The sequence below is a fragment of the Dermacentor andersoni genome, chromosome 10 (assembly GCF_023375885.2).
Source record: "Dermacentor andersoni chromosome 10, qqDerAnde1_hic_scaffold, whole genome shotgun sequence".
NCBI classification, from domain to species: Eukaryota; Metazoa; Arthropoda; class Arachnida; order Ixodida; family Ixodidae; genus Dermacentor; species Dermacentor andersoni.
This window is the reverse complement of record NC_092823.1, coordinates 41,999,171-42,143,349: the sequence shown is the minus strand read 5'-3', so window position 1 is coordinate 42,143,349 and position 144,179 is coordinate 41,999,171. Positions and strand designations below refer to the sequence as shown.

The following is a 144,179-nucleotide window of genomic DNA, read 5'->3' as shown; positions in this document are numbered from 1 at the left end:
GCATTTCGATGGGGACGAAATGTCAAAACACCTATGTAATTAGATGTAGGTGCAGGTTAAAGAGCTCCAGGTTTTCCAACTTTCCGGAGTCCCTCACTACGGCGTGTCTCATAATCAAATAGTGGTTGTGGAATGTAAAACCCCATCATTTATTTTTTTACGTTCTTTGTTGCTCTGTTGCTCACCATACAGGCCGCATACTTGATAGAAAGCTCCCTAGTTCTTTTTCTCCACGGCAAATAAATGTTATTCCTGTACAAATACCCTGAACACTTTCCCAGCCCATTTACTTTCTTCCATATTCCTCAGTCGTTCTTCATAACTAATTTTACTGTGAGCTTCCCTCACTTCAAAACTTGTCCAGCCCATATCACCCTGCGCAGCCTCATTTGTGGTCTTGCAGTGAGCCCCCTGTGCTAGGCGTCCCACTGACCTTTGGTTGCCATCGAGTCCTGATTATACCTCTGATTTCAAGCAAATAACCGCATTTCCAAATGTAAGTCCTACTCCTCCAACGTGGGCTGCATTTCCCTGTGGATTTCGATGGGCATTCGTCCCTTTTTGCTCCGTTCGTTGCTCGCACGTTGTGGATGTGTGAAGCACAACCGCCATCTTCAAGAACTGACAGGAGCTACCGGCAAGTAAGGCCGGGTCGGTCCAAGAAAGATCCACCGCTGAGAATGGATATGTTGTCTTCGTATTTGCAGCCGTAATTTGACTGAGAGAATAGGAGCACATAATATGATTTGTCTTTCTTTCAGTAAAGGATTTAATGAGTAAGCACTGGTGTCGTCGTTCTTTCGTTGTGTCCCGGTCCCGTTCGCGCTCCTTTCTTTTCATTGTGAAAGTTGCTTACAGCTTGCGCCGTTGAAGTGTCAGGTACTCCCTGGTGACTCTGTTCCAAGTTTCAGACTACTGTTCACAATATGAGTTAAATGTCACTGAAGTCAGGACTCGTTATTGCGACAGCAATTATATGGACGCTCCAGCCGCATTTCCGCCGTCGCCATCGCCACGACGTTCCGTATGAAGTCCAAGGGCGATAACATCGCCGCCGCGTGCTGCATGCTGTATGTGCGAGTGAAGGCGTGCGAGGGTGAGTCGACGATGGCGGCTCAATTTCGCGCGGCAAGGGAGGAAGGCGGGGAGGAAGCGCGCCGTCTTCCGTCGCGCGCAAGGCACCGCCTTCACGTGTTACAGGAGTGAAACATGCTACTGAACGGTTTTTTTTCGAAAGGGCACGGATGTGTTCGTGCATGCGATAGAAGGTTGAAAACGCTGGCTGCTACGCCTGGCAAGGAGTACAGAGGCACTGTGGTGCGGCACGTGAAAGTATCCGATATATTTCAAGCGCACAACGCGCTTACCGTCTAAAAAAAGTCACAGGCCTGCGTGGCCCACCCAGCGCAGTCATAGCGTGAGCTGGAGGAGTGGCTTCATAGGGACTCCATTTTCGGCAGTACCCATTATAGAAGGTCTTCGCGGCTGAGTGTTTTCATCGTTTTCCTGGAAACGAATTGAACTGTCCGCCCAGGCTCGACGGCGGGCTTCGGCTTGTGCTACCATCTGCACAGCGGTCTGCTGCGCAGCCCGACGTCGCCTGGTTGCAGCCGCCCGCGAAGCTCTACGATTCGCTTCTTCAAGCGGTTTGTACCTGGCGAGGAGGCACCATATAACGGGTACCGAAGAGTGAACAAACAGAGTATCGAGACTACGCCGCGCACCTGACATCCCTTGACACGTGGCACGATACAACTGCTACATGTCGCGGACGCCTGCATGGAGATTAAAACGCAACTGCAGTGCAAAGTGTGCACGTATCAACGCTACGCGGCGCTTATCTCGCATCGCGTGTAAAGCCCCTTAAACTTCGTAAAGTAGCACCACGCTTTGAAGAATGCTGCCTCCTCCTCGCACTCTGGCTGAGGCCGACGGCACGTCGCTATTGGCCTAATAGCATCACGTGGGCCCTGGCGCCATGCTTCAGCGCCATTTTTGCTCGAGAAGCGTCTACGGAGTGGCGAGGAGCGCATGTTGGCGCCGTTGCTACGCTCACGCGGTGTAGGCGGCACCACAGTCGAGGAGGGAGCGTGAAGAGAGGAGAAACAAAAAGGAGTGAAGGCAGAGGAGGAGAGTGTCGCTGCTTCACGAACTTTAACGGGCTTTAATCACGTGACTCCTCGCACGCTAGGAGTCATGTATAGGGCATGTTTCCACAACCTCGCTTCCTTTTTCCCCGCTTTCCCTTTCCTCGCTTTCCCTTTCCTGTTAATTGTATGTATGTATGCGCAAAACAAATAACTGCGAGCACGTGCTGGCATGGCGCAGTCGTAGACTGGCTTACTCCCGCGCAGAGGGCCCGGGTTCGATACCGGCGGAAACTGGGTTTTTTTTTTTTTCTCCGATTCCTGCCGATAGCATGTGATGGACACCAACGGCGAACGACGTCACCAATCGAAACGGCTATCGAAATAAGAGCCCATAACAGCTTACGCTGTGTAACATGCTAGCAAGTATGGTTACACAGAAAATCCCTATATCTTTATTCAAAAAGGCACGACACCAATGCAGAAAAAAATGCAGGCGGGTAGCCCTGTCGAGCAACAGTAAAAATATAAGACCATTAAAGGCTCTAGCTTTATCGTGTAATCATGCCCAGAAGCACGATTACGCAGATGATTATTTGTCTAACGGCGGTACTGCTAGATGGACATAGAAAACATTGCATATTCGACAATTGCAAAAGTAGATCTGCAACAAAAGCGAACAGAATTAGTCATTCTAAGATTCACTGAATAGCTAGTAACAGAAGGGCGCTGGAATATGAAAAAAAAGAATACGCTACAGGATCACAAAACACTGCGAAGAAACGTTTGAGTGGAAAGAAAATGAGGCGCATTTCAGGCAGATAAGCAAGCAGGAAACCGTGCGCGAAACATCCTAGAAATCAAAGTAGTCGACAGGTTGGTACGGACAGTTTTTCTAGTCATCTCAATTGTTCAAGAAAAAAAAAGGTGAGAGCATGCTTAACAAGCGAGTGCGTACTACGATTTCAATTATACAAGCAAGGGTACTGTCAAGCTCGGTGAAGGAACAGATTTCAGAAAAGAAGACCACCGCCTTATCCCTACACTGTTCAGCGGGTTCAGGATGCACAACCTCGCCGTTCACCTTTTGGGTTCACCCTTGCGCCTGGGTCGCTTCAGGCGTTCTTCCTCCGTCTCATTCGCGGGCGGAGGTGGCGGCGGTCTCATAGGTGGCAGCTGATGCTGCACTGGCGTGGAGGGGACGTCCGGCGAGTAGTCGGAGGAACTATCTTCGCGAACGATGGGCTTCTGCAGGCCTGAAGTGGAAGGCTCAGCACCGTCCGGCTGGATGAACGGCGACGCGACCGGTGCTCTAACGTGCGACGCCGCCGTCTTGGAGAGTGACATAGCGATTGAAGACAACTTGGGGTACAAGTCCTCCGTAGATGACGCCGTCTCGTAGAGCGACAGCGCTAAGGCAGCCAAGTCGAGGTACGCCACCTCCGCAGAGGGCGACGCCTTGGACTGCGCCATCGCTATGGCAGCCAAATTGGGGTACGCCTCTTCCGTAGAGGGAGACGCCTTGGATTGCGACTTCGCTATTGCAGCCAAATGGGGGTACGCCTCAGCCGTAGAGGCCGACGCCTTGGATTGAGACTTCGCCAGAGCAGCCATTTCGGGGTACGCCCGCTCCGTAGAGGTCGCCTTGGTTTGAGACATCGCCGTAGCAGCCAACTTGGGGTACGCCACAGCCGTAGAGGCCGACGCCTTGGATTGCGACTTGGCTAGAGCAGCTATTTCGGGGTACGCCAGCTCCGTAGAGGTCGCCTTCGATTGAGATACCGCCATAGCACCCAAATTGGGGTACCGCGCAAGTGTGGAGGCCACATTTATAGGCGACGACTGCGCCGTCGAGTACGTCGGCCCCGCAGTCGTGGGAGGCGTGGTCCATGGTATGGTGACGCTGGCTCCCGGGCCAAACGGAATGTACTCGACTACGCGGACGGTCCTGCTCAAGAAAGAGTTTTGCCTGTAGTACTCGGCCATGCGGTCCAACTCTTCCTTCGTGTACGGCATGTAACCTTCGGGCAACAAGGGACCGATGAAAGGTTTGCTACCCTTCGAGGAGCCGCCCTTCTTCGGCGAGGAATCGTCGGAATCGCCCACGCCAAGCAGGGATAGCACCCCGGTTGCGATTCGCTTCATGGTAGACGCTCCCTTGCTCGTTTCCTTGCTCTTTGCTTTGCCCTTTTTGGGCTTGGGTGCCAACGGTTCTTTCTCGCGCCTCGAAGACGCCCTAGAAGAAGTGCGACTGCTGCTCCGCGTCGAAGGCGCATCGCTACCGGCCTTCTTCGGAGTGGAGGAACCGCGTGGCCGCGAAGTCGAAGGCTCCTGTGTGTCCTTGTCGCGGTCCGTTTTGTCGTCCTTGGCCTTTTTGGCGGCTTTGCCTTTGTCGGCGGGCGAGCGCTCACGACTTCTATCCCTGCCAGACATGCCTTAGCTATGACCTCTCGAGGGGTGACGTGGGTCGAGAGGACGTTACAAAATCGCTTCGCTGAGAACGAGAGACAGCTGCTAGACGGTGTTGCTCGCCGAGACGGGGAAGAAAAAAGGTTGCCGGGACCTATAGTACTGGTTGCAGACGCTTGGCAACAGAGAGGCCAGAAAGTGGCTCTTGGCGCACGAAGGAAAATATTATATTTATAGACGCCGCCAAGCTTGTGTGTGCGGTATCAACGTTTACGTTTGCTTTGTGTTATCCGGCGCAAAATCCACGTGCTAGTTGATACCTTCATGACGTCACCTCGTCCGTACGCGCATACACACAGGTTATGCCACTTTTCGTTGTTTTGTTTGCTTTCTTTTGCCTTTTTTTTCATAACAAATTATTGAGATACAACAAATATCTTGGAACCTATGTGAAGCGAAGCTTTCTTGAGACGGTTAATCAAATGCTATATTGTGTTTATTTCATTTTTGCGTCTTTGGCGTGAATGACACTACGTGCACGCATGTGCTCTTGTGCACCCGTGTCACGCTACGTTACACACACGGCGATATAATATCAGTTAGTTGGCGCTGGCAATGATAGAAGTATGTGTGCGATCGTGGTCTCGTTGTCAGAGCGTGATGATGTAATGCGGTTTTATGGCGCAAGGGTCTATGGTGGCCAAAGAGCGCCATGAAATGGCATGATGTAGTCGATGGTGCGCTCAGTGACAAATTATGTAGACGTAACTTGGCTATATCGGTGCCTGAAAATAATCGCTACAAGATGCGTAAAATATACTGTATATGTATTAAAACAACCACATGTGAGGGGAGCGATGGGCATAAAGCGTGCGTTCAGAAGTGATTGTCAGATTAAAATGTCACACTATTCAAGAATCACTAATGTTTCATCCGGGCCCCTGGACGCAAGGGCAGGGAAGCAGGTGCTCTAAATCCTGAAATCGCAACAATATAGCCTCTGATAAGATTAAGATGCACTAAGAGGCTGGGCTACGGACTGCTTGTGTGTATTTAGAAGATGAAATTCTGTCGTTTTACCTGCCAAAAGCACGATCTGATTATGAGGCACGCCTCCATAAAAACGCGGCCGTTGTGGCCAGGATTTGATCCCGTGACCTCGTGCTTAACAGGGCAACGCCAGAGAGAGAGAAAGAGAGGCAAAGGAAAGACGCGGAGGTTAAACAGAGAATATCTCCAGTTGGCTACACTGTACTGGGGGAAGGGGAAAAGGATACGATAGATCAGAGAAAAGAACCCGAAAAGAAAAAAACTCAGTTTCGCCCAAAATGCGAAGCATCGATTGCAATAGCAAATTGGTGGACAGCTATATACGAAGTAAGGATAGTAGTTTCCCCGACCGTATAAACTTGCAAACATAGGCGTGCTAACTAAACTAACAAGCATGGTGTCAAGCGCGCACGAGCAAACATGAACACATCTCACTCGATGAGCGCGGAAACTCGCTGTCAAAACGATACAGTGAGGAAACGCGGCAGCAGCAGCGAGCGAATTGACCTTCGTGCTGGGTTTCGCATCAACGCGAACTATACGCCACGAAAACACAGCGCGGCGCCGACTCTGTACCCGTCGCAGATGGCTTTTAAGATACCACCCGGCCTCGCGCGCTCGGCCGCCCGTAGTAGAACGCGCCCCCTTTCTCCCTACCCTCCCCCGAAGCCTGGCGCGCGACGAAAGGCGGCGCGCTTCGTACCCGCTTTCGTCCGTTGCGTGCGCGAGATTGAACCACGATCGTCGGCTCACCCTCGCACGCTTTCACTCGCACATAAGCACACGGCGTGCGGCGACGATTTTATCGCCCTTGGAGTTTATACGGAACCTCACAGCGACGGCGACGGCAGAAATGCGCCTGGAGTGTCCGTATACTGGCCACCGCAATAAACACAGGCACGCAATACAGAACTGTTTCTGTGGGCTCTGTTACACAGCCACTACGCCACCACGGTGCGTGGCGAAATGGAAATACAAGCCATTATATAAATAAAAAAAACACAAGCCATTGCAAGAGTTGTGCGTGTGCGCTCGTGTTCTCGCACAGGCGCGCACGCCCGTTTCCTTTTTTTTTCGAAGATGCAGGCACGAGTTGGCAAACATTTATAGCGTGCATTTCATCGCCCGCTTCACGAAATGTTCGCTTCACATAGCTTCAGTGCTTAGTCTCTCCCTTTCTTCCTCATTATATTCTCCTTTCCCCACCCCCAGTGTAGGGTAGCAAACCGGATGCTGTTCTGGTTGACCTCCCTGCCTTTCCTACCCTTGTTTTCTCTCTCTCTCTTACACATAGGTTCCAAAATGTGCGTTGGATCTGCACAAATGTTTTTAAACTATGACGAATTTCAAACATCGCCTGTCGCATATAGCACAATTCTAGACATTGCGTTGGATTACTTAAAGGCGGAAAAGACGGGCATTCACATTGCATAATCGACTAATTAGCAAAAGTTCCCTGATTCACTTTTTTTTCAGAAATTACCTTACAGCGGACATTAGCTGTGAATTGTAGCGGGTGACGTAGCAAGCGCATCCACTCAGAAGGAATTTTCAGGGTCACCCCACTTTCGAGTAGTACCCCTGGAAATCACGTATGTATTGTATACACTGCTCGTGTAAATAAGCAACTTTCATGAACTGTAAGAAGGGAACGACCTGTACGTTTTAATAAACCGCTTTAGGAAAGAAATCGAAAGTTGGAAGGCAATTCAACCTGTCGTTGACGTCGGTCAAAGACGATGTCTTCCGGGGCGATTTGAGAGTGAAAGGGGGGCGGAGCCCTCGCGCGATGGGAGTAGGATGAGCGTCCTCGGAGTGTTTTTTTTTTTTTTTTTACTGCCATATTTTCGGAATCTGTCCCCGTTTCAGACTGCACATAGCCACAGGAACAGCCCACATTTTTTAGACTTTACATACACACTGCATGGAACGGATTCAGACGGCACAACGTTCGGGATCATCCCACATTTTTTAGGCTGCGGCCATCTTCGGAATCAGCCCACTAAGGAGACTATAGAAACCCACATGCCCGACACGAAATAAAGTGGCGCATAACTCGCTAAGGAAGGCATTGTCTTCAGTGAATGAGCTTTCAACTCACGGTTCAGGCCACTCGCACCAGCAGCGGATGCTGCGTGCGTGCTGCGATGCGAAATACGGTTAGCTTAAAAGAAAGACGCTCCTACGCAAAGCACGAAAGCTTCCGTCTGTTTGGAGGCCAGCATTGCGTTGGGACTGCATATATTTTTTCGCCAATATCACGAACGTTCATTTCGTACCTGGGGGCACTCACAAGTTAACGCCCCCATCAACATTGAGCCCCTGCGCTGCTCGAATGTGAACGCTCCTTTGCCGATGCTCTTCAAGCACAAAACGTATGAGGTTAGCGTGCGGAAATAAAAAACAAATTGGCTGGCGAAACACTAACAGCGAAAGCAAGGTTTATCGTAGCGCATAGCCGCTCCATTCGGTGTTCGAACTATAAGCGGGTACGACGTGTTGGCGCGACGCGCAGTGCGCAACTCCTGCAGTGTAGAAGGAACAGAAGCGCAGAAACGCAGAACAGAAGCCCTGGAAGAAACGCATGCGACTCACAACGCTCACGCGATGACAGTCGTCGCCGTGCGGAGTTGCAAACGTCGCACTTGCATGGTGCACGAGATGGGACCGACGGTATATCGTTTGCCGGCGCGCAGCGAAATGTTAGGTGACGCTAGCTTGACGTTTACTGCCGATTCCGCTAGGAACAGTGCATGTACACACAGCACCTCGTCAGAAACGCTCATATAGTGGCGCGCGCACAACGTTCATGCTCTACATAGTATGCACGTATGTCATTCAAGGATACTCCGCGACTTCTGGTTTACGGCGGCGCCATGTTGTGGAACCTATAGGCCTATGCGCGCGCCTGTTGATAAAGTTCCCCAAGATGGCAGAAGGTAGCGGAAGCAGACGACAGCAACGGATGTAACGTCACGTGCATGCTATGTACAGCAGCGACCATGGCAGAACGGTGCCCTGGTTCGGCGAGCGAGTGTAGAGTTGACGATGCATCGACTTCACTGTCGTTTTCGCAGCCAAACGCACTTCTGGGGAGCTATTCTCCGTAAGAGTCCACCTAGTGGACATGTCCATTTCGTCTGCGGCTGAAGTGCCGATTGGCTGTGGCGCCTGGCTGCTGCGGACGCGCAGCGCAGCCCAGCCAATGAGAACCTAAGCAGCAGACGAAATGGACATGTCCACTAGGTGAGTGCAGGATGCCCATTAACAGACGGCGCGAGAAGTGCGCATGCGCCGTGGAGCGGGACAGCGCGGCAACGCGGTTGGCAACGACGCGAACAGACCTATAATCACTCCGAAGACCATCGATCGACTCCTTCATTCAGAGAGGCGCGACACTAATGTGGCAAAATACAGGTGATAAGCCATGTCGAGAATTGTAAAAGGTAACGTCAGTCAGGCACGAGCTTTATCGATCGGCTGAGCGAGCAGATGTGCATATATTTCCCGTATTAGATTTTTTTTTCCTTCTGCAACGGCGGTACAACTGTCTGCAGGACGGAAATTCGTAGTTGTGTTAGGCTGCTGAGCACGAGGTCGCGGGATCGAATCCCGGCCTCGGCGGCCGCATTTCGATGGCGGCGAAATGCGACAACACCCGTGCACTTAGATTTAGGTGCACGTTAAAGAACTCCAGGTGGTCGAAATTTCCGGAGTTCTCCACTACGGCGTGCCTCATAATCAGAAAGTGGTTTTGGCACGTAAAACCCCATAATTTAATTTAATTTTTTAAATTCGTAGTTCGAAACTCAAACTCAACAGCAACGGCGCTGTTGCGGCAAGAGCAAAACAGAATTACAGTTTCGAAAGTTTATTGAATAGATTGCAATACAGAGACGTGGGACCATGAGAAAATAAGCGACATTGCAAGACGACAAAACACTTAACAAACGTCGGAGTGCAAAGAAACAGACGCATCACGCACAAGAAATCGAGCTTCCAAACGCAAGAATTTAGTGCCCGTAGCAAGCAGGGAACAGCTCGGAAAACCAGCTAACCGTCTAACAGTGGTCGGCAAGCCAGACCAGTCAGTTTCTCTAGGCATCTTATATAGCCGAGAAAAAAAAAACGCGTGCTTAAGAAGCGAGTGCATGCAGATATTGCCATTGAACTACATGCAAAGGCATATTTCACATTGTTAAACAGATTCAGAGCCCCAGGAAGAGCAACCTTGCCGTTCATTTTCGTGGCTCGCCCTTGCGTCTCATTCTCTGCAAGCGTTCTTCTGCTGTCTCATTCGTTCGCGGAGGCGGCGACAGCTCTCGCCCAGGCGGTTCCTGTGACTCTGTTTTCTCTGGAAGGTCTGGCGAGAAGCTCGAGGAAGTGGCATCGCGAACGCTGCTGGACTGCGCGCCCGAACTGGAACTGTCAACATCGTCGTCCGAAGATGGGGGCAAACAAGAAGACGCCGTAGAGCGCGACACCACCTTGGAGTGCGACGAAGAGGTGGTCAACGAAGAGGTCGTCCACGAAGAGGTCGTCATCGAAGAGGTCGTCAACTGGGAGTACGATCCCGACACAGAGGAGGATGACGGAGACGACATCGTGGGGAGCGCCTTGGAGAGCTTGGGATTCGAGCACGCCGCCTGGGATTGCGACTTCGCTATGGAAGTCAAATTGGGGTACGCCGCCTCCGTGGAGGACGCCCTGGATTGAGACATCGCTATGGAAGTCAAATTGGGGAACTGCGCAGATGCAGAGGCCCCATCTACAGAGGAAGACGGCGCCGTCGAGTACGTCGGCGCCGAAGCTTTCCGCGGCTTGGTCTCCGGTGCGGTAACAGCTGCTTCCGGGCCAGACGGAATGTGCTCAGTTATGCCGAACCCCCTGTTAAAGAACGAGCTCCGCGAGTAGTATTCGGCAGCGCTGTCCACTTCTTGCTCCATGCAAGTCTCGTCGCCTTTAGGCGGCTGGGGACCGGCGAAGAGTTTGCTCCCCGACGAGCCCGGCTGGGATTGGGACTTTCGAGGCGACCGCAAAGGGTAGCTGGGGGAACCAGCCTTGCCTAAGAGGGAAAGCAGGTTGGCTCCGAATCGCTGGAGGGGCGACTTCCCGCGGCTCTTGGTCGACTTTGGACTTCCCGGCTTCTCGTCGCGGCTTGAAGACGCCTTGGAAGAAGTGGGAGCTGTGTTCTCTACCAGAGGCGCATCGTCATCGGCCTTCGTCGGAGCGGCAGGGCTGCATGACTGCGAAGCTGAAGGCATGTCTTCGTCGCTGTCGCTGCTGTCGTCCTTGGCGGGGGTGCCTTTCCAGGTGGGCGAGCGCTCGTGACTACGCTGTTTGTCAGACATGATTTATCGACGACCTCTTGAGAACTGACACGGCTCGCGAGGCTGTTAGCTTCGGGATTTCAGCGACGTCCACTTGGCCTCTCTGAAATCAAGAGTCAGCTACCACGCGTTTAGCCTTTACGATGCTGTCCACTGAGACGGAAATAATAGAGAATGACGCCCGCTGCGGACGCTTTGCAACAGACAGCGCAGAAGAATGGCCCTGGTGCGCGAAGAAAAACGTTTATATTTATAAATGCCGTCGAGGTATGTACGGTACCAACGTTTACTTTTACTTTGTGTTATCCGGTGCGAAATCCACGCATTGCTCGACAGATTCGAGACGTCACTCGAGCCGTGCGAGCATACACGCAGATTATGTCCCTTTTCTCGTTGGTCTATTGTTTTATTTTTTCTATTCGCCGTAACGGAAACAGGCCACGGTATGTAGATCTCAGTGAGCTCCGATGTGGCTTCAAAAAAGAAACGTCATCACGTTGTGTTGCAATGAAATGCAGTTAGACAAGTGTTCTCTGTCGCATCGTCTAATCATATTCAACGCACCGAGACGGCTGTCTGCGACACGGGTGAATAATGCAAAAATTAAGCTATCGCGAGCGTTGCAGTTGCGACACATACACTCGTGCGCGTTTGCAGCGTTTAATTCGCACGTATATAGCGCGATGCTTTTCTGTCAAACGAAAATCGGTCTGTTCAGCGTCGTATATGGCCTGATTGGTGCGGATGTTTGAGTTCTTTACGCAGCAGTGTACCCGCTATCTTGCTAACAATGCGAAGCATCCATCTCCGAGTCAAGCGAGTTTTGATGTGAACCGTCCTTTCAGTTTGATCCTTGTCGTGAAACGTCCTTTCACTTTCAGCTCCGCAAATATCGGCACGTTTTCTTCTTCGCGCGAAATTAATGCAAGGAGAGGGTAAAGCGGCAACCACGGTAACAAAACATTGCTGCTTGGAAGCGTCGGCGGTTCGTTCTGAAGCGCCGTTTGCTACAGATTCGAAGCGAGCCGGAAAAGGCTTAGCGACGATATTGGTGGCAAGCCAAGAGCGGCGGTGGGCGTAGCCGCGGCCACTCCTCTGTCGCTGAGTGCCCACGTCGCTGTGCCGAAGGGAGATTCTCTGTACTGTTTGACAAGCAGATCTCGGAAACTTTTCGTGGAAGCCGCGGAAACAATTTCTCGTGAGTTGGATGTGGCTAAACCCCCTTAAACTTCGTAGTGATAGCGACACTCTTCTTCTCCGCCTTCACTCCTCCTCGTTTCTCCCCTCTTTTATGCTCCCTCATCGACCGTGGCGCCGCCTACACCGCTAGAGCGTAGCAGACGACATTTGGCAGAATGAATTCACGCATGGCAAGACGGTGCGCTTTGAGCGTTCGCGTTGGCTTTCTAGTTCCGAATAACTTCGTGTACAGCGTATAATTTCCAAACGGACGGTTATGCAAATTCAGTGACGGCATCTTTCTTTTCTGTTTTGACAGCTATTCTTTAAAAAAGTATCTGAATGAGCGCTCACGCTGTGCCATGACGACTCCGAATGTATCGCGTGCGCTACAATTGGATACGCAACATTTGTCAAGTGCATGTCGCAAGACCTTGTTGTGAATGGTTGTAAATAACACATGCACGATCTAATGCCAACATCCTGACGTCCAGCAAAGCCCTCAGTGGCCTAAATAATCCGCGCCGTCCATATACCATATGAATTTGCGGCGCGTATCGGCTATGACGTACAAACAACGACAGTGGGCCCGAACAAACTCTGCTCTGAATGTTCGAAAGAGTATTACAAGCTACAGTACCGCCAACGTGCGTGCTTGCCAATCTTCTAAGCACGCGCAAAGGCTCAGAGGTGGGTGCTTGTGCTATTATGTTCCTCGTGCCTCAAAGTCGACCGGGATACACGCGGCCGATCATCGAGTCGGCATTCTACCTTTATAGAAAATGAAATCAGTTTTTTTAGTATTCGTTCGCAAAGCGGGAATGCGGGAACGCTTCATTCAGGCTCAAACAACTGCATTGTTTTTTTTTCAGGTTAGTGACTCATCACGAATAACATTTCATCGTGCGTTAACTCATCCGTTCACGAAGTGACGTACTTGACGCGAACCGAGTTGCACTAAGGTGCATGCATTGAGGATGGTTGCGCTCGCTCCGAAATAACATTTGCGAGATATGATTTTAGGAAAGCGATGACCGCGCAATGAATTGCCGGCCGCGCTATGACGTGGCCGAAATTGCGGTAAGTGAAATGAGGCAGTCGTTCACGTTGAGGCACCATTTGTTGTCTCACTACGTGTGTCTCAGACACAGTGGTCGAGCGAGCTAATAATTGAACGAACGAGTAAGCAAACGACTAAACGAACCAGCGAATGACTACTAAACGAGCCAGTGGACGAGTGAGCGACCGCACGTTGACAAAAATTAACACGTACAGCCGTCAGCACGCTTAACACGAACGCTCCGCAGCGTGGCCGGACCGGCTTGGATAGTGTTCCTGACAGGAACACTAGGCGCCGCGTTCGCTTGTCGGCGCGTCATCAATGGCGTCATGCTGAAGAGTACCAATGCATGCCAGTGGTTGGGCCTTTATCCCTTGATAAACGACTCTGCGGCACGATTCTAGCTCAGTTATCTTGCTTTGCTGCGCGCCGGCACTGGGTACTTCCCGGGCGACCATGGCCCCTAAACCTTTACCAGCCGAGTATCGCAAACTAGTATGCGTCACGACAGCGCCGAAGTTCCGCGATGCCGTCGCCATCGTTACGGTGTCGATGCCGAAGCCCGGACCGGATGAGGTGCTTGTGAAAACCCACTTGGCCGGTGTCAATGCTTCGGACGTCGACGCAACCTCCGGCCGGTACGGACAGGCGTCCAAGGAATTCCCGTTCGACCTGGGCTTCGAGTCGGTCGGAAGGGTGGTCGCGGTCGGCGAGAACGTCGATGAACTTCAGGTAACTTTTATCGACACAACCGCTCCACAGTCAGGCGTTTTCGGTTTCGTTCTTAGAGGGGGCGGCCATGTAAACTTTACTGAATGTGAAATCTGTGAAGATCTCTTCGCCGCCGACGTATGTATTCTTCAAGCGAAAAGTGTGGAGAACCTATTGCTGACTTGCAACCAGCTTAAGTTTTTCAAATCATCTTTTAATGCGGCCACCTTGCTTGTGTTTACTTTGAGGATTGCAGCAGCAGAACTTATGGAACACGGACATAGAAGGAACGACTAGACGTGGGCGAAACTGTTGACTGTTGTCTGTCACTGTGTTGACTGTTGCAGGTCGGCGCCCCCGTGGCCACGACTAGTTTCCTCAAGGGCGGCGCGTTCGCCGAATACCAATGCTTGCCGGCAGAGCAAGCGTACCGCCTGCCGAAGCTCGATCAGCAGGCGCTGCCGCTCCTGGTAAGCGGTCTAACGGCCGCAATTGGCCTCGACCAGCAGGGGCGCATCAGCGCTGGCGAGACGGTGGTGATCACTGCGGCCGCAGGAGGCCTCGGTCACATGGCCGTGCAGTACGCCTTGGCCGCCGGCTGCCGCGTGGTGGCCACCTGTTCGTCGGACGATAAGCTAGACTACTTGCGCGGCCTGGGCTGCAGGGTCATCAACTACCACAGGCGTCACCTGGGTGACGAGCTGGACAGTGCGCATCCTGAAGGTGTCGACGTTGTCTGGGAGACCATGGGCGGCGATACATTCGACACGCTCTTCAGCAAGCTGCGTCCGCGAGGCCGTCTCGTAGTGGTGGGCGCCATGCAGGGCTATCTCCAGGGTAAACAACCATTCCCAGATGCTGCCTTGCAAAACCTGCCCTACCGACTGTTTGCACGCTCTACCACTCTTGCGGGCTTCTTGCTTTCCGACTATGCTCACTTGCACCGGGAGTACTTTGGTAAGCTGTACAGGATGCTGCAGGACCGCAGCCTCTTTCCCATGATTGACGTGGGATTGAACGCAGGCGGCTCTGAGCTGAGGGGTGTTGAAGGGTGCATCCGCGGTGTCGAGTACCTTCACTCAGGCAAAAGCATGGGCAAGGTGGCTGTCTTGTTTGACTGACTTCTCCTGACCTACCTGTGCACCAATAATCGCAACTGATCGTTTCAAAAAGGACGAAAACCGCTCTGGTGATGTATTTGTCAACACGCCTTTATGATATGCCTAGTTGGTGGAAGACAGCAGGGTAGAAAAATATATTACAGATTGCAAGCTGAAATAGATGGAAGGGGGCATCAAACTATTGAGGCTCAGATCTGTACTCTCAGTTTGACATTCATTGGTGTGTAATGCATTTAATCTTATGCCATGCCTTCAGAGCTGGGCCACATAGCTGGACCTTGGTGGTCGAGTAATCTGGACTGTGATTGTTTTGCGCAACATTGCTCACAGGTGACAACAATGTGAACTGAAGAATGCGAGAAGACCATGGCAGAAATTTTTTCCAGTACATGAAGGTTACGACAAATGTTGCGCCAAAGCATGTGTAGCAGTTTATGCGTCTATGGCTAGTCACATACCGAATAGGCACATGATTCCCAGCTGCATCAAGACTTGGTGTGGCAATATTTGTATAATTTTTGTCAACAATGCCCCCTAGTCATATCCCTGTGTTTATAGGCATTTTTTGTAACTTAGCAATGTACTAGTGTGGCACCAGGAGTGCTTGCTTTACGATGCCAAAACAAATCTGCAGGACAGATTAGGCTGGTGTAAATTTATCCTGGAAGTGAATGCAGCGACCACATAATGTTTTGACCTGGAGCCATTATTCCGAGCTGGTTTCAACATTGTCGGAAGCACCAGAAATGTGCCTCTTATGTCCAGTGGAAAAATTGCATGCAGAGGCTGAGTGTACTTGCTATTGAATCAATCCACAGCTCGAAAAACTGACTGTGCAGCACATGTTTTTCTTATGAAACACACTCTATGAAATGCCTGCTATCTGTACTACACACCAGCACAGGTGGCTATGTTGTACAATGAATTCCCGTGATTACGAACTTGTGACAATAGGTCAGTGGCACTTCTGATAAGTGCTTACTGCATCCATCGACCACCAATATTACTCAATCTTTTACTGTGCCATGTACTGGAGACTTGAGGCTGTTGTGCATATGTGCAATTCTGTGCCACATCCAAAGTTTGAAGGTTTGCATTATTTTTTGCTCCGTAGTAAAGACTGTATGTTTTTTGAAGGATTAAAGGCATTAAATAAAGCTAGACCTTGTCATGGTACGTAAAAGAATGATGGAAGAATTCAGTCTGGGTGGGAAAAAAAGGGGGATGAGATGACTGAGTCAAGTAGGTCACGCGATATGTTGTCTGCTGGTAATGATGTGATCAATAAAGGTGTGGTTGACCAGGAAGGCTACCCTCATTTCAATGTGGCGACATTGCAGAGACACCAGTCTCTTGGGAGCGAGTGTAATCTATGAAGGAGGTTGATGTACTGCTCAGAGTATGAAGCACCAGACTGATAGTAGGCTCAAGAAGCAATACCCATAAAGTTTCCTACTAAAAGAAACTCTGGCACTGCAATTTTTTTAGCTAATGTGGGACTGATAGTGCATAGATTTGTCTGATCTTTGTGCTTGTGGCTTCAGATGGTCTAACTTTATGATCATACCTCCCAATTTCACGATTTTATCATTCAATACCAATTTATAGGACTTGTTTACAATTGTCATATTGACACACATATTACAGGAATTTTCAATTGCGCATAGTTTAGAGCAACATCAATTTCAGAAGTGAAGAGTGCATTAGTCTCTGCCAGATATTAAGTGCATTTTTTTAGTCCCATCAATTGCAAACACCTAACTGCATCTAACTGCACGGCTGCATCATCAGCTAATAGAACCAAGTGAATCGTTGACAGCTTTAACGTAAATATTTTGTCAACAAGCTTTTGTTAACAGCCCTACAGACAAAGCCTGCAAAGCTTTAATAATCGGAGAACAATTTTTATATTTTTTTTCTAAATTTCAGTATTTTGTGGATTGCAGTGTACTCTTTCCACTTATATACATATATATATATATATATATATATATATATATATATATATATATATATATATATATATACAGAGAGGGAGAGAGAGAGAGAGAGGTTTACAGATTGGAAAAGGATTTTCACACTGCCGTCGCTACCCTGTCGCCACTGACACCACGAAAACGGAAGCTGTACTACTGTAAACCTGTAAAAAATTTCCCCTTTTATTTGTGTAGTACATGTTCATTATTTCGTATGCTTTACCACCAAGCATGACATGAAGGGCTCACGCCAGGGGGAGCAGAGCGAGCTGGCGCGCAGCGTGGTTTCAGGCTTGAGAGGGGTTAGGTATAGGTCGATATGCCACTTTAGCGACCGCAGACCAATAAACAATGACATGTCTTTTATTTAATGGTTAATGACACATTGATTTCTTGTAGAATATTCATTAGATGTTACACAGAAGCTCATGTTCGTGACTGGGCAAAGCATGCTCAGAGCGAGCCCAGGGGGCCACCTGGGCCCGCTGAGTACGCTCCGCCCAGTCGTGTACTGTAAAGTTAGCGGATTACCCAAATACAAGTGCAATATAAAAAAAGAAAAGGCTGTAAAACGTGTTGGTGAAAGTTAGCTTTCTCATTGACAGATCTGGTTTTCAATCGCACATTTCTATTGCAGTATACGGCTGCCAATATTTTCGGAAGCGTGTCTCTGAAGTTCTTGCTAGAACTGTGAAGTTGATTTTAAGAACATAGGTGTTTTGGAACACTCTAATTTCCTCCACCAACGTGAAGTAAATCATTTACCTAGACGTTTTATGTTGACCTAATGTATGTGCAGCTGAAGAAACACACTGAATTTACCATCAGCGTATAGAGGGCTTTAACTTTACTAATGTCTCTAATATAGAGTAAATGTTTGAAGTTTCGAATGCAAATATAGTGGGTGTGTGTAATATTTTATTCGTATTCGAAAGTGAACTATTCGCCATTTTAGAACATCGAAACTAAACAAATATTTCGCGATAGCCGACTGTTAAAACCAGGTTATTGTTCTCCACCTGCTGAAGAATGTATCGCAAATTATAATTCCCAGAAATAAAACAGCGACAAGGTTTTCATGCAGTGCGGGAACGAAATCGGTAACGCAAGCTTTGTTATCGGTTTTGCGGTGGAAGTGTGGCGCTGGTTAAAACTCATTGGGTTAGGTCTTGTAGCATTACATAAACACCCACGGACGCACGGACGTGGGAATTGCCTTAGCGTTAGAACTCGCGCGCGGGCGGCCGGGAAGATGGATGCTCAATAACAGGGCAACGGAGACTGCACTCTGATTTCTTTGGGGTGTTTTTCGACTGTGTTTGGCTGCCCGATTCGGCGCTTGCTTTTCCGCCTTATACGTGTCGTTATCGACCGTAAAGATTGTGGTGTTTGTCTGCTACGGCTCTTCCTTGGTTGCCTCGCTCTTCCGGTGCTTGCTTCTTCGCCTTTTTCCTTCTGCTATCAGCCGCCAGACTGCGGTGATTGAGTGCTGCGTTACGCCGTAAATTAAAGCGGTTTCTGTTCTTTGCGCCACGGCGCACTGGACAGCATGACGTACATGCTCAGGCCTTTTAATTTTGATGGCTAAAAATCAACTAACAAGTTCAAAAATAATTTGAAGTTTCACATCGCACTGATGCACCTGTGCTAGGATTTTGGCGGGTACCTATAAAAACGAAAAGGATGTATTTTTCTTTTCAAGTAATCGATGTCTTACCGGGAAAATAACGAACGTAGAATTTTCAAAGAACATTTTATCAGTTTAACTTGAAACATTTATCTTCATTGTGCTGGTGTGGCGAGCACATTTTTCAGTGCGGAGACGACTTATTACTGTCGGTATAATTCTTACATTTAAAGAAGAAAGAAAAAATTAGAAGGTCTATTGCGCCGTAGTCGGGATTGAATTTTTCTATTCCTGACATTCTCGCTCTGGGAGCCTTTACGTAATGCCATTATCAGCTACAGTTAAAACTCGGTCTTGATTTTGCGAAGTTCCCGATCTAACGAAGACATTTCCATTCTCTGGCAGGTATTCATGTGGTTCAGTTATCAACCCGAATTAACGAAACTAACTTGGCCAAACTCGTTTTAACGAAGTTTTTCCTGAAATAAATGAGTTAAAAAGCGGTGATTTCTAATTTTGACACAGACGGGATTTTCTTCGAGCGTGCGCTGTAAAGCTATCGCGTTAAAACATCTAGGCGCCCTGGTCACGGCCCCAGCTTCATTTTGACGAGGCTTCACGCTGCGCCTATGCATGGAACAGCGGTCATAACACCGCCTCGGTAGGGGCGGCGGTGGTTGCTTTCGTTATTTCACGGCTTATGCGACATATGGCCGGATTATAATCGGCAAATATATGCCGCGGTAGCTTTTGTGTACCGCTACGTTAAAGTTCTATATTTCGAAAGACCGAAAAAGAATTCCTTTCTCGATTTTACGAACTTCCCGATTTAACGAATTGAGCGTAGTCATCGCTTAGATTAACCAAGTTTCAACTCTATTAATGATGCGACTAGTATCATCTTCAAAAGTACTCCGACGTAATTCGCTACTGTTCAACTTTTGTTTTATTCCGATAGAACTTATACGGACACTCTAGGCGGATTTCTGCCGTGAAGTGCCGTATAAAGTCCAAGGGCGCTAGCATCGTCGCCGCGCGCTGTATGATGTACGGGCGCCAACGATGGTGGCTCAATCTTGCGTGAGCAAGCAACTCGTAGAGGAAGCGCGCAGTTTTCCGTCGCGCGCAAGGCAAGGGGGGGGGGGAGGGGGTGGCAAAGTGCGCTGAGTAGCTTCGTGTGCGCTGTGCCCACGCCGCTTAGCTCGCGTTGAAGCGAGAGGCAACACGAAGGTCAATTCGCTCGCTGCTGCTGCCGCGTTTTCATACTCCAGCGTTTCGACAGCGAGTGTGCGCGGTCATCGAGTGATATGTGTACATGTTTGCTTGCGCGCGAGTACACCGTGCTTGTTAATTTAGCTAAGCGAATGTTTACAAATCTATACGGCCGGTAAAGCTACTGTCCTTCGTATAGTCTATTAATTCGCGGTCGCGATCGATGCTTCGCCTGTCGGGCGAAAATGCGGCATTGTTGCTGTCCTTTTCAAACTATCTCCGCACAGTTCGCGATATTTCGCGCTATCTTGGCGAGCACCTCTTTGCCAGTTATATCCCCTGCTACGGTTCTCCGTACTGCGTTCTTGAAACGAGTTTTACAGCGAAATCTTCTTAAAATACGCTAAACCTGTCCAGTTGCGTTGGGGACAATTTATCATATGTCGTCATGCCGTCGATGAAGTAATAAAAAGTACAAAGGCATATAGAAGCATCGAATCCCTCTGAAAATGTTCTCCAGCAAACTGCACCACATATTTTTTTAAGGAGACACACTAAACAGTAACACTAAATCACACAGGCGTCACACAATGGTTGTGGATTCAATTTCTGGCGGAGACACGTAAGCGTTTATCACGTACGTTCGTTACCTCTTTTTGGGCAAGAACACCCTGTCTACCCACCGGGAATTCTCAGGGATTTTGAGTAGTCTGGAAAAACTCAGGGAATTTGTGCCTCTATGAGGGAAAATTAGCTGTAATTGTATTGAAAGGGTCGAAAGTCGCGGTAATGCTGGCTCGAATAACAGACAGGAATCGTAATGAATCGTCTTTGAAGCACTATCGTCGACTGGAGGAGTTGCCAATGTATAGTGAACGACCGCCTTTCCGGATTCCTGATAATTTGGACGGCTTCGCGGCACCACCACTTACACCATAGAGTCAATGTACCAGAACGTCTGAAATTTCGGACGCAAGAACTATTCGCCGTCCGATGTTCCGGACGTTTTGCCGTGACCGCAGGCCCGAAATGGCATTAATCAAACCCACCACCGCTGCCATATTGATTACTTCGCCGCCTCGAACCGGCGCTCTCGCACGTACATCCGCTGGCAGCAGTAGCCACCACTGCGGCAACGCTAGGCCTAGCTGCTTCGACGCTCACTATGAAGCTTCTTGCCGTTGGGTGCCGTGTTTTTTATTGAAAGAATTCGCTGCTGTCAGCAATGGCACGGACTCCGCCTTTTTGGTCCTCGCGATTGGCTTAGAAGCTAGGAAAGCCCGATGCGTTGCAGAATGCCGATTTCCGAAAGTCAGCTTCTCCTCCGTACAGGAATGTTACTTGGTGAAGTATACGCAAGAGTATTGCAGTGAAGTATAACAAGCGTGGGAAGGGTGCTATTGCCACGGGACACAGTATGTATTCCTTAATTATACGCGCGTGCACCCAGTATTTCTTGTCACAGTACGAGCACCGATATGCCTAATACGTGTACCGAGAGGCCTTCAGAGCGTTTTCGAATGTGCCTGTGGCGGTTTAAGCGCTTAAGGGCAGTAAATGACATGCATTTATTTTTTCTAACTGGCCGATTTTTCGGACGATTTCAGGGCCCCTAGGGAGTTCGAAAAATCGGACGCGGACTGTGCAACTGACCAAGAAGATGCTTCAAATGGTCCGTGGAGCGAACGAGTGGCGGAAGGAGGACAAGAACAGAAAGGACCTATGCATGGATGAATGAACGGGAAAGAGAGTGTGCCGCCGCTTCTTTCAAGGAGCTTGAGCTAAAAAAAAACAGTGTTGTCTGACGCCGAGATGCAGGAGTTCCTGATCCAGACCAAAATAAACTATTTAAAGCAATGAAACGCAACACTGAGGCGTTGTGCGCGGGCTGACAGTTTGTCAGGGCAGTTGAGGTCGACACACCAGCTATTGAGAGAGAATCTCACTTCTGACAAAGTTCGGATCTCATACCATCGAGCTTGCTATCAGTTGATAGAAATAGCTCATATTCGAAAATGTTTGCTTCTGTATGCATCTCCTTTTTATTCGTATTTGAGAATGTCCGACTCGATTTGCGATTTTTTCGAAGATATCTTATTTGCTGTGCATTTTACTAACCCTTCTCTTATATTCTCTTTTTGGATAACATAAACACTATTTCTTAGTATTCAAATTAGATTAAATCGTTTCTTTTCTTTTTTTTCATATGCTTACTAGAGTGACAGCGTCGGGCGATATGGTTTCAGCCCGTTTTGACATAACATATAGTTCTGCATCACTCAGGAAATTTCACAAAGGCACTCAGGGAAAACCTGGAAAACTCGGAATTTGGAAATGTCAACTTGGTAGACATCCTGAACATGACACTTTCTCGCATGCAGATCGTCGTAGCGAGTCGCAAAAGGGACCAAATGATCAAAAGGGCTGAATCAACGCGACCAAAAAAAAACAAAATTTACTCGCAGAGAAGGTACAATTAAAGGTACGGGGGCGTAAATAGCGCCACTGTAGTTAAACATTAAGCACATTGCTCTGTAGACTGCATGCACTATCTCTGAGATCAGCCCAGCTGGCCTTTGGGTGTAAAGAAAAAAAGAAAGGGTCAGTCACGTGCACACGCTAAAAAATGCAAGGTCGACGTAGCCGCGCGTTAGATACCACACAAATAAGGTACGAAACGAGTGAATAATGAACATGAGAAAGAGAATAAAGATTTAATCGAAATTAGTCGGATCATTTGAACCACCACGTGCGTCGGTCTTTCCTTTAGCATCGACACTTGGTTGAGCTTTGATTTTTTTAATGCGAAAGCGTCACATGCCGCATTACACGAAAATACGTCGTAGTCGACGCGACCGAAAGATGTTACCAAAAATGGGCGACGGCGCAAAGAGTAAACACATGTAAAAAAGTTATCGGATTGGCGTCAAATTTCTCGTGGAGGTTCTCTTAAACGAGGTAAATTAATGGATTTAAAAAGAACATTTGTACGTTTCGATATGGAACCCTTCGAATCGGAACATTCGACTGGTCGCTTTGGAGCGATCTAGAGCGCATCCCGCGGAGCGGTTGATACTCGGCTGGTCGAAATCGAGCGCTCGGAACGCAACCGGCTGGTTCATACAGAGCGCCGTGCCCCACCTTAGAGCGTGACCGAGATCCAACATAGTCGCGGTCACGTGGCTACCCCGATTGCTCTGAGAACGTACGGCTGGGGTAGGCCTTCTCTGACGCCAAAGTCAAGATGACTCCGCACCGCTGCCAAGCGATTTGTAGAGCGTGCACGAGCCAGTCGAATGTACTATACTCCTAGAAAACGTCGCACTCCTTGCAGCTTGCCTTGCGCCCAAGAAACGCGGAGTTTCGAAAACCCAATGCTAGCTTTGCTGTACATGCTTTCAAATTTAGCATTTGGTAGCGCATTCAGTAACTCTACCCAATGCTCCTGCGCCCATCTTGCGTTCTTTTGTGTATACCTTACTGCGCTCTTTTGTGCGCCCGGAGTTCGGGTTCCGTAAACTTCGCTTAGTTATCTTGCGTGCATTTCCTTTGCACTCCCGGTGCAGGTCACGAACGGCATGCGCGTCGTCAGCGTGACATAGCATTATTCACAGGAAAGTATCGAGCGCACAACATTCGGCACTATCTCGCCTGTCGCGAAGGACTGTACCACCGCTGCATAACACTCTCACGCGAGAGGAAGCCGTACACAGTGGTGGTCTAGCCAGTTTAGGATTTGGAGCAGGAAGTCGTTCCGGAGCAGTTTAGGAGCAGCCACACCAGCATTTTGGAGCAGTTTTGGAGCATAAAAATTGTTTTTTTCTTGGAACACTTGGAGTAGTACAGTAGTAACCTGTAGCCATTTGGCGAAGCTTGTTATTACTGTGCTGCAGCAAGTGCTGCTCAACAGTGAAGCAAGACGCAAAGCCAACTGCGACCAATTAGGCTTTCCTTCGTACGGACGGTATACCACGCACGGTATGTTGCAAAAATTTTTATTTGGGTAGGCAAGGAACTTCGTCCGGGTTGCGCTGCCCACTCCTAGAAATATCTTAAGGAACGTAATTTTACAAACAGTTGAAATTCGGTAGGCTAACGAGCAAAAATCTGCGCCTGGGCGCAAGACAGACACAAAATTACAAATGAGCTAGAACAATTTGCGCCGCCAGGCACAAGACAAAAAGTGATGGCAATATGTATTATGTGCCTTTCAAATGACAGACGTGCTTTAATGTGATTTACCGCACTTGACAAAACGTGTATTACGCCCAACAACAATGCTAGAATCTCGACATGAGACTATGCGTCTAATGAACGGCACGAAGATGAGATGCCTCCGTATTGCGTGCCGCAAAGATGGCGACGGCGTTGGAGAACAACGTTTGTACCATCCCGTACACTTGCTTTTGTTGCGAGGCGGTTTGTCGGCTTCCCGTGTGCCGTGTGGCCTCCGCAAGTAGATACGAGTCGAGCCGACGTAAAATCGTAACTTCTGCCGCCCATACCCGCCCGACGTTTCGAAGCACTACCGATTAGGCCTAACGGCTAAGGCAGTGTGCTATTGGGAAAATTGGCTGTTGGTCAATGTGGCCGGCAAGCTCTCCACAAGCCGTTGCAGAAAGCTTGCCGCTAATACGTTCGCATGAGTGGCTCACCGGCGATCGGTGCTGAGATCATGCCTGTTTTTGACAACCGTCGAAGCCGGTAAATACTGCGATCGTGCATAGAAGTTCGCAGATTGACGAAGTTCCGAAATGCATCTGCAGACGCGTGAATCTACGTGCGTGAACACATGCCTTACCCCCCCTTTTTTTGCATTACGAATGCATACCTTTTTACTGCCCTCAAGGGCTCAAATCGCCACAGGCACATCCGAAATAGCTCTGAAAGCCTGACAGTACACTTATTAGGCGTATCAGTGCTCGTACTATGACAAAGACGGCGGGTGCACGCGTGTATAATTAAGGAATACATACTTGTCCCGTGACAATCGCATCTGCCCACTCTCGGTATACTTTGATCACCGCAATACTTCGCGTATGCTTCACCGCGTAAACTGCTATATTGAGGCGAAGCTGACTTTCGGGAACTGGCATTATGCAACGCGTCGTGCTTTTTAAGCTTAGAAGCCATTGGCCATTGGTGAAGATTACAAATACAGAGTCGGCGCCATTGTAAAATAAATTGTGGGATTTTACGTGCCAAAACCACCTTCTGATTATGAGGCACGCCATAGTGGGGACTCCGGAATTTTCGACCACCTGGGCTTCTTCACCCAAGTACACGGGTGTTTTCTCATCTCGCCCCCCTCGAAATGCGGCCGCCGTTGCCGGGATTAGATACTGCGACCTCGTTCTTAGCAGCCCAACACCATAGCCACTAAGCAACCACGGCGGGTGGCGCCATTGTTAATAGCGGCAAATTGTTTAATGAAAAACGCAGCATTGAACAGCAACAAGCTTGGCAGCGAACGCAGAAGTGGCTAGGCCTTGCATAGCCCCGGTGGTGGCTACAGCTGCCAGAGAATCTGCGTGCGAGAGTGCCTTTCTAGGCGGCGAGATAATCAAAATGGCGACGATGGTGGCTTCGATAAACGCCATTTCGGAGCTGCGCTCATGGCGAGAAGCCCAGAAAATCGGACGGCGAAGGGTTTTTGCGCCCGAAATTTCAGACGGTCTTATACATTAACTCTATGGGGTACCGTGGCTGTGCCTCGAACGCGTCCGAATTATCGGGCATGTCCGAAAAATCGGTCGTTGACTGAAGCTGCATAACCCTGCTGAAAACATTGCACTGCAGTGAATTATAACGCGAAAATACCGCACTTTTCCGCAGTCGGCGCAAATGGCACTTCGGTGGGCGCAGCCAGGAGCAGGCGAGTCGAATTGCAGCAAAATGGCGCACTTGGACCCCCATTGCATGATATAGTATAGCGGAAACTACAAACACACATCCACACTTGAGTCTGTGCCACTCTATATACACTGTGGTACAGACTGTTTTCCTATGAACGTCCACACTGCGATGAACGATGAACGCTCTACCACACGGTATGGGCATGTGCAATTAAGCGCACCAGAGCTCATTGCCATAGCACGTCCCGCCAGACGGCAATGGAAGGCAGCGCTGTCCAGCTCCTACTCGACGGACCAGCTCGAACTGGTCGACCGAGCGAGCGCGTGCGGTGGTCAACACATATTGAACAATACAGCCGATTTCGACAGTGTACAAGGACGCAGGAAGGAATTTATTATACGAAAGGCAGAGCCAGTATGCGCTGCCCTGCTGCACACTATAAAACAGTTTGCACTATTTGGAGCTTAAATTTTCCCCAATCATTGCCTATCTTGCACGCATTTTCCTTTAACGCTGCGCGCCCGGTACTTGCAGGTCACAAACGGCATGCGCCTTGTCAACGCGACAAATTTTTGTGACAGGAAAGTAGCGAGTGCAGAGTTTTTAAGAAAGAAAACGCAAGCCAGACAGATGACGATTACGCCACCACGGGAATGATAGATAGTACATGGATTTGTCTGATCTTCGTGCTTGGGGCTTCAGATGTTGATGTGGCTTCGTTTATTACGCTTTAACTGGGCCTAAATTGAATTTCAAAGCAATTTACGCTTCTTTAATGCAGAAGGTAATGGGACTCTGCAAGAACTCATAATCGCTGCTAATTGCAGGGATACTGCTTGTCCATGTGTCCGTGGCGTAATGGATTCAATATCGGGCTTCTGTGCTTAGAGGTCCTGTGTTCGAATCCTGCCTTTGGACAATTTAATGTCTATTTATTATTGATGCAAGAGCATCAAATGGCCCATTGAGCGAGAGTCGGCGTCTGTAGCAGCGAAACGGCACCTAAATTCCCATTGGCCGCGACGCCACGTCACGTGCCACGACGGAGCAGACAGGGCGAACGGGAACACCTGCTGCCGCGCCACGTGTTGCGTGAGCGAAGAGAGCATCGCCGCAACGACACGTCACCCTCGCAAGCCTGGGCTATCCACGCAAGCTCTCGTCTGCGTTCCAACTTCGCCTCGGAATTATCATTTCAAACTGGCGGAGTCACAAAAACCAATAAATGACGAGACCTGGCGGTGAAATCCCAGCACTTCCGGTGCATTCCACGAGATTACTGTACGCAAGTCGACTGTTAACTACATCATAATTAGTGCTTAAAATTTCAGTCGGCATATTCTTAGGCCCTCGCGCATTATTCTATGCTTCGGAAATAAAAAAACACGCGTGGCTAAGGCAATACGCTGAACTCCGCAACATATGTAAAGACGTGTTTTCAATCCGATTGGTTTTGTTTTGACTGGTTAAGTACCAAAGCAATTGGACAGGAAACCACGCAAACACGTAGCTATTATCGCAGAAGTCATTTAACAAATCGGAAAACACGAATAGCAGGAACATCGGCTTGATAAATAAAATTATACTTTGTTACACTTGTATGCCTCTTACTAATGCCGGCGTATAATCGCTATCGCGCTCACCTATCACTGTTTTCAGCATGCTTCTAGTGAACAATTACATCCTCACTGCAGATAAAAAAAATTCTGATAAAAAATGTTCCACGGCGCTTTGCACGTTAGCACTTCATTATAGACACTCTGACCGGTAAGCTTTCCATTGCAGTAAAAAAAAATAGGTACGATGAAAATTGGTTGTCAGTCCCTTTAATGCTTTTGCATTCACAACTCATAAGAAGTGCTTAGGCGTCCCCGGATTTATTGATAATGCAGTACTTTCTTAAAAATTGACATTTTGCAAAGTCATGAAGCCATTTGAGCAGGAACAATGAAGTTTCAGCAAATCCATGCACTACTCAACATTCCCATGCTGGCTGAACTGACCTGCTTGCAGCTTCCGTAGACACTAGTGCCACAGTTCCCTCTAGTAATACGAAATTGTATGCTGCACATGAGGAGGGGACGAGAAAGAATCGTGATACGTAACGACGATGTGGACAGGAATAGCATCACCTCACATCTGAGTCAAATAGCCCCCTAAGATCGGGCTGCGTGCACCGACCGTTCTCCGAAGCCATGTGTGAGGCCAGAAGAAGTGACGTCGCGATTATGCGACGGTGCTGCCAGCAGTTTGGAGCCAGAGTTACTCCTAAGGTACCATACAGAAACACTATATGGGGCTTTTACTTTCTTGCGTAGGTCAAGACTTCCAGCTACGCTATGCAAAGTGAAGAAATAAAACTAGGGATGTTAACGCAATTGCGACGAACTGCACCTGCCTGATTTTTTTTTCAAAAGGCCAGATTGATAAAGTATTTAAGTTCCTCGCCGATGAGCGTCAATCAAAGCGGTGGACAGAGAAATGAAGAGTCCTGGTATGGTCTGCTCTTCCTGCCAACAAGGTTCTGTACACTAGACATCCCTTACAAGGCACTTCCAGGGGCCAATAGTTTGTCCACTGCATTAAAGCAGCCAACTGCAACAATGCATCTTATACGATAAAAACAGACGCGAACACTTTGCGCCAACTGCAACAATGCATCTTATACGATAAAAACAGACGCGAACACTTTGCGTCCAACCGGCGCATAAACCTACGAAACGTACAGCCCCCTGCGCCGTGACATGTCTCTGCACCATTTCACTGCTACCTAATCACTCCTCGTGCCTCTTGAAAATAAACGTAGACTGGCGCTTAAAGGCTCACGCGCACATCAGTAAACAAAAAAAAACGTCCGCCAGCGTGCATATGCAGGGTCCTGAATATATGGCTGCACTTGTTCAAAAAAGATTTTGCACTCACCGCTGCACTGTTCTTGGTCAAATTTTGCAGAACAATCGCATTTTGTTGTCGACTTCGTTTAGTGTAACACATGGCACGATTAGTCACCTGTTTTTCAAGAGAAGAATGAGAAACTGTTTTCGCCTATGGGGAAAGTGGCGTCTGAAAAGCCGGCAATTGAAATCGGCCACTTACGCGGCAGCAGCACCTTCTTGCTGCTGCCGGCAGGCGGCGACACAAGTCTGAGCCAGGGACTGCTTTTCAGACGCATATTCAAGACCCTGTATACGTGCACTGAACATCCGCTCTTTTTTCCACCACCTTGAATGAGCATCATCGGCAACCAAATTTCGAAAATTTGCTCCAAGTGTTGCATTCCACATGTGCCCTTCTTGTTCTGCCCACGGTCTCTGTCGTTATAACACCATTCTTGAGGGCGAATAGGCTAAGGCCCGCTTAGTGTTCGTAAGCCGCTAGCATCTGCCGTTTCTGAGCCTCCATCAATGGCAGCGCCGCCGCACGTTCCCGACGACGTCGGACTTTCGTATAACTCGGAAGGTCCGCCCATGTTTAAGCTAGCGCCGTAACTTTCCGCTTCCTCCGACAGGTTCGCCATGGGTGTGGTGTAAATGTCTCCGTCGGACTCGGGGTGCTTCCGCCGAAGGTGTGTCTTGGCGTTGTCCAGCCGAGAGAACGTCCTGCCGCACACCGAACAGACGTGCGGCTTATCAGTCTCATGCGACAGCATGTGCCGGCCGAGCACAGCGCGCCGGACAAAGCCCCTGCCGCACTGCGGGCACACGTGGGACTTCTCGGCCTTGCCGTGCACGTTGTTCCGGTGGTAGTTGAGGTGCGAGAAGAGCACGAAGCGTTTGCCACACTCCAGGCACTCGTGCGGCCTCTCGCCGGCGTGGCTCTTCAGGTGCACGTGCAGCTGGGATCGCTGCACGAACCCTTTCTGGCACAGGTGGCACACGAATGGCTTCACGCCATTGTGAGTACGCTCATGCGCGTCCACGTCATACCTGCATACATAAAGTTGATGATTACGATGATTTGAAATTTTAATGGTGCAGCAGCCGTGCAGGCTATAATGTGCCAAGCACGTTTTTCGCGTTAGCTCATTTGTTCAAATGTAAAAATGGTTACAGCGCAAATACATGCAACCACAAGTATCAAGGACGAGACACAAGCGCTTGATACTTGTGGTTGCATGTGTTTGCGCTGTAACAATTTTTATGTCAAGTATGCACCAACTCACCCAGAAAGAAGTTTTAATAATTTGTTCAAATTTGGTAAAATGGTGTACATGGCCGAGTAAAAATATAAGAACATGAAATGTGCTACAGTCTTTGTAGGGTTCCTATGGAATTTATATAGTTATAAGTATTTTCATATGGCACAAGTGGTTCATCGCTCAATAAGAGCATGAAATGGAAAGGAATTTTTTTTGTAAAAAATTTTGAAATATCTTTTGTATCTATTTTTCTAAGCCGCGACATGCTATTAAAATGTGTAGAACGTTTAAAAGTTCACCGCAGTGTTGGCATGTTGGTTGTGGTTCGTTATTTGTTAGGTAACTGAGGGTCAGCCTTTTGTGACCAATTCTTAAGTGACATAGGATTACCTCGTAAAATCTTTGTGGCGACAACTGTGCCATTCTTGTAAAACAGGTTTTATGCAATGAAGCTTGTTATGTTCTTGCTGATCCCAGTTTCTGCCAGTGTTTTACAACAGCTGATTTTAATGTGCCTTTATAATCTTGCCAAGGTAGGCCAACATTATATAGCTCCAGATCTTTGGTGCTGGCTGCCATAAAATATGCTCTTTCGTTACTGGGGATTCCTACATGACTAGGAACTCAGCAGAAAGTGATGTTTAAAGCTCTCTTATGACATTTACTGTACTGATATTGTATTTTCCTCAATAGATGATTTCTAAATGGTACCCTAGATGCGAGAGCTTGAAGAGAGCTCAACGAGTCACTAAATATGACAGATTGGTCATTTTCTCTTTTCAGGATGTCTTCAAGAGCTGACGAGATGGCACAGAATTCTGCAGTAAGCACAGTAGCCGACTTGGAAGTTTCATTTGTTTTTCAAATTGATTCTATGTGACTGCAGCGCCTACATTATTATTGCTTTCTGATCCATCTGTAAAATATTTCGTGCATAAATTATATACTGTATCTATTTCAAAATATTCACTTAGTGAAGCCTCTCTTGGTAGACTGTTTTCTGTTCTTCATTAACCTGAAGTCACATTGCGCATGCTTCATCTCCCAAGGAGCAAAAGAAGGTTCATCTTGCAACAGGGTGTCTACCAGTTTACATTTCCAAATTCCAAAGTTCTCCAGGTTTTCCCTGAGTGCTCTTGCAAGATTCCCTGAGTGACGCACAATTACGTTTTATGTCAAGACGGGCTGAAAACATGTCGCCCGATGCTGTCACTCTCTAGTAAGCATATGAAAAACAAATTAAAAAAAAAAACTACTTAATCCAGTTTGAATACTAAGGAATAGTGTTTATGTTATTCAAAAAGAGAATAGAAAGGAGGGGCTAGTAATATGCGCAGCAAATAAAATGTCTTCAAAAAAATCGCAAATGGAGTTAGATTCTCAAATACAAATAAAAAGGAGATGCATACAGAAACAAATACTTTTTAATATGACCTCTTTCTATCAACTGCTAGCAAGTTCAGTGGCATGAGGCGCGGACTTTGTCACAATTGAGATTCTCTCTCAACAGCTCGTAAGTCAACCTCAACTCTCCTAACATACTCTCAGCCCACGCACAACACCTCAGTGTTGTTTCATTGCTTTAAATAGTTTGCTTCAGTTTGTATGAGGGACACCTGCACCTCGGCATCAGTCAACACTGTCTTTTGAGCTCAAGCTCCTTCAAAACAGTGGCAGCACGCTTCCTTTCCCTTTCATTCCTCAATGCATAGGTTCTTTTTGTTCTTGTCCTCCTTCCGCCACTCGTGCGCCCCACGGACCATTTGAAGCATCTTCTTGGTCAGTTGCACAGTCCATGTCCAATTTTTCAAACTCCCTAGGGGCCGCGAAAACGTCAGAAAAATCAGCCAGTTGGAAAAAGATAAATGCATGTCATTTACTGCTCTTAAGGGCTCAAACCACCCCAGGCACATTCGAAAATGCTCTGAAGGCCTGTCGGTACATGTATTAGGCATATCAGTGCTTGTACTGTGACAGGAGATACCGTGTGCATGTGTGTATAATTAAGGAATACATACTGTGTCCCGTGGCAATAGCCCATTCCCACGCTTGTTATGTTTCACTGCAATACTTTTGCATACGCTTCACCAAGTAACATTGCTGTACCGAGGAGAAGATGACCCTCGGGAACCAGCATTATGCAACGCACCGTGCTTTCCAAGCTTCTAAAGCCAATCATGAGGACCACAAAGGCGGAGTCGGTGGCATTGCTGACAGCAGCGAATCCTTTCAATGGAAAACACGGCACCCAACGGCAAGAAGCTTAATAGCAAACGTCGAAAAAGCGAACCTGATAAAAAAGGAAGGAATGACTGTTGGCTCCTAAAATGTGTTCCTAAAAACAGTTCCTAAAAGGACTGCACCTGTCCTTGTGTGCTCTCTCTCTGTGTGGTCGTTTGTTTGCGCAGTTATAAAACTGTTAATATGCACCAACTTGCCCAACAAGAAGTTCTTCTAAGCTTAATATGTAATGTTGGGTCTGGTTTGAGCCTTCGGTATTGACTGAAAGGTATACATGATGTTTCTTCTGGGCAAAATTTAAAACCATTTTCATTTGCTCATCGCACTATGGAGTTCTTAGCCAACTGGAGTTGGCACTCGCAAGTAACCATATTACAAGAGGAGCAACAAAGTTGAATGTGATCGACATAAAGATACATTAAGGAAGACGGAATAAATGTAGTTATCGAGTTGAGCTTCACTAAAAGTAGTGTAACATGTAATACTCCATTTTGTGGCACCCCATTCTCCTGTATAAAACAGATGAAGTTACTCCAAACCTGAAGCTATATAGAGGACCTGAAAAATTCGGTCATCCAGATAGCTTTTGATTACACCAAGCATGTGCCCTTTTATTCTGTATCTGTGCAAGTCCATTAACACGCCATATCTCCCCATCGTATCATATGCTTTTGACAAGTCAAAGAAAACGGAGATGCAATGTTGCCTTTGGACGAAAGATTCACGGATTCTCGTTCCTAACCTGAGTAATTGGTCGACTGTACTGCGATTGGCTCTGCAGCCACACTGGTACTGATCAAGTAACCTGTTACTTTCCAAAAGGTGCATAAGCCTTTTGTTAACCATTCATTCAAATGTTTTTCCTAAACAGCTGATTAAAGCAATGGGGTGATAACTGCTTCAGTCAGAGCATTCCTTTCCAGGCTTTAGAAGTGGTCTAACTAAAGCCTTCCATGCTTTTGAAAAATATCCTTCCATCCACAACCTTTTGAAGAAGTGAAGGATTGTGTCGTATGTGTTTGCGTGTAGGTGTCACAGTATTTCATAGTGTATGTTGTCCGAGCCTGCTGAATGGCTTTCCTAAATTGATCACATCGAAGCGTTCAGTTTTTGTAAAAGGAGAGTTATATGGCTCAGTACTAATAAGTGATATACGAAGATCTTTCTTTTCTGCAGTGGACTCTATCTTAAGAAACTCAGGAGTGCAGTGAGCATCACTCGAAATTCCAGCAAAGTGCTCGCCAAGTATACCTGCTTGCCCTTTAAGATCTGTTTTGTCGTCAAATATACGGAGTCTGTATTCTGTATGAACACCGTAAATTTTTCTCACTTTTTCCCAGACTAAATTACTTCTCGTGCAACTATTTATCGAGCTCACATATTCCACCCATGATGTTCTTTTTGCTAAGTCTTTCCCTCCTAGCCTCACTGCGCTTTTGTCCCAAAGGGCACGGCAGCTGGGCTTGCGCACAGATGAATAATCCGCTTGTCTTCCTCGTGCAGTTCATCGCCAGCCTGCTGGTGATACCGGCGGGAAACCAACAACCGTGTCAACACTTCCAAGCCGCCCATTTGCTTCTGCGCCAGAATGACAGTTGTTCGGTGCCTACGATACTACTATCTTCGGATGGTTTCCGTGAAGTACCATCGTCAACTCCTAGCGGCAGCAACAGTGCAGTCTACCAGTCGTGTGAAGCGGCGCTGCGGGCCACCTGGACTATAAAAGCTGCCAACGAGGCATCGCAACCCAAAGGGCACGGCAGCTGGGTTTGCGCACAGATGAATAATCTGCTTGTCTTCCTCGTGCAGGTAAGAAAGCGTTTTGGAAAATGCTTTCGTTCTAGCGAGCGTTGTCTTGTCGTGCTGCCGTGCCCTGCGGTACTTCTCAATACAATGTCTGACGTAGTGTACATAACAAAGTTACTATTGCTTGCCGGCGATGTTGAAACTAACCCTGGACCCGATATGGCGGAACTTTCACGACAGCTGAAACAGATTGCAGAGGATATAAAAGAAATAAAAGAAGAACGACTAACAGCAATCGACAACAAATTAGAGCACTTAAGTTTCCTAGAAGACAAGCTTTCCTCATGTACGGAACAGGTAACCAATTTACAGCAGGTGGTGTCATCTTTGGAACTAAGGCTAGACGACCTCGAGAATCGCTCCAGAAGGTCGAATATCATAGTCTATGGCATGTCAGAAGAAGAAGATGAAAATAACGAGTCCCTGGAGCGCTCTGTGAATAAAAAGGTTGTCAAAGATTCCTTGAAATTGGATGAAGTCGCGATCGAACGGATTCACAGGTTAGGTAGGCCGGAAGAAAACAAAACAAGGCCAATAATACTGAAGCTTCTAGATTTCAGGGACAAAGCAAAAGTTTTGCGAAATTGTCACAAACTAAAGGGGACTGCGTTTGCCATCAGTGAAGATTTTTCACCCCGCGTTTGCGACATTAGAAGAAACTTGTGGAAATACGGCAAACCAAAAAAAAATTCCGGCGATAAAGTCTCTCTGGTTTACGACAAACTAAAGATAAACGGGGAGCTATATTTTTGGGACGATGTAAAAAAAGACGTGTGCCTTGTTACAAGTGCTTCAAACCAAACAAAAAACCAGGACACAGAAGCACGAACCCTTCACCCACGCCGCCAGCAACGTCCCAAATAACGTTCATGAACATAAATGCGCGTAGCATTGTCAACAAGCTCGGTCACCTTGAATCATTACTAGTGGGTTTCGAGCCGGACTTCCTAGCCATTACGGAAACCTGGCTAACAAAAGACATTAACAATTTTGAAATAACTCCCCCAAACTACGCTATAATTCATAAGGACAGACCGACACATGGTGGAGGCGTGGCTTTGTTAATAAAAGATAAAGTCCCTTTCCTTACAATGCCTGAAGTTGAAGGGGTGGAAGCGATTTTTTGCAAACTCTGTTTTTCTAGTGGCGATATCATAGTTGGATGCGTTTATCTCAGCCCTTGTTCTGATTCAGACATATTTCAATTATTATGTACTTATATACAACGTCATGTTAAGAGCACCAGACTAATACTTCTAGGGGACTTCAGTCTTCCTGATATCGACTGGAGTACACTGCAACATCATTCACCTTGCGCGGAAGTTGTTTTCGATATGATGCTTTCCTTCAACCTCACGCAGATCGTAACAGAACCTACCCGTGTACAAGGAACTAGCTCTAACATATTGGATTTAGTGTTTTTGAGCAATCATTTCCCTTATCATGACGCGAATGTAGAAGTACTTGAAGGTCTGTCTGACCACAAACTAATAATGTGTTCCGTCCCGTTTCATTACACTACACCCTCATCCCAAACAATAACATTTCCTGACTACAGCCGAGCTGATGACACTAGCATACTTGACACATTATCTGAAGAGCTATCATTGTTTCGTCAACTCTCAGATGACACTAATACCGATATGGAAATTCTATGGCATAGGTTTAAAAATATTCTATCATATTGTATTACTAATTTCGTTCCTACTAAGACTAAAATAACGCGAAAGAATAATCCTTGGATTACTCGAACTGTAATTCATGCCAAACGGAAGGTCCGGCGACTGAAAAAAACAACGACACCACCCATCAGAACGAACAGCCGAAAAATTAGCATTAGCCACTAACGATTTAAAATCTAAAATCAAAATAGCTAAAGCATTCTATTTTTCAATTACGCTAACAAATTTCCTAAAAGATTCTCCCCAGAAGTTCTGGCGTTACTTAAATCCTAAAGTACATAATGACAGTCACCCGTCCTCGGAGGAAAATCGAAATACTGCAACCACACTGAATAACTACTTTTGTTCCATTTTTACTACAGACGATGGAAATGCACCCCGCAATAGCCCCTGCACCGGCAAGCAACTAGGGCCCCTTACTGTGACTGAAACTGGAGTCTTAAACCTACTACTAAATTTAGACACTAAAAAAGGATCGGGGCCTGATAACATTTCTAACACATTCCTGCACACATATGCCGAGTGGATTGCGAAGTTTTTAGTAATACTCTTTAACAAATCCCTGTCATCCTGCACCCTTCCTAAAGAATGGAAAACAGCGAAAATAACACCAATACATAAATCAGGAAGCAAATCAGATCCTTCAAACTTCAGACCAATCTCACTAACCAGCACAATATGCAAGCTACTTGAACACATCATCTTAAAGCACATAACAACCTATCTAGAAGATAACCAAATTCTAACGCCTTTCCAGCATGGCTTTCGAAAGGGACTTTCTACCGTTACTCAACTAATTGAACTCGTGCATGACGTAACCACCTCTATTGATCACCAAAAACAAATTGACCTTATTTTCCTAGACTTTTAGAAAGCCTTCGACCGTGTGTCACACCCAAAACTTATTAGGAAACTTGAACTAACTTTAGGAACTGGCCCAATTTTAGACTGGATTACTGATTACCTCACTAACCGTACTCAGTTTGTCGAAATTAACAACGAGAAATCCGTAACAGCTGATGTCACATCAGGTGTACCACAAGGAAGCGTCTTAGCCCCAGTGTTATTCCTAATATTTATAAACGACCTTCCTGCTAACATCTTTAACAACATCAGACTTTTTGCCGATGACTGCGTGCTATATCAGGAAATTAACTCTGTCGCCGACCATATAGCTTTAAATAACGCCATAGCATCAGTAACCAAATGGTGTGAAGATTGGCAGATGACTATTAACGTTAATAAATCTGTTGTATTATCTGTAACTAAGAAAAAACATAGATCACTCTTTCAGTACACACTAAACAGCATCCCTCTCGTTTCTGTCTGTGAATACAAATACTTAGGCATATTACTAACCTCTGACCTCAGATGGGATGCTCACGTTAACAAAGTCACGGCAACCGCACTAAAACAGTGATTTTTCATTAATAGACGCCTCAGACTAGCACCATCTGATATAAAGTTACTAGCATATAAAACATTTGTCAGACCGGTACTAGAGTATGCAAACATAGTTTGGTTTCCTTTCACTAACAAGCTGATCAAGAAACTTGAAGGCGTTCAGAGAAAGGCGCTCAGATACATATTTAACAAACATAGGCTAGCAGACTCACCGACAGAGCTACTCAAACAAGCCGGGATGCTAACCCTCCAAAACAGAGCAAAACTAGCGCGCCTTAAAACCATTTACCAACTCATAAATAATCAATTAAACCTGGATACCTCAAGATACATAACGAAATCTCAAACGAGGAAAACACGTCATAACCCCCCCCACACACTAAACGAGTATTCATTCCGCACTGACACTTTCAGGTACTCATTCTTTCCACAGACTATACGCGATTGGAACGCTTTGAACGTGGGCTCTGTTAATAGTTCATCACTAACTGCTTTTATCACGCTTGTTGAAAACGATCTACTTACATCTCAGTAATTATTTTGTTTACTGTCAGTATCACTTGGTTACTACCTTTGTTTTGCATTTTAACACATTTATCTGTCCAACCCAAATCTTGCAGCGTGAACCTGATTGTATACTTTTTACTGCTACTGATGTATAAGTTTATTCTGTGTATTAATGTGTATTTCCAAACCGTTATTATTGTCATGTTTGTATGTCACTGTACTTTTTTGAATGCCCTTTCTGTTACGATCCCTGACGGAATTGACAGTATTGAATAAATAAATAATAAATAAATAAATAAATAATAACAAACTTTTGAAAGTTGATACTTGTTCAGTCGAGACCACGCACAGTTTTGTTTCCTACGAGATTTATCACATGCGTCACTCCACCACGGTTTTAGTCTGCGTGGAAGCTTTCCTTGTTAAAGTGGTATGGAGTTTCAGCTGCATCCGAAATTTGTTCCGTTATCGCGAAAGCATAAATCGTCAATATCGAGTGTGATGATGTCGTCAATTCCTATTTCAGAGCTTTCCAAAAAAAGAGACCAGTCTGCTTTACCCAGCTTCTATCCCTGTCTTCATACTGGCATTGTTGGAGGAACGTCAATCGGTTTAAGTACTATAGGGTAGTGGTCGCTCTCATGTGGGTTTTCCCCAACGTCCCAAGAAAAAAAACGTAGCAAGTGACAGCGTGCCACAAGAGATGTCAATGCTTAAAGTAGATTGTGTTTTCGCAATAAAATATGTTGGCTTTCCATCGTTAGAAAGGTACACATTGCAGTTGTCTAAAAATTCTACCATTTTCCCCTCGCGTCAATGTGGCTCTTGCCCCAGATGTTATGAGCATTAAAATCACCCAATAAAAGGTAAGGTTCTGGAAGTTCTTTTACAAGATATTCCAGCTCGTTTCTTGTGATGTTCTTCCCTGGTGCTAAGTACAGGGAGCATACCATTATTTTTTGTGTCTGAACCTTTACCACAACAGCTTCTAAATTGCCGTTAAGCTTCGCTTTGCACACTTGCACTTCTTGAGCGACCACCATAGCGACTCCTCCGGATGCGACTGAAGACTGTCCCCTATCTTTGCGAAAGATGTTACATTGACGTAGAGGTTGTTTGTAGCAACTTTTCAAATGAGCTTCTTGCAAACACATAACAGAAGCCTCAAGATCCTAGAAAAGATAGTAAATAGACAGTTTTAGAATAGCATTTGCAAACAAACGTGAACGCAGTATGTACGTAAAGAAATAGCGTCTTCCTCAATGCTCTAAACGTTATTGGGTTTCTGTGGTTCACGTGCGCTACGATAACATACATTATTTGGCAAGTTTAATGTTCGTGATGTTTATGGACGCTGAGAAATAGCGTTATCGAACATGGCGGCACCCAGCGTGAATTCTTGTGATGGTTACCCTCTTGCTAGCGTTGATCGCCAGTAACTATTGTAATGAGCTTTTGCTTTCTCTAAACTCACCTGAAAGGTTAGTTATGAGCGCATAGCACATACATTTTCTGAGATCGTTCGGCAAATGTGGCGCCCATAGGCCTGACGAGATGCATCCACATAGCAACAGCAGGATGGTTGCTAATGAATCGTCTTGGCTTGGATATGTTTGACATGAGGCACCAGACGGCGCTCTGCTTTATAACGTCTTCTTTACATTTGCGTTTCCGTATGGTAAACTAAGACTTGAAAGGACGCGCACTGTAATATCCCACAAAGGTGCTTACGTTTAACGCACGTAAGGTGAACGCTATTCTAAAGCTGTCTAATGTCATCAATATTAGTTCTCAAACCATGGCAGTTCCACTTCACAATAGTAGCCATATTTTATGATGTGGATTATTAAATACTTCATGAAGAAATACTATGCAGAAAATCACAAAGACGACATATGTAAATGAGCAAAAAGCTTGCAAAAATGCCTTTCAGATCATGTCTCCTTTGGAGGGGCAGTGACAGGAAGTCTACCTTTCCGTTTTCCAGGGTGTTGACCGAATTTTTTGTTTACCTACCAGATGTAGGCTCTTTTGTTTGATCTGTGTCCAGCAGACACACTTCCATCATATCATTGCCCTTTGGGCATTCATCACTGCTGGTGCTTGGTGAAGGTGCCACTTTCTTGGAAAAAAAACGGTCCTTCAGCACTGCCGTTTACACTTTCGTGCGCTCTACTGCGTGCTGGCCGCTACCAGCCCCAGCAGAAGCCTCTGGGCCTCTTAGGAGAGGGTTGCGATGTGCATGTTTTTTTCTCTGGGTGAGGGCCAGAGCACTGACACTTTGTCCAGCAGCTCCACCTGGGTTCCAACTGCCGCTGTTCACGGCACATGCCCCCTATGCGCAGCCTGTGCATAAGTACCTCTATCGGCAAGCACGACTCTCTTTTTCTTCAATGTATGATATGTTCTTCTGTACCTTCAGTGCAATCACTTCTTTTTCTTTTTTCCACTCGGGACATTTGGAAAAGGCCGCATGCTGACCCTCGCAGTTTGCACAACAAAACTCATTTGTGCACGTTTCATCACTATAGCCGGTTCGACCGCATTTAGCACAAGTTGCCTTTCCGCAACATAATTGGGATTCATGCCCATATTTTCAATACCAAAAGCACCGGTGGGTATTGGGCAAATATGGTCTTACTCCAAATTACAGGAAAGTGGCCTTAACTGAACTTTGAAGTGTTATAGAGTTGAAGGTCAGCACAATGTGTTTGGTCAAAATTTCATTGTCATTTTTCTATATTTTGTTCTTGCAGCCAAAACACCCTCATCACTCAAGGCTTCTTCGATTTCCTGGTCTGTGCATTTTACAAGTTCTGTATCTGAGATTACACTCTTAGCGTAGTTCAGTGTATGATGTGGCGAGACAGACACAATGTTGTCACCGATCTCAAGTTTCATAATCTGTCTGCTATGCTCAGCATCATAACTTCGAGCAAGAGGTCTCCAGAACTAATTTTCTTTGCTTTGTAGGTCTGACCAATACACTCGTTAAGTGCTTTGGCAATGAGAAAGGGCAAAATTTTTCATCCAGTTTCAGACATGATCACAAAAAAACTTTGTAAAGCTATCACAAGGTTCAGTAAAGTTTATTACCTCGGTCCGGTGCCTTTTCAGTCTCCGATCAGGTTTTGCTGAAGGGGGAGTTTTATCCATGAAAATACTTATACGTTCGGCAGCTAAACTGTGTGCCCTCCAAGAAGCCCAACACAGGAGTGTTTTAAAAACCACTAGCCATAACCATGTGGCCATGACCAAGGAAGGCCATGCTCACATGGTTAACCCTAGCCGCCCAGAAACTTGGAAACGAAATTAAGTATATAGGAGACAGGAACAATAGAATATTCAAAGGGAAAGATAAATATTTAAGAGGGGGCCAGGAAAAGGCGACTGCCGTTTCCCTCCAGGTGGGTCAGTCTGGAGGTGCCGTCTATGTGAAGCAGAGGCCAAAGAGGTGTATTGCCTTCACCGGGGGGCCTTAAAGGTCCGAACACCCGGCATCGACTCAACCCCCAGGATCCCCCTTTCCCCAGGCATGGCTAAGCCGATCATGGCTACACATGGGACAGTCCAATTCTCATGTTCTCGGGTACGTGGTGTCGCAGCGCACCAAACGCCTGCTGATGCAGACACCCCTGCAGGGATAGATAAAGTTGATTGCTGGAGCGATTCATCGCACGTGCTTGCAAGCTGGTCGGTTGACCTTTGTGAAAGAATAGCGCAGAATTGAATGAAGCACAAACACACTAAAAAGGAAGAAAATAGCGGACTTTGCGTGCAGGAAATTTCATTCTGGCAACTTCGCTTATCACTAACCTCGCCAACCATTTTCTTTTGGCATGATTTCACTGGGATCCAGCCACAGGGATGCCTTTCTCGCAGTTTACTATTTTATTAGAGACACAAAAAGAGTACCTTGCTGTATTTCCAAAATTATCAACTATTCCTATTATTTCACTTTATATTAAATTATTTTAGTCACGGAAGACAGGTGTGCGTTACAATTGGGGGCACGTTAGAATTGAGTAAGTATGGTACAGCCTGGATGAGGGACACCGATGGTGGAGATGGGTCACTGGCGGGCATTGGGAATATGGGAGGTTGAAAAGGTGCAGGAGAGGCAGCTTCAATCTCGCGACGAACAATGCAAGTGATGTTCTCATAGGTGGGGGCCGGCTGAACGGCATCACACGATGAAGTTCCTGCCGTATTGGGCAGTGGCACTCTTTGATGATGATGTCGATGGTGTCAACATTGGTATAAACGAGCAGATTAAAAGCGTCATTGGCAATATCTTTCAGCACATGAGAAACCTTCTCGGACTTGCACATGTGCTCATCAACCCGGCGGCAAAGAGCAATAAAGTCCTCTATGTAAGCGACGTATGACTCGGTAGATGTCTGTGCATGAGGCACCAGTTCATTCCGCCCAACAAGCTGCCAACCAGTGCTGTCACCAAAAAGGTCGCGGATCTTCTTGTTGAAAGAGTACCAGCTTGTAATGTCAGCATCATGTGTCTCGAACCACACCTGTGGTGGGCCATTGAGGTAAAACAGCATGTTGGCGAGCATAATGGTCGGGTCCCACCTGTAGCTGGTGTTGATCCGTTCGTAAAGGTTCAGCCATTTGTCGGCGTCAATGCCACCCTGGCCGGAAAACACACCAGGATACCAAGCATGTCTTTGTATGTCTTTGGAAAGAGCATTTCATTATGCACAATATGCTATGCTGCAACGTGTGGTGTGCTTGAATATTATTTGTAGTGGTAAATATTTTTTCCTGAGACCTATAAAAAATACCATTTTCTCATGGTAACGAAGTAGTTAAGGGCTCAAATCACCGCAGGCACGTCCGAAAAGCTCTGAATACCTGCCAGCACACTCATTAGGCATATCGGTGCTCGTACTGTTACAAGAGACGGCTGGTGCGCGCATGTATAATTAGAGAATACGTACTGCATCCCGTGACAATTGCTCCTTCCCACGCTTGTTAAGCTTCGCCGCAATACTTCACGGATGCTTCACCGCGTCACATTGCTGTGCTGAGGCAAAGCTGCCTTTCGGGAACCAACAATATGCAACGCACTGTGCTTTCTAAGCTTCGAAGCCAATCGCGATGATTACAGAGGCGGAGTCAGTGCTACTGCTGACAGCGGCGAATTATTTCCGTGAAAAACATGGCACCGAACAACAAGAACCTCAATAGCAAACGTCAAAGCAGCTAGGCCGCGGATCTACGTGCGAGAGTGCCGGTTCGAGGCAGCAAGATAATCAAAGCGGCGGTGTTGGCATTGATTAATGTCGTTTCGGACCGGCGGTCGCGGCAAAAAGTCAGAAAAATCGGCCGGCGAAGGGTTCTTGTATCCGAAATTTCAGACGTTCTTGTCATTCTCATACAATGACTCTATAGAATACGTGGTGGTGCCGCGAAGCTGTCCGCATTATCGGGCATGTCCCAAAAATCGGGCGCCTGTAAAATCGGTCGTTGACTGTACTCTGGCAACTCTTCCAACCGAGGACACGGCGTCAACAATTCGTTACGATTTCTCTCTTTTATTCAAGCCGGCATTCGTTCCCTTTCAATAAGATGACTCCTGCTTTTCCTTGATATAAGCACAACTTCCCCTAGTATTTCCAGACTATCCAAAATCCCTGAGAATTCTCGGTTTTCCCAGTTGGTAGACACCCTATAAACCCAACTTCTCCCCAAGGTTTTCCCCTTTTTAAATAATAAAAATAAATGCAGGTGTTGCAAACTGCAGAACACTGCAAATCTTTTTTGAGCAAGTGGTTAAGACAGTATCACAATATTAATAATATTAATACATATGTAACTATGCTATATGCCTCGTTTTTGCTTAACACTCAAGCAATAATTTACCGGCAATTTATTCAGCGGCTATCGACCTTGAGAGAATGAGCTTATTGTTTTTAGTACCACGTTATCTGAATACGACAATGGCGCATTGCATCACATTTCTTGCAGATCGCATACATGTAAACAGCAATAATGAGCCAGGAAGCAAATAACGCACCACTGATGTTCTGCATTGAACGGTACCTTCTCAATGTCACAACTATAGCTGTCACATTGAGATGTTCACCCAACTACGTTCAAAGAAGGGCGATTCCACTGATTTTATTGCACGAGCTTATATTGGGAACCAGTAAAACAGGACAACATGGAAGAACGAAAAGGCCAACAGGTCTGGGATGGACATGGAAGTATTCCCAATGCGTATGATAATGTATGCCAACAAGGGCTTGCAAGATAAAGAGAAGAATCACACCTCCTGCCATGCATGCCTGTATACACCACTTTTAAAAAAGTGCAGAGAACAAAGTGAAGAAGGAATCGTCAAACCCGTCTCTACCTTTTCTTCTTTTTTTGATGATGTGGCTTCTTTTAAATGTATTATTAATGCCTGCCACTAAGGATTGGTAGAGGTGAGTCCGTCACATGATTTGCAAGCATGTGTTTCTGTTTTGTCAATGGCACAGACTCAAGAGAGAAATGCTGTGTTTTGCTGACGTGCGCATGCACAATTTGTGATAGAAAAATGTGGGGACTGTGCCTAGGTACTACAGATGCAGACATACTTTTGCCTGTTTGTCCCTAGCCGAGTTACACTATGCGACCACAGATAAATACTTCAGAATAACCTCTCCCTCCGTTCGTCTTTCGTGGCATGGCACTCACAGCACTATGCTCGGGATTAGGAGGTCAGGCATTCGAAAGCTTGTTAAAACATTTTTCTGTCCTCTTCTTTTTTAACATCTGGATTATAGTGTCCCTTCCCTCCCTCACTTCTGCAGTAGTTTTTTTTGTCTATGCTTCACCACCATGCCTGCCACGGAGGGTTCCTGCCAAGGGCAGCGAAGCGACCCGGTGCAAAGCGCAGGGGCAAGGTCTTAGGTAGATGCCACTTTAGCAACCTCAGAGCAATGAGCAATGACACTATGCTACTGTGAATTTGTTGTTTTGTATGCTTCCCCATTGCAGACTCTCTACCGGCCACTGCGATCCCCTTTGAACAGAGGTTAAGCACCGGTTCTCACATAGCCCGTGTTGCCATCAGCTAAGGAAAACGGAGCAAAGCACACTCTTCCGCAGTACCTAAGTGCAGTCCCCAGATTTCACTCTCACAGCTCACACATGTGCACAGGCACTGGGCAAAGACGGCGCAGCTCTCGCGTGTCTGCGCCGTTGACAAAACAAAAATGCTTTGCGAGCAGCTCTATTTGCCATTACACGTATACGTGAGTGACTTTGCTTGTTTAAATACAATGTTTGTGTCCAAAAGAAGATCACTGCTCGTGTTAATTGTTTGTAAATGTTACAAGAAAATTCCGAACGTTGGATTGCCAGACAACAAAATCCCCGATTTCTCTTCGACTTTCCCGCCAGACAACAAAGCACCCCGACTTCTCCCCAGTTTCCCTCTGTAAAAACAACAGCTGATTTTTATCCCCCAAATTAAACGAAAAACCCTAAATATACCAGGTACCACTGTTTTGGAGACACCTTATTAGTACTGGCATACATAGTTGTTTTACTTCTTGTTGATGTTCATTTTTATTGAACTATTACTGTTCTCTATTGTTGCTCGGCGCAAGAAGTGCCTACCGCAGCCGAAATTGTTTTAGCATTGCTGCAAATTCTATAGCAAACGAGGAGGGTCTGATCAGACTGTATGGACATCACAAATAGTGTTGTACATCCTCAAATGTACACATGCACTAGCAATTGCTTCAGAATGTATGACCAGCCAGGTATATAAGTGGACATACACGACCCATTTTATCATATTGGACAACTGCATTCACCACTATTACAGTTGCCGACTGATTTTTCGGACTCCAAAAATTCGGACATGCTCGATTATTGGGTCTGCTTCACAGCACCGCCATTCTCTCCATAGACCATAATGTATAACTGCCAAAAGTTCGGACACCTTGCAACCTCTCGTCTGATTTTTCAGACGCTCTTTGAGCCAACTCGATGGAGAGCACCATGCACCGACTCTGACAGGTGCATGGTTCGACTTGCTGAATGCCATTTTTGTTTTGAACGGAGCCTCCTTGCTGCCCCACGAAGTAGCGCTACTGCAAATCCCCGCTCATCATCATCGTTTCTGCCTGGCTCATGGCTAGAGCAGTTCCAGTCTCAGCTTAGTAAGCCATGTCAAGACAATCCAGCAGCTGATTTGTTTCTTTCTTTGTGCACGACGCTGCGAATAGGCCCCGTTTTTCGTTTGTGTGACTGGTGACGGCGTGACGGCGTGGTGATGTTTGCTTTGTGTGCTCTGTCCAGCTTGCGGTGATCCAACGCGGCATACAGAAACATCGCGTCAAGTGTCTAATAGCGCTAACAGTGCCTGTGCAGACTGCGCTGGGGAATGCCGGCAAGCAGGTGCCGGGAGGCCTAGCCTGCTCCCTACTGATGCCAAAAATGTTCGGCCGAGACCTGCGCAGTGGTTGCATTGCGATTCCGGACACCGTCTCATTGGACAGTTTCACAGGTGCTGACACTGCTGTACTGACATGCGCAGAACTCGATGACGGCGAGATCATTCGTCAGGTTTCTGCTGCAGCGCCGGACGACGACTCCGAGTCGAAAGATGACGCACCATGTGCTATGCTTCCGTCACATGCAGAGCGTATACAAGCAGTGACGGTGCTTTCAGCCGCCTATAGTGACCGTACAACCCTCTCCGAGCTTCAGGCTTATCTGATTGCACGTAAACAGAACAGCGTGCAATGGCACATTCACGATTTCTTCAAGTCTACTGTTGAGCCCGAATAAGTGCTTGGAAATAAAGGATTTCTTCATTTTTTTTTTTAATCTGCTTTTTCGGACATTTCCGCAGTCCCCGCGAGGTCCAAATAAACAGTTGGCAACTGTATTCTGATTCGAGTCCTACTATTCCAATTACAAGCTTGCTCAATAAAGAGCTAGAGTCTCAACTAAACTCTAGGCAGTATTTGTCATTCCTCAGCGTCACTACAATGCGACGCTATTCAAGTCATGAACGAGACAAAGGGAAACCTAGGGACCTGATTTTTGTTAATCCCTTTCATGTGAAGCCAGCAGACAATGAAACCAAGGAAAGCCTAGGGTGAATTACTTGTTTTGATCGAAATGCAGACATAACAAAATAAAGGGAAATGAAACACGAGAAAAAAACTTACTGCAGGTGGGATTTGAACCAATGTCTTCACATTTCACATGTGATGCTCCTACCAATTAAGCTAATATGTCACCTCACTTTAATGCAATTTTAAAGAGAACCTCTTTTTCTGTGATATCAAATTGGCTTTGATGCTGCATTGATCAGACTGTGTGGAGGCAGCATAGTTTCTTGAACATAGCATTCAGTGTTATTACACTGCGAGCAGTGCCTAAGGTGAGGTTGGCAGGTTCTGGTGGAAGAATGGATGTGACAGCTTCCACAATGTGTTTCACCTGATTACCACGATGTGTTGGACCCGATTTTCTTTTTTTGTTTCCATGTGCCACATGGCTGTCATGAAGAGGACTTCATTGGTTCCGCATCAAACCATAAACGTGGTTGCCAGCTTTCAAGTTCAACAAAATTGACTTTCTTGTAACTGAAATTTCATTTTTTAGAACTGAACATTTTTACGACCCTTTCATGCAAAAAGAAAGAAAGAAAGAAATCGGTCAGTGACTGCACCTACATAGAATTCAAATTTCAATGTCTCAAAATTTCGACACAGTGAAATGCCAATTTTACTAACTTCATAACATTGAGGTCAAACTGCATTTTCACAGGCCTACCTCATTCAACTAAAAGAGCTTGTTCCAGCTTACCTACTATTACTAGAGTAGGGGCAAAGGGCGCACTGATGTTTGCCTTGGGGCTTCTCTGCATGCGTTGACAACCTGTGCCTGTTTAGGTGGTCTACCGATGAGAAGCAATCACCGCACATCTCGCAACAGAAGACTGGCACAGGCTTGGGAGCGATTTTGCTGTTTTTCATCTCTGGAATGCAAAAAGGGCAGTTTGCATGCCTGTGTATAAGTGCAAGCATTTCGTGCATGACTGCCAACAAGCACACAGCCTCAAAATATTACAGTAGCCATGAAACTTAAGGCAAAGGTCTGTCACTCATTGCCCCCTGGCTGCTTCTGTCTCTGACTGAAACAATGCTGCTTTTTGCACGAGCATTCCTCTTGTCCATCACAGAAATGTACAGACAGCTCCATTGCCAAAGGGAACGCACATTATCAGTGCATGAGCATATTCCCTTCAGTGGCAGTTTGTAAACCTCCACCTTTACGACAGATTATATGCGGAAGATGGTGCTGGCTATTTGCTATGTATACCTGCACAGTGCGTTGACAGCACTTCTGCAGCAATTGCAAGAGTGGAGCCAGCTGCCCACACATTCCCTTTGGTTGTGCACTTACCTGTACAAATGTAGTAATGTTGCTGATGGCATGCGGAACTTTCCGCATGTTAATTATAACAGAACAACAGAACTACTTAGCAAAAGTGCAGTTTTCAAATGCTGGCAAAAATCCCTGTAATGTTACACAGATATAACAGAGACCATAGATCGCAACTAAAGCAGTGCCTGCCCCACTGGTTACTCCTGATGTCCGTAGAAATCTGACCAATCGACATCATGTGTAGAAGTGCATAGGAATATGTGACAGGCTATCTATTTGAATGGAAAAACACTTAATAAAGACATCCTGTAGTAGATATCGCAATCCTGTTGCCTCAGCTAGATTCATTAAAGAGGCACGTACTTGCAAAACAAATAGTCGAGTGATGTTTACCAATCAAAACAGATTCACTAGTTAACTTTGTAACAAACTTAGAGCATATGCCCAAATTAATTAAAAATTTAATTAAATTATGAGGCTTTTCGTGCTGAAACCACGATCTTATTACGAGGCACGCCGTAGTGAGGGACTCCGGAAGTCTGAACCACCTGGGTTTCTTTAACGTACACCTAAATTGATGTTTTTGCATTTCGCCCCCATCGTAGAATGCGACTGCCGTGGCTGGGATTCGATCCCACGACGTCGTGCTTAGCAGCCCGACACCATAGCCACTAAGCAACTGCGGCGGGTATGTCCAAATTGCAAAACTGAAGCTAAGCAGTAATAATGTAAAGACAGGCAGATTCAATGCAACGTTGGAATCTAAATAAGGTGAAGCTTGTATGAGGTAGCAGCAGTAGTGAATGAAACGAGTACAGCCCCGTCGCCAGTAGCCGTTAGTTGTCTGCATCAAGGGGACCATGTACGATGCTTGTCGAGGGAAGACTGTCAGTGAGAGGTGTACGCACAGAGAAGTTTCACACCTACATAAACACCATTTCATGCCTCTTATGTTACAGCGGCAGACCCATTCCGGAATGGGCACATCCAGGAATGGATGTGCCCAGCCAGGAATGGGCACATAACCAGTTGCTCAAGTTATTTATATTTACTATGTGCACAAATACATCTGGCAAGGAAATGACAACGAACACCAAACCACAAGAAAAAAAAAAAGCCAAGAAAGCTTTGATTTTGCAGAAATCCTGTACTTAGTGCCAGCTACACGAAATATACCCTCAAAATTTGTTGAAATGTACTGATGTTACAACGAACATCTATCAGATACCCATTTTCCACAGTGCCGAGAAGGACTGTGCAAAAATCCATGTCTTTTGAAAGCACTGTGGAAACATCTTAGCCCTCTGGCACAAATTTTTAGGCTACATTTCGTAAAACTGAGCAGACTGCTTATCTTCACTTAAAAAGATTTAAATTCTGTGGTTTTACGTGCCAAAACTTATTAAGATATGATATTGAGGAATACCATAGGGGGGGGGGGGGGGGGGGGGCTCCGGATTAATTTTGACCACCTGGGTTTCTTTAATGTGCACCCAACGCATAGTATACGGGCACTATTGCATTTCACCTACATCGAAATGTGGCCCCCAAGGTGTCCTCAATTATGTAAGTGGGTCATGCACTCTAAAGTGTTTCTCCACAAAGTTATTTGTGGCTAAAATTTTTAAGTTGGACAAGATGACTATGCGTTTTGCCTTGCAAATAGTGTCCATCTCTTCAAGTCACCTAGCTATGTGACAGAACTGCGATATCAACCACAGTAAATATTCATAGCAAGTTTCGTAGTCCTTACTAATTCGGCATATTTAAGTTCCCAGATATTTCCAGCTTTTCCCTGAAAGCTTTATGAAAATTTCCTGGCAAAACACTGGCGCAGTCTGCTAGGGCAACATCGACCTAATTTTGATTCGTACACCTAAGTCAGTTGCCGAGTCCCAGAGAGGGTGCATGTTCAAAAAATTTCTCTCTCTCTCTAAATCAGACTTCATACCACCTTTAATGACCAGTTCCACAGCAGCATGACACTGTCAATTAATTGCACGTATTGGTTGTTCTATCTTAAGGTATCCATCATATTTTTCGAAGTTTCCCTGCCTTAGCCACAAATACGGCTGCAGTATGTAAAAAAAAATGATCTGGCAGTATAGTACAGTTGTACACTCTCTCCTCACAATGTTTGTGTGTCTCGCAGCAAATCCTTTCAATTAAAAAGCTACAGAAATTCGGAGAATTGTCTACTAATGCACAAGCATTGTTTGGCTCGCTGTGGCTTCGTTTTTGCTTAGTTTTGCTTACTTGCTTTCCCTAGATTATGCATGTCTACCCATGGCCTTCCCAAGTTGGCCCACAACCAAATTTAATTTGGCCCATGTCCAAATTCCCAAGCCCCACTCCCTAATTTAAGTTTGCCCACCCCATATTTCAACTTGGCCCATCCCCAAACTCATATTGTCCCATCCCCAAATTTCAGTTGGCCCGCCCCTACTATAAACTTCGCCATGCATTTTCTACGAATTTTTATTTTACTTTTTTGCTTTAAATTGTTTCTTATAGCTCAAAAGCTTCCAATCCTCTACATTTAAACGATCATAATGATTAAACGTCTTTGCAAATTATGCGTTCTTGTGCAGATACAATGCACTACACTTTTCGCATGACAGGGCTTCAAAGCTCGCCAAGAAATCCTCATGCATTAAAATGAAATGGCAATGCAACGCACTATTAATGATGGTTGGATCCCACCAGCAACGCAGAGAACCCGGTGAATCCAGTCCCGTGGCATTACCTGGAAACTGTCCTGTCGTGGGCATGTTCCCTGTAAAACATAGCAGTGTTAAAGTTACCTAGACCGAAAATTATATTGTTTCAGAGACTGTATAGAACTTTGTTACCTTTTTGCCATAACAGAAATGTGTAAACAACAAATTGCAACCTCCAACCGTCTATACCTGTGTGTGTGTGTGTGTGTGTGTGTTTTACAGTAGCACTCTGGGGTAATAATGTTTTCAAGTTATTGAGCACTCGGAGACCACACAAACACTTGGCAGCTCTTGTGAGCCAGAACCATGCAGATTTACCGTGAAAATACATGATGGAGCCATCTTCAACAGTTGAAGCTACAACAAAGCAGCAAGACACACCACTGTTGCACCATTCCATTGTCGCTTCTACAATAAACTGCACTTTTTTGTTTATTGTATATTGCCAAAATACAAAAAGGGGGCACTGCACTCTTTAGGGACTCAATGGTCAGCAGGGTGTAAACATGGCATCCTGTTTGATCTGCAATGCCCCATAGAAAGTGTGCAGCACCTAAAGGAGGCGCAGTAAATCACGGTAGCAGCACCACCATCGAACGTACCATTACCACCAGTTGTACAGCCCTCCCTAGTGCACCACATGCATTTCCACATCTTCACCCTCTTCGCACTGTGTTCGATGTCGTCAAAAGTGATAAGTCGCAGTCTTTATTGCAATAGCAAAGTATTACACGACAGCACAAAGTAAGGCTCAGTTTTATCGGCCGTATAATTGCAGTAAATATTTGCCTACTAATTAAATTAGCGAGCATGGTCTCATGCGTGCACAGGCAAACATGAACCGATCTCATTCGGTGAACACAAACGCCTGCTGTCACAACACCAACATGATGAAGAGCACAAACTGAAAGGAGCAAACGCTCCTGCTGCACCTCCCTTCAACACATCTCCAAAACATCAGATTATGCGACCCCCAGCACCAAGCGCACACGAAGACAACGAACATGCAACCACCAGCCATCTCGACTCCCCAGACTGCTCCCGTTGGAGATTACCTCCAAAGTTACCTCCAAGCACGGCTGGGGTGGAGGTGGAGACACACCCTCACCTCTTCCCATCTACGCAAAGGTGAACACAAAAGAGTGATGGTTTCTTGGTGTCATTTGGATTCATAATCCCATAAACAGCCAATTTTAATATTAATATCTGCCAACCCAGTAACCTTGAAAGTTGGGAGATTTGCCAACTGAGGCAGGGGAGGGGAAAAAGGAATTGTAAAAAAAAAATCATGTTCACTTTTCTTTTTTCCGGCTCGCACCAACGTCAGAAAAAAATTTGAATGGCTGCCAGCGAATTCGAATGGCTTGACAGTGAAGTTACTGGTCATCTCAGTGATCATAGTGTGATGGGAGATGGTGTGCGCATGTGTATAATTAAGGAACACATACCATATGTCCGATGAAAGTGACCCATTTGAACTTTTACTATGCTTCACCGCATACCACTGCTGTGTTATGGCAAAGCTTACTTAAACGAACCGGTCGTTAGGCAAGATATATTCGACCTTTGCTCCACATGTACTCCTCAACGCATGTTTCAATATGAACTAAGTGTGGTCTACACTGGCTGTGCACAAAAGGACTTGGATTTAAATGTACCCTTGGCATGAGGCCAATGATGCAGTTGTGGCTTCATGATAGATTTTTCTAATAATTATTATTTTATGAATAGTTAATTTGTTTTTTATTATTATTATTATTATTTGCAGTCAGTTAGGGACAGTTTTTGAGCGTGACTTAAGGGCGCATCCGGACAACTGGAAGAGTTGGTCGGAATTCGGGGGACTCCTGGACAAATCGGGAGAGTTGGCCGACAAGGATGTGTGCATGCGTAAATGAACTAGCACACAGCTGTCGTACCTAACACACAGTTCCGCCGCTCCTATGAACAAGTGGGCATGCACAATTGCCACAACCGCGCATGTGGCTCTGCCGAAGACTTTGCCTCGTCATCGCTTCGTTCAGCGAGACACACCTTCCATGCCTGCGCATGTTGCCGACCTCGATAACAGCAAAAGCTATAAGCAGGCTACGTGCCATGAAAAAGCCACTACTCGCCCCAAGACCATTCAACCAGACTTGCTGTGTGGCTCACGAGGCTACTGCTTCCTAAAGACTCCGCTGTATTGAATTTTACATGAATTATTTTCTAAATAAATAAACCAGTATATGTAGGTATTCTGTGTCGGGATCCTACACTTTGCGATCCCACAAACCTTTATATTGTACACTAAACTTGCTAGCGTGCATCAGAAATGCCATTTCATGTCGCTATGTTTATCACACCGACTGGTCACACAGAAAAGCTTAGGAACATGAAAAAAGTGTACATGCTTGATGTTCACTGGATTGTTTGCATGGTTTTAACTTTGACAATAACACTGGTTTCATTTCCAGGACCGCTCTTTTTTCTTTCTAGTACAGTGCATTAGGCAAGCATCTCATGATGCATCTCATGATGCTCAGGGCTTTGAGTTGTTCAAGAGGAGACAGAAATAGCAGGCAGCTTTAATGTAAACGGGATGCTCGGAGATAAGCATGGCAAAGGTCAAGCGAACAATTGGCTATGGCGAAAGCTAGGAGGTGAAAGTGCACTTGAAAAAAATTTAGCCGCTGGGTTTCAAATTGAACTAATTACAACAAGGCAAGCTGTGATCCTGTTAAAAGCGTGAGCACGCAGGCGTCATGATGTCAACAATCACGCACTTCATACTGCACACACTGCATATCCACTACTCTAGCTTGTCACAGAAGCACGGCCATGTTTAGAAACGTAAGAAAATTTGCTCCGCTGGACCTTTAGTAGAGTATATAGAGTAGACTATACATTCAAGAGACTAACAATCCAACAATTTATGGGTCACATTACAATGGCGTGAGTTATGTCTCCACAGTGCTTCACTATACAATGATTGCAATAACATTCATGACAGCTACCTTTTTTTTTTTACTCTACATGGCAGCGCTACAGTCATACCACACATTCCACATTGGGCACCAGAGGAACACATTTCGAGGTAATGCTATTCATTATGAAGCACGTGCAGTTCCTGACGTTTCTGACAAGGGCGTCTGGCCAGGCTCAGCCAGTGGAGTCGGTGGTGATGGGCTCTACATATGGCACCGGTGCTCGAGCCTTGCTCAGAGATTTTATCACCGTCTTCTCGGCCACCGCACAAGCTATGGCTGTGTAACTACACATTCGATGCACACCATATGCAGGTTGGTTGAGGAAGCTCCAGTTTCCACAAAAGTGCCAATAGCTCGTAAATTAGAGTGGAGATGGGATGTTTCTAGGCATAGGGCTAGTATTGGCATGTCCAGCTGATCACTCTAGAGCGCTCTAGCAGCGATACGTAAATCGTATGAACCAGCAGAAAACCTTTATTAAGAGACTAAGGCTGCTCGACTGTGCAAACAGACATGAAGAAACACTGCATAGATGCTCCACAAGAGTAAGCCAATTTAGGGCTACCCAGAGTATCTCGCCAAAATTAAAAATTTAGCCTCTTCTATGCTTGAATAGAGAAAAACGGCAAAGGCTTTTAAAACTGTCAATGTGAAAACTTAAGGTCATCTACAATAATAACAGCGTCAATTTTATTTCACTTCACAGAATAGATCGCAAATCGATTGAACTAAAAGTGTTTTGCAACATCTGACAAATGGCCAAGCCTCCCCTCGGTAAATCAAGCAAACGCAGTTGCAGAATAGCATGTACATGATTTACAAATGACGTTTTCTGATTATAACTAGAATTCTAACAATGTCATCAATATGTTGCAGCATAACAATAACTAACACAAAACATATCACAAATTTTAACTACAACCCACTTCAATTTACAATATGCATAATTGCAGAGAGACAAAAAAGTAACAACACAGCTATTATGTCTCTCATAATCAAAAACTGTTCAAAGGCTTGGAAGACAGATTAATGTTAATGTCTGATGTGTGCATTCTATTTTACAGGTATGGATGATTATTCAGAGTCATGTTGTTGGCCCTTACTGTCACTCTGCAAACGTACATCTGCCAAGACATTCCACACTGCCATCTCACAAGTTACAGCTACTGTTTCGAAATAAAAAATTAAACCACTAACATCTACCATGAACACTAGAAGAGCTATCCCTTGAAACCACATATACTAATGCCCAATGCATTTTACATTCTGTGCCATATAAAAAACTAGGGAGCGCTTTACGACTTCACTTTTGAGCAAATCTGAGTTGGGAGGCTTTCCACTTATATCCTTCTCTAATTTCCTTCAGTTTCTATGTTGCACAGGTTTTAGATTCAAAATGAGGTTAGCACATATTGCAAACCTCAGACTTGTTAATAAAGTCCATCTCCACTAGTGCTAGTTTCTTCTATGCACTATTATTGTCTTGTTTCAAGGAATGAATTGTCTGGGCTTAGAAGAGTTCATAAGCACGGCATCCAGACGTAGCAACTGTTAAGAAAAACACACTTTCTTGTAATAGCTATTAACAGTTTTGAGGCCTGTACCGGCTTCATTACAAAGGTAAACAGCAAATGAGGCCAAGTGAAATAAGCAAAAATGCAATGCACATGTAAACAGCAAATGAGGTCAAGTGAAACAAGCAAAAATGCAACGCACTGTTAGCCCCAGATGGGTCCCACCAACAGTTCACGAAACCGGACAAATTCGGTCCAGTCATCGTGGCGTTACCTGCAAGAAGCAACAGTAACACAACTGGTACGACAATAAAAGAAGCTGCGTTATCAATCCACAACATGCAACAAGTCTGCAATGTAATATGTTCAATGACATTTTGCCACACCTATGAGTTTTTTGTTGTTGTGAAGTCATTGTTAGTCAACACCATTTTTGGGCAAATTACCGCTCTCATGCTCAACAGTTAGGCTTTCCTGCGAGCAGCACTCAACATATTCAAGCAAAGCTTTCCGTGTAGCATGCACTGAGTCTAGAAGCGGTGCTGTTTATTAATTGCGACAGTAGTTCAGGTTGGCCATCTTTTCTGGAGCTTCTCCCAGCATTTCCTTCACTTGTGCCTCAGCTACGCTACCAGATTTGTATATACAGACCATCTTACCATGATTTTGGAAGTAGCAGCATCGTTAGTACAGCTTTCAGCACACTGCATCGACAGGTGGACTACGGGTTGTGCCAACGCAACAATATTTGTACTGCATCTGACAAGCAGACTCGCCAGGCTGCGATGCCTGCAAATTACCTGATACACTGGAGCACATGTACCTCTTGCTTGTCCGCACTATCACTCTGAACGGCAGGCATTGATCTCATCGTTAGCACTAATTAACGACAGGTTGTTCAGGTAAAAAGTGTGACTGGGTCACTGACCGGACATATCAATGAAGTGAGCCATTAGGGCCCTCTCAGAATATTTGGTTGCCACAGCCCTAGATTTAAGGCTGTGAATGAGCCCTTCGAACACCTACATTTATACAATCACATCCTACTGCCTGTCCTCATCATTACTCCTTAAGCCATTATTTTTCTCATCTTCCCTTTCCCCCTGAGCAGAGTAACACGCCCGGTGAGACAGCATTTCCTCAGTATATTCTCCTCTCTCTCGCTTCCTCAATAAAGCTTCACTTCACATAGATTCTAGCATTGGTGCTGAAGCTATACCAGGTGACAACTTTTTGTGACATCACAGCCAAAGCTCTAGAGCCCAAGCACACTGTTGTACTGCGCATCTGCACATACTCTGCGAATGTAAGCAACTGGAAGCTACAAAGTGTAGAACAAACCGTAGCAATTATTGTTTTCATATTTTGTTCAATATTTATTTTATGAAACCAATAAAAAAAAAACTCATGCAGGAATACCTCTGGGAGTTTTCTAAGTATGCGGAAGCCTTGTGCCACTTGCTCATCTCCACGCAGCCCAGTGTCATTACCAATGTTATGAAACTTTATTTGACCAGTATAAATGACAGCATTGTGGCGACACAAACTACTGTGGACAGCAGCGCAAGGTGAATTGACGCAGCAGAAGCTTGATGTGGGCGAGTTGGTTTTGCATACTTGAAGAAAAGAGCGCTACGAAGACGCGGACTAAAAGAGGATCATGTACGACGGACAAGGCGCAAGCAAACTATTACATCAGTGAGAAAAATGTCTGTTGTTGGAGGGGGCAATAGGAAACGCTTTTTGTGTGTGTTGGCAGCAATGAGGGGATGACAGCGACAAGGAAGAAAGCAACGTAGAATGAGGTCGGCATGTTCACATTCAATAAATGCTGCTTTCATTTTGTGAACGCTGTCCTCGCTTTTTTTTTTCGGCCTACATTCAAGGTGCGTTTTTTGTTCTTTTATTTTTTCGAACTTTCAGAGGTCGGTTTAGACTCGAGTAAGTAAAGTATAATAAATAAATAAACAAATAAATAAATAAATACCACATAGCCTGCAGGTTCCATGCAATTCTATGGGCCTGAACTTTTGTAAAAGTTTTTTTTTTTTTCCCAGAGTGCAAGCCTTACACAAAGCTGCCCAATGGTTATTCATCGAATCCTCAAAATGTACTCAGAGACTGCTTTTATTCAGCCATCATCGTCACTTCTGCTGCTGTCATCGTTTGACAAGCTCACCTCATTTGCGCTCTCCCAAAGCTGATCGTCCTCCATGCCATCTATTACTGTTTGACATTCCCATCACTTTAACGCTCTTAAAGAAAGTCTCAAATGAAATCACTAGCAATGCGTTCAGAATCCACCTGCACACTTTTTGAAGCAACACTCTCTTAATGTGCCCCAGAGGGAGAGAGAGAGAGAGATGAAGAGGAAAGTCAGGGAGGTTAACCAGATATTAGTCTCCGATTTGCTACCCTACACTGGGGAATGTGCTCAAAAGCACAATGCAGCTATGCCTGCTAAAAGCGCGTCTTGGCACAGTGAAAACCGTTGAAGCATGCTAGATTTACATGGTTTATGCCATGCAATCTGCGTGATCCCAATCCAACATTTGTTGGTCATCGTCGGCATACATACTAACTCGCGCTATCCAGTAGCAGCTCGAGGAAATTAACCAGCAAACATGCATGACCTCTGCAATTGCAATGGCATACCAATAAGATTTCAAAAGGCCCCAAACATGGATCTTGTGTTTTGCTGAATTTTCATGCCGAAAAAAATGGATGACTACGTCAAGGGAGAACAAAGTGCAAACTACCAACTCTCCAGTACTCTCAGTGTACATGTCTATATGCAAAGTGATAGGAATAGAATGTAGGAAGTGGCAGGATCATGATATGCAAAGACTTGGTCGGGCAAAACATCTTTCTGCATGTTAGCAGGATGCGGTTAACCACAGAGCCCGCGCATTCGATGTACAGGCACCAAAAAAAGTGGTATACTCCACGCAATGGGAACTGGAACAATGCCAAACTGCATCGCAACGCCATCTACAGGCAGCATCTGGGATCGAGACAGCCAATGGGTGCCCTTTATTATCTGCAGGCATGTCGCTTGACTCGTGTCAATGTTTCATGCTTCAGCTCGCCAAAATGCCGAGCAACGCCGCTGCAGCAGCAATCTGCGTGGAGTATACCACTTTTGTCGGCGCCTGTACATGTTCACATGCTTGATCAGACAGACATTTATGCTTTTTTCCTTGGCTTCTGCATTCAGCCTCTTGCACAATCCTTCTAATTCATGTGCATGGGGCACATTTTAGAGGTGTAAATTGGGCAAACCAAACGTTGTCTAAATGACAGATGGCGGGATCACAAATACATGCCAGCTACTTACAGCGCCCAGTAACTTGGTGGCACACTGTAAACAATGCAAATGTACGCCCCTGTTAGCAAAAACAAAAATGGAAGGAGAAATCAGGGCAGCTCTTGCAATTACAAAGGAAAAAGACAGGTGCGTAAGCACTCCCTCTATCACACCGAAGCAGAGAAAGAGCTCGACGAGTGGAGGTAGATTTGTTGTTTTGGCCTACCGCGTCTTCATATGTTATGATCTTGCCACTTCTTACATTTCCTTCCTATCACCACGCAAATAAATGTGTTCACTGACAGGATTAAAGGGTTGGTAGTTTCCACTTTGTCCTTCCTTGTCATAGTCGTTCCTTTTATCAGTGTTAAAACTCAGCACAACACAACCATGAACATGCACCAACTAGCCCCATTCGTCGCTCTACTTGGTGAAACTTTTTGAAGACAACGTCTTACTTGCAAGTTGCCACCACTTTCTCCTACCAGCATGTCTGTCTCTAACCTGGTTCTAGCCTCTCTTTGATGGGTCGATCCTGAAGATAGTGCCATGTCGTCTAAATATATACATGCCACTGGGGCTGCTGGGTTTGTGATGAGTCTGATGGCTATGATGACGATGATGCCAATGGTGATGACAACTGATGGAAAAAATCTGAAAGGCAATTTAACTTCTAGTTGATGTCGACCAAACGTTGTTGTTCCAGCGCAGCTCTCACAATAAATTACACGGTTCATATACCCCATTCTCCCCCCCACTCACTCACGAAGACACTGTCTTTCAACAACTTCAACTAGACGTTGAATTACCTTCCAACTTTGTTTCCAGGTTTTCAGACTTGAAGGTGGGGCAGGCCTTACATTACTTGCACAAAGCAGGCCTTACATGAGTCAATACAGTATTTAAGAACAGTCACATCTTCCCACAGGCCTCATCATGAGAAGCAGCCACACTCTGAATACATTTTCTGCTGCCGCCAAGTTGACTAACAAGCCAGGAGGACACATCTTATGCTTTGCTGTGATGCTTTTGTGGCTTGGATCAAGCAGGTACTTACGAGAAGGGCCAACCAGTGAAGAGACGTAGGAGCCGTCGGCTCCACAGCCCAGTGCATCCAGCTCACACTTGGGAGAGTAGGGCCCAACATCACCTTCACTTGGGTCTGCACCAACAAATGCAAACAAACTTGCAGACACTTAAAAATAGCATGTTGCTGGGCTAGTTGGCACGTGGTAGCAAACAAGTAAATTCTTGTGCGAAGCAGGCGACCGCAAAAGGAACAAACATACACACAAACAGGGCTGTCCTCTCTATATGTACATTACGTTTGTGGTGATCTGTTTCACGCAAGGATCTACTCATTTACTGTTTTGCAGAAACTGAATACATGCTTTTTTACAAGACAGCACTCTACTAGACACAGAGCAATATTTTTAACTGTCTTTAACTGCGAAATTTCCCCGACAATATCGCATTACATCTTCCTTCCGCATAGATGCATTGGTGTAGGCAGTGGGCCAGTGTTGAAAAGTGAATGTCAGGTGACAATATTGTATTGTTTTGTCCCCCAAGGAGAAGATCTTGGCCTAATATATGCTCCAGATTAATTTCAACCCCAATCTCAGCACAAAGACATTACCATTTCCCTGGCGCACTGGGGCCAGGAATAGAATAAGTGGCCTTAATCCATAGCAGGCTCCATTGAGAAAATAAGGTTGTACACTTGATGTTCTCAGGTAAAGTCCAGAAAGCATTTTACCTCAGGAATTTTATAGAAGTGTTTAGTAATGACATAGATATAAGCAAATGCAATGTTGCAAGACAAAAAAAATGCGAGGAGGCCAGCGACCCTCCCCACAGCAGAGGGTTTCACCCAATGCCTTGACCAGCATCTGCAAGTACCATAACTTCCCTGTCTGCTTTCTTGTCAGAACCATAGGCCCACATGATATTTACATCATGACCCCATCTCCATTCGAAATGTGAGAGCATTTCTTTGGCTGCCCTACACATTTGGTATGCCTTTGTGGCCTCAATATGATGACCGCATAAAAAGAATGAAGAAAATCTAGCCCCCACAAGGAATCAAGGCTGGGTCTGCAGCTTGTTAAGCGAGTACTGATTGTCAGCGCCATGCCCACAGCCGAGCAGGGGCACAGAATACAAGCAAGAGTAGTGTGAAAAAGCACAGTCACCGTTGTGCTAGCGCCATATCAATGCGCATGCGCAACTTGCACATAGAGAGTCAGAAGGTCTCCAAAGCCGGTGCTTGGCTGCAGGAGCAATGAAGCCAAACAGACACACTGCCATGCTCAACTCAATTGGCTGTAATTGCATGCAATTGCAAGTGCAATTGCAAGTGCAATGCAATTAAGCATGCACTAACCATTAAAGTGACCGACAACTGCCCTTAACATGTCGTGAAGTGTTGGTAGAAATGAAAAGGCAATGATTTATAGTGATAGAATCTACCAAGCCATTCGCCATGTAAGTAGCAATTATATTAAAGACTTTTGGGCTAGTTGGTTTGATACGGTTGTTGGGACCACAGCACACATGCGACGTGGACAAGATAGAACGACTAGGATGGGTGACAGACATGCGCTCGTCCTTGTTCTTTCTTGTCCTCATCACCTAAGCACTATGGTTCCCAGTAACTATAACATTAAATAGGCACGGAAACTCATAAAAAACAGCACGTGGCACAAAGTGTTGGTGACACTTGGTACTTAAGACATATGCAATCGGGTTACTGTACGTAATTTGCCCGTTATTAAGTGGACCATATCACCGTCTTTATATTACATAGACATTTGCACTTCATTCTATGCACATTAAAAACTAAAAAGAAGGTCAAGCTAACGAGCGGAGCTGCCTCTGTGGCATTGACTGGGACGAGTAGCAGAATTGAGTAGAGACATCCCTCACTGCATGGCAGCACACTTGAGTGCTTCTGTACACACACAAGTTTGCGAGTTAGTACACCAAGTTCCACGGTCTCATTACGAGATACAAAATGCCATCAACTAGTTGTACCATAAATGGGCACCAGCACTACACTAATAGCCCTGCTGGTGTATCCTACTCCTTCTTACCAACGCAGGCGTGTGATCGGTGTTGCGCTCACCTGTCACTGTTTCCAGCAGACGAATACATGATCCCAATTACAACTGCAGATTGAAAAAATTCTGACGAAAAATATTCCCGTGTTTTACGCAATACCACTGCAAGCTTGAACACCATAACCGATAAGCTTTCCATTGTACTAAAGAAAAGTGGGTACCACAGAAGTTAGTTTTTGGTCCCTTTAATAATAGGGGCCCTCAAACACTTTTGAAGCTACTGTGTCTTGGTAGCGAGCTGCAAAGATTCATGGTTTGAGAGATTAATGCAACAAGAATGGCAGCAATAGGGATACGCAGTACAAGTTATCCAGCTGATAAATTTCAAAATACCATCAATCTATGCAACCTCCAACAGAAAGACGGTGGCTTGAAAAGTGTTAGAGGGCCCCTTCAAGTGGGCAATAACTAAATTTGTGTACCTCTCCCTACATTAAGCACTTTGCTATGTACCATTCTTCTGTAACCCCCCCCCACCCACACACACACACACACCTCACACAATGTTCCAAACCCTGGAAATAGTGATGTAAATGTATCAATAACTAACGTACTCACCAATATGGGTTGGAAAAAAGCCGTCCGAGCAGTCAACCGCACAGATGATCTCCTCAGGCTCCCGCTTTGGTGAGAAGAGCCCAATGTCCCCGTTAATTGGGGCAGGACCTACAGGAGAGCACACATTTGCAAGCTGCATAGCATATGCAATGGAATCCTTTTCTTTCACATGAGGCTGGCTTTTTATTCCATTACAACATCAACTCTCACACTCTTAGCACATATTTCACATTACACACTGCAAAAGGGGGTTATGAACCAAGAAACGGGTTATCTTCGTTCAAGCATTCAATGGTCCCACCTTGGCTCTGCCATGACATGTTTGTTTATTTATTTATTTAAAGATACCTTACAGGCCATTAGAGGCTTTGTGTAAGGGGGGAGAGTACACTGAGAGATCATAACATTATACTTAAATACATATACCTACAATGTACCGTTTTACTCGATCCTCGATTATAATGCACGCCCGTTTTGCATGTCCAAAAAAAAAGGGAAAGAAGAAACACCCTCAATTGTAACGCACACCCGTTTGCCATTACCTAAACAAAGAAAAGTCATTTACAGTACCGTGCACCTCCCTCTTTCATCCAGAAATACAACTTTCTCTCATCTGGAAAAACAGATTTACTCCCAATGCACAAAAGTTGCAATAAATAAAAAAAGTCACAGTTACGCACAAAAGGTGAAGCATTGATTATGATAGCAAATTAGTAGACAGGTATACGAAAAGTAAGGATAGTAGTTTTATCAGCCGTATAAACTTTTAAACATTCGCTTACTAACTAAATTAGCAAGCATGGTGCCACACACACACAAGCATAAACATGTCTCATTCAATGACCGCGGAAACACTTTAAATACTGGTGCGAGGGAATTGACCTTTGTGCAGCCTCTCGCGTTGACACAAGCTAAGCGACAAGAACCCAGCGCGGTGTGCCTAGATGCATAGACTCTTGTCTCCGCCCCAGATCGCTTTCAAGATAGCGGTCGCGTGGCCACGCCATAAGTAGCAGCCGCCGGTGTAGAACGCCTCTCCTGTTTACGCCAGTCCCACACAAAAGTTTCGGGAACTCCGAACGCCCGTGATGGGGCCCCATTTCCGTCCGTCTCCGCATACATGATAGCTTTCCTTTTAATTGCCGCATCGTGATGAACTCGACATGTCTTTGCAGTTGGCACTTCCATGCTGATAGAGCAAACGCAGAAAACGGGAAGACGGACAGTGCACTAACCTAAGCCAAAGGAAGCATTGCCTAAGCTCATATACAGCACATGGAGAAAGCTACGCCGTCTAGGCTCGAAGTGCATACGAGACGACCATTTTGAAATGTCGATGGCGAAATGGTAATGAAGATTTAGGGTCGTACTCGATTCTAACGCACATGCAATTTTGGACCTGTTTTATCGGAAAAAAAGTATGCGTTAGATTCAAGTAAATATGGTACTACTGAAAAACTCTGTTATAACGAAGTTGAAGGGAGAGCCAGAATTACTTCGTTATATCCATTATTGCATGCACTACAATATGAGCCTCCGTGAGTATTTTGAGAGGAATTTCACTTACTCCATTATATCTACTACTCTGTTATATCCCATTTCGTTATGACGAGATATGACTGTATATATTTATTTATTTCAACACATTGCAGCCCCAAAGGGCTATCATAGGAGTGGTAAGTACCATAAACAGTGAAATATCAGTGGTTCCCGATATATGAACGGAATTCAAGAGGCGATAATGATAGTAAAACATTCCAGTGTTTTAAAGCTAGTACAAAGTACCTCTATTCGAACTTCCTGATGTGATGAAGAAAAGGATACAATATTCAACACGTCATTTTCTCCAGTGGATATAGGCCTTGATCTTAACAAACCTTAATTTCCTTTATTTTCATTCTGATTGCAGTCATTCTAGAACTACAGAAAGAACAAATCTATAGTTTGTACTTGATTCATTAAATGAACCAAAATCAGCTTTGAATAAAATCAGTTTTTGCAGTTCACCGGAAAGCTTACCACCAATGCAGTTAGTTATTCATACAAAGTTAGTTTGTTTAATATAATGCAAAATATGCTTTACACATCTCGATCTTCCAAGTGACTTGACTTTAAGTGTTCACGAAAACTGGCAAACAGTGATAACCCCAGGAAATGTTGATAGCACGTGACGAGAGTTGAGAAACCAAAACTGAAGGCTACTTTGAAGGCATAACTATAGAACTGAACCCTCAAAGTGCCCCTCACCAGGTCTGGCCATTTTGAGCTGACAAGCGCAGTGCATGCAATGCACACTACCGATCATGTCTGCTAAGTATTATGCCTCTATGAGCCGCAGGAAGTGCTTACATTCCATATCATACACCATTTGCCAATGCATACAATGCGCACTAACTATCATGTCCGGTAACTATCACACCTCTACGTGCCACAGAAAGTGCTTACATTCCATATCATACACCATTTGCCCTACTCCTCGCGGGCACCGCTCTCCCAGTCAGAGAGTCAACATCAATCGCACAAGTGCACCTACGTACATGGCAGTGTTGTGACATCACCCCACAGTGACACATGACTTCAAGAATTATGCCAGGCAACAGCAGTTATCTGTTTATTCAGTTGTTTCACTAGACGAATTAAAGTTTAGAGAAATAATAAAACATTGAAAGCAAAAGTCTGCCTGTTTTTGTCTTACTTTGTACCGTAGCAAGAGCGATGTGCTTCCGTTTCACCTGCTCGTTCCCACATCGTACATTCGCACACACGTAGTATGAACTGTGTCATTTTCTACTAAGTTCCAGCACTGCGATCATGCTCTCTGCCTCAGTGCTCGTGATTGTGGCACTGACTTATACTGCTAATCAGGTGTTCTTGTGCAGAGTGTGCAAGCTCACGTGCTAGACTTGTCACCAGAAGTGCACCACTTGGCAAAAATGCATGAGAAAAAAAAAATAGAAGGCATGGTCCGTGACGCCTTCGTCACAAGATCCTCCTGCTCCAGTATGGAAGAACGCAGGGTAGAAATTTCGCTTGCAGAGGCTAGACGAGACAAGTGGAGAGAGTGTCTATGTTGGCAGTGATGCTCGCCCACTGAAACCATGGGTTCATGGCATTTCGACTATTTCTATCTTTGATATTAAGGAACTATATTGAAAAATTGCAGTGGCAGAACACTCCTTAGATGGCACGTAACAACTTCCAGCGCATAACCAAAATTTGCTATGAGGCCTGGTGAGGGGCCCTTTAACACTGCAATACCCAACACGTCATATATATGCCGTGCTGAGTTTGATACCTTAAAGTCTTTATTTCAGGACTGAGAACTTAACACATAGTCAATATTAGGGTTTTTGATATGCCGGAGCGAGCTTTCAGTTGTGGGTAGTTCTGGAAACCAATGTCTAATTAATTACTACATAATTAACAGGTTTTAACATTTCAATAAGATTTCATTGTTTTGTGTGCAAAGGTACTCTCGATAGCCAGAAATAATGGTGAACCAATTGTCCTAGTTTGCCTTGATGTGATCGAACTCTGTTTAGGCACTAAAAGGTTAACTAACATACTCATCATTCAGCAGGTTGCTAACCACTTCTATGCTAGAACAACATTGTCACACTGTAAGTGATCTTGTTAGAGCCGATTGCAATAAATCATTTACCCTAACCCATATCAGAAAGCTCTGCTTTTGCTTGCCGTGATGACGACGATGATAAAAGCTTTACTGGTCAAAAAGAATTGCAGAAGTGACTGCTGACTTAGACGACCAGAAGACCCCAGACTAGCCAGTGGCCTCCGCAGCCCAGGCCACCACCACCTTTTGGATGAGTCAGTCAGAGCAGCACATCGGTGCCTCCCATTGCTTCACAGTGTTCAAACTACCCTGCAGAAATGGTAGTTTCGTGCATTTCCAAATGATGTGCATGAACTTCCTGGGCTCATTACAGAACTTGCAGGCACCCGCATATCTATCTGGATAGATGTGCGCCTAAAACCTCGGGTAGGGATATGTATGCAACTTAGGTTTCATGCCACCAATGCCACCATTCTAAAGTTGGTGTCACCCTATGTCACACCAATTGTGTCATACCAATATTGATTCATAGCAGTTAATCTTTACCTAGCAGTTAAAGGCTCAGAATCAAATGTACGACCTCATACTCGGCAGCAGCTGTTTACGCTTTTCTTTCCTAGATGCAAGTTAAGATGTTAATAAGCATAGAGTTCTCTGTTAGTTGAAGCACCACGACCATTCCATGATGGTGTACAGCGTTTTCACTCAACTTCTGTGGCTTGAATTACTTACAGGAGGGTGCAGTTGGTGAAGCAGTGTTAAAACTGTCGACCGCAGAGCTGGCCTCCACGTGCATGCGCTCTGACATGCGTGTTCTGTCGTCATTACTCTGGTCAGCATCTGCAAAAGAGCAAAAGTTGCAGCTGATCTGCATGTACCACAGGTTTTCGTACGAGGGTGTATGCGAAAATAACTGGAATCTCTTTCCCTGGCATGGACAATTTAAGGTTTCTTAAACACAATGGTAACTATGGCAAGCATGAGGCCATCCATGCTGCTAAGGAATGCACCGCAGCTCAAAGTTGAATTGTTCATTTATTATTTTTAACATCTTATAAATCCGCACTAAATGTTTGTAAAATTGTGGTGATTCAGTACAATGATCAGAGGGCAAACAAAATTTTGTTTTTTTCTTTGCTCTTGTTTCTAGTATCATTTCTGCATTCTTTATAGAAGTCTCAACATATCTACATGGGTCATATCTTAGGAGCATAAAGAGTAAAGAATATTCAGTTAGGCTGTATCTTTAAATTATGTTTCTCGAATAGTAAAGCAAACTCTTACTATTAGAGCAGGCTTGGTAAACAAGAAAAAGATGTAAAAATTCAAGATGGGTGGTGACAGCACCATGAACTCACCGCGGTGTCATAGACTTTGATAGTGCTACTTGGGTCAAGCTAATCGTTTATCAGTAAAAACGACAATGCTGCATGCTAAAGAGGCCAAGAACTCAACCTAGCAAGCTTATACTTTCCTGACCAGACCTGCTCAAATAGAAGAATATACAGTGAAACCCATAATGTTGCTCTTGTAGCAGCGCTGTGGTTCGTGTCCAAAATTTAAAAATTATAAGTTTGTGTGCCATTTCTTGCAGCAATAATTAATACTTTTTCTTTAAAATGAATTAAGACAGTTTTGGAACATTACTTTGTCACTCTAAACTGATTTAGGGTTGCTGTTTGAAGTCACGGAACCGGAAAGTGTAAGTAGCAATATTTAAAACACTTTAGTTACTTTCAGGCACTCCCACCCTCGGACTGATGCCTCACGTAATTCTGCACAGACAACCTGAATGTTTGTGAACGAACAGGCATAGTACAGGCCTCAAAGGTGGACAACACCAAGGGCGTATTCTTTGCTGTTCATCATTTTGAATCACAATCTTCGCAAACTTTCGAAAATTTGACCACATCTATTGCTAGTTTACTGGCAAGGAAACTCACACCAGCAGAGTTCATCTTTTTTACTGCGATAGCAATCACACAGTTGCACTAGACACATTTGCATGATCACTGTTGGAACTGGCATTCTTGTGCCGTCCATTTATTGAAGGCCTGCACATGGAGAATTAGAAGGCCTCCAGAGATGTGAAGTGCGTTTGGTTTTAAAAGAGACAAAGCCAAGTGGACACACCATCACACTGCACTCAATCAGCTTTGCTGGAGCCAAGGCAGCGTTCTGGATTCCACGGCTAGCATGAGCCTTCCCATGGAGCAGCTATGTGCATGCCATGACGTGGTGAACGTCAAGATAGATTTACGTAATCCTTTCTTAGGACGCTGGCCAAATATTTTTTCTTTGCCAAGGCGTCATGTCACGTTTTGTGGTTTGTCCATAGTGTCACAGCTTCAAATTTTTTTTTTCAGTGTTGTTCTTTAATACGGTAACAGTTTTATGGAAACTTGATAGCCTAGTTCAGGGACCACGTTTTTTGATGTGGAATTGCACAGGTACTCTGATTCTACTGATGTTTTCACACTACAATGCCATGGCAGCACGTGGTAATATATCACATCACCGCATCATTGTGGTGGGGTGGCACTGAAACCCCAGTATGCCAGCAGAAGAAGGGTTGCAAACAAATGCTCAAAATCCTGGGGTGCATCATTTACCATGGTTCTGTTCCCACATTGTGCACAGAAAGCTTCATAAGAATTAGCAGCTTTTTTACGAATCTATCAATGCAATTTTCTTCAAAAAATGTTAAAACAATGCGTCTGCCTTGAGGAAACTACCGAACTTGGCACTTCTTGAAAAGTGAAATACAGGAAAATTTTCATTCTAGTGCTCATTTTCATTGATTAGAAGCAGCTGTTTGAAGGGCGCATCCACAGTAGAAGGCACCTGCAATTATGGTGTCCAATAAAGTTTCGATTGTTGATGGATTGATAACCATCGCGCATCTTTGTAACACGAGATATCCTCCAAACTTACTGTCACATACTCGCTTTCCTGTGGGAAATTTAAATCCTATTCTTTTTTCATTGTCAACTTCAACTCAAACTACTTCCAAGAAGCATTTCAAATCTAAATAGAAAAACTTTGATGACCTCTGCACACCAAGAAATGCATGCCCTACGTGCTCACCCAAACACCTCTTTTACAGCTTCATTGCTCTCACTCTCATTGTGCTCTTGCAACTGGCCAATGTAGGGCTGCATGTCCCTGGCGCTGATATGATCTACCTTGCACAGTAGTGTCGCTTTCATAAGCCTCGCAATAGCATTAAATTAAATTGGTATGTTTAACATCCCGGAGCTGCACAGCAGGATATGAGAAACACCGTACTGAGAGGCTCTTCATTAAAAGTGACTGACCCACTGGGTTTCTTTAACATGCACACAAAGCACGGCAAACTCATTTTTGCATTCCACCTCTATCGAAATGCGTCCACCGCTGCCGGGGATCAAATCCACGGCCTTGGGCTCAGCAGCAGAATGCCATGGCAAGCGAGACACCGTGGCAAGTGATGAACACTGCTACTGTACGTTCTTTCACTGCTCCACTCCTAAATCCTCAATTCTCCACTGGAATCTCCATCTCCATTGCACAGTGCACGTCACTGGTGAGGGACTACCATCTCCTTGGCCTGTGGTGTACGTACAACACTCGAACACATGCACCAAAGGGGTAGTGTGTCTCAACAGGAACAAGTTCAACACGCCTCCCATCTTCAATAGTCCAGAAGAAACCAACATGGCTTTCCGTTTGAACCTAATCTTTCTTAATTTTTGAGTGACGAGACCTTGGACATTATTTTTTCCATTGCTAACATTGTTTTATTAGCATGGCTTGCCAGTTACCAGCCATACTCTGCCTTTTTGTTATTGTTTGTACTTTGGTCACAGATGTGTCATCTTGCTTTTTTTCTGTTCTCTTTCATTCTTCCCCTCCTGTCTTGTCTCCTCCTCCCTCAAGAGTAGGCATATACGTTGTGCCCTTTCCAGTGGCAGTTGCCAGCTTGCTCCTTGCTTTCCTTTCTTTCAAGTGTGTATATGCATTCAAACCAAATAATAATAATAATAATGGCATAACATTAGCAGCCCATCTTTTGGTGCCTGCACATACTTAAGTCACTGCTGACATGCTGTTGAAGTTCTGGTGCACTGTTTTAACCCTGTAATGCCTAAACACAGCTCCACATCAAGAAAAATTAGGACGACTTGTTCACCTTCATTTCTGGCCATAACGAGTACATTCGTACAAAAACACATAGCTTGGCATAGTCACGAGTTCGCTGGCTCATATTCACTCCATATTCATCACAAGGACGAGAGATAGAGTGATAGTGCGCGATGAAAAAGGCGTGTGGGAGTGCATATAAATGGGAGTGACTGCCGATGAGTTTGAGCAGACAGAGTATGAACAGGAGTGCCGATTAACGTTAGCACAAACGCAAGTTTTAATATGAGTGGGCGTGAATACTAACATAACTGTTCGCAAGTTTGAATGGACGTGAGTAGGTCAGCGAGTGGGTGCCAGTGAGTGGACACAAGCACAAGCATAGGTGGGTATAGGCAAGTGTGAATGGAAGTCACTATGAATGCAAGTGAACATTGGTGAGTATGGGTAGGAACACGAGTGACTGCCGATTAGTGCGCATGCACAAGGGGGAGCGCGTACGTGGCCTACAAAAATACTGGTGGGCAGGTATGAATGAGCATCTGCTCATTGCAGATGCTCATCTCACCTATGCAAAAGCAACAATAAAAATGTTGAAATGTTATTTGAGTGAGAACTCTGTTATAATAGTAATTAATTAGTCGTTGGTTTGCTGAGCTATCCACAACCGAGAACTCCATTTCAGTGTATCATAACACACTACTTACTATAAGCGATGCATCAGATTTCCCATGCTTATTTTGAGGTATGAAGCTCAGTATGGTGTAAATGATACGTTGGGCATTACAGGTTTAAGACACAAAACACAATGAGGGAAGTCTAGAGTGATGCACACAAAGCATGAACAAATTATTTTTTTTTCCTAAGAGAAAAACGGTGGTGCATTTATACACAGAGGTGGTAAAAAGAGGGCAAGCTAGCACAGAGAGTTCAAAGGAACACGCACAAAAGTTGAGTCCATCCCCAAAAGTCCAACATACATATTACATTGTCATATCCCATTTTTACCACCATCTATAAATTCAGGAACAAACATATGATAAATAAGATACATTTAAAACAAACTAAATTTAAGATAAATAGATTATCTTATCTGAAATAAATTTAAGATAAGATAAATTTTAAACAAAGAACGTAAGATAAATTTCTTTTGCTGGTACTACAAGAGAAGGTGCTCTTACACACTCAACCTCGCATGCAAGGGCCAATATGAAAGCCTCAACGAAAACCAATTTCCATGTTCTACAAGTGTGCATTCCCCAAACTTCAAGGTGCAGGAACACCGGCAAACACACGTATTTCCTGGGTTGCAAATTTTTCCAGTTACTGCAATGCAATTCTCATTCTTGTATTTGTACACCTCTCTATCTGTCCGACACAGTATCTACTGTGGCACAGTGAGCTGCTGTGCACAATTTCCTTGTAGTCGTCAACAAACTTTGCGCATATGCTGCAAGGCCTGTTCTGGCTCTGCGTTTGCATGCATGCCTACTTCCTTATGTTTAACATGCATTCAGTTTCTCGAGGACAGCAAATGCAACTTGCACACTACGCCTGTTACCCGACTTCTTCATTTTACAGTAACCTCCTGGGTATATCACAATTCTATCTTGTTTCGTTATCTCTGACTCTTTTAGCTTCCTGTCAAGATGATTGACGATTTTCCAGTTATCGAAGACATTACATTCTTTCGAAACTATCTGCACTTTAGTCCATCAATTTGAACAGCCTTCTCCCAACCATGTGACGAGAGAACTCTTATACTCTGCAGCATGCACGAAATGACCACGTTCTTTTCAAAAGCTTTGAACGACACAAATCGTGTCTCGTGATTGTTTTATCTCTTTCTGGCAAGTGCCAGCAATGAATGGCTAAAAAAAATAATTATGAGGTTTTTACAAGCTAGAACCACAATCTGATTACGAGGCACGCCGTAGTGGGGGACTGCGGTAATTTGGACCACCTGTGGTTCTTCAACGTGCATATAAATTGAAGTACAAGGGTGTCTTCGCCCCATCAAATGCAGCCGCCGTGGCCGGGATTCGACCCTACGACTTTGCTTATAGCAGCCCAATACCATAACCTTTAAGCAACCACAGCGGGGGTATGAATGGTTCACCTTCGTTTTGTTTGTACCTCTCTCTCTCTCTCTCTTTTCCGATAAGCTGCATGTCTGGCACATGCATTTTTTCACCTCAGCTCCACGCATTATCATGCAGCTGCACAAGCTTCCGGCAGTCAGTGGCCTTTGAAGATGCCTGTCACACAAGTGGGAGCTCATTTTTGTGGCGCTCCCCACAGTCTTAACGTTTACACCCTTTGGGGCTTACCTTGTCCCACAACGATAATCATCATCTGCTTTGCTTTCATTTCCTTTCTTGAAAATTCAGCGCTCGCTACTTTCGTTTCGAGAATGCTATGTCGCGCTGATAACGCGCATGCCGTTCGTCATCACCAGCCAAGGCGCCAGAGCTTTTCCGCGTTTGACCATGCGTCCTCATTCTCCATGCAACATCGCACGTGCAGAGCTACACCATGTGAAACGGGCTGTACTTCTCACGACTCGCGCGACGATTTGCTACCGCACAGTGTCCAGGGCAAGCAGCTCGCCGGGTGCGAAATTCAGCATAAAAAAACAATACCGACGCAACTTCACGTTAGCTCAGTAAACTATGAAGAATACTGCAGCGTTCGGAAACAATGCTTAGCACAACCGCATTCCCAAACACACAAAACACACGACCACGAACGCGTGTGTGCAACACGGGAAGTGACTGCAGAAACTGTCTTCGTTGGAGCCGACAAAGCGCTCCCAATCAGCGACGGCTTCAGCTTTCGCTGTTCATTTTCCCTGCCTGCTTTCATCACTGGGCGAATACATCATCATCTGCTAAGAAGCAAATCAAACCGTGGTGACAAGAACACTGACAGCGGTGTAGGCTCGCTGTCACTGTGCGTGCTGGACTTGCACAGCGCTCACACATGAATTAAGCACGCCTAGAGCGCATGACTGTGAAAGCAACGTGCTGTCAGACATCTGAAGCAGGTCACAGAACGTAAATTAACTTACCGCCACCGTCATATTTTTCTTCGCCCCCTCTGTCATGTTCCGTCTCGTCCATGGAGCATCGATAAAAGCATAATAATAAAGAAAACGATGTCATTATTGATGTTTATGCCCGTTAGGCTGCCAGCTGCCCTGGTGAATAGTTTCGATTTCGGTTTTCTTTGTCCCGTACCACTGTGTCCCATACTCATTTTGATGCAATATCTCACTGGTAAGTAGTAATACCTGCAGGGGAAAATAGCCTACAGCCTATGGCAACCAGATATGCCTGCATAAATACCATTTCAGCATGCCATTGACTGGCGACTGCTCGGTTGTGCTTGTCATAGGCTATGGCTTTCTCAAACAGCCATGAATACAACTAGATTTATAAATGCAATAGATAGCTCGTTTGAATGTGGGTGCAATTGAGTGCAATGTAACAGTGCAGGGGTCATTTTTTGAAGATTTTTCTAGAAATAAATGCAGTATGTACAATCTAAGCTGCCCACAATATTCATGCAACTGTGAAATGCCATAGTGCAAGCTTGCAAAAAAAAAATGAGCTTCAATCCACGCTTTCAAGGTGGTTGGCCAGCGAAGCTGTGGTTACCACTTGATCTGATAGACCAATGCGACATAACCTTGAAATGGGCACAATGCTGTTGTGCATACTGACGTTGCCGATTACTTTCGTCACTCATCGTATTTGCGCTGCTCTTCAAGCGTCCTAACCGTGCGCAACTTCCTTTGAGCAGGAATCGCCGAGTTCCACTTAGCCCGAGCACCACGCCGTTGTGCATATTGACTTTGCTGTTCCCGTCGCCGCTCATTGTGTTTACACTGCTCTTCGGAAGTCCTAACTATGCGTGGCCTTTCCATTGTGCTATCAGAACACAAATGAAACCAGTTGCTAGGTTGGTTCTTTTACAAGTGAAAGTACCCTGTAGAAATGTGCCACAATGGCCACAGTACGATAACGAATGCATCTCGTAAGTTCTATCCCGATGCGCCAAGAATCTCAAAGTGCTGCTCAATTATATGCACAAGGCAAATTCATACACGTTTTATACTGCCTGTTTAAGCATGCATCTGTGGCCAAGTGGTTAGAGCACCGGGCTTCTTTGCTGGATAAACTTTGCTCAAAACTATTGATAAGAAATTATATGCAGGTGTCATATGGTCACACTCAAGGTCACATAAACAAGGGCAGATGCAGTAGAAGGCTTTATCCCTTAAATAAAACATATATATGGCGCACAAACAAGTGAAGACGCATTAAACTTATTACGAAAAAAAGAATAAATTAGAGGAACCAACAAACATTAGAGTGCACAATACGTAAAACCAGGGCTAGAATAATGTAACGATTCTACTACAAAATTTCACAAACCGAACCTCGTGCAAGCACTTGGTGGAACCTGTTGACATTTCTAAACTTGCCCGGTATATTGTGACGATGGATCGCATTAATTTGCGAGGTGGGGTATGATAGCTCAACGAAAACCATCATGTTCTTGTTCCCTAGTGAAATGGTACAACCCACTCTGAGGCATCGGCCATGAGTCAGGCCATCTACAGAGATGCTCACAGTACAGTGCAACTTCGTCCTCCTCTTCTATATTTTGTTGGCACGTTTCACTCCCCCTTCTCATACGATGCCCACTGGGCAAGTCAATCAGAGGATTGATGGTGGTAAAGCATGACGCGAGTCAAGGGCGTCTTGCTCGAGCAGCGACCAGTACTTGTGAGACATGAGGTTACATACGCAACATTGCTGAGGCGGTCAAGAATGACGAACAGACCACAGTAGTGGGCCAACAAGTTCTGTTACAAACCGTGCTTGTGAAGCGGTGTGGAGCGGCTGCACTATGCAGGCCGCTAATGTTTACGCCTACGCCCTTCTGCTCCAATGCCCAGTTCGCCTGTGTTTACCTGAATACTGAACAAGCTAAAACTCTGTATTACTGTATGGAAAGACTTCCCGTATGGCATGCTAGACGGTAAGGAGTTGGTGCGGCTCGGCTCGCATTGTGTTTTGCGAGCCGAGCCGCACCAAGCCAGAACATAGCGAGAAACTGGCGTCCTCCACAGAGTCCAAGCCATGCATGTCCGTGTCTTGCGCGAGTTTTTTCACCATGGTAGGACCAGGGCACGAGTTAACTTTAATTCACCTTCTGTGAGGCGACGAAGTGGCAGCAAGCATGACAGACCTTCTAACCGGAAGCATAAACTTAAGCTGAACTGAACTTGTGGCTGTACCCTTAGTAACAGGTGAGCAATATACTCAGGTCAAATGAGAACAAAATAATATGCAAAAAAAGCAAAAATGAGCTAAAATAAAAGAAACGTGAGAAAGAAATGAAACACTTCAGGTTAGTGGCACCATCTAGATGCAGAGTTAACTTATAGGGGACGCAGAGTTTTTATGTAGTAACCATGTTTTACTTATCTGCTGGTGTAGAGTTTCAGCAGCTGTGCAATTTATGACAAACAGTAATTTTTTATATGTTAATTAGACATAAACACCTATGTAACAACAAAAATAGTTTCACTTGTAGTATGACAATTAAGTGTCACAAGATGTCGCTACTGGCTTTGCGATTGGCATCCATGTTTGCTGTAACCCGCCACTCTTGTAAATAATGTGTGTATGGACAAGGTAAAGCTATCTAGTGAATATTTCGCCTTCAGCATAAGGTTCTTGTATTCTGCAAGACCTGAATGTTAGCCACTATCATCATCACATTATTGTGCCCGTCGAGCCACACACATTTAATGAACATTGTTCTGTATGACCATACCTTCTCCAACAGAGTTCAAAGTTCAAACATGCGCAGCTAAAACGTCTTCGGTCATTGTGGTAGGCCAGTACGGAACGGTAATACCGTACCGTATACCGCAAGTTTTTGTAGGGTAACGTGTCACTGCTAAAACTACTGGCTCCTGTGCCCATCTACAGATAGCTGTTTAAGTCAACAATACCTCTCATACAGCGAATTGCCAGCTTCAGCAGCCGATGGATTCACAGAAACCTAGTGTACACGCCATCAGCAACCTTGTGATTACTTTGCATTTCAAGATGCAATTTGAATTACACACCTTACCTGTTCATTGCTTGTTTGCACAACAGCCAGGTAAACAAGCTACTCCATGTCTGCTTGTGGCTTCTTCATTTCTTTGATCACTGCGCTTAACTTTATAACCTGTAAAAATTCAATTCAGGCTCTCCTTTCTCAAGGATTACTCCGCGATTTCACTTCTCCCCACCTTTGGAACAACCTCGACAGTTCCTGCCAGAATCTTTATATTATTGTCCTTACAACACACTGTCGTGAAGTTTATTTCCACATAGTGTTTCTTCTACAGCAAGTGCTTCTTTACCAAGTTCATTTGAACATTCAGTTCACATACATGCACTTCTGGAATTGCTGGTGTCTAGGCTGGACATACTGTGCAATTCAAACCATGGTATATTTTTATGGTGCCATGGTATATCTCCTTAAATATTTTCAAAAACCCCCTCCCACTTTTATACGCCCTCCATCATGCCTAATTCACTTAGGCTACTACCTTAGAAGAATTATGTAATTAAAGCCACATCTGCAGGTACTTCTTCAGTTCAAGTCTTTCATTAAGTTGCCGCCTTTAAGAAGCATTGTCATTAGCTTTCACTTCTTCAGAATTCTAAGCTATGCTGGATGTTCTGCACAAGCACGGCTCTGTCACCACTGTCTATGCTATTCATGAGGGTCTCCTTGTAATCCATCACATTTGCACTTTCCTTGGTTCCAGTAGAGCACCTTTGCCAGACCCGTAGATGATGCAGGCATGCCAGTTCTTCAATTCAGTCCCTCTCCAATACCATTTTGCCAGCTTGGGCAGTGGTACAAGCATGAACCCTCAAATGTTGTTTGCTTCTATACACACCACTGTCGCAAGTCTGGTGGTGTTCAAAATTCAAGACTTTCAGCTCGAAGCTGCTGGTCAAGTAAGTCCTTGCCAAAGCGCGAGCTAATGCACCCAAGTGTGCATAAGCTTGCAAATATTGGACACCTGGCTCCAGTCTCTCAGTCCTTTTGCTTCATACTGCCACACTCACGACGCCAGACACTGCTCACAACACTTTGTTCTCACTGTGTCGTCTGCATCGTCCGTTCCTCCTTGTTCACGATTTTGAGAAAGTAGCACATGTGAACGAGCTTCTTCAGCTTGAAATTGCTGGACAGGCCCTTGCTGAAATGTGGGCAGCAGTGCGGGTACTCGTCCATGAGCACCATGGACTCGCGGTTCTTGACGCTGCCAAGTTTGGTGACGCACTGGTGGCGCTGGCTGCATTGACAAGGCTGCTCGCCCGTATACCTCCGCAGGTGCGATTGAAGGTGCACCTTCTGGGCAAACTTCTTGCCACAGTTGACGCAGACATGCATCTCGATGTCCTCCGAGTGCAGCTTCTTGTGACAGTTCAGGTTCAACGAGACGTTGAAGCATCGGTCGCACTCAAACGGCTTCTCTTTGGTGCGTACGCACATGCGCTGCTCGACGTCGTCGGCCCAGAAGCTCTTCTGGATATGCTCGCATCTTGCGGCATGGGCCCTGCATGTGGGTGAGGAGAGATGTGAAAGAAGATGTTAGCACATCTACCAAGCTGTGAATTTAAATATTAGAAAAATATCCACGGACGTGACAAAGCAAGGGGAGGGGTGAGTGCGGGGGGGGGGAAGGAAACAGCACGAAGTTCTGTTTACGTTTGTCCGGAGCAGACCCCTTGTGGGGGATACACACAGCAGCAAGCTAGGCACAGCAGAGACTTCATACTTCATGGGCGCCATCCTTTCACATGCTATAAGCGTGTGGTAGGGTTTCTACATGTTGGAAAATCTGTGTTGGTGCTCCTTTAGATCTTGGGATGTTGCCGAAAGAAGAAAGACCACCGACATCACAAAAAAGCTGTGCCTGCTGTATGTTCTCTTAAGGCCATCTCTACAAATGGTCATCAGGTGCTGAGCATCTAGACCTGCTGTCCGTTCTTTTGGTGGGCTCGAATACCAAAGGTGTGTACAGTGCTCACGGATTGAAATAGGACACGGAGCATTTAGTACAACACTACATATGCGCAAAGTACGCGAGAGCACAATGTCATATCGCTAGGAGTTTGGTCACCAAAGGTGACGAGGGCTCCGATGTAAGTGTACGCGCCAGAATTACGTCGATGTGACACGAACTGCAGCCGGTTGAAGCGAAAGTATGCGCATTACTTAGCCCTAAATTGACGCGTTTCATTCCGTGAGCACTGTACACCAAACAATCCATTAAACGACACTAGAGCCGAAATTCGGGCTAGTTGGTTACTCATGATCCTCAAATAATGCCGCGTATGTCTCTGCTATGTCTGTGCCTTGTTTTTCACGCGCTGTTATTCGACAGTCTTAAACAACCCACACTCACGTTTCCTGCTCCCCGAGTGCTTTTCTGGCTGCAGGATTGCTGCACGGGACTCCTGCTCAATTTCGTCTGCATGAGTTTTCTGTGTTTGGGTCCTGGTGATTCCGGTCGTCTGGGTATAGGCAACAAAAATTTAATGAACTTAAGGAGGAAATGACAGCAATTTGCAAGCTTGAATAATGCATTGCACATTAAACCAAACACGTGCCCCAGCAAGTTCGCCAAGTTACAATGCATTTGATATGGTAGTTTCTTTTTTTTTTTTTTACATTGCAGGTGAACCGCTCATGCCAGTCTGGCAACACAAACTGGTGACAGAATGAAATCACACCCCCAGCAACGGGCTTCACGGAAGTAACGGAAGCCGATCTCGAAGGCCATGCTTTGGTGCATTACAAGAACCAGAAACAATTTCAGGAGCCAGAAATACGTCTTGGTTGCCATGCATCATTTAGTTTTTCGCGTGTGTCGTTGGTCAGCCCGAGGTAGTTACTGCATGCGTTTTCCAAATGGTGCTGCTCTTATTTCATGAGTGAAAGAATACAAACACAATTCAACGGCGACAACCTTACTGCACCTTTGGGCACCAAAAAGTGTGGCGCTAGATGTCCGACGTGGTTTCAGCCGCGTCAGAGCAGACTACATAGCGGTAGCCCCGAACTTCCCAACATCACACAAACCATGGCAAAACCATGGTCACTGTCGTTAGGAAGGGTTTTGAGGCAGTGATTTCAAATCGAAATTTCCAGTTGGAATGTGTGCCAAGAGCCCAGTTCTTAAAGCTAAGCTTCCTTAACGAACATTCCCAGAATTTCCTGACTGTGGCTGCTGCGGCTGTCTAGCCACATAGCTTATACTTAAAGAAAAAAAATGGAAATTGAATTACATGCATAATGGTGAAATCAAACCTCGGTCCCTCAGCACAGTAGCCTGATGCTCTAGTTATTAGGCTACAATCGCACGTACAGTTCTATCTTTCCAATGCCAACTAGCTCTTAACAGATGATCGCTGCGTGTGTCACGTTGCATTAGCATGTGGCGTGCGAGAGCACAGGTACACGTGACAGTTTTCTTTACGTCAAAGATGCGGGAATGCAATGGGCAAATTTATGAGATTTTATTCTCCTCTTCATGAAAATCTTCACATATATTCAGAAATGTTCATTTGGATCTGCATAAATGTTTTTTTTTTTTTCCCCTCTTTGGCAGTCAACGGCAAACCTTTGTCGTGGACTAAACCTTTTGTTTCGCATTTGGCGGGTCCTGCAGGCCGTGCGACAGTGTCAGCAGGAAAAGCCACTCGTACTTCCAACAGCTACCACCTTCGCAACTGTTCTGGCGACTCATTTACGCATGCAGACCACGGGACAGCTGCAGCTTCATCATAGAATGCCATCTCTGACTTTATTGGCTCTGTAGCCGTCAAAGATGTCCCCCTGGTGCCAATCAGGGGTTATTTAAAGGCCATCAACTTCGTGGATTGTTGCAGTCAGCGGCAAACCCTTGTCCTAGACTAAACCGTTGCTTTGCATTTGGCAGGTGAAAGTAGGTTAGTCCTGCTTAATCTCTCACTATTCAGGTTTTGCCACTGACTGCACCATGTCTTCTTTATGTCAAAGCCCGTGCCACTAGATGGCAGATTTATGACTTGTACCTGTGGGGGCAGACTACACCTGGGGAAAAATGGCTTGTCAGTTAGGGATGGTGCCTTTACGAAGATGAGTACAGTAAAACACAAAACGTGGAGGCATCCTTCATGCAAGGTTGATTCGTTTAAGCAACCTGACGCACCATCCGACCCAGTCAATGATTAGTTCTCGCAGCAACTGCCTGCTGTGAATATGAAGCAGGATTTTCTGATGACAACTCTTTCAGCACTGATGGTGAAAATTAAAGAACTATTGTAGGTAAAGGAAACTAGTGAAAATGTTGCTTCAGTTGTCAAGGACCTACAGTCCTCTACTGACTTTCTTTCGTTGTAGTATTAGTTCTTTCTACGGTGACCACCAATCAGGCTGAGCTTAGTGGCGTATGTTCACAGGTGGAATCGCTCTCCTCAACAGTTGTTTCCCAGACACAACTGATTGACAGGATGACTTGGGAGATAAAGGATCTCGAACAATATAGCAGAAGATGTAACTTCGACATTCACGGTCTTCCAGTCAAATCTGGTGAAAACTTGCCCTCCTCCTCATGTGACCTAGCTGGCAAGCCAAACATAACACATCTTAAATCGCCAGATATCTCAGCAGTACATCGAGTGCCATCTAGACGTAACTATATTCCACCTATTCTAGTGCAAACTCAGACATTTGCAGTTAAGCAGAAATGGCTCGGGTCTCTGAAGGGCCTTCCTGATTTGGTGCAGCACATGTATTCAATAGCTCACACTCCAGTGGAAGGAACTTGGCATGGAAGCAATCCACGAACTTGTCCCAGGGGTGGCGAAATTTGAAGAGTGAGAAAGCATTTTTCCAGAACTCATTTTCATTAATTTCGTAATAAAGCACAAACGCCCATTTGAGTGATTGCGCTCTTGTTAACTGCTGTACAGAGAGACTCAAGCAAACATTTCGTGTGTGAGAGAGGAACCGTACCTGACATCCCCTGGACACCATTTTCTGTGGTTTCTCTGTAGATAAAAAATCAGCCTGCAAATAACAATGTCAAAATTAATTCAAAGAAATGTCAAGCTATCTTTTCTCTTACTAAAGTACTGTGGTCTGTTAAACACCAAAGGTATGCTATGGTTATGAAGTTATCAATTTTGTAAGCGACTTTTCTTCTGACAGCTAAATTTGGACCAGACATATTGAATATGTTTGTAGGAAACTAAATAGAATATCAGAACTACTTCATCGTCACCGAGAGAATTTGCCAACAACCATTTGATGTGCAAGATAAAATTCTCGTTTTTTTACAACTGGTATTTAACATGGGGAACCGCAACGAAAGAAAGCACACACAAGCCGACTTTGTGCCAAAAGCATGCCCTTCGTACTATGCAAATAGTACACAGTACGGTGCACATACGCTCCCTTACTTTTCGAAGTATAAAGTACTCCCCGTATACACCATATACCATAAACCATATACACCGTATACCATATACCATATACACCATATATCATACACCATAAACCATATACAGATTCTGTTTAGCTTGCATATATCAGTAAGCTAACACAACACGCAACGACTTCACCAAGTTGCTAGGGATGAGTACACTGTTCTCAACTACCATAAGGAGATTCGAGCAAAAATTTCATTTATGAGATAGCCATCATACCTGACATCCCTTGGACGCCGTTTTCTGTGATTTTCCTGTCGATAAAAGATTGGCCTGAAAGAAAAAAAAAAAGTTTATTGGTCTCCAAATAGCCTCGGAATCGATTTTCCTAGCAAGCTCAAACTATCTTTTTTTTTTCGTACTAAAAGTACTACGTTCTTTTCAACACAAAAGCTATACATACCTTGCTAATGAAGCAATAAATTTTGTAAATGCAGATTAAGACTGTTGGCGTAATTTATTTTGCAACTTCGACCCAACATATTGAATATGTTTGTAGTAAACTAAACACAATATCAGGACTACTAAAATGTCCCTACCATATTTTGCCAGCAACCATTCAATGCGTAATATTTGTAATTCTTGCTTTTTATCTATATTATACTACTGTCACTTAAAGGGCCCTTGAAACAACTTCCGAACATAACCAGAAAACACCGCCTATCTGCAGACAAAGCTCCTACGACCTGCAAGCTAAATGTTATTGCACTGCATGCAGCAGGTAATTTACAATCTCATGTCAAAAAGAGCGACACATGACTTGCTCTCTCCTTTGCAATGTCGTCACGTAGCTGTATCACAGACAGCCAAGCCCACAGGCAGTTTATTGGCTGATTTCGTAATCGCCAGAACACTCTCAGTAATATTAAAGTTTCGAATATTGAATTAAGTAAGTGAAAGATACACGTCTGCAATCTCAAAAAGACCAAAAGTTCATCTTTGCACTTTCGATCTACACGCACCAGTTGTGCGTAGCTGCGTCTGCTGAGCATGGTCTGTGGTATCGCACCGACATGCTGTGCAGCGCAGATACCGTGCTTCCGGCATGCTATAACACAGACGAAAGGAGAGAGAAACTCGCACATAGGTTCGATGACTACCTCTAACTCCACTTGCAACTGAAGGATTTGAAAAATATTTGTGGCGGCAGATAGCTGTGCATAAACTGCACCCTTGATTTTTGAGAAGGTTGGCAGTGCTACCTGTTGTGTGGTGCAAGAATTCCCAAGCTTTTTTTTTTTAATGGCAAAACAAGGAAGCCATCCCAAGTCTTTAGCGCCTCCAGATAGCAAAAGCACAGCCTCAGAGACTCTGCCGTTGCTGGAGTGTGGGGCATCACCATTTATTCCAGCCGGCACGTGACGCGTTACAGGAATAGCCAAGAATAGCCAGAGCCAGTACAAGCGAGTACTGTAGTTCAATAAAGGCAAGTACCAATGAACATATTTATGGAAAAGAAAATGTTTTTGTTTTTCTTCCTGTAATGGCCATGCCCCCAATTTTCACCCCAAATCTCGGGAAAAAACCTGCTGCCATTACACGAGTACATACGGTACTCCCTGCTGAAACAAATACGTGCTTTCTATTTAGCTAGTATACATCTGCCAGGTATCACAACATGTAACGACGACTTAACTAAGTTGTTAGGGATGAGTAGGCTTTTGTCAACTGCGATACGGAGATTGAAGCAGGGAAAACACAGGGAAGGCGGGAGATGGAAATTCAAGACGATTAGCGAATCGAGAACAAGGTAAAAGCCGGAGCCAACGTACTGACAAGTGAACTTGCAAGAATTTCATGCATGAGATAGCCATCATACCTGACATCCCTTGGACTGCGGTCTTTCCGTAACTGTTGCTTCTGGAAAGATAGAAGGGTTTATTGATAAAAACATCATCAAAAAAAGCATTTTATCTTTTTCATTCTTAACATAGCTGAGGCACTTAGCATTACCAATGCCACAGCATGAGCTTGAAAGCCAACAGCGGCAAAATTTGTGGCAATAGCGCAGCTAAAGAAAAGGTGGACAGCAAAACTGTGCATACAAGATGCGAATGGTTGCATAAGAAATGACTTGCTAAGTTTTACCTTTTCTACACTGAAAAAAAAAAACAAATCAGATACCATGCATATGTGAGAATTGGCTATAAATCAAGCTTTCTTTCAATGGTTACCGAAATGGCTTCACATCACTTCTTCACTTCTATGTAGCTTAATACTGCTCGCTCAATGCACGGACTAGTCCAATTTGTTCACTCAACTTCCTTCTTTCCCACTCGGCTTCTCTTGACACTGACTCCTTCCCTTCTCTGTAGCTGACTTCGATTTTCAGTTGTGGACTTCATAACTTTTCACCTCTTGTTCTGCTTGTCTATTCAAGCAGCGATCCAGTTTCACATATTCATTCTGGGGTACAGGCCAAGAACATTCGCACTGCCTCATGCCCAGTTGCGTGTACCTGGTGTTCCAAGTTGTCTATTCTGTCACAGACCCAGAGGCACACAACCATTCGCGCAAGTTGTGTAATCAGCAAGACATCAGCTGCAGGCGGCATTTGCAAAGTGTGGGGAAGCAGCAAAGAACGCTTCACTTTAAACGCGCCGCTAACAGAGCTTGCCAGAAGTGACATAAAACCCTAGCTGGGCCTGATGAAAGATATTGGCTGACTGTCATCTGCTAAGGGACAACCTGAAGGCAACTGATTAAGGATTTGCACACTTGCTAAGAGCTTTGTCGCAACTACAGTAGACTCCGCATAAACAATATTGGCCTGAATGAAAATGCCAGATAAATGCAATGAGGTCACTACCAATTTTGTTTGCTACCCATAGCCACAATGTTAACAGACTTCGCTTCAGTGGAGCATTTTTTGGGAACTCCGGTTAAACAGAACTGGAACCGAAACTAATGCACATGTCATGAACCATTGGTCCAACAGCCATGTAAAATGATGACACTAAACAGTCAAGAAAATATAATACATTCAGCACTTGTGGAGCTGTGTCGTAAATGGCTGCTAGGCGGCGTTCACATCGTTTAATTTTCGTGTTGCAGGCCTTATGATGGCACAGTCAAAAAGCTCAAGAGGCTAATGCACTCACGTTGGCTACAAATTGGATGTCATGAAAGACGTGAAGTGTGGCGATGTTGTGTAATCTGAATTTCTCATTGTCCCACACAAGTAACGAATAAGAGAAGACGGACAAGATCCGGAGCAGCAGCTTTTGAGAAGGAGTGGAAGTGCATGCGTACATCTCAACAAGATCAAATGGGACACATCCTGTTCCTGTGGTTCAAGCATTCGTGCAGGGCCAGTTTTGATACCGGTTGCCCTATTTTGAAAGAGGAGGCAGTACAGGCTGCACCTTAAAGGGCATTAATGGCTTACGTGCAAGCAATGATATTCAAAGCAGAGCACACTGACATCAGTTTGTTTGCCACAGTAAAATTTAAATGCATGATGCTTTGCAATGATCATTCTTGATTTCTGTGTTATACCCTAAAACGAAACTTCGGATAAACGAAACACTTTCTTCTGTCTCTCTGAATTCCTTTTAAGCGGATCCTACTGTGCTTTGGCGAGACCCAGTAGCATCTGTTTTAGACAAGGACGCCAAATGGAGGGAGAAGTGGAACACTCTCCCACATTTTAATTGTGTTATAAAAAGGATACCGAAGAAAGTCGCAAATATGCAAGAATAAATAGCCAGTTATAAAAAGTAAATCTGTGATTAGAATAACAATAAGAGCGCGCAGCACAGTCAGAGGGGAGTGAAGCGAATCCTTATTACAATGGAATTACGACTAATCACCATGTGTGCTGGAGGATAAATATGAACTGCTCTGCATTCATGGCAATGAAAGGTGCGGCAAACAAACATACACGTATCCAAGAGACAGCTAGCGCATCAAGTGACAAGTCCACTTCCTTGACCTCAGAAGAAACTGACATGGAGAGAGCGTTAACCCACCATGACAACGAGAGAGCCACAAAGCCTCTCAGCAATAGACTTCTGAAGAGCCCTAGGGAAGGTAATATCATTATTTTATATATGATTGTCCTAGTATGACTTGAAAGGAAAAGATCAGTCATATTTTTTAAGGACACCACAGAGAGCCTTGATAGCAAGAACATTCCTCTTTCCTGCCCGTGCAGACGTGCATGCTGTGTCAAGCGAAGTTATCATATCACAGATGCGAGAACCACAAGCGGCAGGGGAAACCAAAACAGTGAGCACGCATATAATTTTCTCACCGGCAAGCATCATAACTCAGTCTTTGCCACCACACGAAATTGCTGCACCTTCGAAGCCTTGAACACATGCCAAATAATGCCCAAGTTTGGTAGGATGGCCAATTTGACACCATAGTGCAGCATTCTGCATTAATTATGACCATCTAGCATTCCTTAATGTGCACCTAAATATAGACACACCAGCATTTTTGCATTTCACCCCCACACAAGTGTTGTTGCTGCTGGCAGTTTTGATATGTCTCTTATGTTTAAAATAAATAAAAATCAAGGGGAGAGAACGCCTGCACCACGAAGGTATTGTCATGTAGTAGTGATGGCAAAGAACAGGCCTAAAGCCAACACAAAATAAAAGAATGCAAGGCGTAATCAAAGGCGCATCACGACAAGAAATGTGCAGCAGATTTCCACGACAAAAGCATTTCAGAATAGTCATCAGCCATGGTAGCATAGCTTGCAGAGCAAACGATTTTTATTCAGGGGAGATATTATTGAGCAACTACTTTTGGTGATACTATCACCTCCAATAGCTTTTGTGTAACTTGACATCAGGTGTGTCAAATTAGACAGCCGAAAGCTATGTCGACATTTTGCAAACATAGAAAGACCGGTGCAGCGCCAGAAAGGCTGTTGACTGTATATGCCACACAAGTGCACGAAGGGTGTCCAACAGTTTCTTCAGAGGCACAAGTGTGGTATGTTGGTGCACTGGCCATTCAATGCCTTAAAGAATAAGCAGTTGTAAATGTTGTACCCAGCCATAGGCATTAGAGCAATGTCTAATGGCCATGGGTGAGCCTAGTTGGCTTGTTGTCTAGTTGGCAAGGTGGTTAACAAGCCCAGAGGGCGCATGTCATACTCCTCTATGGTGCTCCTTATGTGTTGGATCAAGCAGGCACTTACTGGAAGGGCCGACAAGTGAAGAGCCATCCGAGCCCTCGGCTGCAGAGCCCAGTTCATCCACCTCACGCATGGGAGAGTAAGGCCCGACATCACTGTCACTCGAGCCTGCACCAATAAATGCACCAAACTTTCCGACACTTCAAAATAACATGTTGCTGGACTAGTTCACGCATGCCGGTAAACAAGTCGATTCTTGTGCGAAGTAGGCGACCACAAAAGAAACACAGACAGGACTGTCCTTTCTATATGTGTATTATGTTTGTGGTGATATTTTTCATGCAAGAATCTACTCATGTTCTGCAGACACTGCATACATCTTTTTTATTTTTTTACTACACAACACACAAGGAAAAAAAAAAACGGGCAAGCTCACACTCGGTCGCATGAAGTTTGAAATAGTGAAGCTGGTCGATTTGGGGCTATTCCAGCTACTGTTAGGTTGTAACTAGGCTGCTGCTGCTAAGGTTGTAACTTGGCTGATGCTAGATTGAAACGCTGAACTGCGGCACCTTCCCGCGTGAGACTGTTTCTCGACAAGTCCTACACAGCCGCACCTCGTTGTGGTCACTGGCCTCCGGGAAGATGTCTCGCAGTACACACGTGCCTTGTGCACGTTTCTCGACAGACCGAACCATGTTGAGCGTCTATAGGTTCGAGTCAAACCACGGTCGATCGCGCACTCGGCAGGAATGTCCAAACTCCAACGAGAGGAACTCACGCTGAAACCGAGCGCTGGCACCCATGGTTGAAGCCCGAGCTCGGCGTCGCTCGTACTCGGCCTCCCGTACTGCAGGGTCTTGGCGTAATCGTCGATGCTTCGCAGCGATCCTGGCTCTCTCTCGACTGGCGTATTCTGGGTCTTCGCGCAGTCGCCGCCTCTTGGCTTCAGCCTCTCTGGCAAAGTAGGTCGGATCGGCTCGCCGTTGCCGCTGTTTCTCCTGCATTGCAGCAAGTCTAGCTTCGCGACGCACAGTCTCTTCTTCGGCAGTACGGACTTTCCTAGGCCGCCCCATGGCATTAACCCTTTGAAGGTTTTCGCCGTACATGTACGGCGGCGGTTTTCTGTCCCGCAAGGTCTTTGCCGTACGGGTACGGTTCCGACCCTCCGTTTGAAATTTCGCGCCATAATGACGATGAGCGCTCATCGGGAGGTGCTGCCACCTCTTAGCACTTACAAGATGCGTTTGAAATTGGTGTTACCTTCTTGGGGAGATAAACAGAGCTGATTGCTAGCTTCAGCGCGTCGCTCAGACTGCGGCAACGCCCCTTTGGCGGTTTCGGTTTCGCCGCGTGATCGCAACGGAGGCGCGCGAAACGTCATTTTTTTCTTTGTCGGCACTCTCTTGCAGGGCGATGGAAGTTGATTTCTATCTTGATTGGCGCTGCTCTTAGCTTGCTTATAGCGGTGTTCGCGAGGTATTCCCGCTCTCAGTGGCAACGCGCTTTCGCGGTTTCGGTTCCGCCGCGTGATCGCAACGGAGGAGCGCGAAACGTTGTTTTTCTCTTTGTCGGCACGCTCTCGCAGGGGCGGCGGAAGTTGATTTCTATCTTGATTGGCACTTCTCTTAGCTTGGTTATCACCACTTGCTTATCAGCGCCGTTCGCGAGGTATTCTCGCTCTCCGCGGCAACGCGCTTACGCGAGAGGGTGCCTCAGACCTCTGCCCAAGGCAGCCGCACGCAGAGATGGCATGTGTGCGCCAACACAACTCCTCGCTTCAAGAGAACAGACACGCATTTTAGGTGTGCAGACTGCGATAAGGCGCTGTGCGTAGACCCGTGTTACAAGGAGTACCATGCTCGGAAATACTATTGAACATTTTGCAGTTCTGAGTGATGCCGACACCAAAATACTGTTCCTAATTATTTTTGACTATTTATTCCCGACTTAATACATTTTGGACATTCAAGATCCGCAAAAAAATAATTTGACCACCTGGGAAAGTTTTTTTCAAAATAATTTGACCCTCAAAGGGTTAACTCATAGAATAAAGAACTGACCGAGCGCCGGAGCACCGCCGAGCACACGCTTTCAAATCCTTTTTCACGGTTAAGCGCATGCGCATTCTTAACCGTTATCACGGCACATGCGCAGGTCTCGACGCAGCCACGAAACCGGCTGCACGCAGTGTGCCCGTGTCTCTTCGTCGGTGGGCGTAGCTTAGCGCCTGCTGTGTGCAGTGTCTCCGTCAGTGGGCGCCGGTGGAGTTTTGTGATATGCGGTCCATTTTACGCCGAGCAAGAACAGCTTCGCAGTTAAATGTTGGGCAGGTGTCACACTCTTGTAACACAAGAAGGCAAAGGCCTGCTGCACATTTCCGAGCCCCGTTTTCTCGCTTTCGTGTCTCGGCCTCTTCTGCTCGTCGTACCCGTCATTGTTCCGCGTCTCGCTTCCGCAGTTCAGGATCGCCCCGTCTTCGGCATCGTGCAGACGCGGCGGCGCGCGCCTCTTCTGCAGTGGCGTACTTGTGCGGCCGGCCAACCACGCGAGCCGAAAAAGTGTGCATGCTCCTCCATAGCCCGCCTCCTAACCGCCACTGCGACATCAATGATGATGATAGTGATTTATTGAAAGGAAAGACGCTTGATTATGCACCCGTGAGTAGAGCACACTCAACCGTGAGAGAACACGGCGAAGCGCCGAAGTCAATGCGCAGAGCGCGCGCGCCTGCTTATCTGGGCAACACCCGTTTCTCTGCGAACGTAGCGCCAAGAGGAGGAACAGGATGCGCACCAAGGAGGATATATATAATCCTCCTTGATGCGCACGCACACGTTTTAGGCTCCTTCGCAGCACGCAGCGCCGAGGGGGGGGGATTTTTTTGTCACAGAGCAGTTTCGCCAAGGCCTTTCACCTTAATAATTTAACGCGATGGCGTAAAGGAGCCCGTGTCGCAGAAAATCCGGCATCCCGCGTCGGCGTTGGACGTAGCTTCGGCAAAAAAGAATTTCGAACCAAATTCCGAACCACGCATACCCAACCACTTTTCTACCATGAAAGTTGCGCATACCTTGTCAATTTTTTCCAAAGTTATTTCCTTGGAATTCTGAGAACAGCAGGCCACAAACAAATGTTATGGGAAAAAAAACCGACAGTGCATGTCCTTTACGTTAACTCTTCTCAGATTGAAATGTCAAAAGTGCAAAGCAATAACAGGAGACCAACCCATGCAAGAGGCCGCATTTCTACCAGAAAGCTCGCCTTCGTGCATAGCGTTTGCAGCCAGCGTTTACCAGTAAAAGTTACAGTTACGTAAGCTGCAGTTGAAGGGCAGCACGAAAAGCAGTAAGGGGTCTTTGAATGCTATCGCGTTCCACTCTTAAAGGCAAAGCTTAAGTGCCCTCCAAATTTTATTGCGAAGCAATACTACTTTAGGTCGCACTTCAGCCCGTTCCGTGGCGAGGCGGTGGTAGGCACCATTGACCTTTAGCGTGACCTCGCTGCGTGACGTCACACCACGTGACCTAGAGTGACGTCACACCAGCTGTGTAAAAACAGGGCCCCATCTCACACCGTCGCGAGGCGAGGTGGTAGCCACCAACGGCGGCCTAACTCCTGCTCCTCTCACCAGGGGCGCGGCGCGGCGCCCGAGTCATCCTCGCATGTCGCGACATCAGCAGCGGCCTCCTCAGAGCCGCCAACGTTCGGCAGGTGTCGAGCATCGAGAACGTCATCATGCGCTACTTCGACCTCTCGTCCTTCAGCTCGATACGGGCGTTCACCAACGGCGTGCTCAAGTCCGAGATGCACCTGGACATGCTGGTGCTTAGATGATTCACTGTAAGCCGTAACACTAGCATAACCCAAGACTACCACCAGCCATACTACCAGCTGATCCGAGAATAACACACTATTGCTTCGCAATCACCAGGCTTAACCAAGCTAAGCCACGGCCGTTTTTTTTTTTAACTGTGACTGACCACGAATTTTCACCGCCAATATCCCATTACGTTTTTATCCCACATAGGTACATTGGTGTGTGTAGCAAGACAGTGTTGAAAAGTGGAAGCAGAGCGACAAATATTTTTTGCTTGCATCTCAAAAAGAAGAGTTTGGCCTCGATATATGCTCCAGAATAATTTCAATCACAATCTCGGCACAGGGACAATCTTCCTCAGGCACACTGTGGCCTGGAATGGACTATGTGACCTCAATATGCAGCAGGCCCCCCTCAGCAAATGAGATTACACGCTGGATGTTGCAAGGCATAGCCTGAGAAGCATCCCACAAGTATTTTAAAAATGGGTTTATTAATGGCGGAGATATAAGCAAATTGGATATTGCAAGACAATGACATGAGGAGGTGAGCTACCTTCCCCGCAGCAGAGGGTCTCTCCCAATGCCTTCATCCCCCCCCCCCTAGCATCTGCAAGCACCATACAACACACCCAAAATTTCACTCTTTCCTCGCCAAAGCCATGGACCCACATGAAATTTATGGCATAACCCACCTACGCCATTACAAAAAGCATGTGATGGCAAATGGTGTTTTCTAGTTGCTCTGCACCATGGAGGAAGCATTACCTCTACTGCACTCGAGCATTAAGTCACCCGGCCAGTTTTCGTAAGCTAACTCTCCGTGAAGTCTTCACCTTTTCTCTTTCAAAAAGTCAGCCCAACACGTCATCCTAAGCTTGGTGGCATTCTCCAGAACTAAGCTCAGTGTGCTTGTTTCCTGGTAAGTTTTATTCAACACACACTGCTTTGAGTGCTTCGCTAGCTTTGCCAACCACTTTGTGCCTGCCCATTTTCTCTCAATATGTTTGCCCAACTTCTATTCTTTATAGCAATGTACACACTTATCGGTATGTATTCCTTGCAACATACAAGTATGGCAGCCCCACCTTGCCGTCACACCCGTTAGTTTTTCAGAAGAGCGTGTGCTGAAAGCGGCAATAGAAGACATTAAATATCACTGCAACATCTTCACGTGTTGGATAACTTTTCTTGGCTTCAAATTTGTTGAGTAATGCACCGTCCTAGCCTCTTTTTCCTTCCTCCGTGTTTGTTGTCTTGTAACTAGAGTAACATGTTGGTCAATCAAGTAGGGGGCAACTGCAATGGACAATGTCACAGAGCTTCACAACATTGACACTCACAAACAAGACGAAGGTTATCAGAGAAACGGCACGGAGCCATGAAGACTAGCATTGCCTGGATGATCACGATTCTAGTATCTGTGTTGATCATTCTGGCTAAGAAGGATGGAATAATAATGCAGCAAACATATTTCTATATGCATTATCAGGAGGCATTGCCTCATGCCGACACTGCTGGCTTAGAACTTGGACATGAATGACGCCACAGGTGCTACTGTGCCTGTGCCTATGTTCATCAGACGTGCTACAGGGTGTCGACAACATTAAAAGATTTGGCTATGCAGGTGATTCCGTAGGTGACCTCATTGTGGACATTGCTTTGCTGGAAAGAATACCTTTGCGGCGCGGCTGAAATAATGTACATAAGAAATTAACTAATTTCTTTAAAGTGTGCAGCTGAGACGTTTCAGCATACTGGCGGGTGCACATCACAGTACGCAGTACGCCAAATCCCTCCAACAAAGCCCGATTGGCACCTGCACTGCATGAAAGCATGATTGGCAATCTGCTGCAAAAGCTGCACCTAATTTACATGCACCACAGGTTTCTGTACAAACAAAGGTGTATGTGAGAATAACTGGAATGTCTTTCTTCTGCATGTACGCTTGTTTTTTTTACACACAGCTATGACATGCATAACGTCATACATGTTGTCAAGCTAAACGCACACCATGTCTCTAGTTCAGTAGCTTATTTACTGTATCTAATATATCATATATCCACTTAACTGTCTGGCAATGGCAATTTGCGATGACTGACAATGAGAAGAGAGGGGGGAATGAAAGTTTCCTTCTGCAGCTTGCTCCTTGCCTCATTTCTACATTTGCTTTTTTAGAGAAATAGCATAATTTAGGGGTACTATAAAGAGGAAGCAATGCTAAGCTACAGTAATAAATTAGACTCGTGTAATAGCACAACGAGTACTCTCACTATAGGAGGAATCCTGGTATGCCAGAGAAGATGAAAAAAATATAAAGAAGGCACTTTGTTGAGACTAAAGTGTGAAACAGCGGAAGCCTAACACCATTGCCAATGGCGATCTGTTGCGTCAGAAACACCACGGAGGCACACAAATCGTACACTGTTTTGCACTTGCTCGGCTTGCCGCGACAAGATGGCGGTCACGGTGCTTCCGAGCTTCATTTGCTTTGGTACCCGGAGATGCAGCGAGTCGCTTCAAACGCATTGCCTCTCTTGCGTTTGCCCGTTGCGTCCCTGGACTCTGTGGTGTTTGATGCGACTCGCCGCCCTGATGCATGCGACGTATACGCTCACCTCTCTTGAGCGCCGCTTGTGTTCAGCGGCTGCCGCACGTCGCGTGTTGGGCGACACTGGTTTCACGAGACGAGGCATCCTTCCCACACGATACCGCAAAGTAAACTGCCTCCACCGCCACACCACACCCAAGCAGACGGTCACCACTCGCGACAGTGACGTCAGGCCACACAGCACCCAATCAGGAGGCCACCTCAAGCGCCTGACGACAGTGACGTCAGGGCGCACCGTCGAACATACCGCCGCCCCGCGTGCCGATGTGATGAGTCATCCCGCGCGGCGCCGAACCACCCCGACACCCGCACTTGACGACAGTGACGTCACGCACGCGAGCCAATCAGGAGGCGCACACCTGCGCCTAGCGACGGTGACGTCACGACACAGAGGAGACCAATCAGGAGGCAGGAAAGCTGTGACAGTTTCTGCTAATGGCAGATGGCCTTGACAATGAGCCATTAAAGGCTTTTGCCTTAAAACATGAGCACAGACGGGAAAGTGTCATATTACTCATTGGGAAAGTGTCATATTGTGTGTAGCATTTCTTTGGAATCATTAGTTACACTCTGCCCTTGAAACCAAGACTGCCGTACTTTAAGAGATAAGTCATTCCAAAGATTACCTCGCACACTATGACGATCTTCCCAGTAAACTTGTTTTTACCACCAATCTTGTGTTTGGGAAATGAAAGACAAACGCACGCTCCAGCTTGGGTTGTAGCTCCTGCACCGTAAGCGCTCTCTGTTGCCGTACCGCTTTCTTTAACGCATAAATTGGCCGATGACGCGCTCCTTCGCGTTCCAAGTCCTTCGCGAGGGATCTCGGCTGTTGTAGCGCTTTCTTCGTCGCATAATACACCCGCGCACGCGCTCGTTTGCGTTCCAACTCCTTCCTCGTAAGGGGTCTCAGTATCTGTAGCTCTTTCTTCGTCGCATAATATAACCGATCACGCGCCCGCTTGCGCTCCAACTCCTCTTTCGTAAGGGGTCTCAGTAGTTGTAGCGCTTTCTTCCTCGCATAATATAGCCGATCGCGCGATCGCTTCCGTTCCGATTCCTCCTTCGCAAGGGGTCTCTGTTGCTGTAGCGCTTTTTTCCTCGCATAATTTGCCCGCCGTCGCGCTCGCCTGCGTTCCAGTGCGTCCTCTTCAGAAGCTGCTGCTCTCTGTTGTTGCAGACGCAATTCTCTCGCTGCTTGCGTTTTCCGCGCATACCTTGCCCGCGCAAGCTCTCGCCTGTGTTCTAGCTGCGCCTCCGTAAGGGCTGCGTTTCGCATACGCTTTCTCTCTGTATTCCGACGTCTCCGTTCCTCGTCACTGAACAGTTTCTTAGGGCGCGCCATGCCCACAGAATTTTTGTAATCTACGCACTCCAGGCAATGAACGGGTGCGCCGATCAAGCGTCGCGAAAATTGCTGCGGGCCACGGAGCAAGATAACGTCGTTTGAGCGTCAGGTAGATGTGCGTCGGCACCTGGCGGCTTTCTGAGAAAATATTGCGCCGGAAGTTCTTGCGCCCACAGGTAGGTGGCGGTAAGCGTACATACGTTTTAGAGTTACTGCATAGGCTCCCTTTAGGGAGCTAACGGGAGCCTACACAATAACTCTCAAGTTTTCCTTTCTACATGGAAGTTTTAGAGTGACAGCACAGTCAAGTGCCTGGTTTATAAGAAAAAAGAAATTCAGTCATTCCACCAGCGGAGCTGTGTATACGGTGATAAATATGCTGACAATAAATATGTTGATCGAAAATCAAAGACACATACCACAACGAATTTCGTTGAACTGAACCACTTGGGCATTTCGGCGCCAACGGGCGATCCGCATACGCTTGGCGTTTGCGGCACGATCTTCGTCCGTATTGCGTGCCGCCCGCCATCGCCGCGCACATTCCCGCTTCTGTTCACGACGACGTTGTTCGTAGGCGCGCTGTTCTTCCGCAGTTCTCACTGCACGCGGCCTGCCCATTGCACGGTTGGTAGGGAACCGAGGTAAGTTGCCTACAGAGCCCGTGACGCCGAATCGCAATGCATACTAAACAGTGTCTATTCCGGTTTTACTTTTGTTATTACGATTTTTTTTATTATCACAACACTATTTGACACACCACTACACGGCTGCGCAAAACCTACTGCCACTCTCTTTTGTGCCGACCATGGAGGAAGGAAAAAGATAGGAGGGAGCACACCGCAACGCGACTGAAGCCAAACCGGTCGGCCCAACACGTGATCTCACGTCAAAGTGCGCGGTAGGTTTTAGAGTTCCCGCTCTGCAGGCAGTGCGCCACGGTAGGGTTGTCGAACAAGCTCGCACCGAATAAAAACTACTGGCATAGCTACTGGGAACCAAACGCGTCAGCAAATATCGATTCTTACTCCGCGATATCGACCCAGGAGGTCACGTGTTGGGCCACCACTGGCTTCACAGAGTGTTCGCTTGCCCAGGCTGGCTGCGTGACGTAATGCTCCCTCCTATATTTTTCCTTCCTCCATGTGCTGACGGCGGCGCGCGCCAGCTGCCATCCATCACCCCGTTTTGACACACAGGGCGTTGGACGCAGGTGCGGAGCTCCGGCAACGCAAACACTACCATGCATCAACCGTTTCGACACTTCTCGCCATATAAACGCAGCTGGAGCATGCACCGCGGCGATAACTCTTTGCTTCATGCTTTAGCTGTATTAGCTCTGGGGTGGCCGCCATCTTATTTGCCTACGCACACAAACCGCCAGAACCAATCGTATAACAGCTCGGCTGTAAAAAGTGCAAAGTTGCCTTCTTTATGGGGATGCGGCTGCCGCGACGGTGCAAGCATAAACATTTTTCTTAATATACAAGCAAATAACCGTGCCAACTGCCACAGTAAACGACGCTGACTCCAAAACGCGTTCTTTCTGCAATATCTGAGTAAGAAGAGTGCAGCGGTAAGCGCAAAATTTATTTTCTAACACTTCTAGCGAAATATGCAGGCCTCTGGTTTGTGTATTCACATAAATTCATCTATTCGAGCCTAGATGGCGCTACAGGTCCTTTTTGGGGACACAAAACGGAAGGGTAATAAAGCTGTTCCATCCTCCTCCGAAACGTAAGGACGAACGGAACGGAGCAGAAAGTTACGGGGGATGCTTAGAACTTTCTAAGAATGTGAAGGCGAAAGCCTACTTGGACGTTCTGTTGATCTGCTGCCGAGCTTTGCCGCTCGCCTTGCACGTGCGGCAGCGGCCTCCCTCTCCACCAATTCTGCATTCCCAGAACGCCTGCGTCGCATTAGGGCCGCATGTTGCTCTCGTCGGGCCGCTGCCGCAGCTTCATCCTCTTCCCGACGGCGGTTACGACGGGCGGCATTCCGAGCTGCTCTAGCCTCTTCCGCCGTGGCATACTTCTTCGGTCTTCCCCTCCCGCGAATCGGGCCTGGTGCGTCGTCACCCATAGCGCTGTGTAATGAAGCTCTGAGCCCACGCGGCGACATATACAAGGCAGGCGAGCGCGCTGCCGCCATTTCCAGAACGTTCTACGGGCGCCGCCATTGACACTTTTTCTCCTCCCCAGCGCCGCCGCTGACATTTCCCTCAACTCTCCGACTGCTTTCCGTCGCCCTTTCTCAGAACCCTCCTCCGGCGCTGCTATTTCCCTTCCCCGGCGCGCTCCGTTTTTATGTACCTCACAACGCGACCTTGGAACAGAAATCTAAAGCTTTCGCCTTAAAATGACCCTGGGCACCTGCCCGAGCAATTGAAAGAAAAAAAGGGGTGGGGGGCAGAAGCTCCCTACTATAATTTGCTATACTAGAATTGTTATATAGTGCGTAGCATTCTTTGGAATTACTTATTAGGCTCATCCTCTGCCCCTAGAAACCAAGGCCGTCGTATATGAGAAACAAGCTACTGCAAAGAATAATACCACGCAAGCAATGACGATCCTCCCAGTAAACTCGGTCTACCACAAATATTGTTCGGTAAATTAACGATGCTACACACGGCACACAGCACAAACGCCGTGACAACATTCTCGGGAAACGCCTGCTGAAGGGTTTCGAGATGACGCGGTTGCACATTTGAAATGTGCGACGGAAACCTCAGTCTGTCAGGTGCACAGCACGTCGTCGATGAAGTGCTTCGTTCACGTACGTTGTATTTGTACAGTGCATAAAACCACCGGTGGTTTTATTGGCCAAGAAGCAGGTGCTTCTTGGCCAATCCCCCATAGTGGGTATGCGCCAGTGTTGTGGAAACGAAACGATACAGTGCATTCCGATTGCGCAGATCTTCCGTTGGGTTTCCTATACGTTTGACCAAGGCCGTGGTTTGACCATCCGTCATCGTCGTGCCATGTCAAACGTACTTTACCGAAGCTCTGGCTGCACTCATTCTCGCGTGACGATTTGCTCGCGCGCAGTGGTCAAGCAGCTCGCCGAATACTGAAACCTGGCAGAATGAAATCCCGCGAACAATTCTGGCGCAACGTCACGCTTGAAGTTCAAGTATGGAGAATCTTGTTCAGAAAGAATGCCGAGTACAACAGCCTCCCCAAACGGGCAAAAGCCGAATGCCAATTGCTCTACGATTACGAATACGTACTACGGGAAGTGACTGAAGTGGCTGTGCTCGCTGGCGCCTACAGCTCACTCCCAACGACACTACAGACAGCAAAATATTTTCGCTATTCATTTTCTTTGTCTGTTTGCATCACTTAACGCATACATAACCGTTAGCTAAGGAGAAACAAACCGTGGTGACAACAACGATGACACTGGGCACGCGCACACACGAACTAGTGCACCGAGTGTGAATGACTGTAAAACAACTCGCATTACCGTCAACGTCGTACTCCTCGCTACTTGTGTCATCTTCGTCTTCGTCCAGGAGCATCGACAGAAGCAAAATAAAAGACGCTGATAACATCGCTGCCATTTTTCCTTTGCATGGGCGCTACCATCATTGATGTTCATGACCGTTAGGCTGCCAAAGTAACTAGTTTCGATTCCGGTTTCTAATTGGAAAGCAGCATTCACATAATAATGCAGAGCATTCTTTGCAAACTTCGAGCGTTTTGAGTGTGTGATCTGTCTACCTAGCCTCCTACGTCGCTGGGGCTGGCGGTGCCTACCAACTTGAGCACTGGTTATATACTCATGTTCGTGTAGGCGGCGTGGTCACAGAACACCATTGTTATCATCAGCATCAACGCCACTCGAGGAACGTTGATAGGGCTAGCCACCCTAACGTTGACTCGAGCTTCAGTTATGTCCTGGTGCTCACAAACAAGCTCTGGGGAAACCCTAGCTTCGTCGAGAAATGCGTCAACTCGGACGTAGCGGTCTTCAGAGGTTTAACTGAGCAGCTCGAGTCTGGCGTACTACTGGGATACATAGTGCAGAGGAAGAGGAACGTGCTCGCAAAGTTCGAGCAGCTAGGCAAGCCCTCGTAATTCTGGCCCTCAGCATACACGATTAGCGCCTGCTTGAAGGAATCGAGAGAGTCAAAGAGCCGGTTGAGACGCACCGCTGCAAGGCCGATGCCATAGCCAGCTAGCTGCGGAATGCTTCGTAACTTCGATTCCCACAGTGAGCGGGATCTGCGCAATTTTTACAGTGGAGCTGTTAGAACCTCGCTGGGTTTCTCTTGACGTCCGCAGTTTCGCCGAGCTGGGGGAGAGAGATCTGAGAGAGAGCGAAAGCAGAGTATAAAAATTGCGGCGTGGCTCTGCTATCGCAAACACCAGAGACCAGCGGAGCTGGGGGAAGCCCAGCAAAAGTAAGTGCGGTTTGGCTCACGTTTAACTCGCCCGAGTCGTTGAATCTTGCGAAAGTTCCTGAGCACACGCAACCCAGGATCTTCCAGCCTCTTCCGTTTGCTAGCGCTCAGGATGTCTTCGCGATGTTCTGCGTAGTATCTCGCGGAATTGGATCGGCTGCGTTGTCGAGCTTCGGAATCTTCTCGCCTCTTGCGACGCCTTGCTTCAACTTCCCTAGCTCTCGCTTCAGGATCGGATCTCCGTCGCCGCATCCGTTGGCGATCAGCTTCTCGACGGCGCTCCAGTCGAGCGGCTTCTTCCTCGGGAGTCCTGACGGTAGTCTTCGCCATTGCTCAGCAAACGCTACACTTTTTTTTTTTCCACAGCGAGAAAGAGGACCGCCGAAGCGAGCGCGCGGGTTTTTACGGTGGAGCTGTTAGAACCTCGCTGGGTTTCTCATTGCGTCCGCAGCTTCGCCGAGTTGGGGGACAGAAAGCAGAGTCTAAAAATAGCATCGCGCAGCATAGCGAGCCTAGCGGGGGAGAAGGAGCGGCACGGCAGGGACACAGGTGCTGTGACGTAATTGCTCCCCGATAAAAACCCGCGCGCTCGCTTCAGCGGTCTTTCTCGCAGTGGAAAAAAAATTATGCGTGGCTCTGCTATTGCGAACACCAGAAACCAAAGGAGTTTGGGGAAGCCCAGCAAAAGTTAGACTAAGTGTACGGTTTGCCACTACTTTATTGACCTTCCTCCAGCTCCGCTGGTCTCTGGTGTTCGCGATAGCACAGCCACGCATTTTTCTGCATTTATTTCTTTCCGGCATGCTACCTGCTGGAGGGATTCCGCGACTGTGGTTTGTCAAGCAGCCATGACAACAAAAGGTCATTGTTCGAAAAAAAAATTAAGGTACAGTCAGTACTTACAATCTAAGCTCATCCTACCCACAAGATTAATGCAACGGCGGAATTCACCCCAAGCTCAGGCTACCAGTCTTGCAACATAAAGTGCAATTCTCCTCCCAGCTCATTACACAAAACATGATACATAATTATTACCTAGGATTTACAGGGGGACTTAAGAAAATCACAAATATCACGCTAGAATCTTGCCACTGCAAAAATTAGTCATGCCAGAGCTTCAATGACAGTGATGTTCTAATGTTGTCAACATTGTAGTAATGTTAATCTTTAAAAAAAATTTGAAGGCCCAATCCACTCTGTGAAGGTGGATTGCCAGCGAAGCTGTTACCACCGATTTAAGCTATTCTAGTCTAACAAATGAAATGAGTACGCCGTAAAATGCAGTGTATAACCATAACGGTCCACTTGTAGTCTGATCGGCGTCTAATCTTTTTAATTACGAACTCCGTGAGAGAGGCACCTGATCAACACGAACAGGATCCGCGGTGCAACCAGCCGTTCTTCGACTACGTTCAGCGGGGGCATGTGTGGCGGAATCGGAGAGTATGAGTATGCTATAAGTATGTATGAGCATGTCATACATACTCATAAGTAAGTATGAGTATGTCCGTAAGTCTTGGAAAGGAGAGGCAGTTTACCTGAGTAGAGAACCCTTGCAGGTACTGCTCACCTCGAAATCAGACAATGGCGTCTCCAGGGAAGGTTCGAGCAAGCACGTCGAGGGCACTGCGTTTCTTTGCGGCGTTCTTTACGGTGGAGATGCGTGACAAGACGTCGCGGAACCGCAGGCGGTCGCACATGGTGCAGGAGATTCCGAATTCCACGTCGAGGAACTTGCGCTTGAATTTCGAAGTCGCTCCCTTGAACGTGACAATCTTGTCAGCGTGGTACTTCCGGCGTTTCGCCTCGTTCGCCGCTTCTCGTCGCAGCTCGAGCGAGCACGTCGCTTGCAGTCTGCTTCTTTGACTCTCGCCCGATGCTTGGCCTCTTGGTTCGAAGGGTTGTGCCTACGACGTTGCTTCGAGAGCCTATATTGCTCCTTTCTATGCGCATCGTATTCCCATTGCTCTTTGGGAGTTCTTACTTTGCGTGGTCTACCCATGGCTCATATTCTAACTAAACCGCGTGTGTACGTTACATACGATGTGTGGTTTTATACGTAAACCGAGACATACATATTCAGATGCACTAATGCAACTCGATTCTATGCAGGAACCTTATAGCAGTGCCAACCCATTGTTCAGCGACTCTCGCCACAATCCATCATGCACGGTGACACCGCACTGACGAGAAGCAGAGAACGAGGTGAAACGCCGCAAGTACCATGCCGAGGGGGAGGAACCACTTTGTTTCACTCGTGTAAAGAAACATATCTCATTTATTTGAATAAAGAGCGATACAAATTGTTTCACCAGGTATCTATTAACATGCGGACAATGAAAACACACACTCAATCAAGCCAGCAACCTTCTGTACATAGAGCAAGAGACTTCAAATATTGTGCACACATGAAATTACAATCTTTTTCTGGAGTGCTTATAGTTCTCAAATTTGTTTATTACAACCACTAAAATGTGGACAATGGGCATTTTTCGGTCTCCACAGCCTTTCTGCACACGCTGCACATACGTATATGCAACACTGCTGGTCCTAGGCATCCAGCAGAGCACAAAAAGTGTCCTCAAACAACGCAGAAAGCGTCGAATATATATGTATATATATACATGTGAGAACAGAAAAACAAGTGCAGCACCACCAGAATGGGCATTTAAGATGAACATTTTTGCACGCAGCTCTCGTGGATTGACTGCCTACTGCAAGAGGAGGAGGAAGGTTGCAACATGGAAAAAGAAAAAAAAAAGGAGTTACTACTTCAAAGCACATGGGTTGCAGTCGATGAAAACAAAGGACTTTGATTCCGAGGAGTCCATAACGTGTCACAAAGTATTGAAAACAGCAGGCTGTACAAACTACTACTGGCAAAACCCAGCACAGTTTAAACAGATTTTTGAGTAAAGCAAGCAAGGAAGTGTCAGTGCAACGCAGAGGGGAATGACATAATCGAAACACAAACTATGCAATAAAAGATTTTGCGTGACATGTACCAAAGCCCCTCAAGGCATTACCACGCCTTGAGGGGCTTTTGCCAGCAGTTTCTTAAAGTATTTTTCACTTTTCGTACGAGCCATTGCCCTACTGCTGCAAGACACAGTGAGCAAAGACAATATTACTGCTAGTACAAACTGCCTTGTACGGCTTGTAGTTGACGTGTAGTTCTTATATGATGAAAAGCACATGACAAACAATGTACATCCTGCACATCCCAGAAAGTGTTGTCCTGTAAGGTCACCTTTGGGCACACTCTTGCTTCAGTTTTGAGGCCCACATTGGTCACCTTAAAGAGCTAGTGATGTCAGCCAAAGGTGAGCCAATTCAAATTGTTGAATGCATGGTGATGGCTGCAGCAACTATAAGAGTTGGAGTGCACAAGCCAGTCCACATACTTTGCGATTTTTGGCAAAGTCTAGTCACTGCAATAGCGATGCCGTTCTCCTTGTGAGCAAGCCACGAGGTGTGCCGGAGCCATTGCTCAGCTTTGTTTGCAAACATCTTTGGAACATTATCTGTGGCCCGGTTGTGGAACATGACCAACTCATTGTAGCCAGGAACACGTTCCACAGTGAGCAGTACTCAAGGCTAAACAAAACAGACAGCATTGCTTTTGTGACAGGTCAAGGAAAATGCCTCAAAATCAAACACATTGTTTCGTTCAAAGATGTGATAGGCTGCATAAAAATATTTGTCTCGTAGGTTCTCTTTCGAGTGTGCCTATAATACAAATCATGTAATGGAATCTCCGAGAGCGGAGCAGGAAATTTTACTAGAATTATCAACATATGTTAGCTCATGCACTTACATGGAGTGTGGTGGGAAAATATTGTTTGTAAGGCTAGCACAGAAAACACCGTTGGCAAGCTGACTTGGGAATAGTGCATGTATCAATTTAAGCGTAGACGCCTTCCTATAAAATTTTTGTTTTAATTTTAGTATACAGGGAGGTTTTCAGGAGCAAGCTCACAATTAGCACAAAACTTGCATTTAGAAATTCAAGCGGGGCTTTTATGGTTGCTAACTAAAATGTGTTGGAAGATTATGGTGGCAATGAAAAGAATGTGGCTTATATTAATAGAAGCATGTCCTTAGCATAGTTTTGTTTAAAAGCCATGACTTCGACAGATTGGAAAATTCCTGTCAAATGTTTTTCACGGTATTCTGGCATTACCGCTGCTGCTGCATTGGGTGCCACGAGTAGCATTGCGCTTTGCATTGCACTGAATTAGGTTCCACAATAATTGGCACCTGCTCCCTTTCAACAATCAAATGTAAACATTCATTTATAGCATTCGCTACATGTTTGAAATGTTGAGACAGCTTCGTGTTTTGTCCCTGACCATTTTAAATGTTTGAATTAAATGTTTTGCACAGTGTACGTATTCTTCAACAATGACTGTCCCATAGCTAAGTAGAAAAACATATTGTATATTTACAACTTTATGGTTGGGAGATGTCACATTTGTTCAACTTTAGCTGCGTCATTTGTATAGAGTAGCTAAATTAAGAATTATGGCAATCATGAGATTGTATTCCTTACAGCTTCAAATCTAGATTGACAACGTAAGTCAATTTGAACTTGGGAAGGTTATTACGCGCAGTACAAAGTATTGCCAGTAAATGAAGTTTGTTTGCTTACAGTGGTAAATGTTTAAACAAAGTGGTCTTGAAATCTTACTTTGCCTTAGGAGAAAAAGCTGCACGAAATGTTTTTGCAATGAATTTTTGATATTGTAACTTCTTGTGCAGGTCTTCAGTTTTTTCCCCCTATATCTGTTTCAGAGAGTATTTTGAATTATATTTACATATATTTATGTACCTAGATTATGGCTAACCTGCTTCGCTTGAATATGCGGCCTTAATACAGTATGTGTATGTACAGATGAGCATGTATGTCATGGTGTGTGTCGGCGACTTTCCTGGTCACTCTTTCAATGACCTCAAAAGCGGCATTAGAATTGGGCTTTCATTCTCTCACCACGCCTAGGCAATTTGCAAGTCATACCTCACTTGTAAGGCACACACCCGCCTTGGGTATTAATGAAAGTGCCAGCAAGCTCAATTGCTTGCATTCCGATTGGATCACTGTTGTTGTAAGTAGAAAGGAAGTTCCTTTTACCTATGACATTTCCCATATAGCTTTGTGATGGCACATCTGTTTTATGAAAACGTATTTACACTGTTTCGAGCCGCTATTTGTAGCATTATTATGTTTGTTTAAGCATTGAAATGTTTGTAGTAAAAGCGGCTTCTCCTTATCTTGAATAAAATCAACTCCTATAGGATGGGGAGAAAGAACGCCGCCATAGTCGTGGCTCATCACAGCCACCAATGTGTTCTTTCTGCTGCAGCTGCAGTTAAGAAACCCTTTTTATTCTCACATCCTCTGCTTCTCGGAGAGTGAGGACAGCTACGCCTTGGTCATGACTCATCGCAATAGCCACATGTAGTGCTCATGTGTTATTTACTGTAAAAAGTTTTCTTGCTTTGTTTTTTTACTGCTAGCACTGTTTCGAGCCACATGGCGCCTAATAAAGTAACATGCCAGCTCACCGGCCAATATGCTAGTAAGGTAATAGAATACCCATAGCCTTCTAGTGGGACCAGTTGAAACCACTAACAGACCACTTGCTTTTCAACTGGGTCACATCAGACCAGTTCATCCCACTTGAAAACAAATAGTACCACTTGAAAACCAGCACAGTTTCAGTTGAAGGCCAACAGACTTCAACTGGGACCAGTTGAAACTAGCAACAGGCCCCTAGTTTTTCAACTGGGTCACATCGGACCAGTTCATCCCACTTAAAACAAATAAAGGCATTATTATTATTTAAAAAAACAATAGTACCATTTGAAAACCAGCACAGTTCCAGTTGAAGACCAACAGCCTCCTACTGGGACCAGTTGAAACCAGAACAGACCACTGGCCAGCAATAGACCACTAGCTTTTCAATTGGGTCATACCAGACCAGTTCATCCCACTTGAAAACCAATAGCACCACTTGAAAACCAGCACAGTTCCAATTGAAGACCAACAGCCTTCTACTGGGACCAGTTGAAACCAGCAACAGACCACTATCTTTTTAACTGGGATCACATCAGACAAGTTTACACACTTGAAAACCAGTAGAAATATTTTTACCTGGTCACCTGGGTATATCATGACGGGCCAGTTTTTATGAGCGTGTTTGGTTTGGCCTCTCTTGTTTCACTGAATTTCGTGCTCAAGTACACAACAGCCAACAAACAAACAAATAAAATGCATTGCAAGACTTGCAGTAGACCTAACACTTGTAACAAGTGATCATAAAAAAAAAGGCAAATCACTCACAAGAAGTGTGCTCTAAAAATCATTACCATGAGCAGTACAGTGAAGCCTCAACAAAACGAGGTTGTACTTGCAGCAGAAAACATTGTTAAAACGGGAATTTTGCAAATTCAAGGTTCTAAATTACAGCATTAAAAGCAACTTCGCAAATTCCCAGAGCATTTCTGACGGTTAGTACCTTGTCAGTAAACGCTTATAGCCAAATCACAATAAGGTAGGGCAATAATAGCGCAGCTATGAGCAATAGTGCATGCGGTGTAGACAGCACCGAGAGCAATGCTTGACCCTCCAGAGGCCAGATCATTGGCCTCGATGCCATTCCCACATCCATGTGGTGCCCCGGGGCCAATGTTGAGAGCTTCAATTTCTTGGCGGCTTAAGGAATAATGAGGGCCTGGGTGCGACGTCCTCAAGCCAAAAGCTCAGGTTAGTAATGGCGGAGGCACATGCGGACAGGGGATGCCAACCCCTTTGGTAGGCAGGAAAACTGATGGGCGACACAGTGGTTCTTCACTAGCTCAAAGAGGCGGCATCCCTTTATGGTGGCGTCGACAGTAGAAATGTTAAAAACCAGGAGATTAAGTGGGTCATCTGCAATGCCCTTGAGGATATGTCCTACCTTGTTGGACTCTGCCCTGGAATATCACTTTTGTGACAAAGGGCGAGAACATCTTGAATATAGGAGACATACGGCTTGTTAGCACTTTGGGCACGGGTAGCAAGCTGCTTTTTGGTGGCTAGCTGTCGACCAGAGAGATTGCCAAAAAGGTTGGACAGCTTCTGCTTGAACAGCTCCCAGCTAGTAAGTTCCTCTTCATGTGTTTAGAACCAAATGCGCAGCATTCCATCCAGATAGAAAATGACATTGGCTAGCATTATGATTGGGTCACACCTGTTCCCCTTGCTGACACGTCCGTACATGCTGAGCCATTCTTCTATGTCCATACCATCAACACTAGAGAATGTACCAGGTCATGCAGAAGTGGAAGAGAAATGTACAGAGACTGGGTAGCCGACGGTGTCGGTGCAGGCGTAGATCAGGTGTCGTCCCCAGGGGGCACTGTCGCAAACTGGATGCAACGTCTGCTGCGGACCTCCATTGCGATGAAGACGGGTACCCCGCACCTACACCAAATGTTACGGGTATAGAACTATTTACAATATATTTACAAAGAGCGAACGTTCGTGGAAACGGAAAAGAGCCCAGCCTGGCTGTGTCCACTTTTCGTCGTCTTCAGAACCGTCGTCATTATCTTCTTCACCTCATCATAATATTTCCATGGACCATGCCATCTATAGTAATGCCACAAAGAAGATGCAACAGGCCCAAGCTACCTCTTGAAAAGCCTTCTTTATGCAGCTTAATGCAAGTATTGAAAAGCAGGTATCGAAACAATACTGCAGCGTATCTTTCATTCAAACCGATTCACTGCTTCACGTGCGGCACATTTCACACTTGCAACACACAGACACGGTGCTCGGTTCTCCGTATCTAGCTTTAAAAATCCAAGTTCCTGTGTGTGTGTCCTCTGAAGAATGTGCAAAACAAAGAAGGAAAGGGTGCAGATTGGGGCAGGGAGTACAAAATACATCAGAGTTTTCCAAATTAATGGATGGATGGATGGATGGATGCAAAACTTTAATGAAGGGCCTGAGCTACGCGACTCAGCACGCTGCGGGCCGCTCCCACGTTAGGACAGTCAGGCCATGCCCGATCGCCGTATCGTGGGCCCTCTGGACAGCCAATAGTTGCACCCTGGCATCGGGGCTCTTGATAGCAGAGAGCCACTTGTCCTCATTGATTTGTTCTGTGCCTCATAACGAGGGGCAACACCAGAGCATATGGTCTAGACTAGCGATGTGACAACTTCAGTTTGGGCTAGTTGTCTCATTGCTCGGGGAAGAAGAGCCGAGCGGAGTAGATGTGCTTCACATGGGCTCGGCCGACTTTCATTATTCTTGTAAGAAATTCACATTGCAGGACCGAAACCTTTGACGGAAGACCTTCGTGAAGTTATTCGGACCCCCAGTGAGAAGACTGAAGACCGTGAGTGAATATTATTTTGCGCTTTTGGACTTTGAAGTTCTCCGGGGTGGCGCTGCCGTGTTAAGCCTGACGTCGCCGTAAGTGGCAGCACGTAAGTAGGCAAGGCGTTCCGCCGCCTTTGCCGCTGCTCGCTCGCTTGCTATGGTTTCTCGACGCTCACTATGGCGCACATCGCTGGATCCCAGCTGACCGCTTCTACTTTTACCGGAGGGAGTGGAGGTGGAGTTGTTACTACAGCCCCACCTGCCCCCGCTGCTATTGTTCAAGCTGCCAAAGGGCCTTCGTCGCAAGAAACAATAGCCATGACCTTCCAAGAGATCGCGGAAGATCGCCATGACGACTCTGCCATTATGGACGAGGATCTTTCGCTATTGGAATGTCCTTATTTCAAGCGAAGAACGAAGAAGCTCGCCAGAGGCGAGCAAGTACGCATAGCAGACAGGGTGATCTCTCTGCTATGACCCTCCTCTGCCACCACATTATCATCAACATCCTACGCAGCTGCAGGCGCTGGGGCATCAAAGAAGCCTTCTTTTAAGAAGAGACAATGACTCACCCCCTGCCATGTAACGACTTCAAAATCATCATTCGACCCAAGAAAGGCCTTCAGGTGAAGAGTTTCACCAACCACCAAATCTCGAAAGCCGTCTCGGCTGCCTGCGGAGGGAAAGTTGACGATTCGCATTTCCTCGTGCGCTTCAGACCTGGTTCCAACATAATCATTGTTAGTACCCCAGATAAGGAGGTTGCGGATATTGTGTGGAAGATCATGCGGATTGTGTGGCGGCAACCTTTACGAAGTCAACTCTTACGTTGTGGTACCGGATGGAGTGTTCCGAGCGTCATTCATGGAATCGACCCGGATACCTCGCCCGAGGAGCTTATGACTCACCTAAGGGCGAGGACCCAAGGCGTGGAAATCATGCAGGCCCACATGCTGGGAAAGACCAAGACGGCTGTGATCACATTCAGCTCTCATGTAGTTCCACGATACGTCTACTACTACGGAGGGGAGACCGAGTGCCACCCCTACAAGCCCACAAAACAAATCTGCTACGTGTGCCAGCGCATGGGATACCCATCGGACGTTTGTCCTACCCCGAACATCAAGATCTGTCTCGCTTGCGGGACGCACGACCCGAACGACGACCACGAGTGCTCGCTCAAGTGCGCCGTCTGCAGCAAAGTCCATGCTGCGGGGCCTCGTGAGTGCAAGCAAAAGCTCAAAAACAACAGCACTATCACCAAAAAGCACCCTCCGCCCGGAAAGAGAAATGAAGACAATTACAATTATGTAGGAAGGACACGGCAAAGCCGCCTGTGGTGGTTCAGCTCGGAGTCCTCAGTGAGCCGCTCAAGGTCCCGGGCCCAGTCCAGGTCAAGGTCCAGATTCCACTCGGAGTGGCCAAAGCCAGGAGAGAAGCAAGGGCAGTGGCAGCCTTCTACCTCGTCATCTACATTGAAGCAGAACAACCAATCGGGCAAGAAGAACCAAGCCAACAACAAGAAGGTGAGCCGGAATCAGTCTAGTACCTCCTCCGCTCAAAATACCAGCGACAATAGTAAATGCGCCCCAGAATGTACGCGCATAAGGGAAGAAAATAAAAAAACTCAAAGCTCAGGTTAACGACCTAAATCAATGCATGCAATGCTTAGCAGCTTTGCTAAGCAAAACAAGCATCAACACACAGCCAGGGCCACAAAGAGGAATGATAGGCCACCAGCCCGCCATCTCCATTCCTCCCCCCTCAAGAACCACCATGCCCTCCTCGCCTCCCGGTGCGGTCTTGGCAGCGGCAGGCCAGTCAAGTGTAGTCACCCTCGAAAGCATTTATGCTACGATACAACAGATGGTCATTAAGGGTTATGGACTGGATTCCAAGGGAAGGGAAGCGTAGCAGAAGGCGTCAGAAAGTTAGGTGGGTGGATGAGATTAAGAAGTTTGCAGGGACAACATGGCCACAATTAGTACATGACCGGGGTAGTTGGAGAAGTATGGGAGAGGCCTTTGCCCTGCAGCGGGCGTAACAAGGCTGATGATGATGACAACAGATGCTTTACCAGATGGGCGAATTAAACAATAAAGTCAAGGAGAACACACTAAGCCATGAACTTGAAAGAAGAATACGCAAGGTTGAGTTTGGCTTGCGCAAGCGGGTCGGCGACGAGAGCAGCAATTCACGCATCAAGGCATACAGGCGCATAAACAACATGGGTTACGTCAGGGACGCCGACAATTGCGACAGCGGTGGCATTAACGTCAGCAATGGCTAACACCACATGCAGCGCACCCGAACACCTCGAGATCTGGCAGTGGAATCGTCTCTCTTTCAACAAGAAGGCAAGTTCACTCCAGCTCTTCATTCAATATCACCCATACCCCCCCCCCCCCCCCCCGACATCATCTGCCTTCAAGAGGTTGGGATCCAGCCGATCAAGCTGCAGGGTTACTACGTAATTAAACATGCGGGATCACCAAAGGTCACAGTTTTAGTTCGCAAAACGATAATGGCCGTGGGACAACATTATCAACATCACGACATTAATCCCGTGCTAGTGGAAGTCCTACTGCAGAAGAGGGGTAAACAGTCCGGCAAGGGCTCACAAGGACGACTTCCGCAACATCATTTACGACAGCGCGAGAGCTGCTGGCTGCAACCAGCTAGTATTGGTGGGAGACATGAATGCTAGACACACGACTTGGGGCTACCAACAAGACATGCAAAAGGGGAGGTCGCCCTTCGATGCAGTTGACCAAACGGGCCTGGAATTGACAACTAACCCGAGTAGGCAACAGTGTAAGTCAAGACACGTTTCCGGACCTGTCATTTGTCAAAAACGTAAGGTAATACTCATGGACGCGCCCGGGCGAAACACTGGGCAGCGATCAGTACATCCTCAGCATCTCGGTATCCACCCCAAAACTCAAGAGAACAATTGGTGAAATTAGGCTCACGGACTGGGAGGCGTACAGGCAGTACCCCCCACCGTTTCTAAAGCCTTTTTAGTTTCGAAACTGCTTCTCCCAAAGCGGGCGCGTTTTGCGCCTAGGGACTGAGCTGGCGATGCAGCCGAAGTTTGCACTACGCTAGCCATGCTGCAGTGCAGCAATGCTACCGACGCTGCAGTAGACGTGAGCATTTGCGTCGCATTTTTTTGTAGAGTGGCCCTGATTTTTCCCCTGTAAGTGTGTATGCATTATCGTGAGTAGTGCATAAGTTGCGCTTCAGCAGCTTTCCGTGTACGGTATGGTGTGGTCGGTGTGGGCACTCATGTCGCCCTTAGGACCTGCAAGTGTGCAAGCAGCGTGGGCTGCCGCTCTTGAACGCCAGAGTTTTTATTTTTCGCTGTCAGAAGGTAGGTGGTGCGTGTGATTTATCTTCGTTACAATGTGTTAGGACTGGGCAACCAAGTGCCAACATGTTTCGTGCCGGGATGTACCAGTGGGTACCGGCACAACACAGAGAAGAGGCACTTCTCTCCGCCGACTGAACCGCTTCTCCTTGCAAAGTGGGATAGAGCGATACCCCATGCAGACAAAGTGTTGGGGAAAACATCCAAAGTGTGCGACACCCACTTCCAAGACGGGGACATTGTGAAGTCGTATAAACATATTATCAATGGAAAAGTGATTGAAATCGAGCGCAGAGTATGGTCTCTCAGGAGTGATGCAGTTCCTACCATATTTCTCCATCTCAACGCAGTACTTATCGTCAAATTATAAATGGAGAAAATCTCCGAAAAAGAGAGCAAGTGTCGCAACAAATGCAGGCGCAACTCAGAGCGACGCTGCAGAGGACACCGTACAAGAGCAACCAGAGCCCATGCAAATCAGCTGTTTTAATGTTGATGAGTTGGTGGAGAAGAGCGCGTCCTTGCGGTTGCCTCGACAGTGGAGATCAGCAGCTCTTGAAGACTTAATGGACAGCGATCACAGATTGTTTTTTACGAGGTAGGAATGGAGGGAGAGGTACACAATATTGAAGAGTGTCGGAGTTCGCAAAGACATGAGCTACGTAGTATCTGCCCGCGGAAAACTGGGAAAACTATGCCGCGTTGCCCATGGATATGGCAATCACTTAAAATCACATAAAATGATGAACTTGACGTCCTGCATGAAGTGCAAAAGGGATACAATGGCTTCACAGGACTCTCTACCTCCTGAAGCAATGCTTGTGACTGAATGCGAGTTTGTGACTGGCAGCCTTGTTTTTCCTTCGAGGAAACTGTTTAGCTGCGTGAAAAGCATAGAAGAGACCGTCGTGCAAGCATAAAAAAAAGAAGCCTTTGGGGTCCTTTTTTAGAGGGTTTTAGATGCCCCTGCCAAGACAGGGACAAACTGTATCGGTTGCCTAGAGCACAGCTGTGATTTTACAGCACAGATTGTACACTTCTATTTGGTCGCACGAATGCACTTTTTTTTTCCCGAAAGAAGAGCCAGGAGAACGACAGTGCCAATAGAGCTCGGAGAGAACGTAAAAAAGCAAAGCTTGTGTGAATGGCAAATGAAGTGAAAAGGAAGGTCTCTGAAAGTGTGTGAAGAGCTCTAATAGACTATAATATGCTAATATAAGTCCACTAAAAACATCTCTGTAATGCTTTTATTTTATAATTATTTACCAGAGGTATCAGAGCAATGTCAGCATGATATCCATTTATCAGGTAGCCCTCTATATGTGCATTGAAAACTAAGGAGTCGCTTTATGGAACCTCTCTAGACGACCCTGGAGGGTGTATCTCGTCCTTAATAAAATTGGGGAAAATGTTCAAGCTTTGTTGTTTCAATTTTTGTTAATCCCGACTTATGAGATTTCGCGTTCGAAAAACAGGAATAAAAGTTATTCGCGATCAGTGTGATTGATATTCAAGCGAAAGTGCGAAGTAAACTCATTTCGCTATACAGATGCGGAAGATACGAAATGCGAGTGCCGAGATGCATGCAGACGATCAATTAGATTTACACGATTTATAACATTGTTTATAGATGTCTTGTTCAATAAACGTTGATTCATATGCCATATATTCGACCGCATAGTTTTCTACAGCAGGTTTAAAGCATTTAAACGCATTAAAAACAAAAAGCGCGAAATGCACACGCAGGCGACTATTCTGCCGAAAACGAAATGTAATCGCCAATTCCCACTTTTTCCTAAATCACTGATCGTTTGTACGCATACGTGGGCTAACTCCTAAAACTTGTACAGTGCAGATAATGATGCCTTGAAGCGTGAGCAATGCCTTCAGTTAAGCGCCGTGCAAAAGCACAACAGAATGCTATGCACCTGTAGCAGACGACACGCTTCCTTGGTGCAAACTTCGACAGCAGCGCCGTGATGGCGGGTACAGAGGCGGGCTGCATTCTTGCTGTGGGTGCAGCAAGGAGATGCGGAACTGAAAATGATCTATAAACAGTGGTACCCCCCACCCGAAAACGGTATAACGGACATAGCGGAATGGATGCACCACCTTAGTAACGCCCACATCCAAACCACCAAAACCATCCAGCGCATGGTCGAGACACCCGAAGTCGACCGCCGGCTCTTATATCTGTGGGAAGCTCGTGAGGGCCTCCTCAAATGGTGGAAGCGACAGCGGCTAAACCGGAAACTACGTCGACGAATCGAGCATATAACCGAAGAAGCCAGAAATTACGCAAACGAGCTGACGCAGCTAAACTGGGTACAATTTTGCACCTCCCTCAAGGGTACCCCGAGTACGGCACAGACATGTTGCCTGATGAGCCTGACAAGGCGAAATCAACAACCAGTCGGACGCTTCTAGAAATCGCTCACAAGTTCCCCGGGATTGACCAGGGTCTGATTGACACCCTAAAAACCATACCTGGGTAGCGACCCCATATGACCCTGCCTCCTAAAATACGAAGAAGCACCAAGACCAGAACTGGATGCTCCGATCATGGAGGAAGAGGCATATGCCGCGGCGCGAGCCTCACAGTGCAACACTGCTCCCGGGGTTGACAAAATCGCCAATGCCATGATTAGAAACCTGAGCCCGGTGCACATCCTGGAGTTGACCGAACACCTAAACGAGGAACTCTGGAGCAAGGGCCACGTGCCGAACGAGTGGAAACATGCGGAAATCGTGACCATTCCCAAACATGGCAAGAAGCCCGCAATCGATGCCCTGCGTCCCATCTCGTGCCGAACAAAGGAACGCCGCAAGGGGCAATAGTCTCCCCGATTCTCTTCAACGTCGTGATGCTAGCGCTGACCAAAGAGCTGTGGGAGATCCTGGACCTAAGTTACGCCCTGTACACAGATGACATCACGCTCTGAGCCACGAAGGGCTCCCTCGCGCGAAACAAGGCGACCCTTCAGGAGGCCGCGACAGCTGTGGAGAGATTTGCGGCAGCGAGCGGGATGCGTTGTGCGCCCGCGAAGTCTGAGGTGATCCGGGTGCACGAAAGAGGAATCTACAAGTCCCCCGGCCCTATCGACCTCTATCTAGAGGGCCAGAAGATCACGGAAAGTAATATAACTAGGATTCTCGGTTTTCGGATCCAGAGCAACCTGAAAGCCTCCCCCACGATCCAAACCTTAAGGTCTGCCACCAACCAGATCTCGCGGATTATCAAACGAATAACAAGAAGCCGCAAGGGCATGCAAGAAGAGGATACGCTTCGCCTCGTCCGGGCTCTGGTGATCAGCAGAGTAACGTATAGCATGCCGTATCACTACCACTCGCTAAACAAGCGCGACCAAGAACAAGTCGATGACATCATCAGAGGTGCATACAATACGGCCCTGGGTCTCCCTGTCACCACCTCAAACGAAAAGTTAGCGGCCCTCGGGATCCATAACACCTTCACTGAGCTGTCGGACGCAGTTATGGCTTCGCAAAAAGCCAGACTACAGAACAGATGGCAGGCAGAGCCATCCTCTACCGAACCGGAATGGCAACGGAGCTCCATGCCCTCGATGGGCAACAATCACTCCCGCCTGAGGTCTGATGCAAGATCAAGGCGAACCCCATACCGAAGCACATGAGTCATGAACTCCATGAAGGACGACGCAAGGCTCGCGTCGACAGACAGATCCGACAATTCAAGGCTGACCAGTACGTAACGTACGTGGACGTGGCGGCGTACCCTGTAGGGGGCCTCTTCGTGGTAGCCGCCGTGAACGGGAGAGACAACTCCTTGACCCTCGCGGCCTCTGTGAGGGCAGAGACCCCAGCTGCGGCACTAGTAATAAAGCAACAAGACAAGATAGGCAGGGAAGTTCATGTCGTTACCGACTCGCAAAAAGCCTGCCGTAACTTTACCAACGGACGAACACCACTGCTAGCGGCTCAGATGCTAGGCCCGAGGCTGCAAGAATTCCATCAAATCACGTGGACGCTGGGCCACGTAGGTCTGGAGGGGAACAAAGGACGAACGCCTTAGGTTGCGTGCTAATAAACCGAGCGGGGCTAAACCAATCGTCTCATCAATCCCCACCCTTTACTTTCGTGCCCCTGCCATCCAATTACTGCGACCGACTCAAGATCCAGCGACTCAACCGCAGGATTTATCCTCCCCCTCACAGAAAGCTCAGCACTGAAGAGGCAGTAGCTCTGAGACTTACTCACACCAACACATTCCCAAACCTACACAGATACAGCAAAATGTACCCACATAGATACGGCGGCATCTGCTCCTGGTGCGGCGACACACGCCCTACACTCTTTCACATTTTGTGGGGGTGCAGGGGCAAACTTCAACACTTAAAGACACCTAGCACGTTATTTGAGTGGTGGGAAGTACAGCTGACTGGTGATGCCCTGGCGGGACAAGAAGCTCTTGTCCAGCAAGTACGTCGAGCAGCCATGGCCAGTGGAGTCCTGGAATGAGGACATCACCCGCTCGACCTCAAAAGCAATGACCTCGATGGTCCCAATAAATGTTTTCTCTCTCTCTCATCGCTCTACTCAATTCATTAACATATATTTTAGAGCCATCCACATATACAGGGCTTCCTTTGTAGCTTCATTTTGCTGTTTCTTTACCATTCCTTCCTTATGTCAGAGTTTGACATGCAATAAGAGATATGAACTAAGGGTCTTTACACATCTGGGAAAAACAGAAAGCAATCAAAACAGAAATGCATTCCAAGTTCCAACACATGTGGTAAAGGTAAGCAAATTCAATGTGAGCAAACTAATGGACGAATTAGCAAACGTTTCACAGCAAAGCTGTATGTGGCTAGGGCATTTCTGTCGTCCATCAGCCATGAACAACCCTCGTACTAGCTCGTTGGTGCACCTCGCCACTACCGCATGAACGTGCTCATGCCACTTCTCACGCATTCGTTGTCGTCTCCTTCCCCAGCTGGCTCCGTTGCCACTCATTGCTTAAGGGTGTATGAGTCATTGATTGGCAAGAGGAAACTATTGTCATCATCAGCATCAACTATCGTCATCAGCAATGGCTCGAGCATCGTCGTCATCTTCCCCAGCTGGCTCGTTAACGTCAAGGCAAAACTGCTCGGTAATCGGCTTGCAGGCGTGGCATCAAGATCAAGACCAATTGGGTACCCATAGAGTTGCGTACCAGCACCAGCACCATCACTCTGGACAGAAAGAGGGGGCTTGCCTGACGTGGACTTGTCGCGACCAGATGGCAATTGGCTGGCCTCGTTTATGCTTGAATGGTTCGAGCTACAGTGCTATACCGATCCCAAGGTGCTAACCACCACAAGGCGCTCTTGTTTTGACTTAACCTTTGCCAAAAACTTGTCCATCATCATCACCGAACCCTTGGCCGTCTACAATAGCGACCATGAAGCTACAGTAACTTGCGTGAAATAATGAACAACACCAAAATATTTATGTATCTCTGTGTTGTACATTATACGATCTATACAGCTTCGCTGGTCATTCACCTTCACAGAGTGGAATGGCTGTGGAATCTTTTTTTTTTTTGGTTGGCAAGAACTGCACATTACTGGGCTGCCACTTCCAGTCATATATTCACAAACATGACCAGCCAGCACTTGTTCTTGTGTACTGCACTGATGAATTTTATGGTCATCCCGCAGCTTGCAGCCGATGCTGTCTATTGGAAGGAAGCCTCATTCTTCTTGTCGCCCCTCAATGGTGTCAGGCTTACCAGAGGTGGGATTGGATCGGAAAAACTTTAATAATTATTAAAGTTCTGCAGGACGCACGTCAGCGCGCAGTGGGCGTCTCCCACGCAGGGACCGACAGGGAGTACCTGGGGGCCGCTGGGCGAGCCTGCTGGACGGCCCATTGCTGGTCTCTTGTAGGAGCGGGCTTCGTATGGTCTTCTTCCACTTGTCGGAGGTAGAATCGGGCAGAGCGTTTCTGCACTCCCAGAGCACGTGTGCGAGTGTCGCCATGACCCCGCATGAGGGGCATGCATCGTCGGAGTAAACGTCCGGGTAGATGATGTGTAAAGTGGCGGGGTTTGGATAAGTATGTGTCCGCAACAAGCGTAGCGTTAGCGCCTGCGGCCTGTTCAGTTTGGGGTGAGGGGGCAGAAAGAGATGTCGTCCCAAGTAAAAGTGTTTTGTGATTTCGTTATACGTTACTGGGGCGTCCCTATTCTGAGGTCTCAGCATTGCTTCACCAAAGGATAATTCACTCAAGCAATTTTCGAGGAATTACGAAGCGAAATTGCCATTTCTGAAAATGCAGCCGGGTGGTGGCAATTGATGCCTGCCATGGAGGTTAAAAAAAACAAGGAGCTTTTGTTTCGCACTGTTTAACATAACACTTCACGATGTTGTCTCCATTCTTTGTCCAAACTTTTAAAACTTTGATTATGTAGTAATGATTCATGCATTTGCAACAGCATGCTCACGCAATGGCAAGGTCACACGAGGGACATTATGATTTTCTGAACAAGGCTGACCAAAAAATATGATCACGGACGAATTTTGGATTGACACTAAAACCACAGCGCCTGCCCACTTATATGACGCCATGAATCTCAAAGCATATCTACATATATCTGGGCCATTATGGTTCAGAAATAATTTAGAAGCTTTACCAGGTTGCGCCTGCTTCCTCTAGCCTAGATAATGTAACCCTTGTATATTGATAAGCAACTGATCATTGCATAACTATTGTGGCCACTGAGTAGCCATGGTGTTCCGTTGCTGGTCAACGTTGCGAGTTTAATTCTCAGCCATGGCAGTAAAATTCTGATGGGACTGGTGTGCACAGATGCTTATGCACTGTGCTTTGGTTCCATTTCAGTTTCCATTTCAGGAGGTCCCATTTCAGTTTCCAACTACAGGACCTCCTTCTGTATATACTTATCATGTAATTATCCCCATTTTTGTCTTGAATAAAACTGACTCTCAAAAAACTGATTGTGATGTTAGTGGCCAAAATTAATCCAATGCCCTTCATTACAGCACCGTTTACACCTACCGCGAAGATTAGTCTGGAGATTAGTCAGGAGATTAGTCTGGAGCAGACGTACTTACGTAATGATATTGTGAGCAGCTAGGGCAGAAACTTCCGTGTTTCATTCTTCACATTTCTGGCTTACAATGGCTACACTTTGTACCTTGAAGACTCAAATGTTTCTGGTACTCCATAAGTGTAAGGTACTCCAACACAACTAAAACATTTCTATTTTACTGTCCCTTTTATGGCAAATCAGTTGTGTGGAATCCTGCAAGGAACAGGAAGTGTCATGAAAGGAAAAATGGGCATCCACCCGAATGTAATGCAAATCTACAAAGGAAGCCCATACGGTTTTCTCAGACAGAAAGCTTCGCAGTGTGAGGAAAAATTCGTCCAGGTCCGGGATTCAAACCCGAGACCAACACCGTTCCGGGGCAGTCACTCCACCATCTGAGCTATCCAGAAGGTTAGCAGATTGCAAGTCAAGTTGTCAACTGATTCGCCCTCGCACTGCGATCTGCTAGCCTCCTGGTTAGCACGGATGGTAGAGCCACAAGTTCCTCCTCGGATGCGAAGCTTTCTTTCTGAGAAACCCATGTGGGTTACTCAGAAAGCCGAACGTAGCTTTGTGCTACGTTCGGCTGGATGAGAATTCTCCCTTTCGTACCCCTTTCAATTCAAAACCCAACTAAAGGCCTGTACCAAAAATCTAACCAAGCTCATCCATCTATCAAATCTTCTGCTACTCTTGTAGACAACTCGTCGTGTGCTCTACACTTCGTATGGCGTGTAAATGACACTTTTTCTAACCTTAAAAATGTCTACCTACGTCTGATCCCTAGTCCACATTGGAACCTTTCTATGAAGATTACATCTCTCTTGTTTTGTTTGTTGGCGCAAAAACTGTCCCTCCAATGCCATTTGCTTCTATGAGCACGGTGTCACAAGAGTGGTAGTGTCCAGAGTTCAAGACCTTCGGAACGTCTGTGCCAAGCTCGGTCGTTCTTTTTTCACCGCACTGCAGCATTTATAATGCCAGACACTGCTCCACCGTACTTCGTCCCCTCGCTAAAATACTTTCTGCATTTCCAACCACTTTCATTTCTTCTTCGTCGTCTGCGTCGTCTGCTCTTTCCCGTCCACCACACTACGCTCAAACTCGGCACGCACGGACGTGCTTCTTCAGCTTGAAGTTGTTCGCCAGGCCCTTGCCGCAGTGTGGGCAGTGGTGCGGGTACTCGCCTGCGTGCATCATTCGTTCGTGCTTCCTCATGCTGCCGACCTCGGTGAAGCGTTGGTGGCACTGGCTGCACTGGAAGGGCCGCTCGCCGGTGTGTGTGCGCAGGTGCGACTGGAGGTGCGCCTTCTGGGCAAATGCCTTGCCGCAGTCGGGGCAGGCGTACACCTCGGCGTCCCCTGTGTGCAGCTTCCTGTGGCGTTTCATGTTTGAGTGAACGTTGAAGCACTGGCCGCACACATCGCACGCGTATGATTTCTCCTTCGTGTGCAAGCGCTGGTGCCTCTTGGCGTCCTCGGCCCGGTAGAAGCCCTTCTTGCACAGGTTGCAGGTGAAAGGGCACTCGCCCGTGTGTTTCCGCTCGTGAATCATGACGTGGTTCCTGCATACGGGTGTGCAAAGATGTGAAAGAATTTGTTAGCATGTCTGCCAACATCTGTAACATCTAAAGTTAGTAAAGATACTCACAGACATGACAGAATAGCAGCGGAATGCGGAGGAAGAAGCAGCAAGCGCTTTTGTTTAGGTTTGCTCTGAACACACCCTTTTGTGGGATACATATGTACTACAGTCGAACCCGACTATATCGAACCCGTTTACATCGAATTATTCTATATATCGAACAATTTCTGGTCACGGTATAGTTACAATGAGTATATATAGCAAAAATTACGCTTACATCGAACAAATATTGCAGTGACTCCCGATATATCGAACGTCAAGCGGCGGAAAAGTGCCCCCAGAAGTTGGCTTTCCCTCGCGGTAGCGGGGAAACCCGGCGGCGCGGCTCCATCCAACCGCTCTCCCTACCGTGACCGCGCTGCCTCGGGCTGTTCGGGCGAGCCGTCGACACTCCCCCTGTCGCGCATAGTGAAGTCTATTATCCTCCCTCTTTCTCTATCATCTTTCACTGCCCTCTCCCGTGACGACGCTTCGCCGTGCTCCCTCACGGGTTGCAGAATCAAGCGTCCTTCCTTTCTTTAGATCACTATCTATCGACACTCCCCAGCAAAAAATGATCCTGGCCCGCCTACAGCGCTTGCTCAGACAGCCAATCAGAGGCTCTCGTGCGCTCTTCGTGCAAGATGGCCAAAGTGCGAGTTGTCTGGCTGCTTCTCTGGTTTATCGTGTTTGCGCCTTGTGGGCCTTCTCCCGCAGTGTTGCCGTGATGAAGCGGCAGAATTCGCCTTTCGTCGTGAAGATCTAAATCATAAATCGCGTCGAACGCGATGTCCCCGCAACGTGCAAGATTCCGCGGAGCACTCTCAGCACGATTAGGGCTAAAGTGGCCAGACTCGCAACCCGGTGCCTGATGCGTACGCACGGCCGTGTACGAGGCGTTCTTCATACGTGCCGGTTTCCGCGTGCTCGGTGATGACTGTAAATTCTGATGAATGTGACGAAGCCGTTGCTGGTGTTGCCGAAGTATGGAGCGAGCTGGCAAAATTTCCGGGACATTCGAATCACCGGTGGACGAGTTTGTGAGTGCAGACGATGGTGTCGCGACAACGGTAGATCCCGAAACGAAGACTACATCGCCGACATCGTACCGAGCACAAATGAAAGTAGGCACGTTGAGGAAAGCAACTACGGTCCTTTGCCCACATCCTCCGAAGTGATTGGTGCACTCGCATTAGTCCGGTGCTTCTGCGCGAATGCGGAAGGTTGCGGCCTCAGCTGCTCGGACTCCTTAGACAACGTGGGGAAGTGCGCGCGTCGCAGGCAGCGAAATTGCCCAAGCAGAAGAAAATGCAGGACTAATTAATGCGAAACTAAGCTAGTTTCGTCAATAAAGTGATTTTATAAATGGTATGTGCTTTTATGACATCCAATTATTTAGCAGGCTTATATCGAATTATGCTCTATATCGAACTGATAGGCGTTTTCTTGCGAGTTCGATATAGCCGGGTTTGACTGTAGAGCACAAATCAGGCTAGCATGAGAAGGTAAGTAGTGTGACTGGGCTTACTGTATTTGCTCGACTATAACAAGCACTATGTTCTTCTGGAAAAATTCTGTGCTCATTCAAGAAGTGCTCAACCCGAATTTCAACCGCCCATTGTCGAATCCACCTCACAGGCCTCCTACACCGATGCCAAGTGACTCCTGGTCCCTAGTGACTAAAATGGAAGAAATTTTCTTTTCCTGAGTGAGAATCAATTGCTGCTTGAAAATTGCTGATCGAAAAGAAAAACAGGAAATAAAGAGGCATAAAAAAACATCAGGTTGGTGGCGCCATCTAGTGATGCAGAGTTTACTTAGAGGTGGCGCAGAGTTTTTATTGCAGTACTTAACCATATTCTACTTACCTGCTGGTGTAAAGTGTCGGCAGTGACGCAATTTACAACAAACAAACCCTTTCTTTATGAATTGATTAGATAAGAACACCTATGTAACAAAAATATGTTTCACGTGTTGCAGGACAAAGTGTGGCAAGAGGTCGCTACCGGCCTTGCGACTGGTGTCTACGCTTGCCATAACCCGGCACTTCTGTAAAGAATAATGTTTGTGTGTGTACAAACTAAACCTTTTTAGTATTCGCCAAAATGAATATTTTGCGCTCAGCACATAGTTGTATTCTGCAAGGCCCCAATGTTAGCCACTATTATCTTTATCACATTACCATATGCATTGAGCGGCACATGCAGCTAAAACAGTCTTCGGTCATCGCGGTAGGTTAGTACAGAACCGTAATAATGTACCGCATACCGCACTGCTAAATCTCTCTATTACCGCACTTATTGTACAGTAACTTGGCAGTGCTAAAACTCTCTATTGACTCTATGGGGTACGTGGTGGTTCCGCGAGGGCGTCCAAATTATCGGGCATGTCCGAAAAATCAGGCGCCCAGAAAATCAGTCATTGACTGTACTTATTTTCCACAACTTCGAATACTTCGAATAGTAAAAGTCGAGGTGACTCGAGCAAAACAGCAGAAGCTATTTGAAAAATAGCTTCAGCAGGGCCGTATTGCGGTATGGTAAATGCATTATACAGGATGGTATTAACATTCCGTACTAACCTACTGTGATGACAGAAGACATTTTAGCTGCATGTGTGGAAGATCCGTACAGTAACATGGTAATGATGATAGTGGCTAATATTCAGGCCTTGCAGAATACAATAACTATGCGCTGAGCGCGAAAAAGTCATTTTGGCAAATACTAGAAAGCTTTAGCTTGTTCATACACAGATTATTCGTTACGGAAGTGCCGAGTTACGGCAAATGTAGACTTCAGTCACAAGGCTGGTAGCGACATCTTGTAACGCTTTGTCTTTCAACATGTGAAACCCTTTTTAGTTACATAGGTGTTTTTCTCTAAGCAATATATATAAATAGAACTGTTTGGTGTAAATTGCACCGCTGCCTACACATTACACAAGCAGATAAGTAAAATGTAGTTACCGAAATAAAAACTCTGCGCCCCTCTATGTAAACTCTACGTCACCAGATGGCGCCACCAACCTGAAGAGTTTTTTTTTTTTTGCCAAGTTTCATTTTCAGCTTTTTTTTATATGATTTTTGCTTCTTTTAATAATCTTTTTTTCCTCATTTGGCCTCAGTAGATTACTTGCCTGTTGCAAAGAGTACAGTCACATGTTTAGTTAAGTTCAGCTCGAGTTTACCTTGTGGTTAGAAGGGCTGTCATACTTGCTGCAACTTCATCGTGTTGCAGACAGTGAATTAAAGTTAACTCGTGCCATGGTCCTACCACGGTGCAAAACGCACACGAAATACGGACATGCACAGTGTGGACTCTGTGGCCAATGCCAGTTTCTTGCTATGTTTTGGCTTGGTGCAGCTTAGCTCGCAAAACATGGGGCAAATCGAGCCTTACCGAGTCCCAGGCCAGTATGGTTTTACCGTACTCACCGTACAATAACTTGGCACTGCTAAAACTCTCTAATACTCGAAAGTTCTAATATTCGCACACCCCTAGTTACTATATGTCAGCAGTTGAGTAGGTGTACTACAAGATATTTTTTAAGTTGCACAGGCAACAACCACGCTAAACGATCGAACATTATCCGAGGCTTCTTTTTTTTATCTGACGTCCTCCTTGAGTGAGCTTGATGACTATCTAGTATGAGGAATACCGAACTGCAGCTAGAACAGCACAAACAAAATTACACTAAAATGGCAAACTGGGCGAGTTGGTGAGTGTTCACTGTTGAGAAAAGCACGAACGGACAAGGATGAGTGAAGAACACAGGACAAGCGTGGAGTGCAGCAGCATGAAAACAGTGAATAAAGAACCGACAGCTACATTCATGACAATAATTATGGCACTTTCTTGAATTTTGGTTTCATTTTTACTACCAAGGCAGCATCAACAGAAGAGGGGGCTCTTGTTCTTACGCTTCATTTGGCGCAGGTTTGGCAAAATGTTTCTTTAAAGTGCTCTTTCTTAGCAGGATGGCATCAAAGAAGGTTCCTGGCACAACTGGTCTAGCTGTTCCACCACTGCTCAATCACTAGGCAATAGGAAAATTACAAGGTGCATTGCAGGCCACTACAGCCTGGACAGCTCGACGCACGTCGGTGCATTGTGCTGCAACGACTCGCGCAATGCTTTGCATTACGCAGATGTCAACTGCAGTCGCACGTGCTAAATTTTCCTTCCACCAATATTCTAAATGCCTCTTGCTTATTTCGACTGCTAACCAGTTAATGCTTCCATTTCCTTTCAAACCCAGCACTTCTGGAAGGTGGAAGTTGTCTACGGTTCTTGCAGGCGGCACCATCTTGGCATTCCATTACGACGTGCTAAGCAATTTTCAAACTTTCGGTGCAGCAGGCACATCCCTTAACCTCATGCACCATACATTTTTGCATCTAAATGCACTCTGCATCCCAGGAGATTGCATAAACCTCCGCATCAGAGCCGCGCATGCGCCGTCAATAGCGGAACAGCACGACGGCATGAACACCCCACAAGTGTGCTTGTAAATGCTATTGCAATAAGAAAAACAGAAGATAGGCTCACTTATTGTTGCTGCTGTAGGTGCAGTAAGAGCATTGGTGTTTGCCCTCTGGCTTCGGCCGATGCGAGGTCTGTCGGTGCTGGTGGAGATGCTTGGCTGCCGAGAATGTGTCGCCGCATTCCTCGCAGCAGAACACCAAACGTTCGGTGATAACACTGTCCTTGCCTGCAGCAAACAAAACTACGGTGTTCATGCAACAGCACATTCTGATTGAAACTAGGGTTTTAAAACCTGTGCTCTAAATAATAAAGTACCCTACAGCAGTATTTCGATAATGAATTTCTCAGGGACTCGAATATTCACATAATCCGAAATGCGCATATATTCGAACCACAATATAATAAGCACGGATATATAACGAATTACTGCGTATGAAGAAGTAGATATAAAATTTGGTTGGTCATGCTCTAATTCAATGAAGTACTTACTCTCTTTCTATAACAAAATAAAGAATGTGGAATCTGACACAATATCCGTTATAGTGACGCAAATATTTGGACATGCTTGAAATATTCTGGTAGCAAAAACTTCAAATATACTTCCCAACCAACTATACAGACACCTAATATTTTGGATTTGTGTGATTATTTGGACTTCCTCGTAGCTACCACTGGTAGCATCAATGTATCACAGCAATAACTGTAACTTTGGACCCTGCATGGTGTTTCGGACGTATAAAATATACGCACAATGCCGGAAACGCAAAACTGCAACTAACTCTCAACAAAGCGATGCTGATTAGGCCTGGCTGGCTCAGTTGCTCAAGTAGTGCGACCAGCAGAGAAGCGGGCGACAGCCATTGCGGGAGGCTTGCAGTCAATATATTCTCACCTGTAGACTTTATCAGCAATTGAGCTCGAGATGAGATGCACGAGCTAGACTGACGGCTCTAATAGAGGAGCACCACGTGCAGTGTCCTCAATGTCTAAAATGTCTGTAAGCGGCTGCTAGTTTTTATGTTCGCACTTGTAGACCTTACTGGTGATCGAATGTGACACAAGATGCACCAGCTAGACTGGCGGTCGTAGTAGCAAAGTACAAACTCACATGCGGTCCCTACAATGTCGGAGAAGTCTGCCAGTGGCATGCATGCTTTACCAGGAACTTGGCTTGGGTAGACCCCATTCGGCAAACCAACATGCCAATCCCACGTGACAACATTGATTGCACAGTTCTGCACAGTTGCAGACGGATTTTTTGGACTTAAACAATTCAGGCTTGATGGATATGCCCTACCTCATAATTGCACCGTCCAGGTTGCCATGGAGCTAACATATTCTTCAGACCGATTTTTTGGACGAATTTAGGCCCCCAAATTCTATTTTTGGTCTAAATTGCACGTTCCGAGCCACGATACCCAATCTTGGTGCCACCATGTTGGATTTTCAGCTGGCTTGGCTTCCAGTAGCATGCTCTATAGCCTCTAAGGTCGGAATGTGCACGCTTTCAATAAAGAGCACGTGGGGTCCTCCAGTCTCAGAGGCCATGCCCGGTCTTCCTTGGCTGACAAAACGCTCTGGGGATGGCACTTTTTCTTGTTTATTTCTTTTTTCAGTCAGCACTATCACCATAATAACTTAATGTGAGATCCATTTTTATTCATTTATTTATGTTAAAGTTTCAGTTGCTATTTGCACATGGTGTGGCCATAGAGCAGGTACATCTTGGAGACGGCATTGCATCTTTGCGTGTGTTTGAGCAGCTTCACATTTGTGTGGTCAGCACCACCTCGTGTGACTTCGCGAGAGCCAAGTGGTGCGAAGAAATGTGGCTCATTTCCTCTATCTCCAAAGCACTCTCCGGCAACGGAGATCACAGATCCCCAATGCGGTGATGCTTGTCAGGCTACATACGGAGACGAGAAGAAAGGGGGCTAACCGAGGGGCCCGATTTTTATTGGTCATATCATAAGAAGCCAACAAACACCAACACCAACATAGGGGAAATTACTTGTGCTTAACTAATGAAATAAAGAAACGATAAATTAATGGAAAAGAAAGTAGATGAAAAAACAACATGCCGCAGGTGGGGAACGATCCCACAACCATCACATTACGCGTGCGATGCTGTACCAATTGAGCTACTGCGGCGCCGTTTCCCCATCCACTTCACGTAATGCAAAGGTTGTGGGATCGTTTGAAGGTTGTGGGATTGTGTTGCTATAGTGAATCAGTATAACAACACAATGTATTGCCACCATCAAAACGAGTTTGTGTGAGGCACATACTACAGAGGGACACGGCTTTAACACTTCCCTATGGACACTCGCTGCCATCTAGCGACGGTGCTACAAAGCCTGCACATGGCCTTTGAAATTCATGGCGCACCCGTGCGTGCAAACATTGAGAAACGCAGCATGCGGCAGCCGGGTTCCTTTCTCACGCTTCTTTCTGGATACCCTGAGCCACCTAGTGGTGCTGCCGAGAAGTTTGCGCGTGGCCTCCATGACGAGAAACCTGGCCAACCGGTGCATGCTAACGCTGAGAATTGTTCCCTCGCTTGCCGCAGACCCGGTGGCACATACTGAGTGACCCAAGTTGGCGAGAGGTTGACTGACAGGTGGCAGATACGCAGTGCATTCATGGCGCAGCTCACTTAAGCGTAGGTGTGAAGGGCGTTCATTGAAAAGCAGCAGATACCCAGGGCACTTGTCGAGCAGCCTGCTAAAGCATCGGGTTGCTGTCCTTGAGGAACCCTTGTGATGGGGTTTTGATGACGCCCAGCATCGGCAAAATTTAAGGGATCTTTTTTGTCATTTTATAGCAGCACACACCTACACTCTTAAAATAGTTGCACCCTTTCGGGTGTATACTTGTCCCACAACAATAACGGTCATCTGCCTTGCTTGCGTTTCCTTTCTCGAAAACTCGGTGCTCGCTATTTTCCTGTCGAGAGTGATGCGTCACACTGATAATGCGCAAGCCGTTCGTGACTGAGAAGTACCGGCCTCGCAGCGCTAAAGAAAGGAAACGCGGGCAAGACGGATGACGACTATTGTCGCGATACAAGATAAGCCCCAAAGGGTGTTATCTTTTTTAAAGAGTGTATTGGCACATACCCATTGACATGAGTTGGCATCAGACAGCAGTACATACTCAATTCTGCAACCACAGTGATCCACATCGGTGCGAAAGAGGTTCACTGAGGAGTAGCACATAAGCATGTACGCACTGCCACATACTCAGTCAGCCAAGTCGGTCCGATGGGAAGGTTTTGAAGCCTGTTCCTTCAGCACAGCAGCCTGATGTGCCACCCATTTGACCCCGGACTACGCAGTAACCCAAGTAGGAGGGAAAGCATTGAGATACAAACAAGCGTAGGAGGGAAAGCATTAAGATACAAATAAGCATACATAGAAACATGTATAGATAGATAGATAGCTTCTAGAAAGTCCGTGTCCATGAAGTACCATAAGAATGCACTTAGGGTACTTCGCATTAAGATGAGTGAGGAGGAAAAAGGGCACGAAAAGAGATCTGTTGAATTCATAGCCTAGGTAACAGCGGAGATAAGCGTGGTTTTCCAACCAGATATTCTAGTGAGTGGTTTGGACATGGCTACAGAATAGAGCGTGCACTGTTTTGCAAGTCGCCTGTAACTGAAACGCACTTCCTGCATTGTACAGGACTACGGTTTACCTTCGTCAGAGGCAGACTTTTTCCTTTTCTTGGTCTTGGTGCTTCTGGTCGTCTGCGCATAGGCAACAAAAATTTAATCAGTTTAAGGGCAGCATGACACCCATTTTCGAGCTTCAATCATGCATACCCTTCCCCTGTGTAGGGTAGCAAACTGGACGTGCGTCTAGTTGACTTCCCTGCCTTTCCTCCCTTCCTTTTCATCATCATCATGATCATCATCACCACCATCATCAATCATGCATTGCAAGAATCATGCGTTGCAAGTTAATTAAGGCATAGTTAATTAACACAGATTTAAGGCACTCAAACCTCCGACCTTTGGTGGGAGTTGAAACCGTGACCTCTGATGGGAGACAAACCCACAACCTTTCGCGTTACTTAAAGCACAGTTAATTAAGGTAGTGTTAATTAAGGCACTCAAACCCACAGCATTTGGCGGGCAAATACAAGTAATAGGGAGTAACAATGCATTCGAATGAAAATGTCAAGTAACTTAATGCATGTCTCATGAGCCCGCAGGCTTTCGCCTTTATCCTCTTCAGCATAGGCTAAAGTGACGGAAAACTTTCTTTTTCTTTTACGTGTCACAGATCAACCACACAGCAGTCTGGCAACGTTGCTTAAGAAATAAAATCCCACATTCTGCAACAGCTCCCTCGGGAATGATGGAAGCCGATCACAAAGGTCACGCTTTTCTGTACTACAAGCACCGGAAGCAATTGCAGGAGCCAGAAATGCGTCACCACGCGTCATTTTGTTTTCACATGTGCATCTTGGCAGTCAGCCTGAGATAGCTTCTGCAGGCGTTCTCTGGTTTCTGCTGCTTGTATTGCACGAATGAGAGAATTGTGACAATTCAGCGGCAACACCCTTGCTGTACTTTGGTTGCCAGAGCTAGTGGCATAGCCAGAAACATGTTTTTCAAGGAGGAGGGGGGTACGTGTCTGGTGTGCCACCCCCTGGCTATGCCACTGGCCAGCGCATGTGGAGCAAGATGTCTGATGTGGCCCTGAACTTCCTGACGCCACACAAACCATGGCAAAATGGTGGTCACTGTCAAGGGACTTTGAGGCAGTGATTTCAAATAGAAATTTTGAGTTCAGTTTTTTTTTCTCGAGCCCAGTTTCTTTTTCTGTGTGCGTACAACCATATTAACCGCTCTACTTTCAGTTAGAATGACAAATCGACAAATTGTACGACCGTGTCATTGTGCCCATTTAAAGGGCACTAAAGGGAAACACCGAGCCAGTTCAGAAGACAAAACCATTTGTGTGCTCAAGGCTTTGCCGAAGGTGACATCGTCTAAGGACATGATTTACGATCTCTGCCTAAGGCGTTCGGGAGAACTCATTAAATAGCTCTCAACTAACTGGAATATATACGAGCAAGCTCTTTTGCGGATGATGAGTACAAGCGTTGAACTCATGATGCAAGCCTTGCTTGTAGTACAGTGGAAGGAAACCAGCACAGAAACAATCTCACTACCATTGATTTCGCTAGTAAGTGGCCAATTGCAAAAAAAATTGAAAATGAAGGACAAATGTTAATGTTCAAATTTCGCATCAAAATCCCAGTGCCAGTACATCACTGCACATAGACAAGGGCCCCAAACTCACTGCATAGTATATATAGCTTACTCTTTCTCTATTCTTGCTTCTGCCCCCCCCCCCCCCACCCCTCCAATCAGTGAGCAAAAGCTAGTGCGCAATATTTATTCTATTCCCCTAGTAAGGCGTAGGGGAGCGTCAGCCACACATACATAACGGCTGCTACGAAAAACATTTGTTACCCTGACAAAGAAAGGTATGCTTCTTTAAACACCAGTTCCAGCAACATTCCCAGTTTGGCCACAGCTTTTCATTACAGATTTCCATATACAGTCGACTGATCATTTGACAGTACTATGTGAGCGTCAACTGGCTGGCCAGTCGAAATCAGCATGGCCAGAGAGATCAGCAAAACATCAGCAAGATGTTGCTGATCTTGTCACTTCAGACCGTTAGAAAGTGCAAACTGGCCGGCCAATCGATGCTCGTGTGGTACTGCTAAAGAATCTGTCGACTGTATGTAGTTTCGCGTATTTGGGCCCTTCTGGTATAATGAAACTAATACAATTACTACTAATATTCTAATATACTGATCTGGTAATACATAAAATATAATTTAGTAATATAGCTCAATTTATATTTCCTTTTTAGTGTCCATTTCACAGGACACCAGAGCTGCCGAGACACCACGAAGTGGGGGGGTCTCACGAAAGGGACGAGTACGTCCGCAATAGAGACACCACAAGCAAAAATTTAATGCGTGAAAGATATCCATCATACCTGACATCCCTTGGACTCTGTTTTCTGTGGTTTTTCTGTAGCTATGCTGGCCTGAAAAGATTTTTAAGAATTGGCAAGAAGAACTATATTCACAGAACTATATTCACAGAACTATATTTCAAGAAAACTCAGGCTATCCTTTTTCATACTAGAATTACCATGTTCTGTAGCAGCACAACTTCATTTCGGCAAGTTCGTTCATATTGAGTATAACTTGAAGCAGTGTGAAGAAGACGAGGACAGGAATTGAAAACAAACACGACAGGGCAAGCGCTGAACTGCCAACTATCAGTTGGCAGTTCAGCGCTCGCCCTGTCGTGTTTGTTTTCAATTCTTGTCCTCGTCTTCTTCACACTGCTTCAATTTATATTATCTTCTGTTCATTGCAAAAGCTATACCTTGATAATGAAATAATTTTTGCAAACGAGATTAAAGCACTGGGTGCAACTTTTTCTGAAAGCGTAACTTGAACCCAACATATTGAATAGGTTTGTAGAGGGCTACTAACTCATCACTAACAAATTTTTCCAAGAACATTTCACTATGTAAAATGCAATTATTGTTTTTTTATCTATATTATACCACTGCAATTTAATAAGGGGAACCACAATTAAAGAAAGCATGCACAAGCTGACTGTGTACAAGAGCATGCCATTCGTACCATTGCAAACATACCTTACGGCACACATACATCATAATATTTTTCCGAGTGCAAAGTACTCTGTACTGAAACCATACACACATTCGGTTTAGTTTGTATATGTTGGTCAGCTATTGCAATGTTCAACAACTAAGTTGTTAGGGACAAGTATGCTTTTGTCAACCGCAATATGGAGACTCAGGTAAAAGTTTGATGCCCGAGATAGCCATCATACCTGACATCCCTTGGACTCCGCTTTCTGTGTTCTCTGTGGCTTTTCTGTATCTGTGGCTTCTGCAAAGAGATTGGTTTACTGATAAGGGCATCACGAAAAAAAAAAAAGCACTAATCTTTTTCATCCTCAACATGGTTGAGGCATTGAGCAGTACCTACACCAAAGCATGATCTTGAACTGCAGCAATAATTGCAGAGAAAAACTTTCTTTGCAATATGAGAATAACTGCATAAAATGATACCTTGATAAATTCAGTGTTTTTATACAGAAAAAGAAAAGTAAAAATAAATAAATTGGCAGATCCCACTCATATGTGGGAATTGGTACAGCTTTGTTAGTTCTTTAGAGGGCCCCTCACTACGCCACATAGCAAATTTTGGTTATGTTCTGGAAGTTGTTGCGTGACCTGTAAGAAGTGTCCTACTGGAAAAAAAATTTTCTAATTAGCTTATTAATAGCAGAGATGGAAATGTTTCAAGTACTGCAAGCCAATTATTTCAGGAGGTCAGTGTCACTGCCAACATAGACATTCTCTCCGCTTTCCCCATCTAGCCTCCGTAAGCAGAATTCCTTCGCTGTGTTCTCCCATACTGGAGCCATAGGATCACATGACAAATACGTCATGGGCCCCACCTTCTCGATTTTTCTCTTGCTCTCGCATTTTTCATGAATGGTGTACTTCCCGTGAAGGTCTCATGCACAAGCTGTTGCACTTGTCTCATTTCACATAGTGGTTGATTTTGCGCGTTCTGCACGAGAGCACCCGATTAGCAGTATAAGTCAGTGCCACAATCAAGAGCACTGAAGCAGGCACGAGAAGATGAACGAGCATGATTGTGGCGCTGGAACACTGCAGCAAATCACATAGTTTCGTTCTCCAGGCGAGCAAACTGCATGACATGGAACACGCAGATGAAACAGAACTACATCCCTCTTGCTATGGTACGAAGTAAAACAAAAACACGCAGGCATTTGTTTTGTATTGTCTATTTCTTTAAACTTTAATTGGTCTAGTGAAGCAACAGATTAAGCAAATAACTGATGTTGCCTTGATTAACTCTCGAAACCATGTGTCACAGTGAGTGACCGCCATGCACATAGGCGCACTTGTGCAATTGACGTCAACTCTCCAGCTAGGAGAGCGGCGCTCGCGAGGAGAAGTGCAAACGCCACTTGGTTGGAAATTTAAACTCTTCCCGCATTGCGTAGGGATGTAATACTTCGCAGACACGATCATCAGCTGCATTGTATACACTGAAATTGTCAGCTCAAAATGGCTCGCTTAATGCACGGATTGGTCCCATTTTGTTCCCTTAACTTCTTTTTTCACATTATGATGCTTTTGATGCTGACTTCTTCACATTGTCTAGTTTTCACGTTTCGTGCCTCATGATGGTACCAGGTAAGACATGTGAAAGAACAAAGTACTCATATTCATTACAAAAATGGACATCACGAAAGCCGTGAAGCGCAGCAAAGTTTTGTATTTTTATGTCCTTGCTGTCGTGCATTACAATGAAGGACGAAGGGAAGATACACAATAGCTGGAATGCCAAGCTGTGCCCCTGCAAGTGCAATTACTTCTTCAGGGTGTCTACCAAGTTGACATTTCCAAATTCCCTGAGTTTTCCAGGTTTTCCCTGAGCACCTTTGCGAAATTCCCTGAATGAGCCAGAACTTTGTTTTATGTCAAGACAGGCTGACACCACGTTGCCCGATGCTGTCACTCTCTAGTAAGCATGCTGAAACAAAAAAGTGCCTTAATCCAGTTTGAATAGTAAGGAGTAATATCTATTTTATTTAAAAAGAAAACAGAAGGAAGGTGTTAGTAAAATGCACAGCGAAAGAAATGGTAAAGCCCATTCCAAATTGAGTCGAACATTTTCAAATACGAATGAAAAGGAAATGCATGCATAAGTAAACATTTTTTTAATATCAGCTATTTCTATCAACTGATAGCAAGCTCATCTGTATGAGGTCCTGAACTTTGTCACAACTAAGGTTCTCTCTCAGCAGCTGGGAAGTCAACCTCAACTGTCCTGACATACTCTCAGCCCATACACAACATCTCAGTGTTGGGTTTCACTGCTTAAACAATTTATTTTGGTTTGGATGAGAGACACCTGTGTCTCAGCGTCAGCCAACACTTAGTTTTTTTAGCTCACGCTCCTTCAGAAAGGCGGCGGCACCCTTCCTTTCCCGTTAATTCCTCAGTGCGTCGGTCCTTTCTGTTCTCATCCTCCTTCTAACACGCTTTCACCACATGGATCATCTGAAGCATCCTCTTGGTCAGTTGTACAGTCAATATCTGATTTTTCGGACTTCCGAGGGGCCGCAAAAAAAAATTGAAAAAAAAAACGGGCAGTCTGAAAAACATTAATGCATGTCTTTAACTGCCTTTAAGGGATAAAATTACCACAGGCACGTCTGAAAAAGCTCTGAAGGCCTGCCAGTACGCTTATTAGGCATATCAGGGCTTGTACTGTGACAGGATACGGGGTGCACGCATGTGTAAATAAGGAATACATACTGTGTCCCGTGACAATTGCCCCCTTTCCACGCTTGTTACGCTTCACCGCCTAACACAAATGTATTGAGGCGAAGCTAACTTTCGAAGACTGGCATTACGCAACGCGCTGTGCTCTGCGAGCTTCAAAGCCAATCGCGAGGATTACAAAGGCGGAGTCGGTGCCATTGGTGATAGCGGCGAATTCTTTCAATGAAAAACACGGCACCGCACGGCAAGAAGCTTAATAGCGAACATAGAAGCAGCTAGGCCTAACGTTGCCGCGGTGGTGGTTACGGCTGCCAGCGGATCTGCCTGCGAGAGTGCCGGTTCGAGGCGGCGAGATAATCAAAATAGCGGCGGTGGCGGCTTTGATTAATGCCATTTCAGACCTGCAGTCAGGGCAATATACATTGACTATATGGAGTACGTGGTGGTGCCTCAAAACCGTGCAAATTATCGGGCATGTCCGAAAAATCGGGCGTCTAGAAAATCGGTCGTTAACTACTCTGGCAATACATCGTGCCGATGACACGGAGTCAATGACGATTCGTTGCGATTCCTCTGTTACTGGAGCCAGCATTAACACGACTTTCGTTCCCTTTCAATAAAGTTACAGCTAATTTTCCCTGATAGAAGCACCAATTCCCTGAGTCTTCCCTGAGTTTTTCCAGACTGTTCAAATTCCCTGAGAATTCCCGGTTTTCCCGGTTTTCCCGGTTGGTAGACACCCTGCTTCTTGCATCATCAGAAATATTCATGCCAATGAAACTACTGTTTTGGCAGATGCAAAAACAAGGCACTGAATCTGAAGGGCTGTACACAGGAGAAATGAGCAGTGTGCGTGCCCCAAAATACGGAGGGCTGGTGAAGCAAGGGCCTTATTTGCACTGCATAATGGTGGGTTTGCTTTAATTAGCTTCACCACAGCTCATCCATGTAATGTGGTGAAGCATACTGCCTATGGACATTTGTTGTCAGAAAGAGGATCGCCACGCTGCTTCAAAATCGAAAAAGGCCTCCCGGCCCAATAAGTGCATTCCACAAGAAACCGTGGATGTCATTCAATCTTTTCAGTTTCCATGACAGGCATGTTAGGGTTCTGCGAGCAGCTCCCCCACCCCCTACCAACGAAAATAAGTAATAATAATGCGACCCCAACTCCCACTTAGGCAGATCTTTACATTAGTTTGGATTTAGCAAAAACACTGCATGCAGAATCCACCCTGCGTGGAAAGAACATCGCGGCGGCGGCATGCAAGACTCATCATTGTGCCATTCACAAACCCGCAGTCTGCATGGAACACATTTTATTCGCGCTCGCAGGGACACATCAGTGGGAATGGACTTGGGTGTTCTGCAGGCTGAAAGCCACTTTCGAATATAACAGCGTCTGCCTGGTCGACTTGTTGCCGACGTACAGCGATAGGCTAGTTGATGCAAGAGAGGCTAGTCGATATGATTAGCAGAAACCATTAGCATGCCATTTTTTGCTATGATGCTTCTGAGGCTTGGCATAAGCAGCTACTTACGAGAAGGGCCAAACAGTGAAGGGTCGTAGGAGCCCTCGGCTGCAAGGTCAACCTCCTCCATTTTACACTTGGGAGAGTAGGGCTCGACATCACCCTCGCTCAAATCTGCATTAACAAATGAAACAAACTTGCAGACACATGAGAATAACCTGTTGCTGGCCTAGTTGGCACATCACAGTAAACAAATAGTTTTTTTTTTTTAGCAAAGCAGATGGCCACGAAAGGAAAACACACACGCAGGTTGGGCTGCCCCATCTATGTGTGTGTTCCGTTCGTGGTCGTCAGTTTCATGCAGGAGCCTTTTTGTTTATTGCCATTTTACTTTATTCTCTTAAGGACCCTGAATGAAAGGAGAATTGCATATGGGGTGGGTACATATTTTATACAGATACTGTCTTGCAGACACTGAACACACATTTTCTCGCAACACAACACTCTTCTAGAGAGAAGGCAATATTTCTTAACTGTGATCAACCACGAAGTTTTGCCGACAATTTCACCTTACATTTCTCTTCCACATAAGCAAGTTGGTGTGAGCAATGGGCCAGTGTTAAAAAGTGAAAGTAAGATGACAATTTTTTTTTTTCGAATTAATACGTGCTCAGACTGATTTCGCCCACAGTCCCCAGTCACACTGTGGCCAAGAATAAAATACATGATCTTAATCCACAGCAGACCTAATCAGAATTCAGGTCATACACTGTATGTTAAGGCAAAATCCAGGAACCATTAGGAGACATACCAATCTTAAAACGTCAAAAATTTTGCTCCTAAAGCAAAAAAAAAGAAAGACTAAAATTACGTGAAATATGCTATAAAGTGTTTTATCATACATACACTGTTTATTGAAAAAAAAAAATCAGCTGACTTTGTTCTGTAGAGATGCTGTTAAAAAGCACACTGCTCTATACTCACAGCAAAAATGATTTACATAATAGAAAAACAGAAATGTTCAAGATGTTCTACATAAAATATTAAATTAATTGCAGTAAGAAGTTCAGCTGCTATTTTAGTAGTGCCACTGCTGCCAGTATGTCCGCCATCGAGTGGCTATGACAAGTGTTCATGTATGGCCTTGTTGGCAAGACGCAAGTGCCTGTTTGTGTTCCCTCACCTTGTTCTCGTTGACAATGCACTTAAAACAATCTTAAGGGTCTGAAAATGCAGGCTCCGAAAAGTCAATTGATGACTACCCTACTTACTCAAATCTGAGCTGTTTTTTTTTGTTTTTTTTTTTACGAATTATGATACCTGAAGGTCAGCGGCTTAGATTCGAGGATTTCATTAGGAGCCAATGGAAAGACGGCATTCCCCTGGCACCACTATGAAAAGACGTTATAAGCATCACGATGTGCTAGGCAACCAACCAGAGCACAGACATGAGTATGACGTTATGACTGCTTTGAGTACACACTGTGAAAGCGTTTGTGCGTGTTTCTTGCTTTTCTTTCTTTCCTTTTTTTTTCTCTCTATGTTCGCTTATGGCCAGACGACAGCGTAATGGCACTAAGCAAGAGGCGAATGCGCATTGCCGGAGAAAACAGAAAATTGCCGCAGCATGGGACGACAACTCAAAAAATGTGATTAGACGTGCATCTAGAAAGTGTTGCTTTTCAAATGCACTTGACGGCACAGAAGACTGTGCGCTTTATTAAGGAGACAGCGTGAAGAGCTCATTGATAACAATGAAAATGATGAGCCTAGCAACGCTGATGGCAAGCGAACTGGGATAATTCTGCGGCTGCCGCCGTGTACTGGTAATAAATGCTAGTTGTCTTTTGTGGCTGTTTACTGCATCTCAGGTGGCTTGCATTTGGAGCAACATTTTTTTCTGTGTCCTTCCGAATTTAGGGGGTCGGCTTAGATTCGAATAAACACGGCATATTGGCCTTCTACAGAGGTTAGTTTTGGCCTAAATTCAATACAAATGAAAAGTCAAAATTACTGGCATCAACAGAACAACCATCGCCAACTTATAGAAATAATCAGGCATTTTACAATAAAACCTTAAAAGTTGCCAGGTTGCATTCCACTGCAATACTTTTCTTTTTAAAGGGCTCGGTAATAGCGAAGGTGCTATAAGCAAATAAAATGTTGTAAGACGATGATGTGAAATGAATTTTATTCCACAACAAAGTTGCAGCAATAACCAAGCAGAAAAGCTGCAGGTTGCAGCTTGAGGGGAACCTTGCCACGTAGTACACAGGACAGCTTCACAGCAGCTAAACTAAAGCATGTAGTGAACATCATCATCATCAGCTTATTTTATGTCCACTACAGGACGAAGGCCTCTCCCTGCGATCTCCAATTACCCCTGTCTAGCACCAACCGATTACAACTAGCACCTGCAAATTTCTTAATTTCGTCACGCCACCTAGTCTTGTGCCATCCTCGACTGCGCTTCCCTTCCCTTGGCATTAATTCTGTAACCCTAATTGTCCACCTGTTATCTAACCTATGCATTGCATGACCTGCCAAGCTCTATTTTTTTCTCTTAATGTCAATTAGAATATCGGTTATCCCCATTTGTTTTTTGATCCACACTGCTCTCTTTCTGTCTCTTAATGTTACACCTAACATTCTTCGTTCCATCGCTCTCTGCGCGGTCCTTAACTTGTTTTCGGGCTTCTTTCTAAGTCTCCAAGTTTCTGCCCCATATGTTAGCGCCAGAAGAACACATAAAGCATAATAAAAAAGAAAATGGATCCTTCGTACTAAAATACAAAAAGAAAAACACAGACAGATTACATCAACAAAATTATTGTGTAAACATTTTACACAGCCTTTTACAGCAGTTGTACTAAATCGAGACAAGACTGGAGTCAGGTAGGAATCCAATAATTGGTCGACATGGGGAGCACGACAAGGGTACTGAGACCTTTTCTCTCACCAAACAGATAAGAAACGTTGTTGCCTATTTCTGCTTGCACGTAAGTTAGACCAATGAGGAAAGACTTAGATATTGAAACAGAAGCCGAGACAAGTGAGTTGAACATTAAAGAGCAGCTGCAAGCCAATACTTTCACAAGTGTGGCGGTAATTGAAACTACAATCAGTGATCATCAAGACCGCTGCAGTTTCCCATGAAATGAGGGCTGGATCAGCTCTGCAATGAACAACCTATATAAAGAAAAACTAGTTACGCCCTGGCCATATTTCTAGCTTTCACATGTATTGTGAAAGCCTCTAAACAAAGACCACTACAAGGAGTTTGCCAGAGTAAGAAAGGAATTTAGCCATTCCCGACACCAGTGATACCCCTGCCAGCTGTGTTGCAGGAAGGTGCAGGAAGTTGGTGGAAGCTCCAGTCTCCTTCTCAAATGTACAAAGAATTTGCGATGTGCTTCCGAGAAGAGTTCCTGCCACCTGGATAATAGCTCAGAGTCCAGCACGGGCTCGATTTGCAAACGCGGCATCCAGACGAAATCTTGCTACAGTATACCTGCACAATGCACGAACGTTTTCATGGAGCAGCACCAAGTGTGTCCGAGGTTCACAGAGTAGCTCAGGCCATTCGACAGAGTAACCCCCAGTACAAATCATTTTTGTATGGACGCACACTGGAGACCCTAGAGCAAATTTGATGTGTAACACGTAGGATTCACAACGCCTTGCTTGCTGAAAGCACCGTCGTGCCACCACTGCCCCCAAACTGTGCCCTAGAACCCTCATCGGCTTGAAAGTGTGACCCCCCCCTGCCCTCCCAAAACAAAAAACAACCAACATGTGGTTTGCAGCTTGTGCATACGCAGTGGCAATGACACTATTTCTCTCTACGGGCTCAGTATTAAACAGCTGTCTAAAATCAACAAATTTCGGGCAACACAGATGTTGCAACCCGCCGACCACTGAATTAAGTGGGTGCTTACCAATTTGGGTTGTCAGAAAGCCGCCCGAGCAGTCAACAGCACAAACGATTTCCTCAGGCTCACGCTTCGGTGACAAGAGCCCGATGACCCCAGTAATCAGGCCAGGACCTACAAGAGAGGATAAATTTGCATACAACGTTGTCGCACATTGTCATCGACGTCTACCACTTCCAGACATTCGTCACATAAGGTCAATTCCTTTTGCTGGTATTAGTATATTAACATGTCCACTTGCACATTCACCTTCACCTGCACGGGCCAGTGTCAAAGCCGCAATGATAACCAATTGCATTGAGTCATTTGCCTTTTTTATAAGTGGTTTCCTCTAACGTCAGAGCACAGACACAATGGAAAACTCATATGGCCACATTTCTTCAGTTGCAACTCTTTCCACAGTCACTAGCAGCGTTTATATGAATACGACAGAACCTTATCGTATCAACTTTCAGGCGTATCGCATCTCAATGTAAACGAGGTAATTCACTAGGAAGGCGTATCACATCCAATATGCCAAACAAGGGTAGTTTGAGATGGAGAATGCACATTTCAGCGGCGCATGTAAACAGAAGCGTATCGCATCATGAATTATGGGAAAGCATTCGCTGCGGGGTTTCAACCGGCCAACCAACCAGTGGTGCGGCCGTATGGCAGCGGAAGCACGTTTACCGAATGTAGGGGGCTCATTTCGAAATGTGACACCAGATGGCGCTAGCTTGCCAGCCAGTGAGATGCGCATACATGTAAACGGAGGTGCATCAGCTAAATGCGATACGGCAAGATAATACGATATGCTTCTACTGTATTCATGTAAACGGGGGTACTGTAATGCTCTTTCGATCCTGAATTTGTACATCTCTCGGTCTGCCCTATATGCAGTATCTTCTGGGGGACAGAGAGGTGCTGTAAACAATCCTCATGGCAATTCAACAAACTTGCGTGCACAATATGCTGCAAGGCCTGTTCTGGGTCTGCGCTGCATGCTTGCTTAGTTTCTTAAGCCTGACATGCATTCATTTCCTTGAACACAGCACATACCATTAGCGCACCATGCCGGTTACAAACCTTTTTCATTTTATGGGAAAGTGTGTATATCAGATACATCAGAAACTTGCTTTCTTTTGTTATATATCAATTTTCTTGGTTTCTCTGTGAAGCTTCTTAACAATTTTTATAACTATCAGAGAGGGTATATTCTCGGGAACCTAGCTACCCTTTTGTCTAACAATTTTAAGTCTTCTTCCAACCCTGTGATGACAGAACTGTGTAGCATGCAAGGATTGCCCATGCTCCTTTTCACAAGTTTTGAACAACCGAAATCGCGTCACAGGATTGCTTTGTCTCCTTTTGTCATAACAGCTTATCACAAGAAAGCCAAGGCCGGCCTGCCATTGCTGGCTCACCTTTGCTACAATTTTTTCTTGCAATAAGCTGTACACCTAGCACGTCCATATTGTCATCTCATGCTCCACGCATTACTGTGAAACTGCAGTGGATTCCAGCATGGTCGATGACCTTTGAATATTCTATTTAAACAACAACCCTTTCATCATGATGGCCCTGACCAAGCATGACGTGACGCAGAGTTCTGAAGCTGCAGCCCCAATGGACAATCGCAAAGATGGTTTTCAAACGACGTCCTCGCAGAAAATAATGCTTCCCGGAAAGCAGACATCCTGTGGCTACAAATGCACTGTCTCTCAAGAGACGTGGATCCCGCTCCGCAACATTGGCAGCCGCTATCATGCGAGATTTCGTCTCGGTTTAAAATTTTGTACACAAAGCACGACGGCGGGTCCAATAACGAGTACGTATCGCGCGTACGTCATCGTGATCACTAGCCAAGGCGGCCGAGTTTACCTACATTTGACCACTACATTTGATCATCCGTCATCGTCGGTCGTGCAGGGCAGAGCTGCACCATTTGAAACGAACTGCACCGCTGTACTTTTTTTTTCACGTGACGTTTCCGCGCACTGGCCAGGCAACAGCATCGTGTACCGAAATCTCGCAGAATGAAGTCCAGCGAACAATACCGACACATCTTCACGTTTGCTTACTAAATTGAAGAATCTTGCAGTGTTCAGAAAATTACGAGCACGACGGCCTCCCCAAACATGCACATGCGGATTGCCACTAACATGATGTATGCACTACGAAAAGTGACTGCAGAAGCTGTCTTCTCTTGTGCCCACCAAGCACTCCCAGTCAGACAGCGAAGCTCTCATCAGTCGCTTTATCTGTCTGCTGGCGTCACTTGATGAATACATTATCTTTAGCTAAGGAGTAAATCAAACCATTGCGACAAGAGCACAGACGACTTGCAGAGCGCGCGCGCACGCGAATACAGCACGCCGAGTGCTCATGACTGTAAACGCAACACCTGCTGGTAGGTAGGAAACTATGTGTCAGACATATGAAGCGGGTCACAGAACGTAAAATGACTTACCGTCACCATCATATTCTTCTTCGTCACTTCTGTTATAGTCTGCCTCGTCCATGCCTTCTCTATTCTTTCATAATTCTTTATTTGTTATTTCCCTCCCGCGCAGTGCTGCCAACCTCCGAAGCGAAATCCACTAGCCCACCACCTTCAGACACGCGCGTACATGGTCATGCGCCTAGTAACTGCCTTTCTCTAGATTTCCCTAGTTCTTGCCGACCTCTCCCCCTTCTTCTTCATTAAAATATACTCCTCCTCCTAGTTCTTGTCAAGTCAGCGTCAATGGCACTGTTTAGATCGTGAATCTGTAAAAAGGAAATTCTGTATTATGGAAATAGCTGCACATCCAACAGGTTACATTTATTTCTAAGCTCCATCGTACCAAAATATGTAGTCACTGCGCTGAAGATGAAATAATATTCTAGTAGAAGTTGCTATGTTAACACAGTCTCCTACTTGGAGCCATATTCACAGAGGGCGTCAGCATGTTTGTGCATTGCTCCACACGCAATTAAAACTAGATTGGAGAACAACGGAGCGCCAGCTATAACCTGGAAAACTTGAAAGCAGTCGAATTTCGGTATAACGAACACAACACGGATATAACGAATTATCGGATATAACAAAATAAGTATAAAGTTTGTACATGCTTTATTTCAATGAAGTATTCTCCTGCCATATTGCGAAATTGAAGATAATGGAACATAGATGCAAGGACCCTACAGTTAAGGCCGCATTTACAGTACATGTCACCTGAGCCTGTTCTGTGTGTGCGTGCTCCTCCCAGTCATGAACTTCATTATAACCTCCAAATTGATATTTTACAAGAAATCAAGGTGACATTAACCCATTAAATAAAAAATATTGTTCATTGGTCTGTGGCCACTAAAGCAGCCCCCTCCATATAACTGACCATCCCGCTCCACACCACTTGCCATGTTACTCTGTTCTCCTTGGTGGGAACCCTCCCTGACTTTCCCACTCCGTTTATCTCTCTCTGTCTCTCTCCGAGTCAGGCTTTGAGGTAAAGCATACAAAAAAAGAACATATATGCACTGCAAAAGTCAATGGTGATGATATATACAGGCAGTGGCGTAGCTAGGTCGTCTGACACCCGGGGCCCATGCCTCCCCTCGGTGCTACGCCATTGTATACAGGTTCACAGTAGTGCAGCTTCCATAGTTGCCGTGGTGTCGATGCCGATAAAGAAGTGATGGCAGAGTGGAATCAAGTGGCTAGTACTGTAAAGATAACTTTCCAGCAGAAGCATGAGCCAAGCGACATAGCCATTAGAGCTGATCATGTCTGCGAAATAGTCTCTGCTCTCGCACCACACACAATTGCAACCACCGTGTTTTTTAAAAAGATTTCCCTAGGTAAGGGCAAATTTCCCCCTTTCCCTAAAGAAAGCACAAAATTCCAAGATGTAAGAAAATTTCTCTAGGGTTGGCAGAACTGTTTAAAGGCCCTTTAGCAGCGCTGTATGCTGCCACGTGAGCGTTGCAGTGGCTGCCATGCCCTCTTCTGTTCTTTGTCGATTTCCCTTCAAGATGCTTGGCTCTGCCTTAGTATCCTTTTATATTGCGTGCCAGCCATTTGCCAGCTTTTACGCTTTTTTCTGTTGTTTCCAAACAATAACCACTAAAGGTGTTGGGTGTTTTTGCAACAATACAATATTAGGTAGCCATCATGTGCAATAAAAAATTCATGGTGAAAGAAGTAATTATGTTCCTTACCTGGCCAGTGATTCACACCTCATTTAGCTTCAGATGACGAGTTTAATCTGCATGTTGCTCATGGTGGCAGTTGAAGGTCCATCTCTTTGCTGCAACAGTGATGTCTCCTGACTTTCTACTGGCCAATATACAATGCTTTTGTATGCCATTTCTTTCCTCTAGCCAGTGAAGCAAAGAACCAGGAGTGTCCTTAATTCATGACATAACCACCGACAGCTACGGGAGCAATGCCTAGATGCTGTTGCAACAAAAAAGAGCTGAACTCAACCTCAAGTTACTCAGCCCAGTGAAGCCCTCATTTTCTTCAAATCAACTTTTGTCAGTATCCGAAACATGCACATGCTCATGTAAGGGCAGTTTACCAAGTTTTGTCTCCTATCCGACTGAAGGCACAGCCAAGATGAGGAGTTTCAGGAGCACAGAGGAGAGGAAGCACAATTCTTCAACAGCTCCTCTGGCTAGTCTACCTTCACATGATAATGAATTATATTCGTACCCTGTATCGGCATCAAATGCTTTGGAACCTCATGTAACACACCTGATCAGATGACTGAGTCTATCACCATGCAACTTCCATCAGAGCATGTTTCTGCAATCAGCAGAGAAGGTAATGTGTCTGATGCAGCTCCCCGGCATGGAAAGTTGGTTGCTGGGAAACTGAAAGCTTCTTGAAGCAATTATGCTCCCGCTGGTATGCATTTGTTTGTTTGTTCATGCCTTTATTTAACATTGACGTTTGGAGTTTCTCGGTAATTATGTACTCGTTTGATTTGAGCAATGGCTTACGCAAACTATTGTCAATATTGTCATGTTCTGGTTTGTCACTTCAGCCTGTATTTCAATTGAATTTAGGGTCGGGCTTTCGCTGTCAGCAGAGCACTTTACATCGGACTTTCCGGCATAAAGAAACACAAGTTCCTTCCCACAATTCCCACACTGCCACAAAGTTCACGCGGCCCTGCTTTCACCGACAACTACCACTCCTCCCCAGCCTTCACTTTTGCCTCTCTCTCTCTCTCTACACACACACACACACACACACACACACACACACACACACACACACACACACACACACACACACACGCACGCACGCACGCACGCACACACACACACACACCCACACATATACTGACCGCCCCACCTACGGTCAGTTGTTTTTCCATCCATATTGATTTCAATTGATTGATCATTTCTTTAATTCAATTAATAAGTACTAGTAATTTCCCCTATGCAGTCCTTGGTGTCTTTGCTTGTTGGCTCCTTATGATACGACTAATAAACATCCAGCAGGTGGGGAAGGAACCCATGTCTTTGCATTATGCATGTGAACTGAGCTACTGTGGACCGCGTTTGTTTAAGGCGTTGTTGTGCACCATTGTTCATAATCTCCGAGAGGATTGAGCCTTGTCGTTGCCTCACACTGCATCGTGGCAAAAGTGTTAAACTGTAATTATGGAGCTGTACGTACCAAAACCATAATCGGAATATGAGGCATACTGTGTGGCGGACTCTGGATTAATTTTGACACCCTAGTGTTCCAAGTTTCCAAACCCAGTGAACCAAAGTTGGTCCGATGGCTGGTTTCAAATCTCACTCCCTCAGCGCAGCAGCCCAATGCACACCCAAGTTGGCGAGAAAACAGTTCAAGACACAGACACATAATAAGAGGCCAACAATGACATCAAGAACAAAATAGGAGAAATTACTTGTGCTTACTAACTGAATTAAAGAA

At 45.9% G+C, this 144,179-nt stretch overlaps 4 protein-coding genes across 13 annotated transcripts; 1 reads left to right on the top strand and 3 right to left on the bottom strand.

The window, feature by feature from the left end:
• The first annotated feature begins 13,501 nt into the window (after positions 1-13,501).
• On the top strand, positions 13,502-16,108 carry LOC126546277 (prostaglandin reductase-3-like). Its single transcript, XM_050194433.3, has 2 exons — positions 13,502-13,847; positions 14,174-16,108. Exons 1-2 carry the CDS (start codon positions 13,572-13,574, stop codon positions 14,945-14,947), a joined length of 1,050 nt encoding a protein of 349 aa, XP_050050390.1. The 5' UTR covers positions 13,502-13,571; the 3' UTR covers positions 14,948-16,108.
• A 9,880-nt stretch (positions 16,109-25,988) lies between these two features.
• Positions 25,989-72,867, bottom strand: LOC126546274 (uncharacterized). 2 transcript variants are annotated; one of them, XM_050194428.3, is made up of 8 exons: positions 72,769-72,867; positions 66,309-66,416; positions 62,003-62,110; positions 59,380-59,484; positions 55,218-55,289; positions 50,493-50,588; positions 47,231-47,402; positions 25,989-29,544 (listed from the first exon to the last, which is right to left on the bottom strand). In XM_050194428.3, the coding sequence occupies exons 1-8, from the start codon at positions 72,860-72,862 to the stop codon at positions 28,965-28,967; spliced, it is 1,335 nt and encodes a 444-aa protein (XP_050050385.2). In that variant the 5' UTR covers positions 72,863-72,867; the 3' UTR covers positions 25,989-28,964. The 2 variants fall into 2 exon arrangements, with proteins under 2 accessions (XP_050050385.2, XP_054918174.2); XM_055062199.2 differs by lacking the exon at positions 72,769-72,867 and adding an exon at positions 68,951-69,751.
• A 3,167-nt stretch (positions 72,868-76,034) lies between these two features.
• LOC126546278 (uncharacterized) lies at positions 76,035-99,204 on the bottom strand. 7 transcript variants are annotated; one of them, XM_050194434.3, is made up of 7 exons: positions 98,555-99,204; positions 86,415-86,519; positions 83,079-83,119; positions 81,479-81,532; positions 80,787-80,840; positions 78,193-78,301; positions 76,035-77,340 (listed from the first exon to the last, which is right to left on the bottom strand). In XM_050194434.3, the coding sequence occupies exons 1-7, from the start codon at positions 98,862-98,864 to the stop codon at positions 77,216-77,218; spliced, it is 798 nt and encodes a 265-aa protein (XP_050050391.2). In that variant the 5' UTR covers positions 98,865-99,204; the 3' UTR covers positions 76,035-77,215. The 7 variants fall into 7 exon arrangements, with proteins under 7 accessions (XP_050050391.2, XP_050050397.2, XP_050050392.2 ...); XM_050194440.3 differs by lacking the exon at positions 98,555-99,204 and adding an exon at positions 97,595-97,731; XM_050194435.3 differs by lacking the exon at positions 98,555-99,204 and adding an exon at positions 95,944-96,338.
• A 1,590-nt stretch (positions 99,205-100,794) lies between these two features.
• On the bottom strand, positions 100,795-140,821 carry LOC126546275 (uncharacterized). Of its 3 annotated transcripts, none has more exons than XM_055062194.2 (8): positions 140,715-140,821; positions 138,269-138,376; positions 134,400-134,504; positions 130,362-130,420; positions 129,487-129,537; positions 127,160-127,211; positions 123,524-123,701; positions 100,795-118,917 (listed from the first exon to the last, which is right to left on the bottom strand). In XM_055062194.2, exons 1-8 carry the CDS (start codon positions 140,764-140,766, stop codon positions 118,452-118,454), a joined length of 1,071 nt encoding a protein of 356 aa, XP_054918169.2. In that variant the 5' UTR covers positions 140,767-140,821; the 3' UTR covers positions 100,795-118,451. The 3 variants fall into 3 exon arrangements, with proteins under 3 accessions (XP_054918169.2, XP_054918170.2, XP_054918171.2); XM_055062195.2 differs by having other exon boundaries at positions 123,524-123,686; XM_055062196.2 differs by lacking the exon at positions 140,715-140,821 and adding an exon at positions 140,407-140,564.
• Between the last annotated feature and the right edge of the window lie 3,358 nt (positions 140,822-144,179).

Bases quoted from the DNA above. Each gene is read 5' to 3' on its own strand.
- LOC126546277 (XM_050194433.3), top strand. From the start codon at position 13,572: ATGGCCCCTAAACCTTTACCAGCCGAGTATCGCAAACTAGTATGCGTC. The intron at 13,848-14,173 runs GTAACTTTTATC...TGACTGTTGCAG, and splicing joins AGAACGTCGATGAACTTCAG to GTCGGCGCCCCCGTGGCCAC.
- LOC126546274 (XM_050194428.3), bottom strand. From the start codon at position 72,862: ATGACATCGTTTTCTTTATTATTATGCTTTTATCGATGCTCCATGGAC. The intron at 47,403-50,492 runs GTGCGTTGCATT...TTTGCATTCCAG, and splicing joins GGATCCAACCATCATTAATA to AGATGAAAAACAGCAAAATC. The intron at 29,545-47,230 runs GTAAGCTGGAAC...TTATGTATGCAG, and splicing joins CCCTACTCTAGTAATAGTAG to GTATGACGTGGACGCGCATG.
- LOC126546278 (XM_072284822.1), bottom strand. From the start codon at position 94,126: ATGGCGCGCCCTAAGAAACTGTTCAGTGACGAGGAACGGAGACGTCGG. The intron at 81,533-83,078 runs GTATGATGGCTA...TTTTTCTTTCAG, and splicing joins CGCAGTCCAAGGGATGTCAG to GCCAATCTTTTATCGACAGG. The intron at 80,841-81,478 runs GTATGATGGCTA...TGTTATTTGCAG, and splicing joins CGGCGTCCAAGGGATGTCAG to GCTGATTTTTTATCTACAGA.
- LOC126546275 (XM_055062194.2), bottom strand. From the start codon at position 140,766: ATGGACGAGGCAGACTATAACAGAAGTGACGAAGAAGAATATGATGGT. The intron at 134,505-138,268 runs GTAAGCACCCAC...TTGTTAATGCAG, and splicing joins CTTTCTGACAACCCAAATTG to ATTTGAGCGAGGGTGATGTC. The intron at 123,702-127,159 runs GTAAACCGTAGT...TGAACACCGTAG, and splicing joins AAAGTCTGCCTCTGACGAAG to TTTTGTTTGCTGCAGGCAAG.